General features: G+C 58.2%; 9 protein-coding genes and 1 pseudogene across 20 annotated transcripts; 4 read left to right on the forward strand and 6 right to left on the reverse strand.

The window, feature by feature from the left end:
- The first annotated feature begins 3,390 nt into the window (after positions 1-3,390).
- Positions 3,391-9,089, forward strand: NDUFV1 (NADH:ubiquinone oxidoreductase core subunit V1). The gene is made up of 10 exons (XM_027959273.3): positions 3,391-3,521; positions 4,597-4,679; positions 4,753-4,923; positions 5,655-5,838; positions 6,615-6,804; positions 7,538-7,750; positions 7,875-8,041; positions 8,375-8,456; positions 8,684-8,829; positions 8,941-9,089. The coding sequence occupies exons 1-10, from the start codon at positions 3,450-3,452 to the stop codon at positions 9,025-9,027; spliced, it is 1,395 nt and encodes a 464-aa protein (XP_027815074.1). The 5' UTR covers positions 3,391-3,449; the 3' UTR covers positions 9,028-9,089.
- A 545-nt stretch (positions 9,090-9,634) lies between these two features.
- Positions 9,635-16,553, reverse strand: LOC101121557 (double C2-like domain-containing protein gamma). The gene is made up of 10 exons (XM_042237624.2): positions 12,989-16,553; positions 12,757-12,836; positions 12,607-12,678; positions 12,299-12,408; positions 12,072-12,207; positions 11,937-11,987; positions 10,477-10,631; positions 10,292-10,373; positions 10,034-10,130; positions 9,635-9,956 (listed from the first exon to the last, which is right to left on the reverse strand). The coding sequence occupies exons 1-10, from the start codon at positions 13,209-13,211 to the stop codon at positions 9,826-9,828; spliced, it is 1,137 nt and encodes a 378-aa protein (XP_042093558.1). The 5' UTR covers positions 13,212-16,553; the 3' UTR covers positions 9,635-9,825.
- A 55-nt stretch (positions 16,554-16,608) lies between these two features.
- NUDT8 (nudix hydrolase 8) lies at positions 16,609-19,120 on the reverse strand. Its single transcript, XM_027959275.2, has 4 exons — positions 18,834-19,120; positions 17,755-17,887; positions 17,136-17,213; positions 16,609-17,034 (listed from the first exon to the last, which is right to left on the reverse strand). The coding sequence occupies exons 1-4, from the start codon at positions 19,025-19,027 to the stop codon at positions 16,807-16,809; spliced, it is 633 nt and encodes a 210-aa protein (XP_027815076.1). The 5' UTR covers positions 19,028-19,120; the 3' UTR covers positions 16,609-16,806.
- A 1,412-nt stretch (positions 19,121-20,532) lies between these two features.
- TBX10 (T-box transcription factor 10) lies at positions 20,533-27,646 on the reverse strand. Of its 2 annotated transcripts, XM_042237911.2 has the most exons (8): positions 27,362-27,646; positions 23,793-24,060; positions 23,607-23,708; positions 23,088-23,259; positions 22,012-22,167; positions 21,642-21,709; positions 21,355-21,449; positions 20,533-20,894 (listed from the first exon to the last, which is right to left on the reverse strand). In XM_042237911.2, exons 1-8 carry the CDS (start codon positions 27,366-27,368, stop codon positions 20,614-20,616), a joined length of 1,149 nt encoding a protein of 382 aa, XP_042093845.1. In that variant the 5' UTR covers positions 27,369-27,646; the 3' UTR covers positions 20,533-20,613. The 2 variants fall into 2 exon arrangements, with proteins under 2 accessions (XP_042093845.1, XP_042093844.1); XM_042237910.2 differs by having other exon boundaries at positions 21,355-21,709.
- An 8,336-nt stretch (positions 27,647-35,982) lies between these two features.
- On the reverse strand, positions 35,983-43,974 carry LOC101111922 (aldehyde dehydrogenase family 3 member B1). Of its 2 annotated transcripts, XM_027959784.3 has the most exons (10): positions 43,763-43,974; positions 41,891-42,053; positions 41,295-41,405; positions 40,990-41,110; positions 40,648-40,733; positions 40,473-40,554; positions 39,826-40,212; positions 38,970-39,136; positions 37,895-37,994; positions 35,983-37,612 (listed from the first exon to the last, which is right to left on the reverse strand). In XM_027959784.3, exons 1-10 carry the CDS (start codon positions 43,819-43,821, stop codon positions 37,428-37,430), a joined length of 1,461 nt encoding a protein of 486 aa, XP_027815585.1. In that variant the 5' UTR covers positions 43,822-43,974; the 3' UTR covers positions 35,983-37,427. The 2 variants fall into 2 exon arrangements, with proteins under 2 accessions (XP_027815585.1, XP_060260311.1); XM_060404328.1 differs by lacking the exon at positions 43,763-43,974 and having other exon boundaries at positions 41,891-42,284.
- Positions 43,843-56,156, reverse strand: LOC101112177 (small ribosomal subunit protein eS26-like; annotated as a pseudogene).
- UNC93B1 (unc-93 homolog B1, TLR signaling regulator) lies at positions 56,103-66,155 on the reverse strand. The gene is made up of 11 exons (XM_027959506.3): positions 66,034-66,155; positions 65,745-65,886; positions 65,018-65,171; positions 62,180-62,341; positions 61,832-61,964; positions 61,394-61,487; positions 60,740-60,864; positions 60,167-60,349; positions 59,073-59,346; positions 57,831-57,949; positions 56,103-56,881 (listed from the first exon to the last, which is right to left on the reverse strand). Exons 1-11 carry the CDS (start codon positions 66,127-66,129, stop codon positions 56,546-56,548), a joined length of 1,818 nt encoding a protein of 605 aa, XP_027815307.1. The 5' UTR covers positions 66,130-66,155; the 3' UTR covers positions 56,103-56,545.
- Positions 66,156-75,562: 9,407 nt separating this feature from the next.
- Positions 75,563-95,460, forward strand: ALDH3B1 (aldehyde dehydrogenase 3 family member B1). 4 transcript variants are annotated; one of them, XM_027959401.3, is made up of 10 exons: positions 75,563-75,698; positions 81,176-81,338; positions 85,162-85,272; positions 85,374-85,494; positions 85,794-85,879; positions 86,318-86,399; positions 88,575-88,961; positions 89,661-89,827; positions 92,721-92,820; positions 94,765-95,460. In XM_027959401.3, exons 2-10 carry the CDS (start codon positions 81,177-81,179, stop codon positions 94,953-94,955), a joined length of 1,407 nt encoding a protein of 468 aa, XP_027815202.2. In that variant the 5' UTR covers positions 75,563-75,698; position 81,176; the 3' UTR covers positions 94,956-95,460. The 4 variants fall into 4 exon arrangements, with proteins under 4 accessions (XP_027815202.2, XP_060260337.1, XP_042093563.2 ...); XM_060404354.1 differs by lacking the exon at positions 94,765-95,460 and having other exon boundaries at positions 92,721-94,716; XM_042237629.2 differs by lacking the exons at positions 75,563-75,698; positions 94,765-95,460 and adding an exon at positions 76,782-77,349 and having other exon boundaries at positions 92,721-94,716.
- A 1,819-nt stretch (positions 95,461-97,279) lies between these two features.
- Positions 97,280-101,281, forward strand: NDUFS8 (NADH:ubiquinone oxidoreductase core subunit S8). Of its 5 annotated transcripts, none has more exons than XM_042237834.1 (8): positions 97,280-97,750; positions 97,978-98,109; positions 98,244-98,307; positions 98,396-98,446; positions 99,011-99,100; positions 99,196-99,368; positions 100,886-101,014; positions 101,099-101,281. In XM_042237834.1, the coding sequence occupies exons 2-8, from the start codon at positions 98,104-98,106 to the stop codon at positions 101,228-101,230; spliced, it is 645 nt and encodes a 214-aa protein (XP_042093768.1). In that variant the 5' UTR covers positions 97,280-97,750; positions 97,978-98,103; the 3' UTR covers positions 101,231-101,281. The 5 variants fall into 5 exon arrangements, with proteins under 5 accessions (XP_042093768.1, XP_027815293.1, XP_042093767.1 ...); XM_027959492.2 differs by having other exon boundaries at positions 97,280-97,573; XM_042237833.1 differs by having other exon boundaries at positions 97,280-97,321.
- Positions 101,282-104,229: 2,948 nt separating this feature from the next.
- On the forward strand, positions 104,230-115,890 carry TCIRG1 (T cell immune regulator 1, ATPase H+ transporting V0 subunit a3). Of its 3 annotated transcripts, none has more exons than XM_042237835.2 (20): positions 104,230-104,625; positions 106,543-106,663; positions 106,999-107,077; positions 108,158-108,378; positions 108,464-108,549; positions 108,818-108,944; positions 109,034-109,116; positions 109,239-109,332; positions 109,415-109,627; positions 110,296-110,440; positions 112,857-112,996; positions 113,097-113,254; positions 113,332-113,422; positions 113,900-114,018; positions 114,116-114,329; positions 114,674-114,796; positions 114,895-114,999; positions 115,074-115,191; positions 115,345-115,522; positions 115,607-115,890. In XM_042237835.2, exons 2-20 carry the CDS (start codon positions 106,547-106,549, stop codon positions 115,683-115,685), a joined length of 2,490 nt encoding a protein of 829 aa, XP_042093769.1. In that variant the 5' UTR covers positions 104,230-104,625; positions 106,543-106,546; the 3' UTR covers positions 115,686-115,890. The 3 variants fall into 3 exon arrangements, with proteins under 3 accessions (XP_042093769.1, XP_027815187.1, XP_042093770.1); XM_027959386.3 differs by having other exon boundaries at positions 104,230-104,322; XM_042237836.2 differs by lacking the exon at positions 104,230-104,625 and adding an exon at positions 105,872-106,199.
- The last annotated feature ends 1,464 nt before the right edge of the window (positions 115,891-117,354 follow it).

The following is a 117,354-nucleotide window of genomic DNA, read 5'->3' on the forward strand; positions in this document are numbered from 1 at the left end:
TGGAGAATCCCACAGACAGAGGAGCCCAGCGGGCTATAGTCCATGGGGTCACAGAGTCGGACACGACGGAAGTGACTTAGCACATATTCATATGCTACTGTGAAATGTTTTTTAACCATCTAGAAAACAGTGGAAAGAAGCAAAAATAATTTCCCTGCTGGTCCAGAGGTAAAGACCCCACACTTCCATTGCAGTGGGTACAATTCCCTCTGGCGGGGGAATTAAGATTCTGCATGCTATACAGCACAGCCAAAATAACAAAAATACTAATAGGGACTAAGTCAGGGCAATGAAAACACGTGGCATGCATGCTAAGTCGCTTCAATCATGTCTGACTGTTGGCGACTCTACAGACCATGCCCACCAGGCTCCTCTGTCCATGGGATTCTCCAGGCATGAATACTAGAGTGGGTTGCCATGCCCTCCTCCAGGGGATCTTCCTGACCAGGAAGGCAGTTCTTTATCACTAGCGCCACCTGGGAAGCCCCTGAAAACATGTTACAACTTCCTCTTGTTACTACTCTCTTTTTGCTATTTTGTATTTCTTAAATTTCCAACAAAGGAAAAGCATCTAGTTTTTTCATTTTCCAAATATAAAATTAGATTACAATATTGAGTAAGCCCCTCCTGGGAGAAGCTCTGTCCTGGGGGTTGGAGAAGAGGGAAAATCAGATCAAGCTGTAGTCACGCTGGTCCCATGGCAGTAGTTGTGCAAGAGTTGTATGGTGGAAAAAAGCTTCCTGGGAGGTGACATCCAAAGGGATCCTCTGGGGAGGAGGAGGCGGAGGAGGAAGGGGAGGAAGACCGATTCCCCAGTGCAAAGCCAGCTGGCATGGGCAGAGCCAGCCAAGCTGAGTTGGGCTCTAAGTTGGGGGCTTGGGTTTCTTCCTGAGGACACGGGGAACCACGAGGGATCTCAGGCGGGGGAGGAGCAAGACGGATCCCAGGTTTACAACAGTCCTGCTCGTTCCATGGTGCAAAGAAGTGATCGCAGGGCACAGACTTGAGGCTGGGAGACCTCAAGGAGGCTTTGCAAAATTCCAGATGAAAGCTGATGGGCCATGGCCATGGGGTGGGCCCTGAAGGCATGGGGACGGGGTGAGCTCAGAAGGCAGGGCTGGCAGGATGCAGTGGATCTGGGGACAACGAGGCATCCTGGATGCCTCCCAGTTTCTGGCCTGGGGGCTGGCAGGGGAGACAGTGGTGCAGGATGAGATAGCCGAGAGCCAGGGTCTGGGATGCCTTAGAAGAGGGCTTCCTGGAGGAGGTGATACCCAGTGGAGCCTGGCACGCGTGGGCTCTGGATGGGTGGGGACTAAGGATCAGGAGACCTCAGGCCGAGTTCTGGCCACTGTGCTGTCCTAGGCAGGCCACTCCACGTGGCTAATACTCTCTGTCCTCTTCTGAAAACAGGGGCTCGTCATTCCTATGCTCTGGGTTGAGGGAGGATTAAGGAGATAACACATGGCAAGTGCTTGGCACTGAGCCTGGCATGGGATGATCTGGGGGCCCTGCCGGTTGTTCTTACTTTCCCATCACCCCATGCCCAGCACCTCCCATCTGCAGCATCCCCGGGCTGCCTTCTCCCCATGGCTGTGTGTTCCCCTGACCCAGCTAGGCAGGGATGAGGAGAGAACCCACCCTCCGGCTCCATCCTGCCCCACTTCTGCCAGCCCAGAGGGAGGGATCCACGGACTAGGGTCTGAGCCCCGGATTAGCTGTGTAATCCCCAGCTCTGACTGGACAATCTCTTTTCCTGCCCGGGAGAGGGGGCCTGGGGGTGGGAGTCAGGACTGCTGGGCCCTGGGCCTGGGGCTGCCCCACCCCTCTGGGAGCCCTCAGACAAGGTGCCCCCAGCTCTTGCCTCTTGTTTTGGAAACACCACTGACACCCGGCAAGGATTGTCACACATGTGCCAGTTGCTCTGTGTGTCTGCTGTGTCTGGGGCGCTCTGCAAAGGAAGAATGGCCTGGGTCGGTTTCCAGCTCTACACGCAGCAGCTTCACGCCCCTGGACAAGAGATGAAACCACCATGGCCCTCCCTTTTCTTCGTGGAGAAAATGGACTTAACAGTATCCGGGGCTACTGTGGGAAATATATGAGAAATTAAGGGCCTATTACTTTGTAAATAGCACATTTCTTGAGAGATAAGAAAGGATGGGTCTTCCCTAGTGGTCCAGTGGTTCAGAATCCGCCTTCCAATGCAGGGGACCCTGGTCCAGGAAGATCCCACATGCATGGGGCAACTAAGGCACCTGTGAGCCACAACTACTGAACCCCGAGTGCCCTAGAGCCCCTGCTCCAAAACAAGAGAGGCCACCACAAGGGGAAGTCTGAGCACTCGACTAGAGAACAGCCCTGCTCGCTGCAACTAGAGGAAGCCTGTGCACAGCAAGGAAGACCCAGTGCAGCCAAAATAAATAAATTAATTTTAAAAAAAAGGATGACCACAGGATAAGAGAATAGAGGAGCTGGGGAGAGAAGACCCAAACAGACATCTTGGGACTCAGAGCCACAGCGTTCCAGAGAACTGACAAACTGATTAAAAAGTTAATCAAGCTTCGGAGACTTCAGGTGAAGGCAAAGATCAAAAGACCTTCTCAGGTCACTGGAGCCTGGTGGTGTTGGTGGTGGTCGGGGCAGGGGGGCGGGGGGTGGGGACAGAAAGGCCCTAAAGTCCCAAGCGCAAGAGGTCCTGGGGAGAAGGGGGCGTGACGTGGCCTGGGCCAGAAGACCCTGCGCGGGAGGGGCAGAGTCCTTCCATCCAAGCCAGGGCCAGGTTGCCAAGGCAGCGGGGACCACACCAGGATCTTGAGCAGCAGCGCCAAATGCCAAACTCTCCTGACCCGCGCCGCGGGAGAGATGGTGCGGAGAGCGCAGCAGCACCGGGGAGAGGATGTACCGCCCGATGACCATCTCCACCCTCTTGGCTTCACCCCAACCTAGAACTCTAGGCACCCCTCCTCTGGGAGACTCTGCCCCAGACCCCTCACCTGCCCCGCCTCCCTACTTCCTGAGCCCAGGGGTGCCCGCGGCTGGGACAGGGCTAGAGCCGTACAAGGCAGGCAGGAGGGTGCAGCTGCATAGCTGGCTCAAAGGCTGAGAGTCCGGAGGCAAATGCGAAAGAACAGAGCCGGCGGGCAAGACAGTAAATAAACGCCAAGCCCGCGGCAAGAGAAAGGCGGTCGGGAGGCCCACGGGACTACATCTCCCAGCAGCCTCAGCGCCAGACAGAGCACTTCCGGCCCCTCCGCGCTCCCTCGAGGAGGCGGGGCCAAGGGCGGGGCGGGAGCGGCGCAGGGAAGTTGGGGCGCGCCCCGGCGTCAGGGCGCGTGTGACGTTCTTCCTGTGCGCCGTCTAGCGTCTCGGTCGTGCCGGGTCCTGAGCCTCAGAGCTGTGAAGGTGACAGCGGGCGGTGACCGGCTTGCTTCTCTCCGCCCCGCCCCGCGATGCTGGCGGCACGGCGGCTGCTCGGCGGGTCGCTCCCCGCGCGGGTGTCTGTGCGATTCAGCGGCGACGCGGTGAGGCCCGACCTGGCTCGTCCAGGGGCGCTCGCGGGCCGGGTCTCGCTGTCGCGTCTGCGCGCTCCATGCCTGGGTCCGTAGTGCCTTCTGGAGAAGCCTCTCGTCTGACAGGAAGGTTGCCGATGTAGAAGGGGACGGGTCCCAAACGGGAGGCTGACTCTCCCCTGCCCCCTAGCCCTCCGGCTCCTTGGCTTCCCCTTAGTTAACAACTGCGCGACCTAACGGAAAATTTTGCAGGTGGCAAAGCGTCCTTGTCTTTCTCATTCCTTCCTCGCTACAACCTTGTAGCTCGTGAAGGAGTCATTACCCCATTTTACAGATGCAGAAACAGCTTTGGAGAGGGCCGTGCGCCTCCTCATTCCTCGTTCAAAGTTCTGCTCCCTGTATTGGACCTTAAGGGGTTGGGTGTCTGGAAGCCAGGTCCCCTTAGCCCTCAGCTGTGGTTCTCTCTGTCTCGTGGGATTCCAGAGCCATCTCTCCTCAAGTTTTATCCCGAGCGGGTCTCCCGCCATCATCTTGTGTCCCAACCCCAGTGAAGCATTCCTCTTCCTTCAGAAAACACATTTTGTCTCCAGCAGAGTTTAGTCATATAAGCAAGACTTTGGCCAAATTAAGGTTTGGTCCAGCAGAGCCAGACAAGTAAATAAATGGACGTGACATCACGCTGGGCTCAGGGCGGTAGTCTGTGCTGTGGATCCTGTGTGGGCTTTGGCCGCAGACAGACCGTGATTAAATTCCACCTGCTCCTTCAGGCTGTTTGCCTTTTGTAAGCTCATTTTGCTCTGAGTCTTGTTTCTTCTTCTGTGAAATGGAGGAAATCATTCCTATCTCAGGGTTATGAGAATGAAATGAGATCTTGGATATAAAAAGCTTAGGCTAGTGCCTGCTAACAAAAAGTGCTTACTAAGTGGTGATGGTAGTTATGACCCTACGAAGGGTTCTGAAGCTTTGGCCCCTGCCCTCCTCCCAATCCAACCCTCCTTAATTAGGGGACCCAAAAATTTGTAGCTCCTGGCCTGGCCCCTCATAATCCCAGAGCTCTGCTGGGCATACTGACTCTCTGTGTCCCCAGACAGCACCCAAGAAAACCTCATTTGGCTCACTGAAGGATGAAGACCGGATCTTCACCAACCTGTATGGCCGCCATGACTGGAGGTGAGATGGTGCCCTTAGGCTGGTGGGTCCCCAGGCAGGGCCTCCTCCTCACTGCCTTCCCCACCCTGTCCAGGCTTAAAGGTGCCCAGAGTCGAGGTGACTGGTACAAGACGAAGGAGATTCTGCTGAAGGGGCCTGACTGGATCCTGGGTGAGGTCAAGACGTCGGGCTTGCGGGGCCGTGGAGGTGCTGGCTTCCCCACTGGCCTTAAATGGAGCTTCATGAATAAGCCCTCAGATGGCAGGTGTGTATAGGCAGGCAGAAATGGAGTTGCACCTCGGGGCGGCTGGAACTTACCTGGGCCTTGGGGCTGTTTCCTTGGAAACCAAGAGTGAACGAAGTGGGAAAACCTTACCATAGCTCCAGTAGCAGGGACTCGGTTCCATCGTCTTCCTCAGGGGAGTCTTGAGGGACAGCAGAGTCTACACAAGAGTTTAACCCAGCAGACTTAATTGATCGATTCCTGGCTCTGCCATTTAATCATATAGTTTTGGGCAATCTCCTGGCCTTTCTAAACCACAGTATTCTGTTCTGTAAATGTGTATTGTGTTGTGCAGGGATTAAAGAGATACTGTGCCTAGCAGCTTTTGGCCTGCCCTTTGATCTGCATGTAGAAAGTAAATGATAAATGTCAGCTCTGCCTCCTCTTGGCTCCAGATATATGATGGAGGTTCACAGAATGCTCATTGTGACCAAAACCAGATTTGGGCTCTTGAGAAAGCACTGGGAGAGGCTTTTGGGCTGAGTAGAACCAAGACCTTGCCTGTGGTCATAGCTGCACCAGTGTGGACTAGGTGGTGAGCTCCCCGTCGTTGTTGGTGAGCAAGCAGAGCCCTGGGGACTTGTTGCAAGGACAGAGAAGGATTGGCTGTCAGATAAAACCTCTTTGAGGTTTCCTGGTGGAGTGGGGTGGAATACGGTTGAAGGCCTGAACCTGGTGGCCCTGTAGCCCAACTGACCTGTTGGCCCCCGCAGGCCCAAGTATCTGGTGGTGAATGCGGATGAGGGGGAGCCAGGCACCTGCAAGGACCGAGAGATCATCCGCCACGACCCCCACAAGCTGGTGGAAGGCTGCCTAGTAGGGGGCCGGGCCATGGGCGCTCGCGCTGCCTACATCTACATCCGCGGGGAGTTCTACAACGAGGCCTCCAATCTGCAGGTGAGCAGGGGGAGGGCCAGGTGCTGAGCGGGCACTTACATGCCCCAATCCAGGCAGAGTTCTTAGGTTCTCATGTGGGATCTATCTGGAGTCACGCTGGGAGGGTGGGGATCTCTTGAGCTGGCCTGTGTCCTGAGTGGGATGTGCACCCCAAAGCCACCATCTCGCTCTGTGTCCCAGAGCCTTAGCCTGGGAAGTCTTCCTGGAGTCGGGGAGAGCTCCTGGGGTGGGGGTAGGCTGGAGAACTCAACACGTGGGTTTTTTTTCCTGAAGGGTCAAGAGGTCGTGTCAGTAATTTTCAGCCCACTGATGCCTGTAGTAATTGTCCAGGGCCAGAGCCTCACCTTTCTATTAGGTTCATAACCTGGCACATGGTAGCATTATGTGTGTTATTACATATTTAAAACTCAGCCTCCAGGGTCTTTTCCTCTACTCAGAAGTAGTACTCACTCATTGTAAAGACAGGAATTCACACACACGCCAAAGAAAAATCTCCCATAGACTGGCTACCTAGAGAAACTACTTGCTGAAATTTTCGTTATTTCCTTAAAGTCTTTAAAAAATACATATAGTTGGAGAATTTGTTAAATGTTATTACACAAGCAGCACACACATTGTAAACATCCCCACCCTTCTCCCAGCGCGTCTTCTGCCTGTGTCCAGAGGGAGCTTGGCCCTGGACTATGGTGATGGGCTCCCTGGGCCTGTACCCCGCCCTCCCACATGCAGTGTTCCTGGGCTCATGGGGACCGTGTCCGTACACCCCTGTCCCACAGGTAGCCATCCGAGAGGCCTACGAGGCTGGTCTGATCGGCAAGAATGCCTGCGGCTCCGGCTACGATTTCGATGTGTTTGTGGTGCGTGGGGCCGGGGCCTACATCTGCGGGGAGGAGACCGCGCTCATCGAGTCCATCGAGGGCAAACAGGGCAAGCCCCGCCTGAAGCCACCCTTCCCTGCAGACGTGGGTACGACCTGGCACCTGGCCTCATCCCGGGCCTTGTCCTGTGGAATCTGGGATCTGGCTTCAGGTCGCCACTGATCATTCTTGGGGAATTTCTGAGTCCCTTCTGCACTGGGGGGCCTGACACTGAGAGTAGGTGGGAACAACACAGCGGCTGCACCAGTGCCCCCGGAGTCTCACCCTGCCCCAGGGCACAGGCCACACACCCGGCTGTGCTCCCACCCCCCGGGAACTTGGAGCAGGGTGGTGGAGACGCAGCACAGCTGGGATTGGGCTCCCAGGGGATGAGAATCACACAGGGGTGGAAGCAGGGCTCTCTGCCCCAGAAGCAGACCCTGGACAGATGCCACCCCCAGGGTCAGCTGTCCCCAGCCTCCAGCAGCCACTGGTTTGTTTCCTTTTTTAAAAACAAAATTTGTTTTTGGCTGTGCTGGGTCTTCGTTGCTGCGTAGGTTTTTCTCTCCTTGTGGCAAACAGGGCCACTCTTTAGTTCTGGTGCCCGGGCTTCTCATCACAATGGCCTCTCTTGCTGCCGAGCACAAGCTCTAGGGCGTGTGGCTTCAGTGGTGGAGCTCCTGGGCCCTGGGGGACAGGCTCAGCAGCTGTGGCGCACAGGCTTAGTTGCCCCCCTGGCACGTGGGATTGAAGCCACGTCTCCTGCGTTGGCAGGTGGATTCTTTGCCACCGAGCCCCCAGGGATGTGACATCCACCAGGTTCTCATCCTCCTCCCCCACAGGAGTGTTTGGCTGCCCTACAACCGTGGCCAATGTGGAGACAGTGGCCGTGTCCCCTACCATCTGCCGCCGTGGGGGTGCGTGGTTTGCCAGCTTTGGCCGAGAGCGCAACTCAGGCACCAAACTGTTCAACATCTCTGGCCATGTCAACAACCCCTGCACTGTGGAGGAGGAGATGTCTGTGCCGCTGAAGGAACTGATTGAAAAGCATGCCGGTGAGGCCTGGGGCCAGCCAGCAGGGTGGGCGGGCCTCGGGGGCCTGGGCTGGGGCGGGGGCTGACAAGTGTGCCGGCCCCCACCCTGACCATCCATCCTCTCGGGGCATGGCTGGGGCCCCAGGGGGTGTCACGGGTGGCTGGGACAACCTCCTTGCTGTGATCCCTGGCGGCTCGTCCACCCCGCTGATCCCCAAGTCCGTGTGTGAGACGGTGCTGATGGACTTCGACGCGCTGATACAGGCGCAGACGGGCCTGGGCACAGCTGCCGTGATCGTCATGGACCGCTCGGTAAGGAAGGGCTGCCCACGCTCCCCACCCAGTGCCTTAGGCCAGCCTGGTTAGTAACCCGGCCCAGGCTTCTCGGAGACACCCGCCAGTCCTTGGAATCAGTTCTGACAGAACTGTCAGGAATCAGTTCTCCGATTCCTGTCACCCAAGATACAGGGAGGTGGGAGAGGCTGGGGGGCAAGGCTTCTCTCGGGGGAATGGCCGTGGAGCCTGGCAGCGCAGGATGCCTGGGGTGGGTGGAGGTGGTCAGAGCGCTGCTGGAATCGGGCGGGCGTGCCACCAGGGGCTGAGGCTCAGGCTCGGGCACCTCCTCACTGCCGCTTGTCTCCGCAGACAGACATTGTGAAAGCCATTGCCCGCCTCATCGAGTTCTACAAGCACGAGAGCTGTGGCCAGTGCACCCCGTGCCGTGAGGGTAGGCGCGCTGGCCAGGCTGGGGGTTTCTCTGTGGCTCACGCTGGGCCTGGGGGAGGCACGGGGCACAGGTGGCCTGGGCTCCAGACCCTGAATACACCGCTGCGGATGCCCAGCCTGCTGTGGCTTCTCTCAGCCCCCTCGCCCCATGACCCGCACCCCTCGAGTTCCATCCCCTGCATGCCGGCTGGAGGGGTCAGCAGGCCGTCTCTTGCTGCCCCGGCGCAGGTGTGGACTGGATGAACAAGGTGATGGCCCGCTTTGTGAGGGGAGACGCCCGGCCAGCAGAGATCGACTCCCTGTGGGAGATCAGCAAGCAGATCGAGGGCCACACCATCTGCGCCCTGGGCGACGGGGCCGCCTGGCCTGTGCAGGTATGCTGCCCCGCGAGGGGCACGGGGGCTGAGTGCCTGGGCGCGGGGGCTGGCGGGGCTTTCAGACCCTGCTTCACACAGCGCCCCCTGCACCCCCCACCCCCACCCCAGGGCCTGATCCGACACTTCCGGCCAGAGCTCGAGGAGCGGATGCAGCGGTTTGCCCAGCAGCACCAGGCCAGGCAGGCCGCCTCCTGAGCCCACAGGACTGGTGTCTGTCTGTCTGGATGGCTGGACAATAAAGCTAGCAATACCCATTCTCTCGTTGCATCTTCCCTGTGGCCTTGCTCGCCTGCACGCTGCTGCTGCAGCCCGTGACTCACAGAGGCTTGTTTCTCAGAGTGGGGGGAATAGGTCAGGACAAGATCGTGTTGAGAGTTGACACCTTGACTCCTGTGTGTCAGCCTGTCACATACTGGGTGTGCTCAGTCATGTCCGATTCTTTGGGAGCCTTTGGGCTGAAGCCGGCCAGGCTCCTCTGTCCAGGGGATTCTTTCCAGGCAAGAATACTGGAGTGGGTTGCCGTTTCTTTCTCCACGGGATCTTCTGATCCAGGAATTGAATCCTTGTCTCCTGCATTGCAGGCAGCTTCTTTACACACTGAGCCACTAGGGAAGCCCCTGTCATCGACCTCCCTGAGCGTTTATCCCTCAGTGCAGGAATCAAGAGTTGGGAGGGGAAAACTGTGACCTGGGGTCCAGACCTGGGCCTGGCCCAGTGCAGGCCTCTGGAGGGTGGGAGCAAGGAGAGCAGGGCCCATTCTGCCTTGTGAGGTGATGGCAGGGAAAAAACGGACTGTCTGGTCTGTTTGGGAGGAGAGGTTTATTCTTGCTTCATGATTTGATGGTGGGGTGAATTTGGAAGTGAGAAAGGAAGGAAACAACTGACCAGGGGTTGAGTAGCAGGGCTGAAGCAGTCCGGCGCCTTCCAGCTCCGCAGAGAGACTGTGGGTCAGCCTGGGGAAGGGGCACTGAGCCGGCCAGGCTGGGGGTCCTGCTAGTCGCTGAGCTGGAGGGGCGCGCCGTCCAGCGGGTGCCACAGCTCCAGCCTGCGGTCACTGTGGCCCAGGCATTCTCGCCAGTGTTGCTGGCGCTCCCCACCGGCCCGGCTGCTCAGCTGCACTCCGCCTGGGTTGGGGGACAGGTCAGGAGCCATGTGGGAGTCCCGCCCCCCCCCGACCCAGCTACCCCACATTCCCGCTCACCAATGAAGTCGTCAGCCGTGCCCATGTCGTAATCCCATACAGACACCAGCAGTGTCTTCTGGGCCAGCTCCTCCCGCGGGCCTGCGTAGAAGAACTCCTGCAGGGGACGCAGTGAAAAAGAGGCGGCCTTAATCCTTCACAGCTTCAGGAACAGACTTAGGCGAGTGGCCCAGGGCGGCTGGGGTCAGCACTGTGTGAGACAGGATGCCAACTCCCCTCCCCCAGCAGCCAGGACTGCCTTCTGTCCGGCCAGCCTACCTCGTTGAACTCGGGGTTCAGGGTCTTCTTCCGGACGCTGGTCTTGTATTTCGATTCCTTCCCTGCGTTGGGATGCAGGAAACTGGGAGGGATGAGGTTGGTTTCAGTGTGGCCCTGGAGAGGTGAGCCACGGGGGCGCTCTGGGGAACCCCCACTGCCCACCCGGCCGCCTGCTTCACACTCACAGGCGGACATAGGGGTCCGAGTAGCCGTTGGCGTCCATGGGGGCAAGGTGGGCGCAGCGCAGCACCCCCACCAGCAGGCCACCCCGCTGAGAGCCGTAACACAGCGATAGCAGGACACGCCCGCGCTCCTCCGAGGCCGGCTCCGCCTCCACCTGCTGCTGCAGGGGTCGGCCGGGTGAGCCCCGCGCGGCCCAGCGCCCACAGGGTCGGCCGGGTGAGCCCCGCGCGGCCCAGCGCCCACAGGGTCGGCCGGGTGAGCCCCGCGCGGCCCAGCGCCCACAGGGTAGGCTGGGTCAGCTCCGGGTGGCCCAGTGCCCAGCTGCCCACCAGTATTGGCCCAGACAGGAGAACTCAAACTGGCCGCAAAGAAATCAGGGGCCAGTGTTCGATTTTGTGGTTCAGTTTCCCGATACTGTCACTGACTTAGTGTCCTGGAATGAGACTTCCTGGTCCACTCTACCCTCTGGAACCTGAGAAGGGGAGGGGGCTTGTCCGGGTCTCGTGATCGGCCACTTGCGGCTGTGTTTGTCGTGGAGAGGGAGGGAACTGATGTCTCTGAGGGTCAGAAACTCTCAGTAGGAGCTTCCTAGGTAGCCTTCCATTAGGGGCCCGTCTCTTCCTTCTTGGGGAAGCCTGGAAGCAGCTCCCAGAGGGTCGTCCCTCCTCAAAGCACACACAGGCCTCGTGAGCTGCAAGACCCTCCCCCCTCACACCCCACAGCCCGGGGGGGCCAGATGCTGAATGCCCTTTGCCCCCTCGGCCCCTGGTGCTTCCAGAAGGACTCGGAGGACACTGTGGAAAGAATATTCTCCCACACCTAATGTGATTTGCAGAAAGCCCAACCGCCTTGCTCGCGTTCATTCCTCAGTATGGGGAGAGGCGGGGTTTGTGAGTGCCAGCCAGGCACCAGGGGGCTGCTGTGTGTGTCCGGGGGTCTGGGACGGGAAGGGCTTGTAGTAGGGCTGCTCCCCGGGGAGGGCTCCCCAGCCTGGACTTGACTAACCGACAGTTGCAGGCTCCACTAGGGGGCAGGGCAGCAGCGCCTGGGGGAGCTGGGATGGGGAGGGCCCTGCCCCAGCTCTGCGGGTCCCTGGGGCCCTGGGCTGCAGCGGCTTTGGCCAGGTCTCTGGTTTCATCCTGCCAGCCCCTCGTGGTCACCTTCACCCCTCCTGACAAGGGCCAGTCCAGAGCTCCCAGCCCAGGAGCAGTGCCTGCTCGCCCCGGGGCAGGCCTAGCAGCCATGGGCCCACCATAGCCGTTCACCCCTGAACTCTGACCTGCCCCACCCGCATGGGCCACTGACCAACCGCCCAGCTCCAGCCTCTGTCTCAAGCTGGCCTGTGCCTCTGAGACTATGAGTGTTCACGGGCCCAGAGGGAGAGAGGGCCTCAGTTTCTCTGAGCTGCCCTGGCCCCGGAGCCCTGCCCAACACCCGGCTCTGGGTCCCACGTCCCACCGACCTCATACAGAGACATGCCACGTGCTGTGTCCAGGCTCTTGGGCCTCTTGGTCTGAAAGAGCAGAGAGCCTGGTCACCTGGGCCAGTTGCCGCCCGGGTCTCCCTCCGTGTTCCCTGCCCCCCAGCCCCACCTCACCAGCCTCCGCCTCTCCAGACACACGTCGAAGCTCCTGGCCTGGTTGGGCACCAGCTTCCTCAGGGGCACCCGCAGCTCTCCCAGGGGAGGCGCCCGCCTTTGTCGCCGCAGCCACGGGTCTTCACACACGCATAGCCTGGGGGCCACTCGGGTCAGCCTGGCCAGGCCAGCCCCGCCTCCCTGTCCCCGCCTGGCCGCCCCTCTTGTGGCCCAGGCCCCATCCTCACCGCAAGGTCTTGCGCCGGGCATCCTGGAGGGTGAACCCATGATAGGTGAGCGTCTCCTCCCAGACAGGCCCCCTCGTGCCCCGAACCGTGTGCGTCCGCAGCTGGCTGGCCTGAGGGCCAAGTGGGGGGTGTGGTCAGAGCCCTCCTCAGACCCCGGTGCCCCACCTGGGTCCCCTCCGTCCCAGCAATGGGGGGACCCCTGCCTGAGGGGGAGGCCTTGGGGAGGAGGGGCATGGCAGACCAGGTGGGCACTCCAGGCCGGGTACCTGGCCAAGGGGCAGCGGTGGGGGCCTGTGTCTCGCCCTCACCTTGCTGGCTCCGGGCAGCAGGTTGGCTTTGACGAAGGTGTCCACAGAGCCCGAGGCTGGTGGCTTGAGGCCCTGGGAAGGGAGAGTGGCTCTGGGAGAGGCCCAGGGTGCAGGCGCAAGCCCCAAGGACGCCGCCCACCCCCTCCTCACCTTGGCACGGTGAGCCGTGCAATGCAGGGTGCTGCTGTCCATGTCAAAAAGGAGCGTGAACTCGAGGGTGCCAAGGGTGGCTAGGGGCAGGTGGCAGGCAGGTCAGTGTCCGCATCAACCCCGCTAGGCACCACGCCTCCTGGCCCTCCCCGGTCGGACGCCTGGCCTGCCCCAGACCCCCTTCCTGGATGGACGGAGCCCAGAGTGTCCCCCCAAGCCCGCTCCTACTCACTGCTGTCGTCTGAGTCTGCCTCTGGCTCTGGGTCTGGCTGGGGCTGGGGTGCAGAGCGGACGGGGGTCACTGGAGGGCGTGGGTCTGGGGGGTGCAGGGCGGGCTCAGCGGTGGGGTAGAAGTGTGGGAAGTAGTGGGAGATGAGGCGGATGGGCCGGATGGGGCCCGGGCTCACGTCGATAGCCATGTGCTCCTGCATGCTCACCCGCCCCCGGCCCGCCATGGGGGCATGGACATGGGCAGGGACTCAGAGGAGCCCCCGAGGACCGCACATGAGGGGGCGGCACTGACCCACCCAGCCAGGGCCAACAGGCATCACCGAGGGCATCGTGGGGGGTCCTGGGAGGCAGCCGGGACCTGAGTACAGAGGACAGGGTCAAGGCTGGTGGGGTGGAGGCCTCCAGCCTGGGGGGGCACCCCGTGTGCTGGCAGCTAGGCCTGCAGGGCCACTTACCGCTCCGAGAGCCCCTGCACCTGCCTTGGGTGGCTGCTGGGCGCTGACTGAGGTGACCGGTGAGAGCCGGGGAGGTGGAAGGGGCGGGACTCAGGGCCCCCCCAGAGCCCAGGAGCCCACAGCTCCCTGCCCTCCACTGCAAGGGTCCCTTCCCCCCACAGTTCGCACTCTATTTTCTATTTTCACCACCATCATGTGGCTCTGCTCCCAGGTGAGGAGGCTGGAGGGCCGGAGGTGACACAAGAGGTGTGAGGGGCAACAGGAGGCAGGGTTGGGGGGAAGGAAGGGTGAGAGAGGGGGGGCTGGGGGGAGCAGGTGGGGAGTCACGCGGGAGGGGGAGGGGCGGGGACCGGGGAGGCGAGCCGGGAGGGCTCCATGGAGACAGGAGGGGGAAGGCAACCTGGTCCCCTTGCTGCTCAAGCCTTTAAAACATCAACCAATTACTTGGGCTCCTCTCGCCCTTCTCCCAGCTTGGAATAAAATCCTAACCCACCGCTGAGGCTCGGCCCCTCACTGAGGTCCCCTGAACGGTGGGCCCCTTTGCCCCCACCTTTCCTTGAACACACCAAGCTTTGTGCATGTGTTGCTTCTTCTGATTGTTGTTCTCTCGCTCAGTCGTTTTTGACTCTTTGCGACCCCATGGACTGCAGCATACCAGGCTTCCCTGTCCTTCACTATCTCTGGAGATTGCTCAGATTCAGGTCCATTGAGTCAACGACGCTCCTTCTGATAGGGATAAACTAAGGATAGTTATGCAAGTAGTTGCAGAAGTCCCAGTAGGGGACTAGAGACAGGGACCCTAGGGAGCTCTGGGGGCCACTGCAAGTTAGTGATCACTCAAGAAAGCTATCAGAACATCATGGGACGAAGCAGGCTTGCTTAACTATAAAACCATAAATGGAAGCATGAGATATGCCCCAGGTCATTAAGTGAAAGAAAAAAAGTATTCTGCTGATTTAAGCACTGAGACAGTCCTAGTTTGACCTTCTAGGGTCAGATACTCTCCTGTCCGATGTGAAGGAGGAGCTAGTGATGAAAAGTGAAAGTTGCTCAGTCGTGTCCAACGCTTTGGAGACCCCATGGGCTATACAGTCCATGGAATTTTCCATGACAGACTGCTGGAGTGGGTAGCCTATCCCTTCTCCAGGGGATCTTCCCAACCCAGGAATCGAACCGGGGTCTCCTGCATTGCAGGAGGATTCTATACCAACTGAGCTATCAGGGCAGCCCACCTGGTGATGAAAGCTTGAGGTCTACTCGAAGAATGAGAAGGCGGTCTTTCCCCTCTCCCCAACTTTCCTTCGATTATAAAAATGTAACCCACTTAATCCTTGGGGCAGAGCCTCCTCTCTCACAAGCATCCTATATTAATAAATCTACTTCTTGCCTAGCACTTTGCCTCTTGCCAAATTCCTTCTGTGCTGAAACATGAGACCCTGAGCCTCAGTAAGTTGAGACACCAGGTGAGTGACACCAATTATAAGACTGTGGGCTCAAGTCCTAATCGGGGTTGCACTTTTGCCCCAACTTCCCTCCCTTGCCCTTCGACCTGCCCTGCTCCTGTTTATCTATGGTCTCAGGGTCACTGTCTGCAGGGGAATATGGCTGCCTTTTGCCTACTCACCTTCCCTTTCTCTTTCCATGGGATCTTTGGGGGGCCACCCCTTCCCTACTCGCATTCTAGGAGGTTCACCTTGTTCCCCAGGCCTATGCCGCAGGCCCCGCTGATCAATGAATTCCAAGTCCAGCAGCCAGTGACAGGCTCAAGGAAGGTCATGTGACCCAAAGTCAGCCAAGAAAGTGTAACTCTGGGATAGACTGGCCCAGAAAGAGAAGCTGTTTTCTGCTGATGGGATGCTGGTACTGTTCTGTCCTACAGCTGTCATCTTCTCCTCGTCTCTCATCTCTGGGGAGTGGAGAATACTCCCAAGAGCGAGGCTGATACAGTGGAAAGCACAGAAAGAAGAGTGCCCGGAGCTCCTGGATCCAGCTACACCTGAAGCTAGTCTATCTGTGGAGTTCGCAATCACTATTCCTCCAGATGGCGACTGCAGCCATGAAATGACAAGACGTTTACTCCTTGGGAGAAAAGTTATGACCAACTTAGCATATTAAAAAGCAGAGACAATACTTTGCCAACAAAGGTCTGTCTAGTCAAAGCTATGGTTTTTCCAGTAGTCATGTATGGATGTGAGAGTTGAACCATAAAGAAAGCTGAGCGCCAAAGAATTGATGCTTTTGAACTGTGGTGTTGGAGAAGACTCTTGAGAGTCCCTTGGACAGCAAGGAGATCCAACCAGTCCATCCTAAAGGAAATCAGTCCTGAATATTCGTTGGAAGGACTGATGTTGAAGCTGAAATTCCAATACTCTGGCCACCTGATGGGAACAGCCAACTCATTGGAAAAGACCCTGATGTGGGAAAGACTGAAGGCAGGAGGGGAAGGGAACAACAGAGGATGAGATGGTTGGATGACATCACTGATTCAACGGATGTGAGTTTGAGTGAACTCTGGGAGTTGGTGATGGACAGGGAGGTCTGGCATGCTGCAGTCCATGGGGTCGCAAAGAGTCAAACATGACCGAGTGGCTGAACTGAACTTAATTCCTCCTTTGGCAAAGTCAGCCACTGGGTGGTGTTTTCTATCCCTTGTCCTACCTAATACTGCCCAGTCCACCATGTCCAGGTCAGACTCCCCACCTCTTCGACTCACAGAGATTTACAAGATGGATATGTAATTCCATTACACATCTGTGAGTAATTAATGTGTAATCACACGATTATCTATGTAACCTGGTCTAAGGTTGCCCCAAGACTGAGCACCCTTAGAGGGCAGGGTAGCATCTGGCTGTACTTAACATGGCCCCAGCACAGCACCTGGCATATCACAAGTTTGCAGTAACATGCAGGGCTCCTCTCTGGATGCCTGCTGCCTGGCACAGCGTCAGCCAGGCTCGAAGGACAGTTCTGCAGTGGCTGTGGTGGCTGGGAGTTTGGGCTCTGGTGTCAGACAGGGTCTGGTTCAAATCCCAAACCTGGGTGACCTTGGGCAAGGTGTCTGCCCTCCCTGATCCCGTCTCACTACCCAGGGACAGTAGTGGTCTCACCTCCCAGGGCCGTGGTGAATGTGAAATGTGAAATGAGAGAAAAGACGCCAGACACAGTATGCGCTCATAGCAAGTGACAGCGTGATTATCCCAAGGTGTCCCAGCCAGCAGGCCAGCTGTCCCATGGACTCTGCCCCAAGGTCAGGGCTCCAGTGCAGAAGATGCACTTGCCACGGTGTTTGGAAACGCTCTTTATTCAGTCCTGGAGAGGAGCCGGCCTGGCCTGGCCAAAGCAGGGCCCGCTCGGGGCCAGGCCTTCAGCCCCGGGGCAGCTCCGGGCCAGCCAGGCGGGGCTGGTAGACGCCAGGGGCCAGCAGCTTCAGGGTGAACTCAGTGATGATGGCTGTGAGGCCCCAGACTCGGTGCGGCCCATGTAGGAATACGGGCAGCGTGTACTGGAAGTGGCCACCACGGCAGAAGTGGGTGTAACCTTGGTTCTGCTCCTGCAGCAGATGGGCCAGGGGCAGGGCGAACACTTCATCCACCTGTGGGCAGGGGGCAGCGAGAGGGCAGACGGAGCGCTGGCCACTGCAGCCTCCCCCATCGGGACAACCCGCCCTCCCCCTCCCCAGATGCCCCCACTCACCTCCTCGGGGTTGGGCCTGAGGCTCTGGGGATCCAGTGGGCCCACTCCAGCCAGCACCGGTACCACCGTGGCCTTTTCCTGTGGCGGGAGGGGAGCAGGCCGTCAGGGCAGGGCTGGGCTGGGCTTGGCGGAGCTTTGGGCCAGGGGAAACTGAGGGGAGGCCTCTGGGGCCTACAGCCTGCAGGCCGGGTCCACCCGGCCCTGCTCGTGGACTTGCTCCAGCCATGCTGACTGGCTCAGGCCCCCTCAACACACTAGACCCACTCGGGCCTCTGCACCGTTGCTCTCCCTTACTTTTACCACCCTCAAATCACCCCTGCCTAGCCTGCAACGCCCTCCCCAACCTCTGTCCACCAAGCTGAGTGGAGCTGGTTCACCTGGAGCCACCTCCATCCCAGAACTGAGCCTCAGGATCCCGTGAAAGGGGAATCAAATACCCCTGGCCCCTTCCCGACAGGTGTGGGAGGTTGGAACACAACGGCTGGGCAGGTTGTCTGGGACCCCACCGCCCTCGGTGACTGCCACAGTCCCCACGGCCACCCTCCTGGTCCCTGAGCGCCCTGCTCCTAGCCCGGGGCGAGCAGAGAGGCCGAGCGGGGTGAGGGCCTGAAGGGCTTACCCGGTCGTGCACGGGCCGCAGAACTCCCCACACCTGCTCCTCGGGCACAGCCAGGCCCAGCTCCTCCTGCGTCTCCCTCAGGGCCGTGTGCACCACGTCCCGATCAGTGGGGTCACACTTGCCACCTGGGAAACTGAACAGGCAGAGGGAGCCTGCTTCTTGGGCCACTGGGGCCATGAAGTGCTGGGGGTGGCCGCTGCGGCAGGGACTCGCCTAAAACAAAGTCTCTGCCCCTAGTTTGCAGAGAGGGCTGGATAAGCCCCATGGCCTCTGCAGGCTCGGTTTACCTCCCTGAACAACAGGAGTAAGGGGGAGAAGCCCCGGGGCTCAGACACGCTAACTGGGCTTATCGTGGGTCGCCCCAGAGGTGCTGACAGCGACCCTAGGGTGTCCCCAGTTTCCCCCGGGGGGAGGGGGGGTCACGGCCTGGGCGGGAAGCCAGATAGCCCCGCCCCACGCTCCCCCTTGGCTCCCGGAGGGAAATCATCCTGCAGTTGCAGGGAAAGGGCGAAGTTCTGCCTTTTTAGTGTGTGTGCTTGGTCGCTCAGTCGTATCCAGCTCTTTGTGACCCCGTGGACTGTAGCCCGTCAGGCTCCTCTGTGCATGGGGATTCTCCAGGCAAGAAGACGAGTGGGTTGCCATGCCCTCCTCCAGGGGACTCTTCCCCACCCTGGAATCGAACCCCAGGTCTCCTGCATTGCAGGCGGATTCTTTACCGTCTGAGCCACCAGGGTAGCCCAAGAATACTGGAGTGGGTAGCCTATCCCTTCTCCAGGGGATCTTCCTGACCCAGGAATCGAACCGAGGTCTCCTGCATTGCAGGCGGAGTCTTTATCAGCTGAGCTACCTTACGTCCCGCGCCCGCGCTTCGAGAGTCAGCGCGGCGGCGCCGGGGCAGAAGTACCCGCGGCGCCAGGCTCCTCCCTCCGCAGCCGGCTGGCCCAAGGGCTCTACTTAGACCCATTCTGCAGAGGCGGAAACCAAGGCTCGGGGAGGCTAAGTGCTTTGCCCACGACCCGGCGGTCTCCGGAGTTTAGCAGCGCCCTCCTAGAAGCGAGAGGAGGTCCCGGCAGGTCTACCTGACGTCACCCTTGTGCTTCCCGGCCAGGCGGCTGGACCGCAGCGTGTAGAGTAGCGCCGGGACCCCGCGCACCGAGCACAGCGGCACGAGGACCGCGGCCGCCGCAGGCCGCGCGCGCAGCCGAGCCGTGGCTCCCGCCAGCAACCGCCGGCAGCGCTGTTCGCCCTCCGCCGACAGGCAGTCGGGCAGCATGTCCGGTCCAGCGCGACGGGGACACCAAGGGCACCGGGCGGCGAGAGGGAAGAGGCTCGAGCCAGCACACTCGGGGAGGTCTCTCCGGAACTTGGAGGGGCGGGCCGTGGGAGGAGTTTGACCGCCTTGGAGGGGCGCGGAGGCGGCACAGGCCACGCCTACGAGGGCGGGGCCCGACCAAGGGGCGGACCCAGGCAGGGGAGGGGCCGCTCTGAGAATTGTGGGGCGGGGCGGGAAGGGGCGGGGCTCGATAGCCTGGGCTTCCGGCAGGGGCAGGCCTGGGCTTGCGGTAGGGGAGGGTCTGGGGCGGGTCTGGGGCGGGGCGGGAAGGGGCGGGTCTGGGGCGGGGCGGGAAGGGGCGGGTCTGGGGCGGGTCTGGGGCGGGTCTGGGGCGGGGCGGGAAGGGGCGGGTCTGGGGCGGGGCGGGAAGGGGCGGGTCTGGGGCGGGGCGGGAAGGGGCGGGTCTGGCCCGACGGGTATGAAGAGTGTCTCCTGCCTAGTGCAACTGGACTGGTGTCTGGCCAGCGACCGGGGTCGGCCGTACTGACCGCGGGGTTTGGAATTCGGGGTGTCTGATTGTTGAGGCCCCGCATTTCTCTGCGCCCTCAAGTGCTGCAGGATGTTTGGAGTCGGCGTTTAACGAGTAGAGATGCCTGGGGCCGCGGGAAGGAGTGCCCAGCCCTGCCCGCCGTCCGGGCCCTATCTCCTGGCTCTGCTGGGTGGCATGAGCTGCGCCCTCTCGCTCCAGGGAACCCACTCCAGCCCCAGACCTTTCCCCTGCTTTTCCCACCTCCAGGAGCTGGCCTCCTCCTCTCCCATCTCCTCTGCAACTTCTACTCTTACAGGTGCTGGTCACTTTCTCTAGAAGCTCTCCTGCCTGGAATTTTGATTGAATTCTCAAACTCCTAGCATCACCCCCACCATGACCCCTGTGGTCACTGCCTGTGGCGTGCTGCACCCCTCTGCCAGACTGTGGCCCCCCCACCAAGGACCAGACACCCTGGTTTTGCACACAGCACCTAAACGTGAAATGAATGGCAGGTGTCCCATGCTTTGCTTCGACTTTGAGCAGTGCCTCCCTGAGCTGCAGTTTTGGTCCTCATCTGGGTGGGCGAGGCAGAGGGCAGGAATACAACCTCCCTCACAGCCCTGCCACTCAGCTTGTGTTGCCAGCTTTACCATGACTCTGCTCCCTGGGACGCCAGCAGCACGGAGCAGAGCTTTGTGATGTCTGCAGCCCAGACTCTGGGGTGTGGGCTTTCCTGAGGCCCTCCACTCTGAACTCCGAGGACAGAAGTGCTCTGACCGCCCATTCCAAATGGTTTAATGTTGGAGGGAAGAAAGAGGTAAAGCAGGGTTTGGAGGAGTCACCCCCAAGGCAGAGGGGCAGCTTGGAGATAGGGGGTCCAGTTCCAAGCCTGGCACCACTGCAGCCTGGTAACTCTGGGCAGGTCGCTTTCTTCTCTGGGCTTCCACCTGCCCTGCTCTCCTGGTCAAGTGGGTGGGTGGGGGGGTCTCTCTGCAGAGGTAAGGCCAAAGAGAGTGGGCTCCAGGGTGAGAGGACTCTGTCCGCAGGGCCCCCACCATCACTGTGGGTCCTGGCCAGGCCCCAGGCACATTGCAGTGGGGGAGAGGAGCCCCAGCCCCGCTGGAAGGGGCAGGCCCCCCTGGTCCCTGTCAGCCTGGATATTGGGGAGGGGGTATGGTGTTGGTCGGGCCCTTGGTCGGATGGGGCTTGAGGCTCCAGTGTACAGGCCCTGGTAGGCGAGAGGCGGGTAGGTGGCTGGGGCCAGCAGTGCCTCAGGAGGCGCCAGCAGCTGATGGTGGAGCCTGGCGGGAATTCTGGAGGTGAAGGCTTTGTTGGGGTCTGAGGGGGGAGGGCATGGTCTCAGTGGACCCCAGGCCTCCCCTCACACCTTCAGCACGCTGCTCTGAGACCCGGCTGCTCTCCTTTCTCAAGTTGCCCAGCACTTAGCCTTTGTGCTTGCTCTTGCCTCTGCCTGGAATTTCTTCCCCTCCTCCTCCCTCCTTCTCAGTCCTCCAAGGCCCAGCCCAGGAACTGCCTCCTCCAGGAAGTCTACCTGACCTCTACCCTCACCCCCCACCACCCCTGCTCTCCGCACTTTGTCCCTGCCCAACTGTTCTCCCTGCCCTGGGTCCAAAATTGTCTCAGACATTTCTGCTCCCCCTCTCTGTCCACACAGATGCCTGGTGAGCTTGCTGAGCAGTCTACAGCTCCTTCCTGGGGGGCCTGTGGCCTTGTCCCCTCCCCTCCTGCCTGCTCAGTGGGCTCCAGTCCCACGGTGTCTGTGGGCCTGGGGGCTGACCTTTCTCCCGCTCAGTAGAGCCTTTCAGCAGGTGGGGGCCGAGGCTGCTGCGACTCCGGGTCGGGACGCTGAGCAGGGGCCGTGGAGATATAGGCCTGGAGGTGGGGCAAGCAGGAATGGGGGCAGGGGTCATGGTGGGGAGCCCAGGCCAAGGGTCATGGTCTGAGTCAGGCAGTGGGACCCCAAGACAAGCCAGTGGCTGTGACCCTGAGAGAAGGGTCAGGAGCTGAGACCTTAAGAGATGCCTAGGGATAGAAATGGGGTGAGGGGATGGGGCCAGAAGGTACCAGGAGTCTGGGTCACTCTCCCGAAAGCCCTTGGCAAAAGGGTTGCTGGCAATTTTCAGCTGGGTGATCTGCAGAGGAGAGAGTGTAGTTAGAGGTCAGCCTTGAGCTGGGGAGAGGCTGTGGGGCCCGGGGCTAGTCACCCTCTCCTCCCTGGATCCCCACAATCTGGAGGCCCTGGGCCTCTCAGTCCAGGAACCACAGAGCCAGTGGGCGTGAAGGCAGAGGAATGACTGTGGGCTGATGCCCATGGAGCCCTGGAAGGACAGACGAGCAGGGCTCTGTGTGCCTGTCGGGCCTAAGAACCTGGTACTTCAGTTTCTCCCACGTGATGGGCTAGCGGAGTCAGGTCAGGAACGGTGGCCTGACGTACCCGGTGGTTCTGATACGCTGTCACAGCCGTGAACTGGGTCTCTGCGAAAATGAAGGACTTGAAGTTCTCCTGGGCGTAGCGCTCGCTGTCTTTGCGTGGATCCACGAAGATCACGTGGAAGCGCGGCTGGTAGCGGTGCATGGAGTTGAGGATGATCTATGGGGCAGGTGGGGAGGATGGCAGCCAGCCCTCGTTGAGGCTGACGCCCTTCCTCCAGGGCCCCCCACCCCTGACCCTGTCTCATAACTGGTGGTGCCCCATGTGAGGTTGCAAGTCTGCGGTTCTGAGTCAAAGGCCCCTTTGTGTCTGAGCATCTGGGTGGCTTGGCCTCTTTCACTCCCACAGGAGTGAAAGGATGGTCTGGGATCTGACCACCCCTCCTACCCCGTGGCCTCCAAGCAGCCCAGCCACGACCATCTTTCTCCTGGATTTCTGCAGCTGCCTCCCAGCTGCGCTCCCTGTCTCCACTTGGTGCCTCTGCCCGTTTTCCACACGGCCGCCCTAATGAGCTGCAGCTCAGAACCACCACCCCCCATCCATGGCTCCCGCCCCACACAGAGTAAAGATCCGAATCCTCTCCGCAGCCAACTGGTCCTGCAGATCAGCGCAGGCCGCCCGTAGTATCTCTTCCCCTCCCGCTGCCCCTCCTCGCTCCACTCCAGCTCCACTCCAGCCACATGGGGGCCACCTCACAGGTCCCCTTGGCTCCCTAGTATCCTCCTGCCTCAGGGCCTGTGCACTCGCTGGGCCCTCTGCCTGCCACAGCTCCCTCTTCTATATATACAGGCTTCCTCCTCCACTCCATCAGACTTCTAATAGCCTCAGTTCCTGCCTCTGTCTCAGACCCCTTCCCTGTCTCCTTTTTCTCCTGACGTCAGCCTGATCTTTGCCTTGGATAAAGTGCTATGTTCTTGCATCTGTGGTGGGTCTGGGCAGTTCCCTCTGCTGTCCGACCCCCTGGCCAGGGGGAATTGGGCATCAAAGCCGAAGCCGGTTCTAGCCCCGGCTTCATCACACCCAGGCCCCAGTGTCCCCTGTCCTGGCCCAGCCCCTCCCCACGGTGGCCCGGGCCTCACGTGGCCGTTTTCATCCAGCAGGTTGTTGGTCAGCTTGAGCTTGTCGAAGGACACGATCTGACGCATCCACTGCGCGCCCTTGGCTGGCGAGTCGGGGTGGAAGTGCACACGGCCAGGCGTGGCCGGGTCCGCCTTGCCTGCCACCAGCCAGGCAGAGCTGTGGAAGGCATACCTGGGGACGGAGCGAGGTGGCGAGGGCGCCCTGACTGCACCCCAGGGCGCCTACCTCATCTGCTGCCCCCACCTGGAGCCGAGAATGACGGGGGTCACCATCTCCCCTACTGCCCACGTGCTGGCCCATCCGCACATGAGGAACCAGAGGCTCCAGAAGGCTGTCCGGCCTGGGGTCCCCACGGTCGCACCAGCCACCCTGGGCTAGCCCCGTCCGTCCCCGCCTGGCAGGGATAGACCCCCTGACACTGCTCCGACTGGCCTCTATTCACCCAGGGAGCGGGTGGGCTTCTGCTTCCCCATCTCAGTGCCTGAGGTCTGAGCTGCGAGCCCTAGCCAGCCCCGGACCTGTATCTCTTGTCGTCCAAAGGCACGAAATCCATGAGCAGGGCGTAGTCAGCCAGCGAGTCCATGCCCAGTATCTTCACCTGGAAGGTGGGGAACATCCTCCTGCGAGAGGGGGTGCTCAGCGGCCCCAGCATGGTTCCAGCCTCTCCACCCCTCCCGCCACCCCCTCACCCCCTGTGCTCATACCTGCCCGCCTTGGTGACGATCATCTCTGTGCCCAGCTGGTTGAACTCTTCCCACAGAGCCTTCATCTCCAGCTGAACTGTCACACTGGACACATGTGGGTTCTTGGGGCCCTGCACTGTGGGCTCAGCCACCGCTGGGGCCCCTGTGGAACCAGTGGAAGGGCCTGATGGTAACATGGAGTCTGGCTGGGGCTCCCAGCTGGAGCTGGTCATGGGCAGTGTGTAGGTCTCTGAGGGGGCAAATACCCCAAGGCTAGCAGAGAGGAAGGCTGGGGAGAGAGGACACAATATGGGCCTTTGGCCTCTGTTCTCCTCACCCACCCCCACTCCACCCAGCCAGCATTCATCTTTCAGGAAGCCCTTCTTCTTCCAGGGCTTGATGCCTCTTCTTCCAGGAAGCCCTCCCTGATTGCCAGGTCTGTGTTCCCATAGGATCCCTAACTCAGCATCACTTCATGAGGTAAATGTTCACTTAAAGCTCCTGGAGGCCAGAGACAGGACCTGTCTGGCTTCCCAGGGAATCTTTGAGCCATCAGGAGGCCATGTGACCTTGAGCAAATTATTTCACCTCCTGGAACCTCGGTTTCCACATCTGTCCCAAGGAATTCTTAAATCTGTCTTATTGGGCTGACGTGAGGATTCGTGAAGACACACACAGGGCCTGACACACAGTAGGCCCTTCAGAAAGGACCTTGTTATGGATGATGGTACAGGTGAGGTTGTGGGGGGGTGGGGTGGGGTGGGGATGGGGTCTTTCTCAGTTCTGTGCAGACCTGGCTTCCTCGTGCTGCTTAAGGAATACTGAGCTGAAGGAGACCCCCAAATTACTGTGAATGACTCTTACCCATCTCTGACCCTGAAGCTGTGTTAATCACTCAGTCGTGTCCGACTCTTTGTGACCGCATGGACTGTTGCCCACCAGGCTCCTCTGTCCATGGGATTCTCCAAGCCAGTTCTAACATCTTTCCCCTCTGGCCTCCTCACTTTTTTCTAAAGAGCCCCTCTTTGGGGCTTCCCTGGTGGCCTAGTAGTTAAGAATCTAACTGCCAATGCAGGGGATACGGGTTTGATCCCTGGTCTGGGAAAATCTCACATGCTGCAGAGCCACTAAGCCTGTGTGTCGTAACTCCTGAAGCCCACGGACCCTAGAGGCTGTGTTCCGCCTCAAGAGAAGCCACCCCAATGAGAAGCCCAAGCACCGCCACAAAGAATGACCCCTGCATGCAGCCATGGAGACCCAGAGCAGCCAAAACTAAATCTTAAAAAGATAAAAGAGCCCATTTTTGGTCTGCAATCCTGGCACACGGCTTGGGCAAAAGTTTGCCTCGGCTCCATCCTTCTTATTTAAAAAAAATTATTTTAACTACAATGAGATTCTTTTTACCCACGAGGATGGCTATTACCAAAAACCAAAGCAAGTAACAAAACCAATAACCAAAAGTGTTACACGTGTCGGTGAAGATGTAGAGAAACTGGGACCTTTGTGCATTGCTGGTGGAATGTTAGACGGTGTAGCCCCTGTGGAAAACCACTGACGGTTCCTCAAAATATGAAAGACAGAATTACTATGAAAAGTGGAATTGTTAGTCAGTCATGTCTGACTCTTTGGGTCTCCTGCATTGGCGGGCGGATTTTTTACCACTGTGCCACTTGGGAAGCCCATGTCCGACTCTCTGTGACCCTGTGGACTACAGCCTGTCAGCTTCCTCTATCCATGGAATTCTCCAGGCAAGAATACTGGAATGCCCATAAGAATCAAGAGCAAGTATCTGAACAGATATGGGTTCACTGGTATTCAGAGCAGCATTGTTCACAACAGCTAAAATGTGGATGCAACCCTAGTGTCTGTCCACTGCTGGATGAATGGATAAGAAGAACATGTGTATCCAGACGATGAGATATTATTCAGTCTTTAAAAGGAAGGGTGTTATGAGGCAGACCATGGCATGGATGAACCTTGAGGATGTTACGCTAAGTAAAACAAGCCAGTCACAAAAGGACAAAGACTATATGATTCCACTCATAAGAGGTGCCTAGTAGTGAAATTCATAAACGGAAAGTGGATGACGGTTGCCAGGGGCAGGGAGAGGGAATGAATTAATGTTCAATGGGGACAGTGTTTCAGGTTTGCAAGATGCAGAAAGTTCCGGAGATGGATGGTAGTGATGGTTGCACACCAATATGAATGTGCTTAAGGCCACTGAACACTTTAAAATACTTAAAATGATAGTTTTTATATTATGAAAAAGTGAAAAAGAAACTGTTAGTCGCTAGTCATGTCTGACTCTTTGAGACTCCATGGACTGTTGTCTGCCAGGTTCCTCTGTCCATGAAATTCTCCAGGCAAGAATACTGGATTGGGTTGCCATGCCCTTCTCCAGGGGATCTTCCCGACTCAAGGATCAAACCCGGGTGTCCTGCATTACAGGCGGATTCTTTACTGTCTGAGCCATCAGGGAAGACCCATGTTGTGTATATTTTAACACAACATTTTAAAACTAGAAAAGGCATCCTGAAAAGCAGACTGTTCATTTCTAGCAGCCCCACATGGGTTGGGAACCTGGTAAAACTCTGTGATCCCCCGGGTAGAGGTAGAATTATGGTGCTGGATGGATGGATGGACAGGTCCATGGGTGGAGGGAGTTTCCTGGGATGATACAGCATGTGATGAGTTGACAGGCAGGCAGCACCTGGCCAGAGCCAGTGCAGAGTAGGTACCAGGTGAGAGTGTGGGGTCCAGGGTCCGTGGTCCCATCCTCAGCAGCCCTGAAGTGGCACCTCACTAAAGTCCCTGGAAGCTCTGCAGTCCGGGGATGGGTGGGTCTTACAGAAAGGGGACGGGACATATCAGGTCTAAATCCCCCAGAGATGAAGGGTGGATGAACCGATGTCCCCCATCACCTGGACCAGGCCATCAGCTGGGCAGTTGCCTGTCACTTAGCTGTCCTGCTGGGGCAGGAATATCATCCAGATAACCGACGCCAGCCCCAGAGTCTTTGGTGATGTGTCCCAAGGGAGAGAGGCTCGTGGTTTTGCTGGGCCTGGGGGCTTCACAGGCTGGTTACTGGCTCCCCAGTCTTTTCTGAGCCTAGACCCTGCCCCTCCTGGTTCACATGCTGTCCTGTGCCGCCCTCAGTAACTCTGGGGAGGGGCCTGTCCTCTGCCCACTTTCTCTGAAATCCAACACCTCTTGAGTGCCAATTTCCACTGACATGGAGTCGGATTTGGAGGGGAAGTTGCAGCTCCTTGTCCACCTTGATATGCAAGGGGTGAGGCCCAGAGAAAGGAGGGGCCAGGCCCAAGGTCCCCCAGGCCTGATAAGGCTTTCACCCCCAGAAATGGCTCTATCCTGCTGCCTATCAGCACCCCCACATTTGCACTTGAATGGCTGTGTGGGCCCCGCCCTGGTGGGGCCTGAGGCCTCAGCCTGGGGTGCCCCTGCCCCATCCTCTTGCCCAGGCCCTGGGTACAGTCCTGTTTCCCTGGTCCCTAAGCCTAGACCCTGCCCCACCCCACCCACCCCGGAGCTTGAACTCACTTGTGGGACTGCCTTGGCCGCCTGCCCCTTACCTGCCATGGAACAGCCTGGACTTCCGATTCCTGGAGACAGTGGTTCAGCTGGGGTCCCTGCCTGCTGCCCCAGTGGTCAGCCTCTCCCGGTCTCCCAGTCCATCGGCAGCACGGCTCAGTGCTCAGGCCCTCCCTCGGTCCCCAGCCTCCTGGCAGGACTGTCCTTCCCTCCTGGATCGTCTACGTCTTGGTTCTGTCCCCAAGCCAGGCAACTGGTCTCTGCAGGTGGGACCTCAGCGCTGGGGTGTGCAGAGCCCCTTCTGCAAGCCACCCTCAGACTGGACTGTGCGAGGCCCTGGGCTGGGCTCGTCTGGTTCCAGGAGCGATGCTGTGCGGGAGGAGGGCAGGTGGGGAAGCTCTGACGTGGTGAGGCCGCCTCTCCCCCTCCCGGTCTCTGCTCCTGGCTTCCTCCCCTCCCTAGCTAGGCGCCCCCCAGCCATTCCTGATCAATGGGCCCAGATGCACGCAGGGCGGGGGCCCACCTCCAGGACAGGCTGGGAGATCCGCAGGGGTTTGGGCCCGGCTGAATGGAGGGTCCAGGGCTGACAGGGCCTCGGGGAGGTCGAGGGGCTGCAGTAGAAGCATGGAAGGCTGAATGGCAGAGGCGCTGCCTCTTCCCAGGACCCAGACCCCTGACCGGGGCTGCTGTCGTGGAATCACCAGGGACCTTGGGCCGGAAAGGCAAGGGGGCAGCAGCCTCGTGTATGAGCAGAAGCAGAGCCCTTGGACTGGGAGGTGGGAGGCCAGGTACTCCTGACCGCTCAGCCCATGAGCTGTGACACTGGCAGGACCTGACGGCCCTGTGCCTCGGTTTCCCCAACTGAACTAAGTGCGTAATCGCTTCTGCCTGGGATGGGCTGGCCCCACCTGGGGGATGCAGTAAGCTGTCCCCATCTTGGCTGATGGTGCCTACACAGGCCCCACAGGGTCAGGGAAGGCTGGCCCAAGTCAGAGGCTGCGGGGGCAAGTCCTGACCGGGCACTTTCCCCAGCAGCCCCTGCCTATTTGGAATGGGGCATTCAGGGAACACACAGGTGGCCAGTCAGAAAGGGAAGGGGGGGTCTCCCCACGCTGCTTGCTGCCATGTGGCTCTGCACAGGTCATCGGACTAACCCTGGGTTGGCCCACTCTAGGGCCATGGGCCGGGGCACCAGGCGAGAGCACACTGGGCTGGGCTTGGCGTGCCCGATCGGGGTTCCCAAAGTCAACTGGACCCCACAGCTCCTCCACAGTCTAGCTCTGGGGATACAGCGTGACACCCCGGCCCCTCTCGGACCCACTCAATGAGGGCAAACTCTCCTCCCTCAGCTCAGGGGGACTGCTGCCTCACCCCCCACCACACGCCCCAGGTCCCTGGGGCCAGGCTGGGAGAAATCCCGTCAGGAGAGTGAGGGCCGACCCTGGCACAGACCCAGCCCTGGGGTCTGCTGCTGGGCAGGATGGGGCGAGTCCTCTGCCTTTTTGAGGAGTGTCCCAGAGTCTCCCAGGGATGAGGGGCCGCCTAGTGAGGCGAAGCCATGCCACCCTGTCCCAGGAGCCACGGTGGGGCTAGGGGGAGATAGGAGAGGTGATGAGGTTGGCGCCCCCTCAGCCTGGACTCCCAGGGACCTAGGGGTCTACTGGCTTCTGGTGTGTGTTTGTGTGTGTGTGTATGCGCTTGCACTTGCCTTTGGTCTGTGAGATGGGAAGCCTGCCACATGCATGTGAGCTCACTGGCATGCCAACCCATGGGCACACACAGACTCAAGACTCAATGACCTGCCACCGCCCGTGTGCACAGAAGCGCATTGCTGTCTCTCACATGCGCGCCACACACACACACACACAGGCACGCCTCCCTTCTTCAACAGCCTCTTCCCCAGCCAGTCTGCTCTTCCCGCCCGAGGCACCTCCTGGCCCCCTGCCCCCTCATCCATCTTGCTTGCCAGCCTGTCCTGGGTGCACCCATATCCTTCACACCTTCTCATCTTGCTGCTCAATAGCAGGAGGCAGCGCGGCAGCCATGGCCGCGGGGAGATGGATGGGCTGGGTGCGGGTGTAGAGGGCCCAGGGAGGGAGAGCTGGGGAGGACGGAGCTCTGGGCTCCTCAGGCACGGGGAGCGGGGGAGGCCTGGACGGTGTGAGGCTGTGCTCAAGGTTCATCCCACCCCAGCCAGTGTGGCCCTGCGGTGGACACTGCAGAGAGTGCCTGGTTAGGATGGAGGGGACCTGAGGGGCAGGACTGGGCCCACTCCCTCCTGGATGCTGACCATCTCAGCCTCCCTGGTGGGACTTCCACCACCCTACCTGCCCTTCCTGTACCTCCTCCCTGCACCCCTGCACCTGGACAGGTGGTCCCAGGTGGGGAGAGCCTTGTCAAGCTGCACCTCTACCCCAGCCTTGACGCCCCCTGAGTCCCATGAGCACTGGGCTCATTACACACTTGGAAACGCACATCTGGGCTGTGCCATCCACCACATACGTATCCTTCTGGAAGAAGGGCCAATGTGCTGAGGCTCTCAGAAACATGTGTGCTCACACACAGAGCGCCTGGGCAGACACACGCCTGGACACCTGCACACGTGGGCACATACACAGCCGCACACTTCTGCTTCCCAGATCGACTCTGTGGCCCTGTGAACAGAGAGGGCTTGAAGCCCTCCTCTGGACCATGGCCTCCTCTGAAAGCCCCTCTGCTGGCCCCAGGGCAATCTTTCTCCAAGTCCCCCTCCACACACACACACGCACTATGGGATCTTCCCTCTGGGCTGTGATAAAATAGTGTGGGCACAGAGACAGTCAGCCCTGGCCCCAGAACACACGGCAGGTCTAAGACCACCCTGAGGCAGACCTGCCCCGGATCCCAAGGTCACAGAGAGGGGTCCTCTCCCACAGGAGAGAGGACAGGAGCCGTGCGCCCCTGGACACCTTCCATTTTATAGAATGGGAAACTGAGGCATGGAGGTGCAGGTTTGGCAAGAAATGCGGCACACAGTGGGGGGCAAAGGGGGGCCCTGGGCTGCAGATTGTGTCTCAAGACCCACTGTTCAGAAGGGAGGTCTGAGGCCGGACAGGCCTGGCCTGGGTTGGGGACCCAGGCTGGGGTGGGGGGCCAGGTGGGCAGGGCAGGCCCGGAGAACGTGAGCTTCTCAGTTTGGATGAAGACAATGCCCCTCTCACGGTTGGCACCGTGTTGATGAAATGGGGTATGCAGTGGGCTCCCCCTCACAGAGCACGTCCTCACCACTGAACATCTGGAAGACAAGTCACAGTGGCCAGAAGGCTTGGTCCTGGGAGAGAACCCAGGGGCCAAGGCTGCTGGGGCCAACTTCTGCCCTGGCCCCAGAGGGGGAAACCCAGCAGGGACAGCCAAGAGATGCCCTTCACTGATGGCCCTGCCCACCCGCCCCTCACCTCCTCAGTCAATGCAACAGGGTGTCTGCTGAGACGCCAGCTGGCTGTGTGTCTAGAGATGGAGACCCCGGTCACCTCAGAAAGATGCTTGCCCTTGTGTGCCCTAGTGGCCACAGGCACAGACGGCGAAGTCTGGCTTCAAGGCCTTGCTAGCTGTGTGACCTTGAGCAAGTCATTCAACATCTCTGGGTCTCAGCCTTCCCAACCCTCAGTAAAACTGGGATTATACGATCTCCTCCTATCATCCTGAGGTTTAAATTAACAGCTAACAGTGCTTAAAGCAGGGCTTGGGGGGAATTCCCTGGCAGTCCAGTGACTAAGACCCAGTGCTTTCACTATGGTGGGCTCAGGTTCGATTCCTGGGGAGTTGAGATCCTATAAGCTGAACAATCCAGACCATAAAACAATTCAACAACAACAAAAAACCCAGCAAAAACAACAACAACAACAAAAAACAGTGTCTGACACGTAGTAACTACAATATAAAAGTGTATTAAATAAAATTTTAAATTGTGGCAGAAATCACTATTATTTAGCATCTGCAGGGAAGATGGGTCTTTAGCCCAAAACACTGAGAGGACGGTGTTTCCTCCACCATAATGTTGCAAGTAACGTAACACCTCAAAATAAAACCTGAAGCTGTAATAAGAGCAGAGAAGTCCAGCCAAGTTCTGACTTTTTCTTGTCATTGTTATTTGGTCCTTTAAAAAGGATCATATTTTTGACATGTCAGCCCCTTTGTAATATTTCTCTTTGCACCCCCATTTTGCTGTGCCCTCGGCTGGGGACTCGGCCTGCTGTGGGAGCCAGATCTCAGCTGCTCCAGGAGGGATGAGCAGGGCTGACAAAGGAAGGAGGTGGAGGCCCCTGAGATAGAAACCCACAGAGGAGGCTGCTCCGGCTGTTCCCTGGGCTCAGGCGCACGGGGCGGGTGGGCCAGTGCCCGCAGATGGTGCTCGTGGAAGCTCCTCCCCTCTCTGAAGGCCAGCTGAGGGGCTTTGCTGCTGCTGCTCAGCTGCCCAGTCGTGTCCGAAGCTTTGCCACCCCTTGGACTGCAGTACACCGGGTTCCCTGTCCTTCACTCTCTCCCAAAGTTTTCTCAAGCTCATGTCCACCGAGTTGGTGATGCCGTCCAACCTCCTCATCCTCTGTTGCCCTCTTCTCCTCCCGCCTTCAATCTTTCCCAGCATCAGGGTCTTTTCCATTCAATCGGCTCTTCACATCAGGTGCCCAAAGTATTGGAGTTTCAGCTTCAGCATCAGCCCTTCCAGTGAATATTCAGTGTTGATTTCCTTTAGGATTGACTGGTTTGATCTCCTTGTAGTCCAAGGGACTCTCAAGAGTCTTCTCCAGCACCACAATTCAAATCATCAATTCTTTGGCGTTCAGCCTTATATAAGGTCCAGCTCTCCCTGGGGAACTCTGGGGCTGCAGGACCTGAGGGCCCCTGGAGGGCAGGGGTGTTGCTCAACAGCGACCCCATGTGGCGGACCCTACAGAGCTGCGGCTGGTGGGCTGCCCCTTCTTGCCAACCTCCTCCTCGCTAGGTGTAGAAGCAGGAAGGCCCAGTTCCTATAACAGCGAGGAAGGGGAGATGGAGAGAGGGAGACGCTGGACTTCCTGCTAATGCGCATAGGGATGCTCACAGAATCCATGGGAGGGTTTAATGGAAGAGACGGTTCGGTAATTGCCCCTCCCACCGGACGAACTGGGCGGTGCCTGCTCCACGCCCTCTCGCTCCCACGGTGAGGGAGGGGTGTCCAGGCTGTCAAGGCGCCCCCTCCTGCCCTCCACAGCACTGGGCCCGCGCCAGTGCCAAGGTTGCCTGAGCAGCTCCACCCTCCAGGTGAGCCGCCCCCACACTGGCGATGTCCTGAGAAGCCCTGCCCCCCGCCCCCCGGCAGTGACCAGGGCCACCGCGGCAATGAGATGGCTGGCATCTACATGGCCGGGCACCAGCCGCGGGTCCCGGGGGAGCTGCAGAGACCCAGCTCCTCCGCACTGCCTGTCCCAGGGGCCTGCTGCCACCGCGACGTAGACCCGGACCTTAGTCGTGTCGGCACCAGCTCCTTCCTCACCTGGGTGTCCTGGTCCGCTGCGTTAGGGCCCGAACCGGCAGGCGTCCAATCTGAGCCCACCGTCGTCCTGCTGGTCTCAAGGCACAGGGAGGGCAGGATGAATACTATGTCCCCAGCGCCTGCTGGCTGCCCATGCTGGGGCCCTGAGTCTGGGTCTCCCCCCGGGCGGCTGGTCCCAGGCCTTCTTTACGACCAGCCCTGCCGGGAGCCACCACGGGAGATCCCACCCATGACAAGGTCATGTGGAAGAGAACTGTTAAGCAAGGCTTCAGAACTCAACGGGCTCCCTAGGCTTTCTCGAGCATCTACTCCCAAAACCAGAATCTGTCTGTTTTACTACTTCATGACTTTCACTAACTCCTCTGACATTAACAGGGGGCTAACCCTGATCACCTTTCTCTGGAGAAAATTAATTTAGGACTATAGCTAATAAGTCTCCTGGACATGAGAGGAATATTTCCAATTAAAACCCCTCTGTTAGCATTATAACTTGCTTGGCAGGTATATCCAGACTTTTGCAGCTACGCATATGATTATTTACATCCTCCCAACTGTGAGAAGCACGGAAAGCCTAAAATATAGAGCCTTTCAAAGAGTTAAAAGTTATTAGAGTAGTGCTAATGTAAGATTTCATTATTGGGGCCAATGCTTGTTGCTAAGTTCCCATATCTCTTATCCACTCTGCACCTGGGAGTGCATTAGTTAACATAGTTGGAATGTAAAAAAAACAAGTGTAGCCTTGAATTTAACCACATCAGACTTTTGAGCTAATTGGTTCTTTCTTGTAACTCACTGCACCTTTGCTTCGTGAGAATGTAACTCTGTTTAATACTTTTTGAGCCTGACATAGATTAGAAATATAAGAAAAAACATTTCAAGGGAAAATAAGTTTTCTGGTTAAGAAGCCTTTATCAAAAGAGGGTCATAAAATGTTCACAGGCCTCCAAGGACAAAACATAATGTACACAATATTGTTTATGGGAAAGGTTTGCAAAAAAATCCTGGTTTCGATAAAGACAAAACAGATATAATGTTTGGGCTGACTCTGTATGACTTTGCATCTTTCATTTCCCTCTATGTACAAGTAAAGGTATAAAAGACCCTTTTAAAAATAAAAACAATGGGCCTCACTTGAAAAAGCTTGGTCACCCCGTGTTTTTCTTTTTTCTCTTTTTTTTCTCTCTTACTTTCTTTTTCAGGCTGATCCCTTAAAACATAGAGGCTCCCTGAGTTCATTTATCTGCCCAGGTTTCTAAGACCTAAACGAAAAGACGTTCTGCGTCTTCACTCCCTCAGGAGACCGAGAAGGCACCTGTGGCCTCTATGAACAGGGCGAACTTCTTGTCTCGAAGTTTTATTGGCTTTCTATGTAAACCAAAAAATATCAGCCTCTTTCTCTCCTCTATTTTCTTATCTACAATATTCTTTCCTTATCTCTCTCTAAATCATCCGCCGACACCGTTTTTCCTTTAGGTTCCCCTGGATCCTGCGGGGGCTGGACCCCGGCACAGCCCTTGTCCTCCCAGGAGGTCTCAGCCTGGCTCCAGAGCCAGCCCAGCAGCCAGAGCTCCCTCCAGGCCAGCCCTCTCTGCAGCGCCCAGCTCACATGCTTCCTGCCGTCCCACCCTCCACCCAGACGGCGGGGCCTGTGGAGCCTGTCAGGGTGCTGGCACCTCCGTAGGGTAGCTGGCGGGGGTGGATGGGGTTGCAATCTGAGGCTGGGTCACCCGAAGGGGTGGGGGGCCCTGCTAGTGCCCTCCAGGGATCTGGAGCCTCGGCAAAGGGAGGGCAGAGACCTCCTTTAGGTGCTGAGTCCTGCCCCAAGGCCACAGGTGGGAGGACTTGTACCAAGGCCACTGACATGGAACCCAGAAACAAGGTCTGGTCTGGGCCCAACAGATCCCCTTTGTTGCCCAAAGCCCCCCTACCCCTGCCCATCATCACTGTAGGCTTCCTGACCCCAAATTAGGCTAGAATGCACACCTCAGCAGTCTCTCTCTACGCCCTAACCAATCACCTAACCTCTTAGCAGGAATTTTGTCTTGAGGCTATAAAACTGGCGACTAACAGGAGAAAACTTTCAACTCTCCCTGGTCTGTCAGGGGGTTGGCGGGCTGCATTTGCAGCGCCCTCGTCATCTCTGTCCCCCGCTCTTCATAAACTCAATCCCTTCTGCAGTGCTCTGTCCCTGCAAATTCCTCTCCAACCCGTGCTCTGGCTGCCTCAGCGTTAGGGTCCCGGGGCGGGACTCTGGAGACCTGCGGAGGCTGCAGGGTGAGACCTGGGCTCCGGGAAGCTCAGCGACTTGGCCGATCCCGCGGCCTGCAGTGGTGGAGTGAGTGTGTCTGCCCGCCTTAGGGTCCCTGCTCCCTGCTTCTCCCAGGGCAGGGGCCTCGGGGACCCACTTTATGAGTCAGAAGCCACAGCCTTTGTTCGAGGGGCCTGCCCAGGCCGCTGAGCCTCCTGGGAAGGAAGGGGGGCCTGATCAGCAGCCCCCAGCTATGAGGGGCAGTTTCTGGAGACCCAAATGCTTCCTGCCAGGAGGTGTGGGGCCTCCTGCTCTGGGAAGGACAGCATTAGGGGATCCTGAAAGTTCAATTCCCTTGGCTGAGGTCCAGCTTCTGTGTCTCAGAAGGTGTTTTTATACATGTATTTTATTATTATTTTTTTTTAGATTGAAGGATAGTTGAGAGGCCCTTAGACGGCAAAGAGATCCAACCAGTCAATCCTGAAGGCAATTAACCCTGACTATTCATTGGAAGGACTGATAATGAAGCTGAAGCTCCAATACTTTGGCCATCTGATGCAAAGAGTCGACTCATTGGAAAAGACTCAGATGCTGGGAAAGATTGAGGGCAGGAAGAGAAGGGGGTGACAGAAGATGAGATGGTTGGATGCCATCACCAACTCAATGGACATGAGATTAAGCGAGCTCTGGGAAATGGTGAAGGACCTGCAAGCCTGGCGTGCTGCAGTCCATGGGGTCGCAGAGTTGGACACGACTTAGTGACCGAACAACAACATAGTTGAGTCACAATGTTGAGTTTTACGTATATATTTTTCAAATAATTTCCATTACAGTTTATCATAAGATATTGCCTATAGTTCCCTGTGCTGTATAGTAGGACCTTGAGGTTTATTTTATATATAGCAGTGTGTATATGTTAATCCCATACACCGAATGGATCTCTCTCCCACTTCCCCTTTGGTAACCATACATTTGTTTACTATGTCTGTGAATCTGCTTCTGTTTTGTAAATAAGTTCATTTGTACTATTTCTGTGGTTCCACATGTAAGTGATAGTGTGGAGTATTTGTCTTGGTCTGACTGACTTCACTTAGTGTGATAATCTCTAGGTTCATCCACGTTGCTGCAAATGACATTATTTCATACTTTTTATGGCTGAGTGGTATTTCACTGTGTATATATGCACCACATCTTCCTTATCCATTTATCTGTTGTTGGACATCTAGGTTGCTTTCATATTTTGGCTGTTGTAAATAGTGCTGCAATGAATATTGGGGGTGTACGTATCTTTTTGAATTAGTCTTCTCCAGATATATGCCCACTAGTGGGATCGCTGGGTCATCAGTTTCTCTATTTTCAGTTTTTCTAAGGAACCTCTCCGTACTGTTCTCCATAGTAACTGCACGGATTTATGTTCCCACAAAAAAATGTAGGGGAGTTCCCTTTTCTCCACACCCTCAGAAGGTGTTCATAGAAACGAAGGGCATCGGGGAACTGGCACAAGAGCCCCAAGAAACCGCAGCCTCCAGCCCCAACTGAGTGTGCGAGTAAGTGTGTGTGAGCGCTGGTGTCTGCCTGTCTGAGGATCTGTGTGTTCACACCTGTGCTATGTGTACCAACATGTGTTCATGCCATAGCGGTGAGACCAGTCCGGAGGTGGGCCGGCTGTTGCCCCTCTGAGCCCCAGGAAGTAGAGGGACCCCCAGCCCCCACTGGCTCCGACACCCCCCTCCCCGAAAGGCTGTGTGACCTGGGGAGTCGGTGCCCTCTCCGGGCCTTGGCTCCTGCCTGTGAGATGGGAGTGAGGCTCCCTCCTCGGTAGGGGCAGCTGAGAGGAGTGAGGGGCGAGGGGGCAGGTGCAAGCTTGGAGGACAGACACGGGCACAGCAGATGCTGGCCTGGAGGGCATAGACGTCTCCAAGGGCCCACGTTCGTCACTGCAGTTGGGGAAACTGAGACCCAGACAAACCCAGCTTCCCAAACCAGGTCTGGCTGGAGCTGTCAGAAATCACTGTGTACTTTGGGAGCCTAATTATAGATCTGACATGAGAGAGGCCTTCCTAACCACCAGGACTGCTCAACCTAGGGGGTGAGTTCTCTGTCACCAGACATATTCAAGCAAAGGGTCAACAAATTTATCAGAAAGCTGCAGAGGGGACTCTGGTCCTGAAAGCGGCTGGACTGGTGGCCCAGAGGTCTGTCCAGCCGGGCGTCTGTTCAGACAAAGCCCCAAGGGCAGGACCTTTCTGTTCCTGGACAGGATGCCTGCCTTTTGGGGGCCACTGAGTATCCAGGCGGCAGCAGGATAGCGGGGTCGTAGACGGAGACTTGGAGGCAGGCAGGGTGCTCACAGAAGGGTGCACAAGTGGCTGCCCATGGCCCAGGTGAACAGCTTCTGTGTGTAGTCAGAATAGGGTGGGTAGCGGATATTCTTCAGCACCTCCAGGCCCGAGTGGGAGAGCAGGCAGGCACGGTGGTGGGAGAAGGTGTCGAAGGAGAACTTGCCGTGGTATCTTCCCATCCCACTTTTGCCTGCACAGGCATGAAAGTGAGGGTTTAAGGCCAGGCCGAGGAGCCCACCACCACCACCACCACCACCACCACCAGCAGCCCGCCGCCCAGCAGGGAGCCCAGGGAAAGCCAGGCCATGCGGTGAGCCATTTTGCAGAGAGGGAAACTGAGGCCCTGAGAGGCCAGGGGTCTGCATAAGGTTGAACCATGAATGAAGGCCAAACTGAACCTTCCTGGGTCTGGAGCACCCATCTGGGCTTCCCTGGGAGTTGGGGCTGGAGCGTGAAGGAGGGCGGGGCTCACCGACTCCCCCGAATGGCAGGGAGGTAAGACTCATGTAGGTGAAGCCTTCATTCCCTACAAAGTTGCCGCTGCTGGTCCTGTCCAGCATCTGGTTCATTACCTGGTGGGAGGGGGAGGCCGGGGTCAGGGGTAGAGCGTAGGCTCCTTATTCCACAGTGAGCAGAGGTGCCTCCCCGGTCTCCAACCTCTGCTGAGTGAGTGTCGCCCCTCTGAGTTCTCAAAGAGGAGCCCACAGCCCTGAGAAGTGCCTGTGAGGGTTAGCAGCCACCTCAAACAGGCAGCCAGCCCAGCTCTGCCTGCAGGGCCCCACCTTTGCTCTGCCTAATCCCCCTTCAGGGGCTCTGCACACCCATACAGAACTTTTGCACAATTTAGGAAAAGAAGGGTGTTTGGGGCAGGGCAGATAGAAAGGGCACCTCCTTGTCTGGGTGGAGGCTGCTGTTCTTGGTGCTGCCCCCGCCAACCACACCCCTGTCTCAGCGGGACACCTGTATTCAGGGAGCTGTTGTCCAATGGCCTGGATTATTTTCCAGTGGTCATGTATGGATGAGAGAGTTGGACAGTGAAGAAGGCTGAGCGCCGAAGAATTGATGCTTTTGAACTGTGGTGTTGGAGAAGACTCTTGAGTCCCTTGGACTGCAAGGAGATCCAGCCAGTCCATTCTGAAGGAGATCAGCCCCGGGATTTCTTTGGAAGGAATGATGCTAAAGCTGAAACTCCAGTACTTTGGCGACCTCATGCGAAGAGTTGACTCATTGGAAAAGACTCTGATGCTGGGAGGGATTGGAGGCAGAAGGGGAAGGGGACGACAGAGGATGAGATGGCTGGATGGCATCATGGACTCGATGGATGTGAGTCTGAGTGAACTCTGGGAGTTGGTGATGGACAGGGAGGCCTGGCGTGCTGTGATTCATGGGGTTGCAAAGAGTCGGACATGACTGAGCAACTGAACTGAACTGAATAGTTACCCTGGAGTTGTCTGCTCCCTGACCCTTGTAAGTGGGCTGGGAAAAGGGAGGTGACTAGTCTCACCCCTTCGGGCCGCTCTGTTGCCCCCGCCTGCGTCCAGCCCCACCTGGCTGTTGTTGGAGAAGGCGTACAGGGCCAGGGGCTTCTCCCGACGGTTGATGAAGTCGATGGCCTGGCCCAGGCTCCTCACGTTCACGATGGGCAGGATGGGCCCGAAGATCTCCTCCTGCATCACCGGATCTGTCTCCTGCACGTCCACCAGCACCGTGGGGGCTGCCAGAGACAGGGGCCGGCTCAGCCCAGGGGCGGGGCCCTCTGGTGGGCGGGGCCTAAGGCGAGTGGGCCTCTGGTGGGCGGGCCCGCGGGCTGTCAGGGCCCAGGGACCCGGATGTCCCAGGGATGGTTCTCTCCCCGCAGCCCCCGGGAAGTGACCACGAGGGGCTCCCCAGCCTGACCGGGCTCGTGGGGCCCAGAGAATCACTCAGCCTTGGTCTCACAGTCAGAGGGTGACCCGATCTTAGACCCCAGAGTCTGAGGCCCCAGGTCCCAGACTGTTAGACACTCTGAGTCGTTTGGCCCAAGAGACCAGGGTTCTTTGTTCACAGCAGAGCAGACGGGCTCTGGGAGCTGAGAACCAGAATCGTGGGCGCGTAGCACTAGGGGTCGTGTGGCCCGTGGAGCAGGGGATCGTGGGGCTGAAGTTGGGAAGCTGAGCCTAGAACTCTGGGGTCTGAGCTTGGAGAACTTGGGCCAGAGTGTGGAGTCGTGGGGTCGCGGGCTCAGACCCCAGCACCAGGAAACACCGGTATCACGAAGTCATGGCACCAGGCTGGGCTGTAGCGGTGGGGTGGGGGGAGCCTCAGAGCCCAGACTCGGGGTCCAGCTGTGGCCCCCAGCGTGGAGGGGCCTTCGCTGGGGTGTGGATGGGGGTGGGGCACAATGGCAGGGAGGGCGGGGCTCACCGATATAGAGATCGCTTTCGTCACTCTGGCCGCCGATGACCACGCGGCCACAGCTCAGCAAGCCCCGGAGCCGCTGGAAATGCTTCTGGCTGATGATGCGGCCCAGGTTTGGGGAGCTCTGGGGGTCGTCGCCATAGAAACGGGTGATGGCGTTCTGCAGGGCAGGCACCAGCCGTGCCTGCATCTCGGGGCTGCACAGGACATAGTCGGGGGCCACGCAGGTCTGGCCGGCGTTGAAACAGCGGAAGAAGGCCACCCGGTTGGCCACAGTCTGGGGGTCGCAGTTGTCGTCCACATAGCAGGGGTTCTTGCCTCCCAGCTCCAGCGTGACGGGCGTCAGGTGCTTGGCGGCGGCAGCCATGACAATCTTGCCAACTCGAGGGGTCCCTGGGAACATGGGATTTGACTCAGCTGCTCTTGGCTGGATGGTTCAGGAACCACCTTCCTGGCCCCATCCTGGCTCACCCACTGGGATCTGCCCCCGCCCTGCAGCCCCAGGACCCCACCCTGCCAGGCCCACCTGCCCCAGATGATTACCATCAGGGACGCTCCACACCGCTGGCCATCGCCTCCTCCCTCCCCCGCCTTCTCCAGCCTCTTCTTCAGCATCCCTCTTTCCCCAGGACACCAGCCGGGGCCACCCTCACCCGTGAAGAAGATGTAGTCGAACTCGTGCTCCAGCAGCTGCCCCGTCTCCTCGGGCCCGCCCAGCACCACGGCAAAGCAGCTCTGCAAGGGGGCGGGAGGGATGCACGGCTCAGAGGACCCTGCAGGATCTCCCACTGGTGGGAGTAAGGGTGTGGGACACAGGCTCACCCTCACCTGGTCCAAGTATCGGGGCAGCACCTTGGCCAGGACCTTCCCAGTGTTCTTGCTGATCTCTGAGGGTTTCAGCACCACGCAGTTACCTGCGGGATGGGGCGGGGCAAGGAGAGGGCGGGGCCATGTATAGCCACGCCCATCTCCATTCGATCCTCGGATCCTCCAGCCTAGTGCAGCTGAGAGAGGTGCCTTATTGGCCCCGAGGCCACACAGCCCCAGGGATGGTGGCCAGATGGGAACCAGCCCTTTTCAGCCACCTGGTGCCAGCTCCCTCCTCCTTCCTGGCTCTGGGGGCAGCTGAAGGACAGGCAACGGGGCATGAGGGTGGAGGCGTCCTCTCACCTGCAGCGAGGGCGCCCACCAGGGGCACCAGGCTCAGGTTCAGGGGGTAGTTCCAGGGAGACAGGATGAGCACCAGGCCAAAGGGCTCCCTCCTGATGAAGGTCGAATCCAGCTGCGTGATCTGGGGTGTGGAATGGACAGTGAGGCCTCACTAAGGATCACCCCAAAGCCCACCCCTCATAGCCCTCGACCTGCCTGTGCAGTGGAGTCCCCTCAAGGAGACCACGGTCCCAAGAAAGTCAGTGACTCGCCCAGGGCCTGGGCTGGGCCGCCCTGAAGTTGTCCCGCCTGGCCAGAGGTCTCACCAGGTTCTTGGCCACTGGCTCATCCTTCATCCAGGTGCACAGGTTCCTGAGAGCCAAGTCAACCTCATTCTGGCAGATGATGAGCTCCGAAATGTCCGAATGAAAGGCCGCCTGCGGTAGAGGTGGGATTCGGGGGTTAGGCCTGGGCGGGGTGGGGAGGGGAGCTGGAGGTTCCCAAGAGTCTTCAGGGTGGACACGGAGACAGTCTCCAGGGTGAGCACAGCCAGCCCCTGGGAACTACAGGGAGGAGCATGGGTCCTGGGCTCTGCTGCTTTCTGGCTGTGGGACCTTGGGCCAGTGATTTAACTCCCACGTGCCTCACTTTACCCGTCTGTGACATGGGACAGCAGTCAGACCTGCCTTACAGGTTTACTGAGTTGACATAGAGCAGCTAGCAGCCCAGGGAAGAGTCTGCTGAACCACAGGACTGAGCCGGGGATGCAGCTGGCTCCAGCCCCCACCCCTGCCCTCCTCCCTCACCCCTGCCCTCCTCCCCCCACCCCTGTCCTCCTCCCCTCACCCCTGCCTGCCCCCACTCACCCCTGACTGCCCTCACCCACCCCTGCCCTCCTCCCCCCACGCCACCCCCTACCCACCTTGTGCAGGTCCTGAGCCAGCGCCTCCTGCAGAAGCTGCTTGTTCTCTCGTAGGAAGCAGCTCAGGCCCTTCAGCTGGGTGGCCCGGAACTCAGCCGGCCTCGTACGCCCCGAGATGAAGGCCTCCCGCAGTCGCTGCAGGGTGTCTGCAAAGGGGTCCATCCTGCAGGGCGGAGGCAGTGTGGTTTGCGGTGCCCCCACCTTTACCACCCCTCCACGGCCCCTACTCGCACCCACGTGGGCCCATGGACACCCCCACAGGGCCTCGAGGGGTTCTTTGCCTCAGAGACCACAGAACTTTGCAGTGGCAGATGGGGAAACTGAGGTTGGGGTGTGCCGCAGGGCCCCGGAGCATGGGACGGCTCCCTGTGCTCTGGGGAGATGGGCCTGGAACAAGGAGCAATGGGGTGGGCGGGGCATCCGTGGGAAGGCTCAGCTGACAGCCTGAAGCCTTGAGCCCATTTGGCCTTGGTCTGACACCCAAGGGATCCCCGGCGGGGCTGGGAAGGGAGGGGGATGAGGCATGGGGGTGGGAAGAAGGAGCCCAGGAGGGCCTCTGGGGGGAAATACCTGGACTTTGAGCAAGAAAGGTCTCTGAGCACCCCAACCAGGGCCCCAAAACCACACCATCGCCTGTGCCTCCAGGTCTCTCTGAGTGTCTCTCTGTCCATGTCTGTGTGTCTCTCTGTCTCTTTGTCTCTCTTTTCCCGTGTGCCAATGTGAGCCATCTACCCTCAGGGTCCAGCAGCGTCTCAAAGGCCTGAGCCCAGGACCTCTGCCTCAGAGCCCTGATCGTGGAGTAAGGCAGGTCTCAGCGTCCGCCCCCTCCTCCTCTCTCAGCCGCAGTCTCCTCACCTGGGGAGTGGGGACAGACTTCTCCTTGGGCGTGCAAGCACAGGCCTGGGCTGGGGACACGAGGGACATGCAAGTCCTGCTGGGTGGGAGGGGGAAGGCTGGCCGTGTGGATGAGGCCCCTCAGCAGGTGGGCAACAGGAGCTCAGCTCTTAGGGGGAACCCAGGACCTGCTTGCTCCTACTTGTGGTTGGCAGGGCAGCTATCCTGGCCCTTTCTTGGGCTGGAAGGGGACCCAAGTTATGCCCTCCCACAGCCAGGCCCGGGGTGGTCCCACCTAAACCCCCGCCCGCGCCCCAGATGGCAGAGGGGCCGAGGGAGGTCAGGAAGTCCCGCCCAGGCCCAGGCTCAGCGTCAAGATGGACCAGGGCCATTTCCTCCTGAGCGTCCGGGAGCAGCTGGGCCTGCGGGGCTGCCTTTGGCCACCGGCCCCGTCCACCCTCGGTTCATGGTGGCCAGGAGCACCCTTAGACCTTCAAGTTCCAGGGCTGCCCCAGAGGCACCAGCGTCACCCGCGCCACCCAGCTTTCCCACTGGAGTTCCAGTGGCACTTGGTTGCTTTGGCCCTGCTCTGGCTTTGTCTGAGCCTCTCTAGAGCCTCGCTAGGGCTGAATGTGGCCAGAATGAACCAAAGCCCGGGGACCATATCCTCAGGCCCACCCCTACCAGTGCCCAATCAAATGAGGAGGCAGATGGCTGGGTAGGGCTGAGGTCAGCCGCTCCCTCATTTAGGGTTAGGGCCTCTTCCCCCAGCCTGGGGAGCCTCTACCCTTGCCCCGGGCCAGGCCAGCCCATGGGGGCTGCAGGTTTTCCGAGAGTATTCCCAGGCTTCACAGGGGTTGGAAGTGGGAGCAGGGAGCAGGGGGCAGGGCAGCACCACCTGCCTGCACTGAGCCAGGCCCCAGGCCCACAGACCCCCAGCCCTGGAGGCCCCACGGGGTCGGGATCCCATTTCTCTTCCCCACTCCCCCACCCTGTGCTGCTGGCCCGCCCCTCCCCACAACGCCTGACCCCACGTACCCTGGTGTGGACTCCGACCCCGGATCCTTTGCCAAGCCTGGGCGCTTTATGCCTGACATTCTGCCTCCAGTTGTGCGCTCTCACCTCGCCTCTGCCCGCTGCCTGTGCAGCTCCCCAACCGGGCGCCCTGTGCCCACGTCTGGAGGTGGAGAGGCACCCGGGTGACAGATTACCAAACCGAAGCTCCAGCTGGTCCGGCCTCCTGCTGATTCACATGTCAGCACTGCCTGCGGCTGCCTCACCTGGCACAGCTGGCCCCCGGAACAGGCCTGGCAACTCCGAGTGACTCCAGGTGATGCTGTGGTTGCTGGGAAGGACAGGCAGGAAGTTACCTGAGAAGGAGAAAGATAAGGTAGTTGTTCAGTTGCTAAGTTGCCAAGAGTCCAATTCTTTGCGACCCCATGGACTGCAACCCCTCAGGCTCCTCTGTCTTCCACTATCTCCTGGAGTTTGCTCAAACTCACGTCCATTGAGTTGGTGATGCCACCCAACCATCTCATGCTCTGTCATCCCCTTCTCCTCCTGACCTCAATCTCTCCCAGCATCAGGGTCTTTTCCAATGAGTCGGCTCTTTGCATCAGGTGGCCAAGATATTGGAGCTTCAGCATCAGTCCTTCCAGTGAATATTCAGGGTTGACTTCCTTTAAGATTGACTGGTTTGATCTCCTTGGAGTCCAAGGGACTCTCAAGAGTCTTCTCCAGCACCACAGTTTGAAAGCATCAGTACTTTGTCAGCGGACCCTGGCAGCCTCCTCCAGGACGCCCTCAGACAGCAGAGCTCTTCAAGCCACTCAGGTCCCCCACCAGACCCTCACGTCTATGCCTTCATTCCCACCCTGCAGGGCTCCTTCATTTGCGCTCTCCTCATGTGCCTGACTGGCTTCCTCAGGGCAGAGGAAGGGGCCCTGGCAGCTGCAGAGAGAGAGTGGATGGGCCAGGGGCCCCTGTGGCCACAGGGTATCACATCTTGTTCCTTTTTCCCCTTATTCTTCTGTTTACTGTGTGACCCTAGGCAAGTTTCTTGGGCTTCCCTGGTGGCTCAGATGGTAAAGATTCCCCCTACAATGCAGGAGACCTGTGTTTGATCCCTGGGTGGGAACGATCCCCCGGAGAAGGGCATGGCAACCCACTCCAGTATTCTTGCCTGGAGAATTCCATGGACAGAGGAGCCTGGTGGGCTACAGTCCACAGGGTCAGAAAGACACGACTGAGTGACTAAACACATAGCACAGACAAGCTGCTTAACCTCCCTGAGCCTCCCCAGGCAGCAACTGCAATTAGAGAATCTCACTATAAGATGAAAGAATAGATATAGATAACCGCAGCTCCTGACACGAAATCAGTGCTTGTAAGCATTGGTTACTAACTTTTCCCCCAGTCTTTCTAAAGCACCTGCTAGGTTCTAGGAAGCAGAGGATGTGCTCAGGCCCCACTGCTAATCCGTCATGTGTGATTTGCCCCTGTCTGCCCTTCACTCCCAAGCCTGTCCCAAGAGATCAAGATCACTCCATGGCCGAGGGCTGTGGAGAGCAGATCCAGGCACCGCATGAGAACCAGCTTGCCCCCTAGGCAGGCGTGTGAGTTGCTCCTTGGCTGTGATGGGAACCAGGCCAGTGGGGGCCACACAAGACACCAGAAGGGAAGTCAGTGCTGGCAAGAACAATCGAAGAGCCGAGGGGTGGGATGTGGTGGGATGGGGTACAGCCCGCCTCCTGGGAGCCACCGGATTGTGCAGTTCACCAATTGTACCTCAAAGCTGTTAAAGTGAGACAAACCAAGGAATTCCCTGATGGTTGGTGGCTAGGACTCCATGCTTTCATGGCCAAGTGCGTGGGTTCAATCCCTGGTTGGGCAACTAAGTTCCCACAAGCCACAGGGCCAAAAACAAGCAAACAAAAAACTAAATAAACCTTACCACTTTGAACTGAACCAACAAGAAGCCTGCATAGCCCACAAGCAAATGAAAGTATGTCGGCCTCCACAACAACCGTGAAATGCCAAGTGCAGCGATGGCGAGATGCTCTGCAAATGCCTCGGATCAGTTTCCTTGGGCTGCGCTAACGAACCACCACCACAACAGCGGTGGCTGGAGACAGCGGGGTTACAATCTCCCAGTTCTGGAAGACAGAAGTCTGAAACCCATGTGCTGGTGGGGCTCCATCGGGGGTCCTCCCCTCCCAGGTCTCAGCTTTCGCAACTGCTGGCCTTCCTCTGCTCTACACCTCTGCAGTTACGACAAACCAGAATGTCGCCAGACTCTGCCAAGTGTGTCTAGGGGAATGACATTTTCCCTAGTTCAGAGCCACCTCACTAGATGATTCTTGCAAACAGTTCTGTGACTTCCGTGCTTCTAGTGCAAACAGGGGGCAGGTTCGATCCCTGGTTGGGGAACTAAGATTCCTGCATGCTGTCTGGCGTGGCAAATAAAATATTAATAAAAAATGGTCAAAGAATGTAAACAAATAGTTCTCAGAGGGAAAAAAGACTTAAAAGAAATTCTGTTGCTCCAGGGAAGCAAAGAATCAGTGATGGTTGAAGGGTGGGGTGAGGTAGAAAGGGGAAAGTCTGGGGTCACACTGGGTGCTTACAGCAATGATCCCCCTGATGAGAATGTCACAGGGGGTGACCCATATGGATGGGGGGTGGGGTCTTGCAGAGTTTGGGACAGCAATGTAGTTCCTGTGTTTTCCGGGAAGTGACTACCAGCTAGGGGAGGGGAAGGAAGGACTGGATGTGACAAGCCTCAGGACAGAGCAGCCGACTCTAGGCCATGATCTGCCAGTGAGACCTCCCAGACTTCTGTCTGACTGGTGTCTCCCCAAACTCGTATCTGTGTGCAAGCGTGCTCAGTCGCGTCCAGCTCTTTGTGACCCCGTGGACTGTAGCTCACCAGGCTCCTCCGTCCATGGGATTCTCCAGGCAAGAATACTGGAGTGGGTTGCCATGCCCTCCTCCAGGGGATCTTCCTGACCCTGAGATTGAACTCACATCTGCTGCATTGGCAGGCGGGTTTCTTGGCCACTGAGTCACTAGGAAGCCTTTAGGCAGGAAGGGGAGAGGGCCAAGTGGCTGGGTGCCCTGTGAAAAGGATCCTTCTTGGGGAGAAAAGAAACAGCAGTGCCCAGGACTCCAGGACCATGGCCTCCTCAGTGGGACTCAACAGGGGACCCTCAGGGACTCAAGTTTGGGGACCCTCAAACTTGCCCTGGGGACCTGAAGATGCCAGGGCCCTGCTCTGGGCTTCTGCCTCGGCAGATGTGGGATGGGCCCTGGCATCAGCATCTTTACCAGCTTCCAAATGATCTCAAATTTCAGATGGATTTCAAAAGTGGCATTGGGTTCCCTGGCGGGAACAAAGGGGGTTCCCTGGTCATTCCTAGGAAAAGCTACCTAGTAAGTTTTGTGACAGATCCTGGGCCCCTGGCAGCCTCCCTTCTGGCTTTTCCGCAGGGAAGCTCCCCAGCTGGGAACCAACCCTGTCCAGAATGCCCAGAGTCTCAGTCTCCCCATCCATAGAATGGGGAGAAAGCAGCCAACCATGACACTCATCTCATGAGGTCGCGGGAAGGTCATTATGGGAGCAGGTTGGATGTTTCCAGAAACTTCAAAGCACTGCAGGCAGTGAGAGGCCTGAGGGGTGGGGGGAAGGACAGAAGTCTGTGTGTCCTCTCCAGCCTCAAGGGCCCAGCCAGGTGAGGTGTGGCCAGGAGCAGAGGTGGGGCCAGAGGTGCCTGCCTGCCCTTCATATCACCGGCCGAAGGGACAGCTGGGGGCTATGGTCCCAGGACGGGCTTGAATCGCAGTTTGCAAAAACTGTTCGAAAAACTTGACCCAGAGAAATGCATGGTCTTGAGAGCTCAAGCTCTTCTTAACCATGCTAAACTTCAGGATATGGAGAACTCTAGCACGTGGGGTGCAAACGGTCTTCTTTTTTTCTTTATACCTTACGTAATATTTCTAGCATACAGAAAATACACAGGATAACTCACGATCGTTCACACACACACACCGCCCAGCCTCATCAGATCTTAACACTTGCCGTGTGTTTATAACTTTGTGAGTGGCAGCATCTTCTACTGTCATTGAACATCACATAGAGCTGGTGGCTCAGACAATAAAGAATCTGCCTGCAATGCGGGGGACACTAGTTTGATCCCCGGTCTGGGAAGATCCCACATGCTGTGGAGCAGCTAAACCCACAAGCCACAACTACTGAAGCCTAGAGTATGCCTAGAGCCCTCATGCTCTGCAACACATGAGGCCACCGCAATAAGCAGCCCAAGCGCCACAACAAACAGGAGCCCCCACTTGCCACAGCTGAAGAGAGCCTTCTCACAGCAATGAAGACCTCGTGCAGCCTAAATAAATATTTTTTTAAAAGTAATGCAATTTGTATTTGCTGATGATATGATTCTATATATAAACAAATTCCAAAGAAGGTGAATTCCCTGGTGATCCAGTGATTAGGGCTCTACTTTCTCACTGCCAAGAGCCTAGGTTTGATCCCTGGTCAGGGAACTAAAATCCCACAGCCCACGTGGTGTGGTTGAAAAAAAAAAAAAAAACCCCAAAGAACACACACACACACATACTACTAGAGCTAATAAACACATTCGGCAAAGTTACAGGATATAAAATCAATACTCAAAAATCAGCTGTGTTTCTATACACTAGCAGTGAACAATCTGAGAAGGAAATTTAGAAAATAATTCAATTTACAATATTATCCAAAAGAATAAATACTTAGGAATAAATTTAACCAAGGAAGGGGAAATTTTTTTACACTGAACTGCAAAACACTGCAGAAAGAAATTATAGAATATATAAATAAGTGGAAAGATATCCCATGTTCATGGATTGGAAAACTTAATATTTTTTAAAATATAATTTTCACTTTACTTTTTTCCAGAGGGTAGTTTTTCTTTGGTCACTAAGGACTTAGCTCCCCACTTGGTCTTTGGCAAAGGTCATGGGGCGGCACCCCCAGTTCTAAATTGGGGTGGGGGTGTTCAGCCCTTCCAGGCTTCACGAGAATGGCTCCTAACTACCTTGCTATGAATGGTACAACTCACACAGTACTGTCGTTTCATATGCAGCTTGGGAGGCACATAGGTATTGAAGACGTTTGCTTCAGAAATGTCCTTGATGGCCGCAGCCTCTATATGTTTTGCATGATGACCTTCTTAGTGGCCTTGTCCTTGAGGGCACACTGGGCACAGCTGGCACCGTGGGCTGCGCGTGGCCACAGCCCTTTCTGGCATGACTATTGTTCCTTCTTTTTTCTTGGTCACCTTGGAAGTGAAGGCCTGAGAGATGAAAAGCTGAATAATGTTTAATTTGGCAGTGCCCCTCAAAGTGATCTGTGATACAATGTAATCTCTACGGAAAGGCTAACGTTTTGTAGAAATGGAAAAGCCCATCTTCATATGTAATTGCAATTCCAATCCTCATTGTTTAAATAGCCAAAAATGTATGTAGAAAGAAAACCAAAGTTAGAGGACTTACGTTTCCTGATGTGTGAACTTATTACAAACTATAATAATCAAAGACATTTTGATTATTGCTTAAGGACTGACAGATAGACTAATAACATAGCATTGAGAGTCTAGAAACAAACCCAAATATCAATGACCAGTTGATTTCCAACAAGGATGCCAAGATCATCCAGTATGGAAAGAAGGAAGGCAAGAGTACTGGAGTGGGTTGCCATTCCCTCTTCCAGGGAATCTTTCCCATCCCAGGATCAAGCCGGGGTCTCCTGCATTGCAGGCAGATTCTTTATCAACTGAGCCACTAGGGAAGCTATGGAAAGAATAGTCTCTTCAACAAATGGTGTTGGGATACCAGGCTAATCACGTGCCAAAGAAATTGAATACCTACTTCACCCCATATTCAAAAATTAACTCATTATGTATCAACAACCTAATATAGGAGCTAAAACAAATAAAACTCGTAGAAAACACAGGAGCGAATCTTCATCTCCTTGGATTTCACAATGAATTCTTAAATATGGCACCAAAAGCATGAACAACAAAAGAGCAAATAGATAAACTGGGATTTACAAAAATCTAAAACTTTTGTGCATCAAAAGACATTATTAAGAAAGTAAAAAGACAGCCTACAGCATGTGAGAAGGTATTTGCAATATAATCTGGTAAGGGTTACGTATCTAGAATATATAAAGAAGTCTCACAACTCAGCAACAAGAAGCAAAAAATCCGATTTAAATATGAGCAAAGTACCTGAATAGCAAAGTACCTATCTCCAAAGAAGATATACAAATGATCGAAAAGCACATGAAAGATGTTCAGTTTCATTGACCGTTACGGAATTTCAAATCAAAACCACAATAAGGTACCACTTCATACCCACTGGGGTAGCTATAATAAAATGACAACTACAAAAACCCATAAAAACAGAAAATAACAAGTCTTGGTAAGAGTGTGTAGGCACTAGAATTTCCATACACTGCTGGTGAGACTGTCAGATGATGCCTCTGCCTTGGAAATGAGTTTGGCAGTTACTCAAAAAGTTTAGCATAGGCACCACATGGCCAAGAAATTTCACTCCTAGGTGTGTATATTTCCCCAAATTGAAAACAGGTGTTCAAACAAATATTTGTTCATGAATGTTCATGGAAGCATTATTCACAACAGCCAGAATGTGGAGACAACCCAAATGTCCATCAGTGGATGAATGGATAAACTGATAGGGTGTATCCATACAATGGAATATTACTCCACCCTAGAAAGGAATGTGAGCCTAAAACAACTCTAAAAAATAGTCTATTAAGAAAAAAATGCAGTCCTTATTCATGAGCTACAATATGGATGAAACTTGAAAACACGAGGTTAAGTGGAAAAAAAAAAAACCCAACATCAAAGGGAACATGTTGAATGATTTGTGTTATATGAAATGTCTAGAAGAGGCAAATCCATAGAGACAGGAAGCAGACTGGTGGCTGTCGAGGTCTGGGGGCAGGAAAAACCGGGAATGATTGCTTTGTGGGTACAGTATATTCGTCTTGTGGTGATGAAAAAGTTTTGAAACTAGAGAGAGGTGTTGATTATATAATATGCCAAGTGCAGAAAATGCCACTGAACTCACATGGTGAGTTTCGTGTTATTTGAATTTCACTTCCACAAAAGTAAAGGTTATTATTCCACCCGCTCATGCTCTTTCTGGTTCTTCTTTTGTTTACTCTGATGAAGCCAGCTGCCGATGGAAAGGCCTACACGGCAGAAACTGTAGGCAGCCTCCAGAAACTGTAGGCAGCCTCCGTCAATAGCCAGTGAGGAGCTGAGACCCTCAACCTAACAGCCTCCAAGGAACCACAGCCAGCCAAAGGCCAGAGGAGGGAGCTTGGAAGTGGATCCTTTCCCATTGGAGCCCTGAGATGACTGAAATCTGGCCGATGCCTCGGCTGTAGTCTTATAATCTCAGTACAGGATAGCTGCCACAGGCATTCCTGCTCAAAGAGCAAGAAAACAGGAGGCGCAGTGGACCCGGCTGGCCCAGAGCAGTTCTGAAATCCAGCCAGGAACACATGGGAAGTTCTTTAGTCGGATTCCAAGGTTTGGGAGGAATGCTGCAAGGCTCAGGGCTCTGATCTCTGGGTCCTGGTCATCTGAGTCTTTCCTTTCTCATAAAAGGGAGCATGTGTTTGCAGCTGAGTGGTTTCCTCAGTCTGCTTCCTGCCGGTAGAATCGGACGGACTGGGAGGGGGCATTCTGATGGCCTCTTTTGCTTTTGCATTATCTGTGTCCTTTCAGCCCAAGCTGGCGAACTTTCTCCTAAACCTTGTGGGAATTCTGTGACTCTTGCTGAAGTTCAGCGCATGTGATGAAAGGTGCCCCCACAGGTCTTTCTGAAGTAAGTCCTACTCTATGGTTGGACGGCATCACTGATTTAATGGACATGTGTATGAGCAAACTCCAGGAGATCGTGAAGGACAGAGGAGCCTGGCGTGCTGCAGTCCATGCGGTCACAGAGGGTCGGACAGTGCTGAGCCACTGAACAACAACAAATCGTGAGCTCCTGCTGAGCTCCCCAGGTTACCTGAACAGCCCAGCTGTGGCATGAAACCTGTGCCCACAGGCCCTCAGTCATGTGTAGCTGTCCCTAGAATCCAGGTGTGATATTTTATTGACAACACTTTCCACATAAATGTCCAAATGGCTTTTTTTTTTTTTTTCGATTGTGCCACATGGCTTGTGGAATCTTAGTTCCCTGACCAGGGATTGAACCCAGGCCCTCACTAGTGAAAACTTGGCATCCTAACCGCTGGGCCACCGGGGAAATTCCCTGCACTTATGTCTTGGGTCAGGAAAGTGGGCCACAGAAACCTCCTTGCTAGAGTAAAGATAGCATCTTTAGGGTAAAGACAGACCTGGGTCTTCTGGCATAGTCTCAACCCTTCCCCACCCCCACCCCCACCCTTGGTCCCTTGCCCAGGACCATGATGCTCTGGGAGGCCATTCTTGCCCCAGAATCATTACCACTTTGGGGTCCCCTAAAAAATGGCAACTCACTCCAGTATGGGGAATCCCACAGACAGAGGAGCCTGATGGGCTACAGTCCATGGGGTTGCAAAGAGTCGAACACAACTGAGGGATAACACAGGAATAAGAGAGTAAACAAGACAGGGCTTCACTGAGAGCAGCGGTTCCATCCCTCATGGGCCCTCCCTGAGCATCACGGGCCTCTCAGCCAGCCAAAGTGGGCACTACTATCAGCACCAGAGCAGGACCCTGACCAGCCAGGACCACAGCCACACTGTTCCTGACCCCAGAGCTGTGCGGCTGGGTTTGCCGTCTGTAAAAACAAAACCACGACATGTATTGCCTCATGACCGGTAACATGTAACACAAAGGGATTCAGCCCGTGCCAAATCGTCCAACTTCAACAACTCTCATAAGATCCCGCCTTCTCATAAAAAAAGGTTCATCTCTTGAACAAGATACTTGGGAGAATGCCCGCATTTGCAAACTTACATTTATATTGACACTCTGCAATGCAGGAGACCCCGGTTCAATTCTCGAGTTGGGAAGATCTGCTGGAGAAGGGATAGGCTGCCCACTCCAGTGTTCTTGGGCTTCCCTGATGACTCAGCTGGTAAAGAATCCGCCTGCAAAGCGGGAGACCTGGGTTCGATCCCTGGGTTGTGAAGATCCCCTGGAGAAGGGAAAGACTATGCCAGTATTCTGGCTTGGAGAATTCCATGGACTATGTATAGTCCATGGAGTTCCGAAGAATTGGACATGACTGAGTGACTTCCACTTTTCTGAATGTAAACTCTAATACCCTCTAAATAGCAACCTTTACTTTTGTATCCTGCTGATGCAGATCTGCCTCAGTTGCAGAATTTATCAAATTTTACTTTTTGGCCATGCCATATGGGATGCCGTAGCACATGGAATCTTAGTTCCCCCCCTAGAAAGCACAGAATCTTAATGGCTGGACTGCCAGGGATGTCCCCAAACCAGTTTGTTTCTGATCCAGCATCTCTAGGTGACTCTAGAAGACTTTCAAGCTCTCTCATCTGCTATTGAGAAGATAGTTAAAATCTGACACTATAGAGTCTTGGAATCATATAGTTTTTAAAATTACCCAAGGGCAGATTGACGCAGAATCACAGAAGCCAAGACCATGATGCTGAGTCTGACTTTCCACTTTGGAGTCCAGACGACCACCCGGTCCCCTTATCCAGAGGTGACAGAGACATCAACATTGTACTTTACATCCAGACCTGGAGCTGCCAAGGGATGGAGCATCCACATCTGATGGCTTGATTAGGCGTCCCTGTAAGAGCTGGCCTGCTGGGGCTTGCCGCCATGACAGTTATCCTGCTTGTTCTGGGTGTGTGCGTGTGTGTTGCTTGTCATGGGTGTGGCCTGTTCCGTGTGTCTCTCTGTGGGTCTTGTCCATGTGCCAGGAGCAGTGACAGGGGGTGTGGAGTCTTCTGATGGGGAGCCTATCCCCCTGCAAGGCATGTCATTGAAAGTCATGCTCCCTCCCAGGTGGCTGCTCCGAATGCCTGGGCTCATCCCTGGAAATGACTTGGAACTGAGACCAGCTGCAGAACCATTGTCTTCGCCTCCCCTCGCTTGCCTGGCACGCCCAGACGCCCACACTTTCCCAAACGATGCCCTGCCCTGCTTATGGCTCGAGCATCTGGTTGCCCAGCTCTGCCTGGAATTTGGCTGGAACCCTGCCAGGAGGTCAGCACATCTGCCGTCAGAGAACATTGCCTTCCGTGCTAGATGCTGCTGGGGAAAGGGGAGGACAGAGTGCCAGTCACCCCACATGACCCCGTCTGGGGCTGCTCATCATTGAAAGTCTGTATATGAGGCAGGCAGTTTTCAGCTCCTTCATCTGTATGAGTCTAGAGGTCACCTGTTGGGGAGGCTGTGGAGAGGTGTGGGCCTTGCTACCCCCCATAAAGGCAGGATCCTCGAATCTGCCAAAAGCAGATGGTGACTAGTTTACGCTGATTCAGAGCAGGGCCTGGAGCATCACAGAGCGTAGGTTTAATCTCCGCCCCCAGGCTGGAGCCAAAGATGCTTCAGTTCTCTGGACAAGGCAGGAGGGGGAGCCCAGGGTCCTACGAGGGCCTCCCTGTAGGTAACTCCGTGCCAGCCCTCTGCTAACACAGAGCTGCCCAAGCATTCCCTGGTCCTGAAACCCTCAGCATCTCGGTAATTTTTTCACGGTGCTCTTAAGCCAAAGGAAATATCTAACTGTTCTATTTGTGAATTATTTAGGTCAAATCAATAAGTATGTATGTTCTAATAACTTAGAAAATATATTGAATAATACACAGCGATAGAAAGAAAAAAAAATGGTATTTTTATTTCCTTCTCTAATAACCACCAAGCTTCCCTGGTAGCTCAGTGGTAAAGAATTCACCTACAATGTAGGAGACACATGTAGGAAACTTGGGTTCGATTCCTGGGTTGGGAAGATCTCCTGGAGAAAGAAATGGCAACCCACTCTAGTATTCTTACCTGCAAAATCCCATGGACAGAGGAGCCTGGTGGGCTACAGTCCTTGGGGTCGCACAAGAGTTGGATACCACGTAATGACTTGACAATAACCACCATGACTTACAAACTGGCTATGTGCACTGGCCAGCTTCTCAAACCTGGAATCAGATGGGACACCCCCAGTCTCATTTCTTGTTCCATGGTCATGTCCATTTTTAAATCTCGAAACCACAGGAAACCCACCTTCTCAAAGCTATGACATGAAAGGATTTGTGGTGTCATCTAACGCTGAAATTGTGAACTAACGGAACCTGTTAATTTGCTTAGAGCAGGGAGATGTCCACATTTTAGACAATTTAAAATATCCTCTGTGCCCTTGTGAGTCTCCTCCAGGCTCTGGGGACCTCGGTGCCACCACAGATACAGTTTACAGAGGAGGAAAGTGGCTCAGAGGGGCTGACCCCCTGTCTGAGCTCAAGAGCCTGGCTCCAGGGCTCGCTGAGGTTCCTGGAAACAAACTCAAGTGAGGGCTGCGGGAGGCAGAGGAGAGAGGGCCATAGTGGGTGGAAGAAGCTAGGAGACCGATGCTTAAGTGGGTGTGGATGAGGGTCTGGGAGGCTGCCAGGGGTGGATGTGGGGTGAGGAGGAATGCTCTGCCTCCAGCATTGCTGGTACCGATCTCCTGGGGTGCAACTGGGGGCTCCAGGACCCTCCTGCGGTCCCCTTGCCTCTCCTCACAGTGGGATCTCAGTTCCCTCTCCCCACAGTGGTGGGCGACGTTGGGGGATAAGGGTGTGCCCCTCCCACCAGCGTCTGCATCCCTCATGGACAGTCACAATGTAGGCTGTCACCCTGGAAGATCAGCAGCCAAGTTTAGCTGGGCTCAGACATCAATGCCCCAGGCCCATACTGGACATGGGGTGACCCGCACATGGCTCAGAAATGGACTTGGCCCCAAAAGGAATCCCTTGGGGAGCTGTGGGCAGAAGCGGCCCAAGGGGTAAGGAAAGGACGGGGGTGGAGCAGGAGGGCTGGGGATGCTAGAGGAGGGGGCGGCGGGACCTGGGCTGCGGGACTCCATCCCCTCCTCTAGCCCAGTGAGGGGCTGGCTGAGGTCCCTACTGACGACCCCCAGGCGCCTCTTTGTCCTGAGTGGGTGGGGTGGAACTGGCAAAAGCTGGCGGCTGTGAGGAGCCGCAGTACCTCCAGGAGCGGGAACAGCCTGGTGAGCGGAGCTTAGGGGACCCTCCCTCCCCAATCTCAGTTCAAGGCAGGCGACCCCAGTGCCCCAGTCGGCTGGGTCACCCGGCCACACGCCCCGGGCCATCTCTGCTCACCCACGACACGCTTCCCAATCAGGACAATACAAAAATCTCTTTATTGCCCATTTTCTTAAAGTCGTCGTACATCTTGGCGGGCTGTGGGGACAGGATGTGCAAAGCAGGCGACACACCAACCGGCCCAGTCCTGGAGCCGGAGCTGGGGCGGGACTGCGGAGTCCCTGCCCCGGGGCTGGGGCCGGGGAGGGGGTCATGGAGAGCGGCCCCTAAGGTCGGAGGAGGGTTTCCGCTGGGCGGTCTCTTGAAGCCTGGGCCTGGCGGAGGGGTCTCGAGGACCCAGTCCGCCTTGGAAGAGGCTGCGGGGAGGATCCCAAGCTCCAGGAGGCCAGGCTCTGGGAGGGGCGTTCCTGAACCCGGGGCGGGGCGCGCAGAGGGTCCTGCCTGAAATTGGCGCGCGGAATCAGAGGGGCCCCGACCTGAGACGCGTTAAACCTAGGCCGGAGATCACGCTTGGCCTTTCACTGCTCCTCCGGCCCATCGCCTCCCTGCGCCTGTTCGTAGGGACAGGGCCGGCGGTAGAGACCGGCTGGTTCCGGGCCGGGTCGGGGCCACGCGGGCGGCGCCTCCTCCTCCGCGCAGTCCCCCCGGCCGCCGCCTCCGCAGCCGCCGCGCTCGCCCTCCGCGTCGCTCTCGTCCGAGTTGTCCTCCTCCAGGTAGCGGTAGCCGCGCACTTTGTGCTGGGGCCGCGGGATGCGGGGCTGGCGCGGGACCACGCCTCGCCGCAGCTTCTGCTCCATCCACAGGTACGAGGCGGCGGATGCCACCAGCGTCACCAGCAGCACCGTCAGCTTAGCCTGGGCCAACAGGGGTAGAATGCAGGGGACCCACGGCTGCCGGCCCCGCCCCTCGCCCGGGTAGGCACGCCGCAGCTCCTCGGCTGCCCTTCCCTCCTCCTGGGGGCCAGCCAAGCTCTGGGTACCGTGCTGCCGGCAAGGCCCAAACCCCAGCTCTGTCCTTTATGGCCACCCTACTTCTCATGGCCTCAGTTTCCCTTACTGTAATGATAATCCTTTTGCTTCCCGGGGTAGATGTGAAGGGAGGCTTGGGCCACCTTAACAGGGCTTAGATTACCCTGCCCCTTATGTGAGGACCATAAGTGACACTTGTTACAGGGTTTGACTGTAACAGGCAGTCAGACATAATTTTACAACATAAGGCAGTACATTCATGCATATTCACAGGCATACTCCCTGCTATTTCCTGTTCTATGTCATTAAAAAAAAAAAAAAAAAGGTTGGCCAGGGACTTCCCTGATAGTCCAGTGGCTAAGATTGTGGTCCCAATGCAAGAGGCCCAGGTTCAATCCCTGGCCGGGGAACTAGGTCCCACATGCTCCAACTAAGATCCTGTGTGCTGCAACTAACACCCAGTGCAGCCAAATAAATACTTTTCTTTAATTGTTTTTAAAGTTGGCCAGGACCCTGGAGCGTCAAGAAGGGAGAGGGACCTTCAGCATCCAGCTCAGAGCCCAACATCTAGTGAGCAGGTGACCAAACAACCCACCAGGCAGCTGGGATGTGCCCGCAAGGAGAGGGCAAATTATGAACCCTTTCAGACACGGGTAAACTGAGGCTGGCAGGAGATGAAGCAGGAAGTGACGAGCCAGTGATGGGTGTGGGGCCAACTAGTGGGCTTTGCCCAGGGCCTGGCCCTTGGACAGAGAATGCCTTTCAGGGTCTGTGAGGCCAGGGCGGGCACTCAAAAGTATCTGTTGTCTAGGGGTTGAGTAGGGACAGACCTCACCTTCATGGGCAGGCTTGAGCCCAGGTAGACGGTGAAGATGGCCACAGCCTGCCACCAGTGATAGATGGTGAAGATGAAGTCTTGCCTTTCCTTGTCCTCGTACAGGATTCCCAGGAGCGCTGCAGACAGGGCAGGGCAGAGAGGGGGAGGGGCCAGGTGGGCCCAGAGCTGCGGACCTCCCTGCGGGGACCCCCAGATGCTCTGCACTGGTCCCAGCCCTTGGCAAGAGCGCGTAGAAAGCTGTTGTAAACCGGTCCCGGCCTGCCCCCTAGTGGTTCGTTGTTGTTCAGTCGCTCAGTTGTCTCCGACTCTGCGATCCCGTGGACTGCAGGACTTCCTTCACTATCTTCCGGAGTTTGCTGAAACTCCTGTCCATTGAGTCAGTGATGCTAACTAACCATTTCATCCTCCGTTGACCCCTTTTCCTTTTGCCTTCAATCTTTCCCAGCATCAGGGACTTTTCCAGTGAGCCCCCTAATGGACACACCCTGGTTATTTTTCTGGGATGCAATGGACCTGCTCTGGGGCACAGACCTTGATATGTTTCCAGTGTTCTGAAAACTATGCCAAGGTGGACCCTGCCCCCTAGTATGAAATAAGGCGTCCCCAGTGTGTTTTTTTTTTTTACATGGTCCCTAAGAGGTGTCCAATACTTTGGCCACCTGATGTGAAGAACTGACTCATTGGAAAAGACTCTGATGCTGGGAAAGATTGAAGGTGGGAGGAGAAGGGGATGACAGAGGATGAGATGGTTGGATGGCACCATCGACTCAATGGACATGAGTCTGAGTAAACTCCGAGAGTTGGTGATAGACAGGGAAGCCTGGCGTGCTGCAGTTCATGGGGTCGCAAAAAGTCAGACACAACTGAGCAACTGAACTGAACTGAACTGAAGGGGTGTCCACAGAGCCCCATACTCAGCTCATGGAACCACACAATGTCACCCTGAATCCCATGCCTGCCCTGGTAGTCAACAGGATGTCCATGCAGGTGACTCCATACCCGCTTTGAGGGTGTCCACAGCCCCCATCTGTCCCTGCAGTGTCCATGGACTTCCCCCCGCCACCAAGAGTGTGCATAGGGATCCCCACCTGCCCCCAGCAAGTGCACAGGCCCCATGACAGCCCTCCAGGGTATCCATCGCCCCTAAGTCTGTCCCTGGGATGTCTGTGCTCCCCACAACTGCCTAGAGGAGCCCCTGGATCCTCTGTCCAGCTACCCAGGGCCCACGGCTATACTCACTGCTGATCCCAGTCTTGTTGAGGGCACTGCCCACACCCCAGAGCACGGCTACTGTGTAGAGGATCCAGATGTGCTGCAGGGTCCGGGGCTTGGGGGCCCAGAAGAAGAGGCTGAGAGTGAGCAGCAGGTGCAGTCCAGCCCCGGCCACCAGGGGCACGGGGCGCGGCAGCCACGGCCCCAGCAGGCCCAGAGCTGAGGAGGCCGAGGCGCCCAGGCTGTAAGCCACGAGGAGGTATGCCAGGCGTTCCAGCCCCACCGAGCACACGCCGTAGCCCTAGGGGGACAGGGGTGAGGTTGGTGGTCAGCTGGCCCAGGCTCTTTGAGTCACGTCAGGCCACATCCTGCCCTCTCAACTGCCACCACAGGGCCAACTTCCTCCAAAGCCTGTGGGAAGGTTCCTTAGTGACAGACCATGAGAAAATGCTTGGACAGTGGCCCCAGACACCAAGGTTGGAACCCACGTGGAACCAAACACTTTCTGGGCACGATTCCGTCTCAACTGGAACTGCGTCATTAGACACCTCACAAATGAGGAAGCAGCCTGGGAGAGGTGAAAGCAACTTTCCCAAGGTGCACAGGGACTGAGGGAAAGAGGCAAAAGGAGACGGGGGAAATATCCAGGCCTTCAATTGTCCCTTGGTGTCTGCAGGGGGTGGGCTCCAGGACTCTCCGCGGACACCCTCTATGGATGCTTAAATCCCTTCTATAAAATGGGGCAGTGCTGTGGGCCCTCTGGATTCGTGAACGCGGAGGGCCAATGGTGTTTGTATTACACATACTTATAAATTCGAAATTTGAAAAGACCCTGATGCTGGGAAAGATTGAAGGCAGGAGACAGGGACGACAGAGGAAGAAATGGTTGGATGGCATCACCGACTCAATGGGCATGAGTTTGGGTAAACTCCAGGAGTTGGCGATGGACAGGGAGGCCTGGCGTGCTGCAGTCTATGGGGTCACAAAGAGTCGGACACGGCTGAGCGACTGAACTGAACTGAACTGATAAATTCGAAACTTATTCGTTGTTTATCCGAAACTCAAATTTAACGGGATGTCGTGGACTTTATCTGGCTTTACCCTCTGCAGGCTGCACTTACCAGTGCGAGACCTGTGCAGGCAAAGAGCACCTCGAAGCCGCTGTAGATGAAAAAGGGCACGAGGTGGCGCAGGCGGAAGTCGCGCACGTGCTTGAAGGGCAGCTGGAAGATATTGCCCCAGCCCACACTGCGCAGGTCGATCTCCTCTGTGGGTCGGTATGCGGCTCCGCACAGGCCCAGCACCTGCGGGCCAGGCAGTGAGGGAGGGGGCGGGCAGCCGGGAGCCCTGGCCCCGCCCCTTGAACTCGGCCCCGCCCCAGCCCCTCCCCCGGCAAATCCCAGGACGTGCCTCCCGGCCTCGCCCCCAGGTTGAAGCCACACCTCGGACCCCCTCCAGGACCCTGTCTCCAGCTCGACCCGGATCTGGCCTGGACCCTCTCTTACTGGCCTCTGGCATTCCAACTCCTCTCTCAGTCCACAGGCATCGGCCACGCCTCCAAGCCTCAAGCCCAGTGCGTAGGCTCAGGTCCCCTCCAGAGGACTCAGCCCTGACTCCAGACTCAGACGAAGCCGCCTCTCTCCCCGCCAAGGGCCCCAGACCTGACCCCGCCACACCCCCACTCCAGGCCGCACCAGCAGCATAGCCAGGAAGGCCACAGCCATGAGCACGCTCTCCACCACAATGAGGTTTCGGCTCCGCGGTAGCGTTCGCAGAACGGTCTTGTTGAAGCCAAGGAGGATGCCCTGGCTGTTAGTGCCTGAGAAAGAGGAGGGTGCAGGGGCATCGTGAGGCAGGGAGCAGGGCACACTGGCGACTCAGCCATAAAGAAATGGAACCAAGGAGATGGGTGAGGGGAGGGTTAGAGGGGGTGGCTGAGGATCCGTGCCTGCAAAGGCAGGGTTCCTTTGGAAAGTAAATTTGGAGGTGAGGGCCAAGAGGGCTGAAAGTACCTTTCCCTAGGTTGCCAGCCCACCTCCCACCTCCATACATCTCCCTGCATTGAGGGTATACTTGCTCTTGAGAGATTCCACAGGCAGCCTCAGCCCAGATGGACCTCCTCTAGGCAGCCTTCCCTGATGCACCCTACCCTGACCCCAGGTTGAGTCAGATGACCTAAGGACAAGGCCCTTTGCTTTTCCCAATCACCAGAGTTGTGACGGCAGGCTCTCAGCTCTGGATCCTGTGAGCGAGGGCATCCTTTCTGCCCTTGAGGGCCCAGTGTCTGCTGGGTGACTCAGCGGGGGAGGCAAGCAAACCTTAGGGAACCCACCCCCCTGAGCACTAACCGCAGTTCTGCACGTTGAACAGCGTGTGGTTCAGGTCATACAGGTAGTGGTTCAGGAAGTAGATCATGGGCAGCTGGGCGCAGGCGAAGCTCAGCTGTGGGCAGGAGGGTGGTGTGGGTCAGGTGCAGGGCATGGAACCAGATGGAGAGGACAGGCACCATCTGGGAGGGGTCTGGGCACAGCCTTGGGAGGACAGGGGCCCTCCCACTTCTAGGGGCCAGTCCAGTGGTGGGGGGTGCCCGATGCAGGAGGACTTCCTCCTGGTCAGCACCATGGACAGTGAGGTGATGAGGTCTCTGTCACTAGAGGTAAGCAAGCAAGGGTTGGCCTAAGAAAGGGCAGTGGACTAGCGGACTGGAAAGACTGTGGGATAGGCTGCAATATGTGATTCTGGGCCTGGAATAGCCTGCCCCCAGGTTCCCCAGGCATGGCACTCACATGGAAGAAGCTGTAGAAGATGGCTTGGAAGACCAGGAGGTAGGGTGCATGGGAGCCCCGTGGTGGGCGCTGCTGGGGGCCCTGCTCATCCTGCTCCTTGTAGTGGGAGTACTCATAGTATTTCTGGGCCATCCTGGACCGCAAAGGAGAGAAGGCTCTCCCCAGCCCTCCGTCAGCCAGATGCCTCACTCTCTGTACCCAGGCATATGTGTACCCAACCTGTGTCCCACCAATGGGGAAACTGAGGCCCAGAGGGTAACTAAGGCTGGCCTAAGGTCCCCCAGCTGAGGTGGGCAATACAGCTCTGTTGGGTCCCCAGTCTTCCACCCTGCTGTCCACCAGACTCACCTGGTGATGTAGTTGCCCATGGAGGCCCAAAGAGGCACAATGGCCATGCCCAGGGCCACGGCTGAGGGCACAAGCGTGTAGTAGCGCTCCCAGTAGTTGGTGGAGACAAAGAGGGCGTAGATGCCCACAGCCAGGAACATCATCCACTTGGTGCCAAAAAACCTGCAAGTGGTAGGAAGGATGCTGGCACCACGAGCTACCCAGAGGGCTTCAGCCCCAAACCACAGGGGCCACAGCTCTGGGTCCCAGCTCCTGAGGCTGGCTGAGGTGGGGAGAGACCCCTGGCCCTGGAATCGAGGGACCTGAACTAGAGTCTCAGAGATACGGACTTGCTGGTGGCCTCAAGTGAGCCACTGTAACCACACAGATGTAATGTGCGCCGTGCCCCAGCTGCAAGCTTCTCACGGCCACTGCAGGGATAGAGGAGAGAAAGCGGGGAGAGGGTGTCAGGAGACAGAGGCTCGTGGACACAAGAAGCCCTCATCTGTGTTCTGGGCTGACTACTGAGGCCCTTCCTCTACCCACGTGCAGTGACTGCAGGACCCAAGCGAATGTCTAAGGAACTTGTCCCAGGAAACTGGGTGGAGGAAACTGAGGGCCACGGAGAGAACCCTGGCGCCCCGTCCCCTCTGCCCTTTGCCCTTTCAGTCCAGCCTGGTCAGTTGGGAAGCTTCCTCTTCACTGGCTCCTAGAACAACATCCTCACTGGCTCTTGGGAAAATGTCACACCACATTAGGAAGGGGTTGACAAATGACAGGATAAGGGACTATTCGGGGCTCGGAGGCTGATCAGGTTAGAAATCACCCCTCTCATCTTGGGATTAGCTTTGTTTTGGTTTTTGTTTGTTTTGAGTATTTGTGCTCATTATTTCCTTTCTTCTGAGTTTCTAGCAAGCTCAAAGTTCAGTGACTCTGGTTTTCTGATACAATTGCTTTCTCTTCTACAACAGGGTCTTCCTGGTTCTTTTTTTCTTCTTTTTTCATTGGAGTATACTTGCTCGTGAAGAGATTAAGAAGAGGTGGCCAGAATACACAGAACTATACAAAAAAGGTCTTAATGACCTAGATAACCATGATTGTGTGGTCACATCCCTAGGATCAAACTAGTCAATCCTAAAGGAAGTCAACCCTGAATATTCACTGAAAGGACTGATGCTGAAGCTGAAGCTCCAATACGTTAGCCACCTGATGTGAAAAAGCCAACTCATTGGAAAAGATCCTGGTGCTGGGAAAGATTGAAGGCAGGAGGAGAAGGGGACAACAGAGGATGAGATGGTTGGATGGCATCGCTGACCCAATGGACAGTTGTTTGAGTAAGCTTGGAGTTGGTGATGGATAGGGAAGCCTGACATGCTGCAGTCCACAGGGTCACAAAGAATCGGACACAACTGAGCGACTGCACTGAACTGAACTGCCATCTAATAAACAGACAGGCAGCCTCCTCTGATCTATTTGGGGAAGGGCACCGAAACTGCACCGTACACTCTGAAACTGCAAAAAAGTAAAAATACCAACACTCACTGCTGATGAGGCTGTGGTTTTATAAATGACACAGTCAGTGCTCAGGCAGGTGGTACAGTCCTTTGGAAAGTCCGCCTGGGAGTATGGGGGTAGGGAAAGCATGGGGGTTCCGAGTCACTCTGCCCGGGTTCAGACTTTCAGTCTGCACTTCTGCCGGTGGGAATGGGTTCAACCTCTTGGTCTCCCTGTGTCTAAGATTAGAGCATCCACCCTGGATTGTAGGGAATGCGATAGCTTATAAAGTGCCCAGCACAAAGGAAATGAAAGGAGGTCCCTGTGGATAATAGTGATGGGTTTCAAGAGCCATAAAGCCTTTTATATGTTTCTGACCTAGTCAGGGCAGTTCTGAAAGTTTATCCTAGGAGGTTTTCTTCCTCCTTCCTTCCTTCCTTTCTTTCTCAGCTTCTCTCTCTCCCTCACCACCTCTTTCTTTTTAGTTTTAAGACAAGGAAACAGCCCAGGAGCTGGGGGTGAGGAGGGGCGGGGGCGGGGGTTGCTTTTGTTTTGGAAAGACAGGGGAACAGATCCAGTGTGTGCACTGATCTCTAGGTCCCATCTGAACACTGATCTACCACCTGGTGGTTAGGTTCTGGTGGAGGGCCCGGTGACAGCCCCGGATGCCAGTAAGGCTCAGGTCTGGAGTAGACGTCCCCAGGGCACCTACCCAACCATGCCCTTCGCAGTGAGCAATGTCCCTCAACAATGCCACCCTGATGGGTCCTGGGGTGTGTCCCTGGGCTTTGCTAGCTGATCAGATTCTTTCCAGAAACTCCACAGCCCGGACCTCATAAGGTCATTGTGGCTCCAGGCCACAAAGCAGGGCACGAGAATGATGCCACGTGGGGTACGGGCAAGCTGAGGGAAGGAGCCAGAGCGAATTTCTGTTGCTTGAGACCCACGGAGGCTTCCCTGGTGGCTAAGAGGTTAAAATGTCTGCCTCCAATGCAGGAGACCCGGGTTCGATCCCTGGGTCGGGAAGATCCCCTGGAGAAGGAAATGGCAACCCACTCCAGTATTCTTGCCTGGAGAATCCCATGGATGGAGAAGCCTGGTAGGTTACAGTCCACGGGGCCACAAAGAGTCGGACACGACTGAGCGACTTCACCTTGAGACCCACAGTGTCTGGGGGCAAAGCTCGTGTTTCTTCCCCAAACCTGGGTTTCACCCCTTCTCTCTCATCCCTCCAGTTCAGCAAGTCCTCTCCCCATCCCCCAGGAACACCAGGGGAGCTGGAGACTCCGGTGTCCAACAGCCCTTGCACCCCTTCAGGGTTGGAGTGGGGGCAGCCCAGCCCTGGCAGGGACGGCCACGGTGCACCTGATGAGCACGGGCGTGTAGAGCAGGGCGGCGATGGGCGTCACGTTGATGCCCATCAGCATCTTGCTGTCGATGTCGGGCAGCCCCATGTTGCCGTACTTCACCTCGCGGTAGGTCTCATCATAGTGCAGGATCAGCTGCATCTGCAGGAGGCCTGGGGTGGGGGGCGGGGAGCGGGCATAGCGAGAGCAGCCTGGCTCTGGGGGCAACCAAGCAGAGGTAGGAACGCAGAGCCGGGCGGGTAGCTCTAGGCACCAAAGGGATCCCTAACTCCAATGCCCAGGAGGGCAGCGGGGAGGCCCAGGCTGGTCGAGCGTCCCCCTGCCAGTGGCAACGACGGCGACTTGAATCTAGACCCCCCCTCCCCTGCGTCGCTCTGCAGGACTTTCGGACCCCAGCGCCCCCATGACCTGCCGCCCCCCACCCCGCCCCCAGGACGGCAGCAGACCCGCCCAGGGCTCCCAGCGCGCCGCCCACACGCTCTCGAGGGCCGAGGCTGTCCCCTCCCCCCCGCCAGGGACGCCCCACTGAGGGGGCGCCGCAGCTGCATCTGCCAGGGCGCAGATTGAGAAGTGAAAGAGGAAGGGAGGCCGAGGTTTCTCTTTCCTTGAGAAACTTCAGGTCCGCAGACGGAGCCGGAGGAGGGGAGGGGGGGAGCCCGCGGGCCGTGCCTCCTCGCCGGGCCCGGGGCCCAACCCCCCGGCGGGGCGCGCCGCCGGCCACCTACCCAGGTAGACGCCGTAGGTGAGCATGCCGCCCGCGCTGGCCGCCAGCACGTTCTTGAGCACGCCGAGCCGCTTGCGGCGGTAGTAGCGGCGCTCCTCCTCCTCCTCGTTGTAGTTGGGGTACGCGCCCACCAGCTCGTCCAGCTGCGGGGCACCACGGCCGCTCGCAAAGGCGCTTCCCGGCCGCTCCCGCGTCCAGCCCCGCCGCCCCCGGCCCCCGGGGCCGCATCCCACTCCCGCCGGGGAGACCCAGGCCCTCCCGGTGCCCGCGCCATCCGCGTCCCTGCTCACCGGGGCCTCGGGCCCGTCGGGGACCCCGAGCCGGTCCTCATCGCCCTGCGGCCCTGCGGCCCCCGCCACCGGGTAGAGCGGCGGCTCCGCCTCCATGGCCCGACCCGCGGGAGGACTCGCCCGGGAGTCCGGCACTTCCTCCCGGCGCTGGGACCGGCCGCGCCCCGCCCCCGAGCCACCTCCTCCGCTAGGGGAGGCCCTGCGCGGCTGGGGGCGTGCCCGGCGTTTGTGTGTGTGTGTGTGTGTGTGTGTGTGTGTGTGTGTGTGTGTGTGTGTGTGTGTGTGTGTGTGTGTTTCTGTGTGTGTGTGTTTCTGTGTGTGTGTGTCCGTTGTGTCTGTCTCTATGTCTCTGTGTCTGCTTGTCTGTGTGTGTAGGGGAGCACCCACGTGCCCCTCAGTGGCCTCAGGGATGGGAGGTGCTAGTTCGAATCCCCACTCTGCCACTTCCCTGTGTTGTGACTGGAGATTAACTCCACTTCTCTGTGACTCTGTTTCCTCACCTGTAAACCAGGGATTAAAAAGCAGAGACATCACTGTCGATAAAGGTCTGTCTAGTCAAAGCTACGGTTTTTTCAATAGTCCTGAATGGATGTGAGAGTTGGACATAAAGAAGGCTGAGCAGGGAAGAATTGATGCTTCTGAGCTCTGGTGTTGGAGAAGACTCCTGAGAGTCCCTTGGACTACAAGGAGATCAACCCAGTCAATCCTAAAGGAAATCAGTCCTGAATATTCACTGGAAGGGCTGATGCTGAAGTCGAAACTCCAATACTTTGGCCACCTGATGTGAAGAACTGACTCGTTAGAGAAGACCCTGATGCTGGGAAAGATTGAAGGCAGGAGGAGAAGGGGATGACAGAGGATGAGATGGTTGGATGGTATCACCAACTCGATGGACATGAGTTTGAGCAAGTTCCGGGAGTTGGTGTAAGACCAGGAAGCCTGGCATGCTGCAATCCATGTGGTTGCAAAGAGTTGGACACTACTGAGCGACTGACAACAACAACAAACCAGGGGATACTCAGCTCAAAGGGCTATTTTGGGATTACTGGGGTAATGCAAAGGCTTAGGAAAGTGCCAGGCCCATAATAAGCTCCCCTCAGCCTTACCACTGTCATCCCTATCCCATCTCCAGGCCCCATCTGGTGTGTTTACAGGTCACCGAAGAGCCCCCCAAGGATTCCCCGGTGGCTCAGTTGGTAAAGAATCTTCCTGCAATGCAGGAGATGAGGGTTCAATCCTTGGGTCAGGAAAATCCCCTGGAATCTTGGCAATGCCAAGAAATGGCAACCCAATCCAGTATTCTTGCCTGGAAAATTCCATGGACAAAGGAGCCTGGTAGGCTACTGTCCATGGGGTCCCAAAGAGTTGGACATGACTGAACGACTAACACTTCACTTCAAAGAGTCCCCACAGCACCCAGGAGAGGCTCCCAGCACAGGACTTGGCAGCCCACACCCACCTCCCGCTCACCCCGAGCTTCCTTTTGCAGAGTCATTGGGAGACAAAAGGTTGTGGAGGCTGCTGGACTGCAGCAGGGTGACCACCCCCAGCACCACACTGCAGCAGGGTTCAGAGCCTCCTGCCCACTTCTGACTGGACACTGGGTCAGGGGCTTCAGTGAGAGCCCAGGAAATTTCTGCTTTGCTGGAGGTGGTACTCCGCAGCTCTGGGTATCTGCCTGGTTAGAAATACCTGGGAAGCTTTTAAAAATATTGGTTCCAGGATAGTCTCTGGTGTTGGGAAAACTGGATAACTACATGCTCAAAATGAAATTGGACCTCTCTCTGAAGGTACTCACAGAAATTAACTTGAAATGGATCAAAGACACCTTGTTGTTCAGTTGCTCAGTCACATCTGACTCTTTGCAACTCCATGGACTGCAGCACGCCAGGCTTCCCTGTCCATCACCATCTCCCAGAGTTTGCTCAAACTCATGTCCATTGAGTCGGTGATGCCATCCAACCATCTCATCCTCTGCCACCCTCTTCTCCTCTTGCCTTTAATCTTGCCCAGGATCAGGGTCTTTTCCAATGAGCCGACTCTTCACATCAAGTGGCCAAAGTATTGGAGTTTCCGCTTCAGCTCAGTCCTTCCAATGAATATTCAGGGTTGATTTCCTTTAGGATGAACTGGTTTGATTTCCTTGCTGTCCAAGGGACTCTCAAGAGTCTTCTCCAGCACCACAGTTCAAAGACATCAATTCTTTGGCTCTCAGCCTTTTTTTAATTGTCCAGCTCTCACATCCATACACAACTACTAGAAGAACCATAGCTTTGACTATATGGGTGTTTGTAGGCAAAGACGCATAATACCTAATAACCTAATACCTAATAAAACTCCTAGAAGAAAATGTAGTAGCTCCTGAGAGTCATGTACACACTTCTATATTCAAAATAGATAACCGACAAGGACCTATTGCATAGCACATGGAACTCTATTTAATGTTATATGCCAGCCTGGATGGGAGTGAGGTTGGGGGAGAAAAGATCCTGTGTAAGTGTGGCTGAGTCGCTTAGTTGCTCGCCTGAAGCTGCCACAACATTGTTAATCGGCTATATCCCCAATACAAAGCAAAAAGTTTAAAGCTTGAAAAAAAAATAGTAGTTTCTCAATATGGGTCTTGCAACGATGTCTCAGTTAAGACATCAAAAGCACAAACAACAAAAGAAAAAAAAATCAACAGGTAGGACTATATCAACTTAAAAGTTTCTGCACCTGATGCAAAGAGCTGACTCATTAGAAAAGACCCTGATGCTGGGAAAGATTGAAGGCGGGAGGAGAAGCGGATAACAGAGGGTGAGATGGTTGGATGGCATCACCAACTCAATGGACAGGAGTTTTAGTAAGCTCTGGGAGTTGGTGATGGACAGGGAAGCTTGGCGTGCTGCAGTCCATGGGGTCGCAAAGAGTCGGACATGACTGAGCGACTGAACTGAACTGAACACTGCAAAAGAAACAGTTAAAATAAAAAGGCACCCTATAGGACTACCTTGGTGATCCAGTGGTTAAGAATCCTCCTGCCAATGCAGGGGACACAGTCTTGGTCCCTGGTCCAGGAAGATTCCATGTGCTGAAGGGGCAGCGCCAGCACTGCTGAAACCTGTGCTTGCGCGCTCCAGAGCCCATGCTCCAAAATAAGAGAAGCCACCACAAGGAGAGGGCTTCCCTGGGGGCTCAGCTGGTGAAGAATCCTCCTGTGATGCGGGAGACCTGCGTTCGATCCCTGGTCAGGAAGATCCCCTGGAGAAGGGAAAGGCTACCCCCTCCAGTATTCTGGCCTGGAGAATTCCACGGACTTTATAGCCCATGGGGTTGCAAAGAGTCAGACACGACTGAGCAACTTTCACTTTCACCATAAGGAGAGGCCTACGCACCATAACTCCCGCCCACTGCAACTAGAGAAAGCCCAGGCACAGCAACAAAGACCCAGCGCAGCCAAAAAATAAAATAATAAAGTAACATGGCAGATAGACGGGGAAACAGTGGAAACAGTGGCTGACTTTATTTTTCTGGGCTCAAAAATCACTGGGGATGGCGATTGCGGCCATGAAATTAAAAGACGCATGCTCCTTGGAAGGAAAGTTATGACCAACCTAGATAGCAGATTAAAAGCAGAGACATTACTTTGCTAACAAAGGTCTGTCTAGTCAAGGCTATGGTTTTTCCAATGGTCTTGTATGGATGTGAGAGTTGGACTATAAAGAAAGCTGAGTGCCGAAGAATTGATGCTTTTGAACTGTGGTGTTGGAGAAGACTCTTGAGAGTCCCTTGGACTGCAAGGAGATCCAACCAGTCCATCTTAAAGGAGATCAGTCCTGAGTGTTCATTGATAGGACTGATGTTGAAGCTGAAACTCCAATACTTTGGCCCCCTGATGCGAAGAGCTGACTCACTGGAAAAGACCCTGATGCTGGGAAAGATTGAGGGCAGGAGGACAAGGGGACGACAGAGGATGAGACGGTTGGATGGCATCACCAATGCAATGGACATGGGTTTGGGTGGACTCCGGGAGTTGATGATGGACAGGGGGGCCTGGTGTGCTACAGTTCATGGGGTTGCAAAGAGTCGGACACGACTGAGCGATTGAACTGATGAAATGTGGGAGAACTATTTCAAATCATGCATCTGATAAAGGGTTCATATCCACAATTCATAAAGAACTCATACAACTCAATAACAGTAACAACAAAAGCCAATTTAAAAATGAGTGGGGGAGACTTCCCTGGCAGTCCAGTGATTAGGACTCCCGGTGCAGGTCCAGTCCCTGTTCGGGGAACTAAAATCCTATATACTTTGAGGTCTAAAAAAAAAAAAAATAACAAGAGCTAAATGGACTTTTTTTTTCTGAAGAAAACATACAAATGGCCAACAGCACAAAAAAGTGCTCTGTAGACGAAGAATGTCACCTGCCATATCAGTGAATAAAGGACGCTGCTGCCCTCTAACAGTAATATTCTGATGTTCCCGCTACGTGGTTTTTATCGCATAACCTCCTATATATCTAGCTCCTCCCTGACCACTTCAGAGCATTCCCTCTGAGCTTATTTGAGAGGCTGCTTCCCAGGCTTAAGTCCGCAGCAGGTCTGTTGAATAAAACATACTTTCCAACTTTGAGGTTGTGCATTTTTTTCATCAACAACACTGCATTATCAGGGAAATGCAAATCAAAACCAGAAGTTAAGATATCACCTCACACCTGTAAGAACAGCTATCATCAAGAGATGACTGGTGCTGGAGAGGATGCGGAGAAAAGAGAACCCTTTGGTTCTGTTTGTGCCCTGTTGGTGGCCCAGCCATTGTGGAAAATAGTCTGGAGATTCCACAAAAAAAAAAAAAAAACAAAACAGAACCTCCGTGTGATCCAGCAATCCCACTTCTTGATATTTATCCAAAGAAAATGAAAACAGAACATCAGAGAGATATCTGTGCTCCCATGTGATTGCAGCTTTACTCAGAACAGTCGAGATATGGAAACCACCTGTGTCCATCAGTGATGAGTGTGGATAAAGATGTAATAGATATACACAATGGAATACTATTCCATCATGAGAAGAAAAAAGAGAATCTTGCCATTTGTGACGACATGGATGGATCCTGATGTTATGCTAAGTGAGATAAGTCAGACAAAGAAGGATGATGTCTCTTCTACGTATAATCTTAAAGAAAAAAAAAGGAATCTGAAAAAACAGAGTGGGATGGTGATTAGCAAGGGCAGGTGATGGGGTATGGGAGAAATGTTGAAGGGACCCACTCACACCTGGTAGATAAATAAAGCCTGGGGACCTAATACGCTGTACAAGGACTACGTGCAACAAAACTGTATTATAAATATTAAACCTACTGAGAGGATAGATGTGAGTTATTCCACCACTAGAAGAAATTTTGTTGTTATTCAGTCGCTAAGTCGTGTCCAACTCTTTGTGACCCCATGGACTACAGTGCACCAGGCTTCCCTGTCCTTCATTACCTCCCAGAGTTTGCTCAGATTCATGTCCATTGAGCCGGTGATGACATCTAACTATCTCATGGTCTGTCATCCCCGTCTCCTTTTGCCTTCAATCTTGCCCAGCAACAGGGTCTTTTCCAGTGAGTCAGCTCTTTACATCAGATGGCCAAAGTATTGGAGCTTCAGCTTCAGCATCAGTCCTTCTAATGAATATTCAGGGTTGACTGATTTGATCTCCTTGTAGTCCAAGGGACTCTCCAGCGTCTTCTCCAGCACTACAGTTCTTCAGTGCACAGCCTTCTTTATGGTCCAGCTCTCACATCCACACACGACTACTGGGAAAACAATAGCTTTGACTACACGGACCTTTGCCGGCTCCAAGGAGTGCACCCTCCTAAGCCCATATCAGAAAGAGGGCCCTTGGGCTGGGTGGAGACTAGCATCTATAGTCTGCTAATGACCTTCCTGTCTGCCACCTTCTGCACTTGAAGCAGTTAAGGAAAAAAACCACTCAGCCAAGTGTACCAGACTCCTCCAGTTCCTTGGATAGAGAACTGAAAACCCCAGACGAGCCAGAGCGGAAGGGTAGGGGACAGGCCCTCTCACCATGCAGGGGGATCCCCAGGGTGCCCGGTCTTCTCTGGGTGTTGGTGCGGGAAGGCCCTTTGCCTCATTTCCACTCACCCCAATATTTCCTCCCTTGGAAAACAGGCGTAAGTGGAAAAAGCCTCCCCCGACTGAAAACAGGAAGGGAGGGTGGCCGGGGGAGGAGAGGAATTCTACAGACTGAGCAGAACTTTAGGGGTGAGAGCGGAGTGACAGCTGTGGATGAAAATAATCAATAAACCAGCCGTAATAGTAATAGAGAGGGTTTTATTTGAGCCAAACTGAGGACTATAGCCCCGAAGACAGCCTCTCAGGTTACTCTGAGGAACTGCTCCAGAGAAACAGGGTTTTGAGCACAGTTTCATGCCTTGTCAGAACACAGAATATCAAACAAGTCAGGGAGACATTCCTTCAGGGTTCCTTCACAGAAAACAAATCAGGGTGAATAGAGTGAGTCAGCATGGCCTTGGCGCCTGGGAACGGAGTCTTATCACCGAAGGGGTTACCAGCATGGACATCCCAGGAAGAGAGGCATATCGTCTTCATTTTTAACGTGGACGTTCTTCTGGTCAACGCGCCCTCTGTTTAACGGTTGAAGCGAATGTGCAGTGTTTGTTTGACCGGCCACGAGCAGGCTATTCTAGTTAGCACCAATCCAAGTTAACTCATGGATAAGGCAGAACGGATTCCCTAAACCTCAGTATGTGAGCATTTCTTCTATCACACCCACGGAAAGAGAAGGGCAGTGCCCCAGACCCAGCGGCTCTTAGAGAGAGGCTGGACAGGGGAGATATTTAGTTGTCACTGTGTTGGGAAAAGGACAAACCCAAAGAATTCCTAAAAAGGGACAAAGGGAAGATGGGGTGACCTCTGAAGGGGCCAGGAAGCTCTGAGATGCAGTCTCTGAAAGCTCCTGGCCAAGAGCTCACCATTCACATTTTGAGGTTCCAGGTGGCCCGGTATTTACCCAGAGTGGATCTGTGTCCTCGAAGAAAGGGTAAAGGTCACCTAGGTGAGCTTGCATGCTCATGGGCAGACACCCCTGGGCTGTGTATCTCTCACCAGGAGGGACCCCCAAGATGCAATCAGATGGAGTGTATTTTACAAATTATCCAGAAAGCAAAGAGAAGGTAGGAGGAGACCAAGGACATTGCTGTAGGAAGAGGGTGCTTTGCCTATACAAGTGGGTCCCCCTGCCTCCTCTGTGCTGAGCACCACTGGAAGCTACTTCTTCTTTTATTTATTCTTTTTTTTTTTTTTGGGTCTTGCCACACAGCATGTGGGGTCTCAGTTCCCCAACCAGGGATCACACCCACGCACTCTGCGTTGGAAGCACAGTGTTAACCACTGGACTGCCAGGAAAGTCCCTGGCATCACTTCTTAGAAGCTGGCTTTCTGCAATTTTGCTTGTTTTATGTGGGATCTCAGTCCACGCCTAAAAAAAGATCTATTTTTGTTTGAAAATAATAGATGCTCCTCACAGAAAAGCAAACAGGAGACATACACATCATTCCTGATTCGAACACCCTGAAACAGCTCCAGAGGTTGCATAAAGCGTCACCCCGACACTGAATCCAAAAGAGCGCTCAGGGTCCACTGTTAATTCCCCTAACACTGCTCCTGTGGCCTTGAGGCAGATTTTTGCCATTTTTCAAAACTAAAAAACATGGGAGGACTTCCCTAGGGGTTCAGTGGTTAAGACTCCACACTTCCAGCGGAGGGGGGCCGGGTTGGCTCCCTGGTCAGGGAGCTTGCTCTTACGTGCCTCGACAAAGATTGAAGATCTTTGCACGCTGCACCTAAGACCCTGTGCAGCCAACGAAATTGATTAAAAAACTATTTTAAGAAATCATAAAAAACACTAAGAACCACGGGAATGACGATTGTCACAAGCTATTGGGAGGTCCCAAGCTAGGATGTGCTAAAGACCCTGCCCAGCACCTGCCACAGCAAGTGTCCAGGATAAACGCTGCTTTAGACGGAGACCTGGAGGCTCCTGGGAGTGGGGTAACCCCCACCTGGCTCCTAGGCAACACAGCAGGGCCCCCTGGAGACGCCGAGGGCTGAGCACTCAGACCTGGCTGCGTTAGAATCCCCGCTTGCCCCTCTGTGCGCCCCTGGCCTGGCCACTGGCCCTCTCTGAGTCTGTTGTCTCATCTGTGAAGTTCAGACCACGCGTCTGAGAATTACACGAGAGTTTGTGTCATGTGTCAGTGAAGCTTTGCTAAGTGAGCACACAAATGAGTGCCGACTGTATACTGGGCACTGCACCCCAGTGGCCTGTGACTGCCCCGCAGGGTCACGCTGGCCTCCATGGAGGTGGCTGCCGGGGTGGAGACAGGTCCTGCCTTCAAAGCTGGGGGCAGGAAGGAAGGTGGGGGCAGGGCCCCGGGGACAAGGCCTGGGGTGGCCACTGCCTTAGGAGTGTGGGGAAAGTGGCAGAAAATCCTTCCTACCTACCGAGCACCTACTGTATACTGGCGGCTTTCCAGACGTGCTTGGATTTCACCCTCACAGCAGCCCTGTGAAGCAGAGAGCATCGACCCCATTTTAGGGGGAGGAAACAGAGGCCTGGAGAGGGGTCAGGACTTGCTTAAGGTCCTGGGGAGCAGGCCAGGTGGTCAGATGCTCGGATCTGAGGCGCTGTGAGCCAGGCTCAGCGGGTGAGGGACAGAATGAATGAACGTGATGCCTTAGTCCATGACCTGCTCACCTTCTCCCATCTCTCTGCCCAGAGAGGGAGCCCAAAGGCAACAATCACAAGGGTCTTTTCATCCAGATCTGCAATCTGAAACCCAGAGGAGCTGCAGAGGGGCAGGGCCCGGCTGGTCAGATGTGCCCCCCACTGCCAGCCGCTGACCCCTGTGCTCCCCCAACACCCGCTCCACAGGCTGACCCGGGTCCTCGGGAGACCCTGCCACCACCCAACTGGCTCCAACAGCGGCTCCTAGCGGTACCTTGGCAACATCCCCCCATTTATCCCAAGCTCTCTTGGACAAGGGTGTCTCCCCAGGTCCCTCTGAGCCCCTGGAGCTTTAAGGATCAACAAGAGGCATCCAACCCAGAGAGGGGAGGGGGTTGCCCCCTGTTCCTCCCCAGGGGGCGGTGCCCCTTAAGGCTCAGGGAGCTTCACTCCCAGGCCAGGTTAGGACCCTTGTGCCAGGAGGACAGTCCTCTCTGGGGACTTCCCAGGCTGAACTTGTGACAAGTTCAGGGGTAACCCCTGCAGGAGGGATCCCCAGTCAGGGAGGGGCCCCTCAGGATCCTACAATACCCCTGCCACCCACCAGTGTCTCCCCAGGTGGGCCCCTGATTTGCTGTGTGGCCTTAGATCAGTGACTGCCCCTCTCTGGGCCTGGTTGCAGGCTGACCGGTGCCAGGCTCAGCTCCAGCCCTGCCCCGCCTGCCGCTGGCTCTGCCTCTGCCTGGCTCAGCTCCAGGCAGCAGGGCAGGGCTGTCACATGCCCAGCCACGTGACAGGCAGCGGCCGGGGGCTCCATCCCACGCAGAGGACGGGGGCCCCAGCAGCCCCTTACCCTGTCCCAGTGGCTGAAGCCTCTAGGGGGCTACCAGATCCTGCAGGAGGGTCTGGAGGCCTCTCCTGCCCTCCCAGGTAGGCAGGGGCTGCGGGGAGGGCGGGGGCTGTGAGGAGCATCTCCCGGGGGCCCGGGTGGCCCAGAGGCCCTGGGCCATGACCCGGGCAAGACCCAGGGCACCAAGGTGGAGGGGCAGCAGCGGGCCCAGGGTGACAGGCCTGGGGCGAAGGCACGGAGGATACGCCTGTCCCCACACCTGTAACCTAATCAGCCGCCTGTCTGACACCAGCACCTGCGGGGGGATCTTCCCCCTTTGTGCTGGCTCTGACAGGTGTGCGGGCGTGGGGGCTGGGGTGACGCGGAGGAGCGGGCACACGGGAACCTCCACGGCCACACTTGTCACGACGGCGGCCCACCTGGAGGGCAGAGGGCGGTGCTCTTTCCCGAGAGGTTAGGAGGGGGTGGCTGGAGATGGCCCGGCCTGGTGCAGAACGACAGCCTTCTCCTGTGGTTCCCAGCCTGCCACCGGGCCCTGCCGGGTCAGATCCTCCCCCCGGGCCTCTGTCTCGTCCTTGTAAAATGCCATGTTGCAAGGGTGACAGGCGCCATGAGTAGGGTGCTGGGGGAGGTGGTGCTGATGGACACAGACACGCGGCTGTCAGGACGAAGCCTGTGGCCCTTCTGGGCCCTGAGGTTGGGTTTCCAGACTCCAGCTGTCTTTGGATCTGAACTCTTCACTTTGCAGATGGGAAACTGAGGCTCAGAGGGGCGGGGGTGGGGGGCTTGCGGGAAGCAGGCTTTCCCCGCCGCTCCAGGCCGCAGCCCCCATCCACACCGGAATTCCTCTGCCTGGACTCTCCTCCTCCAGCCAGGCCTGGGACCCTTCCCACCAAGGCCTCGGGATGGACCCTCAGCTCAGAGCTCCCTCGAGGCCTGCTGTGTGACGCTGGCCTGGAGTTGGCCTTCTCTGGGCCCTGGCCCTCTTTCGTGGTCCAGGGAAGGACCTAGAGGCCCCCCCCACACGGAGGGAAGTGCTGATGAAATCTCAGCCTGCAGCCTCCGGCTAGCCCGGAGTCAGTCAGGCACGAGGCCAGGGTGGCCCCGCCCCAGGGGCCGGCCCAGCCCTGGACATTTCATAACGGCAGGGCAGGCAGCTGGGCAGAGCGCGGCTGACCAGGAAGACGGGCAGCTGGGCAGGGCCTCAGGTATGGTACTCCGTGGCGGCTGGGGATGCAGCGACCAGTGGTCAGGGCCGGGGCCTGCTGGCGGGCTGATGCAGGGCCTCTGGGCTGCTGTCGAGACTCTGGCTGCTCTGGGTCAGGGCAGGCCTGACCCCTCACGGTCGCAGGCAGAAGCTAGCTTTGTCTTCTCAGAGCTGCTACGCCTACCTGGGGAGAAAGAAGGAGGAGGAAGGGACTTCCCTTCACCCCAACCTCAGAGATGAAAGAGAGAAGCCGAGGGTCCCTGAGGCCAGCCAGCACCCATACTGAGTCTGAGCTGGGCTGGGGTTACTGAGGGAGCCAGGGGCCCCAGCTCTGGACCAGCTTGCCCCAGGAAGGAATACACCCCTGTCCCTGGGGTGAAGCGGGTGCGGCATCAAGCATCCATCTGACAACACGTTTCCTGGGCATCGGCCACGCGTACCCGCTGCTGGGGCGGGGTTCACCGTGAGTGGTTCTGAGCGATCACATTCTTGGGAATGGACCCAGCCAACGTCCAGGAAGAAAGGTCAGCCGGGGCCCTCCCTCCCGGCCTCGCAGAGAAGCTGTTATCAGATGGACCTCAGGGAGTCCAGCCGCCGGCACAGCCTCTCCATTCGGCGGGGCTGGGTCTGGCTTGGCCCACGGCCAAGGGTTGGTCCCCAGCTCCCCATGGCCCCCACGGGAGGGAGGGGGCTGCTGCCCAGAGTGCAGGAGACCTTGGGAAAATCCAAGTTAGGGCTACACGGCCCCAGGGGTGAGGCCAGATTAGAGACTCTAGAGAATTGGGGCCTGTGGGACTTTCGAGGCAGGCCTGTGACCTCCACCTGACAGTCAAGGGGCTTCCCAGGCCCTCAGACCACCAAGGTCACCTCTGTTGCTCTTGCCAGCTCAGCTTCCCTGCCCCAAGGGGTCCCAAGTTGATGTCCTTGCCTCCCGGGTTTCCACGCTGGGCCAAGGTTTCCTTGGGTTCCCACCCTAGGATCTCCCCTCAGCCCTCTCAGCACAGCCGTCCTTTGCAGTCTTATCTGAATAACAATCATCAGGAACCATCCTCATGAGCACTCACGGTGCTCAGCCCAGCACCAACCACTTCCCAGCACCACAGGATAGACACAGGCATCGTGCCCATTTCACAGATGGGAAAAGCAAGCCACAGGGAGGCCAAGCCACCTGCCCAAGGCCCGAGCTGAAAACCTAGGATTTGGACCCAGGTCCTTGGGCCCCTGACATGGCATACTGGGAGCATGCTTTTAGAGGGACTGTGGTGTAAATGGGGAAACCGAGGCAAAAAAGCACAAGAGGGTGGACAGGGGTGGCGGCTGGGAGGTAGCTCATCGTCAGGACCAGGCAGGGCGCAGGGGCGGGGCCTGGGCAGCAGCGGCTTCCCGATGCTGCTTTGGAGGCGGCAGACCTGAGTGCCCACCCTGCCTGTCAGTGTCTCGACGCCACGGGCCCCGGGCCTCAGCTTCCTTCAGGGACACCATCCGAACACCACGCTGTACCCATGGCTGGCGCCCCCGCTGCCGACACAGTACCTGCAGCGTCAGCGCCTGGTCATCATTCTTTCTAGTGCATCCCCAGGCCCCTGGCCTTGAGGGAAGGTCCCGGGACCCCCGGGAAACAAGCCATCCCTTGTCACATCAAATGACTTAACAGCTCCCAGGCAGGTGAGCTCAGGGCCCCCAGACCTCCGAGTGCAGGAACCTGTGCACGTGTGTTCACAGCAGCTGCTCGGCTCCCTTGTGAGGTCACAGGCCCAGGGTCCCCTCAGGCCCCAGGCCCCACAGGTAGCCTTGGCTCACCTGCTCACATGGGTTGAGTCAAGCTCCCTGGTCCCCAGCAGGGCCCCCCAGGGGGGGACTCGGTCCTGACCAAATTGCAGGGGGCACTATTGTGTGAGTTTGCCTCAATGTCGCCTGGAGAGGCTGCTGGAATGTTCCAACCAGACCTCCTCCCCCGCAGAGCTCCCCGCCCCTCACTGCACTGGGAGATGCTCCCTTCAAGCGAGATGCCTCTCATTTTTGTGGGTTCTGCGGAGACTCAGGAAAGGAACCCTGCGGAGGAGGGAGGGGGGGCAGGTGTGGTTTGCACTCAGCATCCATCAGCAGGAATCTAAAGGTGAGAGGGGGCGGGGGGAGGGAACAGGGATAAATATTTGTCGAGCACTTGGTAACGATAACCACAGCTGACCATTAACTATGCGGGCAACGGCCACTGCTTCCCGGGGTGATATGTCATTTAATCCTCCAGAATTTAGCAAGTGTTACTGGTGGTGGTGGTTTAGTCGCTCAGTTGTGTCCAGCTCTTTGTGACTCCACGGACTGTAGCCCGCCAGGCTCCTCTGTCCATGGCATTTCCCAGACGAGAATACTGGAGTGGGTTGCCGTTTCCCTCTCCAGAGCAAGTGCTATCGGCATCCCTATTTTACAGATGTGGAAACTGAGGCAGTGAGAAGACAAGTGACTTGCCCAAGGTCACACAGCCAGAAGAGGCTGGGTCAGGGTTTGAGGCCCGGGGGGTCCTCAAGGCTCTGGGCTCCTGGGCCTCTGGCCAGTATGCCCTCTTCCCAGGAGAAGGGTCGGAGTGGAGGGTGAGCCTGGGACTGAGAGCGGCCCTGACAATGTCCCTGCTCTGGGGCACCGTCACCCTCTCTGGGGGACATGGAGCCCGCCCTGTGCCCAGACCACTGCCTGCTTTCTCCTGACTGCAGCAGGAGGCCTGTGGGCTCAGTCTGGCCTCCATCAAGCGTGGGGACAGCTCAGGGCTCCCGTCGGGCTCTCGGCAGGGTGTCCATAGGGCCAGGCCATCCTGTCGGCTGGAGCAGCTTGGCCCTGGCGGTCATGGAGCCCTCCAGAAAGCTTAGGGCTGCAGCAGCAGTGGCCACTTAACAGTAGCTGGCACCCCTGGGGGCACTGATGCCACGCCCTGGGCCCTGAACTGGCCGCCAGGGTCTCATCCTTGATAAAAAACAACCACCCTGTCAGCTGGTAGGTGGAAGGGAGACCTTAACAGATGGGGAGCACAAAGACCCAAATGATGAGCTAAGAAGGCAGAGTGGGGCCCTGCCTCCCAGTCTAGTGGGAGAGGAGAGGGATGGGGGGGTGGGGATAGAGAATTGGGCAGAGAAAACCAGTACTTACCACGAAGTACAGCACTGTGTGGGGCCTCCCTGGTGGCTCAGGTGGTGGAGAATCTGCCCACAACGCAGGAGACCTAGGTTTGATCCTGGGGTGGGGAAGATCCCCTGGAGAAGGAAATGGCCACCCACTCCAGTGTTCTTGCCTGCAACAGTCCATGGACAGAGGAGTCTGGTGGGCTACAGTCCATGGGAATCACAAAGAGTTGGACACGACTGAGCAACTCACACACACGCAATATGGTGGGGAGCACGGTTGCGGGAGTAATCACGGTGGGCTGCCTGAAGGAGGCATCAGCCAAGCAGAGACCTGAGGGAAGGGAGTCAGAAGGGAAGGAGGAAAGGGTCCCCATGGGTCCTTGGCACCAGGCCGAGGGCCGAGTGCGTCAGAGCGCTCCTCTCGTGAGCTTCAGGTAAACAGGCGGGGGCCCTGGGGAATGCCAGGGCCCCTACCCAGCCTGCCGGCCCAGGCTGATGCCAGCCGCGGGCCGGGCTACCCCTCACCGCTTGCCACCCCCACTCCCTGTTCCTCCTGCACCATGGCTGCAGAGTGGGGGTGGGCCACAGCACCTGTGGGAGGCGAGCTCTTCCTTCCGCATCTTGCTGTGGAGCTGGGCCACAGGGAGAGGGGTCCTGTCACCCGGCCTCTGAGCCACCGCCCACCAGCCCAGCCTCCCTGGGCAGGGCCCCCCGCCTGGGGACCGGGGGTGGCAGCGCATTCTGCATTGGGAATGTCCCAACAAGGTGGCTGCAGTGGCTGTTGGTGGCCACACTTCCCCCGGTTGCTCCACTCAGGCTTGCTGGGCTCAGGGCTGCCATCTCTGGGAGGGGTGCAGAGCAGGGCGGGGGCTGTGGCTTAGGGCTCGTTTCCCTGCAGCAGGAAGACCCGTGGTCCCCTGGCCGCCTGCTCGCCCTTAGGGGTTGTGGAGTAGCTGTCACCCAGCCCAGGCCTGGGCCCGTGACTGCCCTGGGGTCCAGGGCCCTCCTGCCCACTGGCCGAGGGGCGTGATCTGTAGTTCTGTCAGTGGGTGTCTAAGGGTGTCCTGTGTGTACATGTGTGTGGTGTGTGTGCGTGTAGGTGGGGCAGCCCGGGTCCCTGGGATTACGTGTGAGTCCCCGAGGGAGTGTCCGTGGGCCCACCTGGGTGCGGGCAGGGGCCAGGGAGGGGGCCACGGAGATGAGGGCACCCCAACCCATGCTGCCCCCTGCCTGGCAGGATGGACCCCTTCGTAGACACCCTGCAGCGGCTGCGGGAGGCCTTCGTCTCTGGGCGCACACGGCCAGCTGAGTTCCGGGCCGCCCAGCTGAAGGGCCTGAGCCGCTTTCTGCAAGAGAACAAGCAGCTTCTGCAGGAGGCGCTGGCTCAGGACCTGCACAAGGTGGGTGGGGGGCGGGGTGGGGGGAGGAGGGCAGGGGTGAGGGGAGGGGGGTTGCAGGGAAGGGGGCAGGGGTGGGGAGGAGGGAGACAGCTGCATCCTCCACAAAGGGGAACTAAAAGCCATCACGCCCACCTCCTTTCCTGCTCCAGAACCCACTCTTCTGCATTCATCTGGTGGCTCATTTCTACCTCCACTCCACTGCTATTTGGGGCTTCCCAGGTGGTGCTAGTGGAAAAGAACCCACCTACCAATGCAGGAGACATAAGAGACACAGGTTTGATCCCTGGGTCGGGAAGACCCCCTGGAGGAGGGTACGGCAACCCACTCCCGTGTATTCTTGCCTGAAGAATTCCACAGACAGAGAAGTCTGGTGGGCTACAGTTCGTGGGATTACAAAGAGTTGGACTGCAACTTAGCATGCACATACACACGCACGCACACGAACAGCTTTTGGGATTTTAGTCTCCCGACAGGGAATTGAACCCACGCCCTCGGCAGTGAAAGCGCCAAGTCCTAACCACTGGACCGCCAGGAAATTCCCCCACTCCACTGCTATTTATTGAACACTTACTATGTGCCAGGTCCTGTTCTAGGCTCTGGGGATACAACAAATAAAACCAAGTCCAGGGAGCTGGCCTCCCAGGGAGAGACACAATTAGACAGTAAATGAACACAAAGCATGTTGGGTGGCGATGAATACCGTGGAGAGACACTCCCAGTGTGACGGGGGTGAGGGCGGGCCAGGGCCAGGGTGCTGTTTCGTATGTGGGGGTCAGGGGAGGTTTCCTGGAGATGGTGATGTGTGAAGGGGGAGGGAGAAGGGTCCCAGGGACAAGGGGGGAAATGGCAGAGGGCCCAACATGCGCAAAGGCCCTGAGGTAGGAGGTGCTTTGTGTGTTTTGTGCTGTAGGAGCGGCAAGGAGGCTGGCGTAGCTGGAGGGGAGGGCAAAAGGTGGAGACACAAGGGGTGAGGTCCGGAGAGGAGGGTTGCACCCCTAAGGCCGCGTGTGTTGGGGGGACACAGGCTTCACCAGGTACTGTGGGCATCATGGCCTCTGTCCAAATCCTGGACTGCTGGGGCTCAGTCCCTGCCGTTCTCAGCAGTAGCCTTGACAGGACCCCAAGAAATATCCTTCCTTGTAGTCAGCCTCCCACCCTCTCAGCCAGTAGGGCCCACCCATGTGGCTGCCGCTGCCCCAAGACAGCTGTCCCTGGGGTTTTTCTTTGGACAAAACATCCCTGTGCTTGCCACAAAGCCAGACTCACCCCTGGACATTGGTGCCCCCCTGCCCTTCACCACCAATAGCCTTCCAAGGCTGTGACTGCTTGCCAGCTGGTCAGGTGCTATTCTGAGACTTCACACCAGGACAGGCCCAAGGTGCATGTGGGCCGCTGTCCCCCGGGGCTGCAGTCCCACATTGGCTCATGCTGAGCACCGAGCTCTTCTTCAACCCTCCTGAGCCCACGAGCAGAACCCTCCAGGGAACCCTGGAGTCATCCCTTACTGCCCTCCAGCCATCTTTGCCATTCTGCTGGGCCTGCTGGCTCCACCCAGTTTGTGGGAGAGATGTCAGCCCTGGCAGACCTGGGGGTGCCTCCGCAGCCTCCTTGGGACCCACCTGATTTGCAGACACCCAGCCGGGTGTCCACCCTGGCTCCAGAGCAGGCCTGAACTCGGAGACTATGGGGTTTCATGGCATCTGAGGTCATGGATCAGGGCACCCTCATTCCATAGGGACAACAAAAGCTGGGCACAAGGACTTATCCTCAGAATGTGGCCTCCTGGTGATGCCTAGCCCCTTTCTTTGTGTCCTCAAACCTCCTATTTATCACCATGCTCCGGGACTACAGCTGGGCTCCATCATCAGCTTTTTCTGGAATCATCTGTTGTCCCATTTATGAAACCATGGTGCCAGAGCATCCTCTCCTTGGCTCTCTGACATCCAAGGGACCTGGCTCTGCCTCCCTGTGTGGAGTGTCCATCACTGGACCTGATCCAGGACAGAGGGGACTCCCATCCCCTGCCCTGGCTTATTTGGCTCCCTAGGAGCTGGCACCCCCACAGAGCCTCTGCCCTGCACCTGCTGGCCTGGCCTGTCCGCCTCTGTGACACCTGACCCGATGGTCTATCTGGTCCCTCTTCTCCCTGCAGCTCAGATTTCACCTCCTGCCTCCAACCCTCAAGGCTTCCAGAGCCAGGGCTCCATGAAGGGAGCAGCAGCCCAGGAAATCCAATCTGTCCCTCCTTCTGGTCTCGGCCAGCCCTGTTCCCACCCTCCCAACAGGCAGCATCTGCCCTGTCTGCCCTGCACGAATCCTCCCACTTAACCTCCAGCAGCCCTTCCAGGTACAGGTGGTTACAACCCAGTCACCCTCAGAGGTGACTGAGAGAGGGCATGTTCTTGCCTGAGGGCACACAGCCCCTGCTGAAAACAGCCTACTCTTCCATGGCATTCAATGGGGTCCAGATCATCCCTTGAAAAGAGTGAAAATGTTAGTCGCTCAGTCGTGCCCATCTATTTGCAACCCCATGGACTGTAGCCCACCAGGTTCCTCTCTTCATGGGATTCTCTAGGCAAGAGTACTGGAGTGGGTTGCCATGCCCTCCTCTAGGGGATCTTCCCAACCCAGGGATTGAACCCAGGTCTCCTGCATTGCAGGCAGACTCTTTACCATCCGAGCCACCAGAGAAGCCCCTTAAACAGGCCCAAACCTCACGCAGGTCACAGGAGATCTCACTGGGCCTGTAAACACAGACACAGTTGAAGGCGTGCCTGAAGCCGGCCAGTGGACAGGGCTTCCTCCTCCAGGGTCCCTTCCCGCTCAAGGCTCAGCTCTGGCACCCCTGGGCCCATCACCCTCAGCTCTGGCAGGAAGGCACTCTCACTGTAACAGCAGAGTCTCAGGCATGAGGACAGCCTGGCTCTGGAGTCCCGAGAGATGGGCCTCCCAGTTGCCTGCAGCCCACAAGCTGGGTCCCTCCCTCATGAGGGTGGGGCAGGCACACCAGCTGGCAGAGATCAGGACAGTGTCCCTATTGACTTTTGCCTCTTTCTGACTCCTGCCCTTGAAATCTGCCCTTGGCCCCTGGGCTATGGGGACTGATGGCAATTATCCAGAGACACCTGTCCTCAGTGTCTGCTGCAGACTGACATCCACAAAAGCAGGCCACAGGGGCCACACGGACAGTCCTGTTCAAACTTCAGGTAGATCCTGTCCCTGCTGTGCTCAACAGTCCTCACCCCAGTGGCTAGGCCTCATCACCTCACCCACCCTCCTGCTTGCTAAACAGGAAGAGAGCAAAGCCTGCACTGCCTCAGGGTCTTTGCACGTGCCACACCCTCAGCTTGGAATATCCTGCCTCCAGGTATCCATCGGCGCCCTTCCTTTCTTTCTTCACTGCTCAAATGTCATGCCGCCCCAGAGGATGGTACTGACCACCTTGTGTGAAATAGAGCAAAGAGACACACACACCCTGAAACCCTGTCTCATCCTTCTATTGCGCCTGTCACATCCTAATGGAGGAGTCAGTATTCTCATCATCCCATGCACTGTGCGCCCCCCACGCCCACCACAACGTCAGCTCCGTGGGGCAGGTCTTCTGTCTTCTCCATCACCGCTACATCCCCAGCACGGGAATGGGACCCACACACTGCAAGCATTCAGTGAACGCGGAGCGAATAAATGAATGAGTGGACGAGTCATTAAGACAGGCTTTGCCCTTCCCAGGGCTCCGGCCCTCTCCAGGGCTCCGGCCACCTGCGGATCCTGGGTCCCTGACCCCAGTCCTGACCGTGCCCTTTCCCCCCCACCCACCCTGTAGTCAGCCTTTGAGGCAGAGCTGTCCGAAATCAGCATCAGCCAGAACGAGATTAACTTGGCCCTTAGGAACCTGAGGGCCTGGATGAAGGATGAGAAAGTGTCCAAGAACCTGGTGAGTGACGCTGGGGTCAGGAGACCTCTCTGGGTGGAGGGTGGCCGAGGGGCTGGGGTCTCAGCCCCTCACCGTTCTCCACCATGCTGGCCCCGGCCCAGGCCACGCAGCTGGACTCGGCCTTCATCCGGAAGGAGCCCTTCGGCCTGGTGCTCATCCTGTCTCCCTGGAACTACCCTCTGAACCTGAGCCTGGGGCCCCTGGTGGGCGCCCTCGCAGCAGGTGAGAGGGACCCTCTGCCTTCCCGCCCCCTGCCCATCCCCTCCCAGCCTCATGGCTTCACAGCCACCCCCAAAGCCAAGGAGGAGTTGTGGGGGCTGGCACCAGGTGGCTAAGATGGCCTGGTTTCCATGTGTGAGGATTTGGGGCTGGGACCGCACCTCTCCTAGCCGAGCTGTACTCTTCACCTGGAGAGGGAGTGAGGTGGGCTCCTGCCCTGCAGGTGTGTGAGGACGAATGGAGATGGGGCGTGGCTACACACGGCCCCGCCCTCTCCCCGCCCCACCCCGCCCTCCCCACAGGGAACTGCGTGGTGCTGAAACCCTCTGAGATCAGCAAGAGCACTGAGAAGGTCCTGGCCGAGGTGCTGCCCCGATACCTGGACCAGGTGAGCCGGGCCCGGTGCAGACCGGGCAACCACACTGGGGCCGAGCAGGGCCAGGCCGGCCCCCTGGGCCCGGGGCGGACCTGAGTTCCAACCTCCTCTGGGTTGTGTGGCCTTGGCCAGGTCACCGGCTTCTCTGTTCCCCTCTGCGTGAAACAGAGGGTGGGGCCTGTCCCCAGGGGCTCCCTGCCTGTCTCTGGTCACCCTGGTCTCAGTCCCCACCCCAACTCTGCCAGGCCCCAACCTCACACGTGCTGGGCTGGCACTGCCCTGCCCAGTGCCCCTGGGGGGCTCCCCGCTCCCCACCCAGCCCGCCTGGAGCCCTGGCACCGCTGGGTCAGGCCAGGCAAGGGGGGAGCGGCCCCAGGCAGGCAGGCAGCCCCCTGGGCTCTCAGGCTGGGACCCCAGAGGGAGCCTGCGTTTGTCCATCCCCCCTTGCAGAGCTGCTTTGCCGTGGTGCTGGGCGGGCCCCAGGAGACGGGGCGACTGCTGGAGCACAAGTTCGACTACATCTTCTTCACAGGTGAGGGGCCAGCTGCGGGGGCAGGTCGGGGGAGTGCCCAGGATGGGAGGGGCGAGAGGCCTGAGGCCAACCCCACACTCCGGGCCTTGTCCCCAGCTGCTGGAGAGAGGCTCAGAGGACAGAGGTAGACAGCTGGCCAGGGAGGACACGGGGGTGAGCGCTGAGGGCTGCCCTAGGCTCCAGGACAAGCAGCCTGGAGGGAGAGTGGCCCTGGACCCCTGGGGACCCTTGGGGAGCTGGACCCCGTCCCAGGGAACAGGCCTCCCCACCAATCACAGTTTCACACGTCACAGCATCTGCCCTTGCTGAGTGAGCTTCGGCTATGCCAGGCACTCCCTCACCACCCCACAGCCCTTCTGGAAGGCTGGACAGACGAGGGTCTGGAGACTTGGGTGACAAAGAGATGCAGTGCCCACCTCACTAGCCAGGGTTGGGGCAGGCTGGATTTTGCCCCCAGAGGTCACCTGCCATCACCCTGGCATGTGCCCATGGGGCCCAGACACCACCTAGCTTCAGGTGACCAAGACAAAGTTTCCAGAAGAGAAGAAAGGGTGGAGGAGGCAGACAGCCATGTCAGCGGGCCAGGCCCTGGAGGAAAGAGGCCAGACCTGCCTCCCCCATGGCACACCTCGTCCCTGGCCGGGGAGGCTGTCTCGGCCTCTCTCCTCCCCAGACCCTGCCACAAGCCCAGGACAAGACCTGCCAGCCGCCACTGTAACAGACAGGGAAGGAGATGGTGGGGGGCGGGGTGGGGGAGAGCAGAGGCAGGGTTCTCAGCTGTTCCTCCAGATTCCTGGGGCAAGGGGGAATACCAGAAGGAAGCAGCTGGGGGGGCCCACCACCCACCCTCCGCTCACCCTCCACTCACCCTCCACTGCCACACCCCGAAGCTCAATGGGCTTTGAGCCCTGGCCCCTCAGGACCGAGGGTGCAGAGGCAAGGCAGGCAGACCCCAGAGGCCAATGTCCAGGTCAGGCCCCCGAGGCAGTCTGTGCAGGGGCCAATGAACTATCAGAAGGCACTCTGCCACATCTCCTGACTTGCCCAGGCCTCAGTTTCCTTATCAGTGGGACAGGGGCCATCCCCAAGTCACAGGCCTGTCTTAAGGATAAATGGATGAATGAAAGCCTTTGTCACAGCATGTGGCCTGGGCAGCATGCACTCACTCGCTCACTTGCTCACTCAGTGAACATTTACTAGAGTGCAGACCGTGCCCGGCACAGCCAGGCCTTGGGATGAAGCACGGCTAGGAAGGCAAGGTCTCCCGCGTTGTCATGGAGCCCATTCCAAGCTGATCAGGGCAGAGGTGGGAAGGCACGTGGCAGGGTTGGTTAGGATGGCCTCATAGTCAGGGAGGTGTCTGACAAAGACAGGAGGCCCTGAGGGAGGAGCTGTGGTCAGGGGAGAGCACCCGGGGGGTGAGGGGGCCTGGATAGAGGGTACCAAGGACAGGGAAGCAGGAGGAAGTGAGACCAGAGAGGTGACTGGGCTTCGGGCTCCCTCGGGCCGTGGTGGCTGGGGAGAAGGACCAGGGTCATCACAACACAAACGGCAGCATGGGACCCTGGGTCAGGCATGGGCAGGAGGGTCTCAAGGCCTGGGGGGCATCAGGAGTGGTTGGGGTGGCTGAGCAGAGGAGAGGACTGTGAGACCAGGGAGACCAACACAGAGAAGAGGCAGGGACCTGGCGGGGAGGGTGCCAGGGCTGCCGCGTCAGGTCAGAGAGAGGGGAGACCCAGATATTGACCAGATGGAGTGGGATGCTGACCTTGGACCACAGGGATCATTTTCAGAGGCCAGTGGAGAGAAGGTAGGCTGCAGAGGGGAGGGTTAGAAAGAGTCCCTGCAGGTCCCAGCTTGGGGTCAGCAGCCGGGGGACATTGTAGTGTGTGTGTGTGGGTGTTCCTGGATGTCTAAGCGGGCAAGTCAGGTGAGGGAGCCGGGACCTTCCACTGTGTGGGGCTGGTCAGGGTGGGGGTAGGGGGAAGATGATGGGAAGAAGGTCCCAGTGTAGCAGCAACTGACAAGGAAAGGCCAGGTGAGACCCCATTCAAAGGCCTCTCCAGGGAAGTGCAGGACAGGGAGTGAACCCCCTTGAGAGTGCCCAGCCCTGGGCTGGGGCTGCTCCACCTGGTCAAGTGATGGAGAGCCACCCTGGTTTCCTTCCTTGCCCAGGGAACCCTCAAGTTGGCAAGATCATCATGACTGCCGCCGCCAAGCACCTGACGCCCATCACGCTGGAGCTGGGAGGCAAGAACCCCTGCTACGTAGACGACAACTGCGACCCCCAGACCGTGGCCAACCGGGTGGCCTTCTTCCGCTGTTTCAATGCCGGCCAGACCTGCGTGGCCCCCGACTATGTCCTGTGCAGCCCCGAGATGCAGGCACGGCTGGTGCCCGCCCTGCAGAGCGCCATCACCCGTTTCTATGGCGACGACCCCCAGAGCTCCCCAAACCTGGGCCGCATCATCAGCCAGAAGCATTTCCAGCGGCTCCGGGGCTTGCTGAGCTTCGGCCGCGTGGTCATCGGCGGCCAGAGTGACGAAAGCGATCTCTATATCGGTGAGCCCCGCCCTCCCTGCCATTGTGCCCCACCCCCCATCCACACCCCAGCGAAGGCCCCTCCACGCTGGGGGCCACAGCTGGACCCCGAGTCTGGGCTCTGAGGCTCCCCCCACCCCACCGCTACAGCCCAGCCTGGTGCCATGACTTCGTGATACCGGTGTTTCCTGGTGCTGGGGTCTGAGCCCGCGACCCCACGACTCCACACTCTGGCCCAAGTTCTCCAAGCTCAGACCCCAGAGTTCTAGGCTCAGCTTCCCAACTTCAGCCCCACGATCCGCTGCTCCACGGGCCACACGACCCCGAGTGCTACGCGCCCACGATTCTGGTTCTCAGCTCCCAAAGCCCGTCCTGAGCGTCTGCTCTGCTGTGAACAAAGAACCCTGGTCTCCTGGGCTGAACGACTAGAAGGGTCTAACAGGCTGGGACCTGGGGCCTCAGACTCTGGGGTCTAAGATCGGGTCACCCTCTGACTGTGAGACCAAGGCTGAGTGATTCTCTGGGCCCCACGAGCCCGGTCAGGCTGGGGAGCCCCTCGTGGTCACTTCCCGGGGGCTGCGGGGAGAGAACCATCCCTGGGACATCCGGGTCCCTGGGCCCTGACAGCCCGCGGGCCCGCCCACCAGAGGCCCACTCGCCTTAGGCCCCGCCCACCAGAGGGCCCCGCCCCTGGGCTGAGCCGGCCCCTGTCTCTGGCAGCCCCCACGGTGCTGGTGGACGTGCAGGAGACAGATCCGGTGATGCAGGAGGAGATCTTCGGGCCCATCCTGCCCATCGTGAACGTGAGGAGCCTGGGCCAGGCCATCGACTTCATCAACCGTCGGGAGAAGCCCCTGGCCCTGTACGCCTTCTCCAACAACAGCCAGGTGGGGCTGGACGCAGGCAGGGGCAGGTGGCAGCAGTAGAGACTGGAGTGGGGTCAGCAGAGGGCGATGGCTCCAGGACCAGAGTGGACCAATGGGCCTGGCAGGAGGCCAGGGGGTCCTGGTCCCTCGGGGGCACTGACAGGTGGCGCGCTGGGCTCTCTCTCCTTTCTCCTGGGGGCAGCAGGGCCTCCCTGCTGCCTTTCAATCTAAGCCACGTTCTCATGGGCCTTTAGTAGGCAGCTCCCCAGGGTCTCCTCTAGGGTCCAGCATCCCCTCTACGTCAGCCCTGGCCTCTCTTGTTCTGCATCATCTCGGCCTTCGGTGCTTGGCTCGTGGAAGGCACACACAACATGGGATGAAATGACTGAAGGGGGATGAATGACCAGAACACGCAGACCCAAGAGTGAGCCCTGGTCCCCTGCCCCTCCCTGGGGGCCCTTTGGGAGGCTCACATGCATGTGGCCAGCAATCTTCAGCTCAGGACACACGTCCCCCGCCCCCAACACTCCTGAGATCCCTCATAGACTGGGCGATGCTTCTCCCTGACCCCTATCCCCTTCACTGGAGTGCCATGCAGCATGCAGTCTTAGTTCCCAGTCAGGGCTCAAACTCATGCCCCCTGCAGTGGAAGCGCGGAGTCCTAACCACTGCCCGCCAGGGGATTCCCCTGGACAATGATTTTTAAAATTTTACTTTTTATTTCTATTTATTTAGGCTGTGTCAGGTCTTAGTTGTGGCATGCGAACTCGTAGTTGCCCCAGGCCTGTGGGATCTAGTTCTCTAATCAAGGATGGAGGACGGACCTCCTGCACTGGGAGCATGGAGTCTTCCCCTCTGGACCACCAGGGAAGTCCTGGCAAGGCTTTCTTAAAATAAACTTTTAATTTTTAGATTTAAAGAAAAGTTGCAGAGAGTCCAGGGAAGGCCCATATACTCCAGTTTCTCCCCTTACGTTGGTCGAAAGTAAGAAACTGACATTGGCACACTGCTGTCAACCACACTCCAGACTTTAGACAGATTTTGCCAGTTTTTCTTTCCACCCCAGGATCCAGGCCAGGGTCCCGAGCTGCATTTAGTTGCCATGGCTCCTCTGGTCCCCTTGTGGCCATCTCTCAGCTTACGGGGTGCTGGCCATCTGTCCTGCAGAATGCCCCCATCTCAGTGGTCAGCTGTTTCTCTCATGAAAGAAGCCCACAGGGCCAAGGGCCCATCCTCTGCTCATCTTCAGGGGACCATAGGATCCATGCATCACTGGTGAGGTTAACCTTCATCCCTGGCCAAGGTTAGGTCTGGCACAGGTCTCCACCAAGGACTATTTTTCCCTTTCCTTATTCTGTTCTGTGAGAGCAAGTCACTAAGTCTAGCCTACCTTCAATGGGGTGAGAGTAAGCTCTACCTGCTGGAGGGGAACACCTGCATATCCTACCTGGAATCTTGGCTTGGTTCTTTATAGCAGTGCCTTTTTTCTTTTTGGCCGCACCATGTGGCACATGCGATCTTATTTTTCTGACCAGGAACTGAACCTGCGCTTCCTGCAGTGGAAGCACGGAGTCTTAACCACTGGCCCGCCAGGGAAGCCTGGCTCTTTTTATCAGCACGGACTCCAGTCCATCTGCTTTATTTTCCGGGTTACAACCCAATACCACCTGATTTGTTTCCTTGTTCAACCTGTCCCCAATACCACCTGATTTTCGTTCGACCTGTCCGGCCTTTGGGCACTGGGAGCTGCTCTGTCCCAGACACCTGCCCATCCTTTGGTTTTCCCACCACTTCCTTCCTTTCTGGGTCTACAAGCTGCCTGGCCCTAGAATCAGCTGTTCCAAGGAGCCCTTGTTTATCTGCATAATGTTAACTTTAGAAAATGCTACACAGGAACTTCCCTGGGTGTCCAGTAGCTAAGGTTCTGTTAAACCTGCTCCCAATGCAGGGGGCAGAGGTTCACTCCCTGGTGGGGGAACCAAGATTACACATGCTGCACAGAGCAGTCAAAAAAGAAAGTGCTACACAGGTGTTTAGAAGCAGGGAGGGGGCTCCTCTGGCCAGTCGGCTTTCAAGTTTTTCCGACTGCCCGGTGCTGTTCCAGGACACGTGGTGCCACCCCACGTGCCCTGCCCTGGGTCCACTGAGCACTGGTGGTCCCAGCTCCGCCTTCTGCTGTCCTTACTGCTGGTCTCAACGGGATTTTCTGACCCTGAGGATGGGGGTCCACTCTGCGGGAGGCCCTGGTCAAGCTGTGACCTGAGGGTCACACGTTGTAACTCACTACAGCCAAGGTTTTGTGCAACAACTCTTCAGTGTCTGCTCATCTTGGTGATGGACAGGGAAGCTTGGTGTGCTGCAGTCCATGGGGCTGCAGAGTCGGACACAGCTAAGCGACTGAACTGAATCTTTCTTTATTGTCCATAAACCGAAGAAGGGCCTTCATTAAGTCAAGCAGGGGTCAAGTTCATGTTTCCAAAGTACAAATCTCAGTGTCCTCCCGGTGGCGCAGTCCGCAGGCCTCCCACAGCTTCCCTGCCCCTCAGCCTCCCCACCTGGCCTTCCCTCTGCATGGGTGGGGGTCCCTCCTACTCACTTCTGCCCTCCTGGACACCCAGTAGGCACCTCACATCCCTCCTGGGGCATCTCCCTGATCGCCTGCCCCTCCACGTCCCCAGGAGGAGGCTGGGTTTCCCGCCTCCCGTGCCAGCCTGAGTCTGTGTCCGCGGCCGCCTGCGTGGACCACACTCAAGGGAGGCTCAAGACACACGTCTCCAGTGCTGATGTGGGGGTGGCAGGCTACTCTTCAGCTGACATGGTGACTTCAGACCCTGCCATGGGCCCCGGGACCCTGAGGGGGCCAGGTAGAGCCCCCGCAGCTCTCTTACCAGCCTCACCGCTTCTTCCCCCCCAGGTGGTCAAGCGGGTCCTGGCCCAGACCAGCAGCGGGGGCTTCTGTGGGAACGACGGCTTCATGCACTTGACCTTGGCCAGCCTGCCTTTCGGAGGAGTGGGTAGGTGCTGTCTCTCACCTCGCCCCGCTCCCCTCCACAGAGCCTGGAGTGGAACCTTCCATGCCGGTCCTGGCACTTCCGTCCGCAGGCAGACCCGCAGACACAGCTTATGTTGTTTTCAGCGTCACTGTGAAGTCCGTCCACGGTGCTTGCTGCCGCTTTTCTCCCCGACCGGCCTGGCGTCGCATGCAGGGCGGCCCGGGTGTGCTCTCTATGCCACATGCGGCTACTCGCGGCTCCTTGAAGCCCTCCCGCGGCTGCTTGGGTCCATGATGGAGATGGGGGGCTGCTGTCAGCTCCCCCCTCCACCAGGCCCTAGCAGCCCCCAGGCCGGCTGCAAGGTCCTGGCCTCTGAGGCTGGCCCCAGCAAGCCGACGGCTGTGTGATGTGGGGCCACCATGGCCCCTCTCTGAGCGACCTCCTCCTCCGGGGATGAGAGGGCCCACACTGGGCACCGGAGTAAATGACCAGCACGGCCTGGCGGGCTGCCCTGGTCATCCCAGGCCCTCCCAGGGCTGGGCACGGGCTGTCCCCCTTCTGGAAGCCTGGCCCCCAGCCCGCCTGGCTCCCTACCTCCAGTCCCAGTTGCTCCTCCTCAGGGAAGTGAGTGGGTCTGTCAGTGGGGGAACCTGGTCCTCTTACTCCCCTGACGAAGCCCCCCATAGTTCCCAGCCCCTGACAGAGCCACAGGACCCCGACTTGGCTTCCGGAGGCCAGCCCTACCTGGCCTGGCCGTGGAATCCTGCTCCAGCCTCCTCTCCCGTTTCCCTAGCTGCTGCCCCAGCCACACGGAGCTTGACCTGAGTCCCAGCACATCCAGGTCACCCACTTCCAATGCTCTCTTGAGTCGTCCCTCAGTCTGGGGCCTTCCTGCCCCCACATGCCCACTTTATCTGGTCAATGCCATATCCCTCAGGCCTCACCCACTCCAGGAAACCCTCTCAGACGGCCCCTGGACTGCTGCATCCCCTGGACTTCCTACTGCCTGGTCCTTGACTGTCTCCCTACCTAGACACTGTGGACTCAACATAGCACTCGCTGTATCTATGGGGCTGAACACTTGTCCCTGCAACTCTAGAAGGTGGTGCCACTGTCCCCCCATGTCACGAGGAGACCGAGGCAAAGTCACTTGCCAGTTCAAAGCTGGGATTCAAACCTAGGGAGTCACCCCAGAATCCACTGGGGGGTTGCTTTCTTTACTTTCCATCTTGCCTCCCTCTTTTTTTTAACTGAAGTGTATTTGATTTACAATAATGTGTTGGTTTCAGCAATTCAGTTTTATACACACACACACACAGGACTTCCCTGTAGCTCAAATGATAAAGAATCTGCCTGTGATGCAGGAAACTAGGGTTCAATCCCTGGGTCAGGAAGATCCTCTGGAGAAGGGAATGGCAATCCACTCCAGTATTCTTGTCTGGAGAATTCCATGAACAGAGAAGCCTGGTGGGCTACAGTTCGTGGGGTCTCAAAGAGTAGTAGTAGTCAAAGAGTAGTCAAACATGACTAAGCAACTAACATACACACACACACACACACGTTTTCAGATTCTTTTCCATTATAGGTTATTACAGGATATTGCATATAGTTCCCTGTGCTTTACAGTAGGTCCTTGTTGTCTAGTTTCTATGGTGAGCACTGTTAACCCCAAACCCCCAATCCTTCCGTCCCCCAACCCCTGGAACCCACTCACCCACTGTCACCCATCTTGCCCCAGACCTGGTGTCCTCAACATTTATTTGACTGGGTGCTGGTGCCAGGGTGGGGCTAAGCCCTTTACCCATAGCATCTCATGATTAGCCCACTTTACATGTGGGGAAACCAAGGCTCGGGGGTGAACGGCCCACTCAGGTCATACCCTGTGACCGGCAGAGCCCAGGTGTGTCTGACACCCCTTGGCTGGCCCCTGGAGGCCTGACTGGCATGCCCCTCGTCCCTCTGCAGGCAGCAGCGGGATGGGCAACTACCACGGCAAGTTCTCCTTCGACACCTTCTCCCACCACCGCGCCTGCCTGCTGCGCCCCCCAGGGCTGGAGAAGATCTACGCCATCCGCTACCCGCCCCACACTCCACGCAACCTGAGGGTGCTGCTGATGGCCCTGGAGACCCGCAGCTGCAGCTGCACCCTGCTGTGAGCCCAGCCCAGGCTCGGGGGCACTGAGCGTCCCTCCCAGCCCACGCCTGTGAGTCCTCCCCTGCCGTGGCCACCTGAAGCTGGGGGAGACAGGACCTGGGATCCACGACGCAGGGGCAAAAGACCTGCCAAGGCCACAGTTCAGACCAGTGCTTGCCCTCCTCCCACCCAAGGCTTCTCTTTTCAGGCCCTCAGCTGCCCCACAACCAGGATGGGCCAAGGTGTGGGCACGTGGGAAACTGTAACCTGCTCTCTGGCTCCCAGGCTGGCCACCTATGTTCCAGGGGAGTCGGGCAGCTGTGGGCACTCGGGACCCCTCTTTCTGTGGAGGGGTGCAGAAGGGGCCCTGGCATCTGATCCATGCCCTGCTGTGGACCTGCTGTGACCTGGGTCGTCCCTGCCCTCTCTGAGCTTGTCCCCCTCTCTGGTGTACAGAGGAGGTGACGAACAATATCTCCTGAGATCACTGTGAGGATTAAATTTTGGAACATAATTGCTGACTCTAAGCTCCAGCGTCCTGTCTCCTCATTCAGGCGGGGGAAGGCTGCCTCCCTTGTCTCTCCCCCCACCTCTCCCTCCAGGCAAGATTGATGAGATGCCCGCAGTAGATTCTCCTTCCCTTCAGCTCGAGCCCTGAGGAGCTCTGAACACGCTCCTGTCCCCCAAGTGGTTGGCCCTGGGCACCCTCTCCTCTCCATGTCCCACCCTGGGCTCATCCTCTTCCTTGTCCTGCTCATCTTCCTGGACCTCAGTGCTCTGGAGCGCTCCCCACCCATTTAGCTGCCAAAATCCCAGGCCTCCAGCTGGACACTCCCTTTTACCGCCCAAGTCCCATCTTTGAGCAATTCCTGATGATTCGATGATGCCACGGGCCTCCCCAATCCACACACTGAAGGCTGTGCCCAGGGCCATCCATCACCTACCCTCTTCCCCCAGGTCCAGCCCTTCTCAGTGCACCCATGAATATTCCCAAAGCCCACTGGACCATGCCAGCCCTCAGCCTGAACCCCTTCATTGGCTCCCTTTGGCCCACAAGTCTGGACGGGAAACCTTCCTTGGGAGGGCTCTGCCACAGCCCTGCGCAAGCCCCCGTGTCCCCATCCTTGTCCTCTTCTGATGCCCTTGATGTGTCCCCCTCTAGGAACCTCCGCACACGAGCTGGGCGCGCCCTCTGGCCCTTCTTGTTCTGCCCGGCTCCTCCGTGCTCTCTGCTTAGATGTCAGCTCTTCCAGGAAGACCTCCTTGTCCACCTTCCACTCCCCATCTCCCCCCCTCCCCCCCACCTCCCCCCCTCCCCCACCCCCCCACCTCCCCCCGACCCCCCGACCCCAAGACACCTGCGGCCTTCAAGGGTCTTCTCAGTGTCTGCAGCCTCCCAGTTCCCTCTGCCACACAACTCACCGGGAGGAAACGTGGGTTTGTTTGGTGGCTGTTTGGGTTATGGGGCTCCCGAGTCATATACATCCAGGAGCGGTTGAGGAGCGGTTGAGGCAGGCGGCCGCACTGCGCAGCTCTCAAGGATTGGATCAAGTTCCTGCACAAGCCCGGGTCTCAGTTTTCCCATTCGTAAATCGTTCCTCCACACAGGGTTGCGGTGAGGATTAAGTGAAGCTGCCTAGGTGGAGGTTTGGCATAGGGCAAGCACAGCTATGATGGTAAAGCGTCTGCCTGCAGTGCGGGAGACCCAGGTTCGATCGCTGGGTTGGGAAGATCCCATGGAGAAGGGAATGGCAACCCACTCCAGTATTCTTGCCTGGAGAATACCATGGACGGAGGAGCCTGGAGAGCTCCAAAGTGAAAGCGAAAGTCGATCAGTCGTGTCCGACTCTTTGTGACCCCATGGACTATGTCCATGGAATTCTCCAGGCCAGAATACTAGAGTGGGTAGCCTTTTCCTCCAGAAGATCTTCCCAACCCAGGGATCGAACCCAGGTCTCCCGCATTGCAGGCGGATTCTTTACTAGCTGAGCCACAAGGGAAGTCCAAAAGCCTACCGAAGCCCAGCTATGGTGCGGAATCACCGTTATCGCCCGTACCCTGCTGGGGCGCAGCGTGTCTCCCTCTACCCGGAGGGCCCGGTTGGATGCGAGCTGCATCCTAAAACCACGCCTCGGATGTCCCGCCCCTAAGCGTTCGGGAGTCCCGGCTCCTTCGCCCTTCCAGCGCCTGCTCTTTCTTAGCCAATCGGGAAGAATAATTTTTTTATCCCGCCTCCCTCGGCTGCACCACCAGCCAATCAGACCACGCCATGGAGAGTCAGCGCGGAAATGGCGAAGCCAGCCGGCCCAATGGCAGCGTCCCGGGAGGCAGGCTCCGCCTCTCGGCGGACGGGCCGCGCTGCACCGGACAGAGCGGCCGCACTTCAAGGTGGGTGATGCGGGCTCAGCCCTTAAGGCCGCGTCTAGGCAGCGCGGCGTCGGGGGACGCGGGTGCGGCCCCCGTGGGCCCTGCCGGCTCCGCGCCCATGTTTCACCTCAGCCTGCTCAGCACGCGCGGCCGCCGTGTCCTTGGGCGTGCAGCCGGGGCGGGGGTGACCGAGACGCTGGCGGCCTCCAGGGCGCATGCGCCGCCGGCTCCGTGGGGGTCAGAGGTCGGGAGGAAAGTCAAGGAAGGAACCGGGTTAGGCACCTAGCCCTGAAGTCAGCGGTCGAAAGAAATGGGCCCGCCAGAGGTCGCAGGTCACGGGAAGGGCACTTTGCGGCTCTGGCCAAGTGCCAGGCTCTGGGCTAAACACGTGGCCTCTTCGAGCCTCCCTCCATCCCCGTGACCCCCTTATCACAGATGAGAAAACCCAAGGTCATTCGGCAGGCAGGGAGGCAGTTCCAGAAGGACCTTGATGCGGGGGGCGGGGGAGAGGAATTTGATCTTGAGGGTTATTTAAGGCTTTAAGGGGTTCCAGCAGGGGAAGGCTGGGGGGTGTAAAGGGCGGGGTTTGGCCTGGGTTCACATCAGGAACGCCCCCTCAGTGTGCGACTTTGGGCAAGTCACTTAACATGACTGAGCGTCTTATCTGTGACCCCTAGCACTGTGCCTGGCACGGCGAGCTCTCAATAAGTGCTGGTGGCGGTTGGCAGTATTACCTGGGTCAGTTTGGAGGCTGAGAGGGGCAGCTCCTGGGCACAGGAAGGCCATCTGTGCCTTTGACAGGAATGAGGGTGAGCAGGGGACAAGATGCCACAGTGCCTCTGGGGTCAAGGGTCAGGGCACCTGCCGTGCTAGAGTTTCATGTGGGGAGGATCATACCTGTCTGGGACCCACCTGTGCCTGCCTCTCTTTTCACACCCCACAGATGCGCTGCCTGACCATGCCCGTGTTGCTTCGGGCCCTGGCCCAGGCCCAGGCCGCACGTGCAGGTAGGACCAAGGGCACCTTTCCTGGGTGCGGGGGCCCAGCCTCCTGGCACGAGGTCACATCTGCATGGCGTAACCCTTCTCCTTGCAGGGCATGCCAGTGGCCGAGGCCTCCACAGCAGCGCAGTGGCAGCCACCTACAGTGAGTCCCGGGGTGCCTCGAGCCTCAGGCTTGGTGATCATGGTCCTGCCAGGGGCAGGGGAGAAGGCCTGGGTTCTCCTCCTGGCTTTGCTGGGGGCTCCCCCTCTTGGAGCCTCAGTTTCCCCTCTGTAAAATGAAGCGGGTGATCAAGATGATTCATGGGGGTGGGGTCTGTTATTGCAGGGCATGTGGGGGGGTGGTCCTTCCCTGTGGCTATACATATGATCTCAGACCCTCCCTACGTGGGACAAGGAGGGGGCTGCCAGGTGTGAACCCTGGGAGTCTGTACCTCCTCCTCAGGACGCGAGCACCCAAGTCCCACCTGCATCCCCTCCAGGCCTGGATGGCCTCACAGGTGCAGGGAGAAGCAGGCCAGGACTGCCCGTGGCCGGAGGCCAGCCTCAAGGGTTGCTTACTGAGGCAAGGGGCATTTGGTAAATGAACAAGCCCCCCAGGGACCCAGCTCTTACGTCTAGGAGGCCAGGCCTCATCTCCTGAGCTGGAGTCCTTGAAGAGGGCCTGTGCGTGGCCCCTGCCATGGCTCTCTGCCTGCCTCCACTGCAGAGTATGTGAACCTGCGGGAGCCCTCGATGGACATGAAGTCGGTGACCGACCGAGCAGCACAGACCCTGCTGTGGACCGAGCTCATCCGAGGTGGGCCCGGGGGACAGGAGGCTCGAGGCGGGCTTGGGGGGATAAAGATGTGTGAGGGAGGAGGGGCCCCCCCACCGTGCCTGTGCCGCCCCCAGGCCTGGGCATGACCCTGAGCTACCTGTTCCGCGAGCCCGCCACCATCAACTACCCCTTTGAGAAGGGCCCACTGAGCCCGCGCTTCCGCGGGGAGCACGCACTGCGCCGTTACCCGTCCGGGGAGGAGCGCTGCATCGCCTGCAAGCTCTGTGAGGCCGTCTGCCCAGCCCAGGTACGCCCTGACCCTGGATGACTGCCACCCTGACCCCGGCCACTGGGAGGGGGAGGCCGCAGTCTGCTGCAGAGAGAGAAGTGGGCAGCCCTGGGTCCCATTTCTCAACTCCCTGCTGGGTGTGTGTCCCCAGGGAAGTCCCCTCCCACTCTGAGCCACTTGTCCCGTGATAGGAACCATGAGGCCTTGTTGCCGGAGCTGACTCAGAGGTGGTGAGTCAACGGAGGGAAGCTTCCAGTCCTGAGCAGACTATGAGATACACTTGTGGCCTGTCCTAGGGGGTCTGGTCGTGAGTGTGAGAGCCAGGCCGGAGCCATGAGGCTGCACTTGAAGGTCTCCACTTTGACATGGGCGGCAGCAGTGTCAGGAGCCCTGCCTACACATGTGCCCTTCAGAGGGCCGGACCCGGGGACACTCAGACCACAGCCGGGCACTCGCTGCCCTTGGCTGCAGCTCCTTTGAGCCCCTGGCATTTGGTTCTGTCGGAGGGTTCTGCATGGACTACTGAGAGTCACGGCCTGTGGGTGCAGAAACAGACAAAGCGGGGGCGCTCGGGTGGTGCATGTGCCCGGCAGGTGCCCGGCAGGCACAGGGGTCCTGACTGTCCACACAGCGTCCCCCTCCCAGCGGTTGCTCTAGCCATGTCTCTGTGACTCAGGACGGCTCTCGTCCGAGTCCTGGCTCGGCTCCTGCACCAATCCCAGGTTCTGCAGCCCATGGGCTGTGGCCTTGTGGTCCCCAGTCTCTGTAGCATGTAGGAGCCCCCTCCCCCCGCCACCAAGAAATACCAGTGGCATCCAGGCAGTGAGTGCTGACCATAGACCAGTGCCAAGCTCACAACCTCTCTCTGCAACAGCTCTAGGTGGTCAGGGTTATTATCCCCATTTTTATAGAGGAGGAAACTGAGGCACAGAGAGGCTACTAGCCAAAGGTCCCACTGTGAGCGGTGGGCCTTACGCTCCTGGGGACATCTCAGGGCCATGGCCACATCCCTTTGAAGGTCCTCGCCTCTGGGAAAGCCCTGGGCCACCCCTTCCTTCAGCCAGTGACAGGCTGCCCCCAGGAACTGAGAGTTAAGGACTTGTGTTTGAGTCTGTTTACTCGGTGGCTTTGGGAAGGCACTCCACCTTTCTGAGCTTCAGTTTTTTCATCCATTAAATGGAGATAACTAGGTGTAGTTGGGAGGGTTGTTCAACATATAGTCAGCAGAAAGTGGGCATTATTTACACGGTGAGACCCCCCGGGGCTGCAGGTGCCCTGGTGTGCCAGGCAGGCAGCAGCCCTCTCCTCGTGGCAGGAGGTGCTGGCAGATAGCAGATGAGAGTGTCAGCTTGGGCAGGCACGCAGAGGCCGGCGTCATGGCTGTGCCAGGTGGCCTCTTAGGAGGGGAGTCAGGAAAGGCCCATGAGGATGGAGAGTGGAAGACAGAGGGGCCTCTCTGTAGGCCCATGCGGGGCTGGATCCTGTGCCAGGGGCCATGTGGCTGGCAGGTCACAGTCCCCTGTGCCACCGCCTAGGCCATCACCATCGAGGCTGAGCCGCGGGCCGATGGCAGCCGCCGGACCACGCGCTACGACATCGACATGACCAAGTGCATCTACTGCGGCTTCTGCCAGGAGGCCTGCCCCGTGGACGCCATCGTGGAGGTGGGCGGGGCCCCGCGGCGGGGGAGGAGGGGCTGGAGCTCCTGGGAGGGGCCTGACACAACTGTGCCTGCTCTGCGGCCGCAGGGCCCCAACTTCGAGTTCTCCACGGAGACGCACGAGGAGCTGCTGTACAACAAGGAGAAGCTGCTCAACAACGGGGACAAGTGGGAGGCTGAGATCGCTGCCAACATCCAGGCTGACTACCTTTACCGATGACCGGCCTGCCCGCGGCCTCTCCTGCCCAATAAAAAGCTCTGACCTCCCCCACCACCTCTGTCATGCGTCTGCTGTCTGAGCCGGGACCATCCGCAGCCTGTGGATTCTTCCGGTGGATCAGATTCTTGGACCGAGTTGCCTCACCTGTGCGACCCGCTGGGCCCGGCCCACAGCAGCCTGTGGCCCACACGTCTTCCCAGGCATATTCCGCAAAGGCTTAGCTGAAGGTCGGCTCAGGCCACTGTTTGCATAATCCTGAGTGATCAGTTGGTGAGGCCAGGGTCTGTCCTCTCCTGAGGCCCACCCACAGCTGAGACTCTTGAGAACCTAGAGCCTGCTGAGAAAGGGGAGTCTCCGGGAATAAGTTGGGCGAAGTCTTGTTTGTCCAACCTCAGGCAGAAGTACCTCAAGTAGCAGGAACTTGGACAGGCCAGGGCATCCTTGCTGGGGGCGGGGTGGTGGGGGAAGCCTGCTCTGAGGTAAGGGTCACGAGGGGATGACACAAGCCCTGCTGCCCGTGAGCTGGCTTTGCCTGTCCTCCAGCCACATCCCTTTTCCTCCCCAAGTTCCTCAGGGCAGACTGCTGGCGTGGCCTCTGCTGCTCAGGACTTCCTGCTTTGTAGCCCCAGCAAAGCGATGTGGTTCCTTCTGGGGCCACACGCAAGCCCAGTGGCGGCAGAATAGCCCCCACAACAACTCCTCCTGACTTGGTGCTGAGCGTGTGAGAGCATTTCAGTTCATTCTCAGCAGTGAGGAAGCTGGCTCAGAGGTGAAGTGACTTGCTCAGGATCACACAGCACGCATCTTGAAAACACTAACAGGTCTGAGAGATATCAAGAATTCCCTTCGTCATTTCCAAAAGTGCTTTTTTTTACAAAACACTAATCTCTCCAGATGCTTCTTAGAAGGGGCAGGGTGTTCTTTGGATCAGTAAGTGTAGGCAGTGCCCCAAGGGGGCCTCTCCCTTCTGGGACAGGCTCTGTCTGGGAGCATATTCAAGGCTCTGAGAAGGCCTGCAGCAGAGAAGCCCAGACTTTGCCCAGCTCATTCCTGGAGAGCCCCCTTTCTCAGATCACCTGCTGACATCTGGGCCTGCTTACCAGGCCCTGCTATGCCATCCTCCAGGACCTGTGTGGTCCCACCACTGGCCAAAGTTTTGGGGCCCTTATAATCCACAAAGTGGCTCAGAAGTAAGTACAGGACCAGAAAGGACAACTTGAACCCTGGGAGTGTCTGTGAGTTCAGCACTGCTAGTCCTGGTGGCTGCTGGGAGCAGGAACTCCAAAAACCAGGCCAGCTGTCAGAGGCAGGCTCGAATATCCTAAATCACTTCTAGTTTTGCTTTTATCAGACGTACCCAGTATTAGACGCTTGACATGGAGTCTGTTTCTGTACACAGGAAAATTGTTCAGTCACTCAGTTGTGTCTAACTCTGACTCCACGAACTCCAGCACACCAGGCTTCCCTGTCTTTCACCACTTCCTGGAGTTTGCTTAAACTCATATCCATTCAGTTGATGATGCCATCCAACCATTTTGCCCTCTGTTGCCTTCTCCTGCCCTCAATCTTTTCCAGCGTTGAGGTCTTTTCTAATGAGCTGGTTCTTTGCATCAGGTGGCCAAAGTATTGGAGCTTCCGCATCAGTGCTTCCAGTGAATATTCAGGGTTGATTTCCTTTAGGATTGAATGGTTTGATCTTGCTGTCCAAGGGACTCTCAAGAGTCTTCTCTAGCACCACAGATGAGCCTGTCTAGCTTCTGACTTAATCCCTTCCCTCACTGCCGGGTCAGCTCTAAGGCCATTTTGAAACTTGTTCAGAGTTCCATTTTGCCCTGGGTGGGAAGCACTGACCTGAGGCCCCCGGTGGTACTCAGTGCAGTTGTGTCGAAGTTTCTCCTTGAAAATAACCCTACCAAAAGTGTCCCCAGTCTTCGGAAGACACCTTGGCTGTGACTCAGTTTCCAGGCCCCAGCTCTAGGGCTCCATTTGCCCACCCCTCAGAGGCCCTTGGGCTTCCCTTGTAGCTCAGTTGGGAAAGAATCTACCTGCAATGCAGGAGACCCACGTGTGATTTCTGGGTCGGGAAGATCCCCTGGAGAAGGGAATGGCAACCCACTCCAGTATTCTTGCCTGGAGAATCTCAGTGACAGAGGAGCCTGGCAGGCTATAGTCCATGGGGTCACAGGAGTTGGACACGACTTAGCAACTAAACCACCACCACCACCACCAGAGGCCCTTCCTCTACTGTGGGGGTTCAAGGATCACCAGAGCTGACCCAGTGGGTATAGTCTTGGCCAGTTCAAAGTGCAGGGAGCCGGACAGTGGTGACCCACAGGCTGGGACCGGATATGCTGCATGAAGCTAATAGGAGTGAGGACCCAGGGACAAGTCCAGTCACAGGAGAAGGGAGAGTGAGGGCAGAGCACTGCCCAGCACCTGCAGCTGCGGTCTGCTGCCTGGCCATGGGCATCCTGCTGCCACTGAGGGAAGAGGCCCAGAGAAGGGCAGCCGCCCACCCAAGGGCCCAGAGCACTGGGCCTGGAGTCCAGGCGGGCTCTCAGAAACAGGAAGAGAACAGGACCTGTGTGACTACAGCCTCACTCGTGGGAAGGGGTCCCAGAGGTGGGGACACGTGGGTCTCGGGCCCCAGGTCTGAGCCTATTGGGGATCCTGTCAGCCACAGGCCCAGGTGGTGGAAGTCCCGCCAGGTAGCCCCTGGGCCTGGGCTGAGCACTTCCCCACATCCCAGCCTTGTAGACGTGCACGGTGGGCGCCAGTGTCTGCCCTGGGGTCTGGGCCTCCTCGCCCGGATTAGGCGGCTCAGGGCTCGGAATGGTTTCCCACGCGGGGGGCGAGGAAGCGAGGGCCCAGCCCGAGGCCTCCCTCTCACCCGCCCTCCGGCCGGGCTCCTGCACCGACTCCAGGACTCCGGGGCGGGTCCACGGCGACCCGGGGGCGGGGCTTCCCTGGCCCCGCCCCTCCCGGCCCCGCCCGTCGGGAAAAGTGAGTTGCGTGGGCGCCGCGGAGGCCGAGAGAAGTTGAGCCAGGAGATCCGAGCGGAGCCGAGCAGTGCCGCGTGAGGCCGACCCGCGGTGAGTGCCCCAGCGAGGGCTATAGGGCCCCCCGCCCTGCCTGCCGCCCTCGCTTCCCTCCGCCCCGGAAGGGAGTCTTGGCCCCCCCACCCGTGTGGATCAGTAGAGGCAGCTCAGTCCGCAGGCCCGCGTGTGTCAGCCCTTGGTGGGGGGTGGGGGTGCACAGACGCGACTCAGAGGAGGAAGAGGAGAATGGGGGTGTTAACAGCCTGTGACCCCCCCGTGGCCTGGCTCTGCCGGGCCAGGCTGTGCCCAGAGCTTTCTCTGCTGCGTCTTCCTGGAAGGGAGGGACCCATTCTACAGGTGCGGAAACTGAGGCCCAACCCAACTAGGCAGAGGCAGAGGTAGAAGAGAGCGCAGACCCTTGCCTGCAGCGCGGCTCATCGCGGCGAGCCAGGGGCTCAGAGGAGAGGTTTCCGGAGGAGCTGGCCCTAGCCTTCAGCCTCCCAAGGGAGAAAGAGGCGAGGGGCACAAAGTGACTAGTCTGGACCCTGAAGGACCTCGGCCCCTTCCTTTGCTCTGTAAATGTCGTGGGGGTTGGGTCCTGGCTCAGCATCGGCCAGGGTAGAGGAGGGGGAGGGGATGAGCCTGTGGAGGGCTGAAATGCCAGGGGAGGGGTCTGACCAGGTCTCTGGACTCCTGTGCTTGACCACCAAAGGGAAGGGCCAGGCCCCGGGGCCCTGTGAGACGGGTACCAGCCCGGACTGGTCACAGCAGCTGTCCAGGACTGCTACCCGCCACGATCCCGGATCTAGCTCCCTGCAACCCCTCATTTGGCCAGCCTCACCTTTCAGGGTGCCTGGGGCAAGGAACAACCCTCCCCCTGAGGACACACATTGGGCCGGAACTTCCAAACCTGCAGCCCGGGCTCCTGCCTGGCTTGGCCACCTGCTGACCAGTCTATAAAACAGGGGTGCAGTGCCCTCCCCCAAGGCCTGCTGTTAGTTTTAAATGAGGTAGTGGAGGTGACAAGGTACATGGGGACCCTGGTTATTTTTATCTCCCCACCAGGTTCTGCCTCTGCTTGGTGGCCAGGTCCTGTTCACTCAAAGAGGAAGTGGAGGCCCAGAGAGGGTGGGAGAGTCCCCCAAGGACACACAGCTAATCCCAGCTTGGGCAGGGCTCAGAGCCTCCATCCCTGGGCCTCTCGCCCACCCTCCCCTATTCAGGGCCCCTAGCCGACTCTCGCCATTCTCTCCACTGGGGTAGGGGCTGCTTTTCCTATTTACTCTTAAGATAACCAGACCCAGGGGAGGAAGTGACCCGCTAGGTGGCTCCAGCCCAGGCTGCGGGCGGGGCACTCTGGCGCCAAACGTTCACCCTCAGCGGGGCCCTCGCCCAGCGCTTCCCCTTCCCCCCATCAATGGGAGAGCTAAGGAAGCAGAGTCCCACAGAGGGGCTGGGGGCCGGCCCTGGGCCCCCAGGGCAGTGGCCGTGGAGTCCTGGCCTGTGAGCTGGGTGTCCACGGGGCCCATCGGAGGCCAGGGGAACCTCCCCCGCTGACATTGGAGCAGAGCCCCCGCCAGGCCTTCCTGCCCATTCAGTTTCCATAGTTTCACTTTCCCTGGTTTCGACACCTGGAGGATTCCTCCCAGGGCTGCGACGGGGCTGCCCAGGCCCCAGGGGAAGGTCCTCCTTGTTCAGAGGCCCTGCCCATCCCCTGTGTCCTCCCCGAGGCTCGGGGGTGGCCCCCACCGCCTCAGCACACAGATGCCTCAGGAAAGAGGCAGGCTCCGACTGCCGAGGGGCCAGGCCAGACCTCAGCCCCGTGTCCTTGTCATGGTGCTCCCTGGGGCTGAAAGGCGAAGGCTCCAGCTGGCCGCGGCAGATCAGAAGGCCAGCGCTGGAGGTGGCCTTTGACCTGGGGCCCTGAAGAGGTGAGGGCAGGTCACGGAGAGGGGACGACACGAGATGGGGCCAGGTGTGAGAAGAGCCAGTGTCACCAGGAGCCGCCGGGGCAGGGGGTGCAGGGGTCTCAGACAAGTCAGACCCAGCTAGGGAGGAGCTTGGTGTTGGACTCTGGGTCCGGCCGTGGGGTCCGCTGCGCTGCCTGCTTCCAGTGTGACATCAGCACCCTGCCGAGCCGCCCTGGGCCTCAGTTTCCCCATCTGTCAGATGACAGCACCTTGGAGGACCATAGGAGCACGGAGTTCCTAGGCGGTGGGCAGCTGCCTGTTTCCTGCCTCCCAGCCTGAGCCCCCATGCCTGCCCGCCCCGCAGGACCATGGGCTCCATGTTCCGGAGTGAGGAGGTGGCACTGGTCCAGCTCTTCTTGCCCACAGCTGCCGCCTACACCTGCGTGAGCCAGCTCGGGGAGCTGGGCCTGGTGGAGTTCAGGGATGTGAGTGGGGCCGGGATGGGCGTTGGGGGAGGCCTCGTCCCTGGGCGTCCCAGAGGGTGGGCCATCGCCCTGTACTGATCCCCGGCCCAGCTTGAATCCCGGTGGCCTCTGCCCCTGGGTGCTCTGTTCTCAGGAAGGCTCTCTTTACTCATGCCTCCCCCAGGCTGGGTTTAGCCAGGCCTCCTCAGCCCTGGTCCACGTAGGGCCTAGTTGTCCTCACTTGGGCATCGGGAGGTTCATGGTGTGGTCAGCCTAAGGAGAGCCAGCCTGCCCTTGTGGGGGACTTCCTTGGCCCCCCCGGCCTGGAATACTGACCCTTCCATGCACAACCACAGCTCAACGCCTCAGTGAGTGCCTTCCAGAGACGCTTCGTGGTGGATGTTCGGCGCTGCGAAGAGTTGGAGAAGACCTTCAGTGAGTTGGCCCTGGGCCCGTGCACCCCAGGCAGACTTCCCAGAGGAGGTGCCAGTGGAGCTTGGTCTGAAAGGAAGAGTCCCAGGCACCCAGTTGGAAGACAGAGAAGGGAGAGTCAGGCCAGGCCCTGCAGAGCCAAGCCAGGGCAGCTGGGCTCTGTGGGGTGTTCTTGAGTGAGCTGAGCTGATGCCCAGGCCAGGGTTTGGACAAGCCCTTGAGCGCTGAGTGAGGACTTGGGACATCGTCCTGCAGATGCTGAGAGCTACCTGTAGGTCTCTAAGCAGGAGTGAAGCATGGACAGAACTTTCTCTGCTGCAGGTGGACTGGGGTGAGCAGAGGCCACCAGTCTTGGCTCGGTGCCCCAAGGAGTAGCTTCTCCTTGGACCTGGGCAAGAAGGACCCCTGCCCTGGGTTGTGTTCCAGAAGCCCCTCCCAGGAGGACCCGGCACAGTGGGAGGACAGAGCATCTCTGGTTAACGGTTAGCTTGCCTAATAGGTTTTAAGTAGTCAGGCAGGTCGTCCGTGGGCCTGCATGCAAGCTGCTGTCCAAGGCCCTGCAGCGCTAGGCCGCCTGCTGTGGGACCCAGGCCAGGGGCTGGGGATGGATGGAGAGCAGCCCAGAAGAGCCCCGGGCGGGGAAGCAGAGTAAACCCGCAGGGGTGGAGGTTTAGTCTGAGGTTTTTCTGGGGTCTTGGACTCAGTGAATCAGTTGGCTGGTGGCCAGGGGAATTTGAGGTGATGTTTAGAATCACCTCGACATTAGCAGCCCTTGGCTGTGTGTGTGCTCAGTTGCTTAGTCGTGTCTGACTCTTTGTGACCCCATGGACTGCAGCCCACCAGGCTCCTCTGTCCATGGGATTCTCCAGGAAAGATGATTGGAGTGGATTGCCATTTCCTCCTCCAGTGGATCTTCCCGACCCAGGGATCGAACCCAGGTCTCCTGTGTCTGCTGCACTGGCAGGCAGAATTTTTTGCCTGATGAACCGCTGGGGAAGCCCTCCAGCCCTTGGCTAGTGGTGGCCATTAGCTGGTGGAGGCCCCTGAGCAGCGCCCCCTGACACTCCTCCCCTCCTCACCCAGCCTTCCTGCAGGAGGAGGTGCGGCGGGCTGGGCTGACGCTGCCTCTGCCCGAGGTGGGGCTGCTGGCCCCCCCGCCCCGCGACCTTCTGCGCATCCAGGAGGAGACTGACCGCCTGGCTCAGGAGCTCCGGGATGTTCGGGGCAACCAGCAGGCCCTGCGGGCCCAGTGGCACCAGCTGCAGCTCCACGCGGCTGTACTGGGCCAAGGCCACAGCCCCCCGGTCAGTGTAGCCCCCCGGGCAGGGACGCGGGGCGGGAGTGCTCGGCACCCCCAGGCTGGGGCTCATGGGGCCTCTCGGCTCCTAGGTGGCGGCCACCCACACCGATGGGCCCTCGGAAAGGACCCCCCTGCTCCAGGCCCCCGGAGAGCCGCACCAGGACCTGAGGGTCAAGTAAGTGAGGGGCAGCTTGGTGCTCTTTCTGGCCCAGTGCAGACTCCTTGTCCAGTGCTCCCTCAGACTGGCCCCTGCCTTCTCCTCCCTCGGGCCTGGGATTCCCGTCTGCCCTACAGGTTTCTCCCCTCCTGGCGTGTGCCGGGTGGGCTCCTGCCTTCCCCGTGGGAGTGAGGGGTGGTGTGCCTGGCTGGGATGGGGAGGCGGGGTGGAGGGGAGGGGAGGGGAGGTCGGCGCAGCCCCTGCCCAGCCCCACCTGGCCCCGCAGCTTCGTGGCCGGTGCGGTGGAACCCCAAAAGGCTGCGGCCCTGGAGCGCCTGCTCTGGAGGGCCTGCCGCGGGTTCCTCATCGCCAGCTTCCGGGAGACGGAGCAGCAGCTGGAGGACCCAGTGACGGTGCGCAGGCGCGGGCTGGGGGCTGTTTGGGCGGGGGTGCGGCTCTCCGGGAGCGGGGACTGCAGGGTGACCTGGGCCCCCTTCCGCAGGGTGAGCCTGCCACGTGGATGACCTTCCTCATCTCCTACTGGGGCGGGCAGATCGGGCAGAAGATCCGCAAGATCACTGACTGGTGAGCGCCCCCCGGGGCCCTGGGTGTCCCCCACACCCCACGCTGAGCCCGCGCCATCCTCCATGCTCCCGCGCATGTGGCCTGGACCCCGGGCACCTGCTCACCCTCCGGCTCCCTGCCAGCTTCCACTGCCACGTCTTCCCGTTTGCGGAGGAGGAGGCGGCCCGGCATGCAGCCCTGCAGCAGCTGCAACAGCAGAGCCAGGAGCTGCAGGAGGTGGGTGCCCGCAGCCAGGGTGGACCTCTGGCTGCCACCCCCCCAGGCTCACCAACCCCCTGACCAGCTGCTCTGGCCACAGGTCCTGGGGGAGACGGAGCGCTTCCTGAGCCAGGTGCTGGGCCGCGTGCGGAGGCTGCTGCCGTCCTGGCAGGTGCAGATCCGCAAGATGAAGGCCGTGTACCTGGCCCTCAACCAGTGCAGCATGAGCTCCACGCACAAGTGCCTCATCGCCGAGGCCTGGTGTGCCACACGTGACCTGCCCGCCCTGCAGCAGGCCCTGCAGGACAGCTCGGTGAGCGGGGGGCCTCCCGCCCGCCCACACTGCCAGGCAGGGGCTCCTCCTCACAACACACTTCCCATTCCTGGTGCCACGGGTACCCTGCCTTTGCTGGGTCTCCTCCTCCAAGGAGTCCTCCATGATGCCTCTGGCCCAGCAAGCCCTCTCCCCACCCCCACTTCCCCTGAGGCCTTAGGATGGGCAGTCATACCCTGCGGGCCACGCTGGGTGTTGTTAGAACCATGTTCAGATCGAGGTTCTGCAGGCGCCAGCCCTGTGACCTTGGGCTGATTGGAGGGAGCCTTGGGCTCATCTGTGAAATGGGTGTGCCGACCCTGCCTCCCCGGGGGTGGCCACTGTAGGCAGGGTCACCGGTGGCAACAAGGGGCTCCTTCTCCCCAGCCACCTGGATGGGGAGAAGCATGCTTGTGTTTCCCAAGTAACTTCCGGGGCAGTCTCTGGCTGTCTGTAAAGCCCCCTGAACAGGGGGCAGGTGGGGCTGGTCGTCCGGTTTCACAGGGAGAGAAGGGGCTGCCCCGGGTCCCTGGGCTGCCACCCAGTGAGTCCCCACAGTCGTCTGCCTCTCCAGCTCTGCCTGGCTGGGCGGCAGGGTGGTCCAAGGCCCCTGGAGGCCCCTGCAATCAGCCTTCTCTGTCTGTCTGCCTGCCTGCCGGGTGCCCCAGAGCGAAGCAGGTGTGAGCGCCGTGGTTCACTGCATCCCCTGCCGGGACATGCCCCCCACGCTCATCCGTACCAACCGCTTCACAGCCAGCTTCCAGGGCATCGTGGACGCCTACGGTGTGGGCCGCTACCAGGAGGTCAACCCCGGTGAGGGCCGCCGCCTCCCGCAGCCCCGGCCTTTGGGAGGGTCAGCTGCTGCCCTGGGTGGAAGGCTGGCAGGGCTATGTCTCCACGCTGGGGCTACCCCAGTCTCCTGGGATGAGAGATGCTCTGCTTCTCATGCTCTTGGGGGAAGCCTGGGGTCTTCGAGTGTACCCCCAACAAACCCCACCTTGTTACACGTACAAGGGAGCCAGCCGAGTTGTGCAAAGAACAACAGCTTTGCAGCAGGAGTGGCCTGGGTTTAAGATCCTACTTGCTTACCTTGATGAGTTTTTTAGCTTCTCTGAGCCTCAGTTTCCTCATCTGTGAAATGGAGATAACGGTTCAGCTCTGAGCAGTCTTGGGAAGATGAATGGTCACCAAAGGTTGCAAACCAGCAGCCCACGAGGCCAGAATCCATCTGCTCGTATGTTTTGTTTGGCCATGTTGTCCAGACATGTTGAGAGGTTCGAGTTGGGTCAGGTTTTCCCAGAAGCAGACCCTGAGGTGGGGTCTCTGCTGCAAGTGGTCTCTTAAGAGAGGTGTTCCTGGGAGAAACCAGTAAGGGACCTCAGGGGATGGGGAGGCGTGTGGGGAAGGGACGGCTGAGCAGGGCCAGTCCTGGGTGAAGTCCGGCCACGCTGGAGCATGTCTGTCTCAAGGCCGACGAGCAGGGCTTCCACACCCGGTGCCCTCAGCTGTTAGCCAGCCCTGGCAGGTGGGCAGTGAGGCCATCAGCTCCTGGCACATCCCGGGTGCTCACCAGCCTGGAGAGGCTGCTGCTCGGAGAGTGGCGCATCTGGCAGGGGCCCACACAGAGCTGCTGAGGGCCCCGTGCCCCCTGAGCAGAGCGTATGCTGCAGGCACCAGGGCTTAAAGTGGGAGTTTTGGCAAAAGTCTGCCTTTTCCCAAGACTTTGGCAAAAAGTGAGAGCTCTGGCAGCATGGTGCCCACCCCCAGGAGGCGGGAGCTGGGTGTGGCCACCCCTCCTGTTTGGGTCCACGCTGGGGTCAGTGGGCACTGGCTCCCTCCCTCCCTGGCCCCGGCCACCTTCCCGAGGCCTGTGGGACCTGGCCTGTCACCTGCCTGGTCCCTCTCCTTCCAGACAGCACTCCCTCTGAGGCAGGCTGGCTGCTGTGTGCCCAGTGGCCCAGCGTCCCCGGTGTCGCTGGGTGAGGGCTGCAGGGCGTCTCCATGTGATCCTGGAGGAGGGGTCTGGGGGTGAAGCGTGAGGAGGGCCCTTTCAGGAGGGGGACTTAGTCCGGGGCCAGGGAGGGGTCCTGCCTCACCCGGTGGGCAAGAGAAAGGGTTAGGGGCCCCGAAGGTGGTACGAGCAGGACCTGAGGGTGGAATCTGGGGCTGTGTGGACCGAGGCCCGGATCTCGTGGGCCCTCCAGGATATGCGCTCCCCTACCACACACACTTCGCCTGCCCGTAGTTCCGCTGCGTTGGCAGGTGGCAGTCTGCTTGGAGCCGCCTGATCCCCAGATATCCACGGCTGCTGATGCGCCCCCAGCTCTCAGCAATAGCTCTGCCGGGGTATTCGTTTGCTCCGGCTGCCGTAACAGAGCATCCCTGATGGGGCGGCTTCAACAGTGGGTGTTTATCGTCTCTCCGTTCCGGAGGCTGGGAACCTGAGATCAGGGTGTTGGCAGGGCTGGTTCCTCCTGAGAGCTTGAGGGGGCTTCTGTTCAGGCCTCTCTTCTTGGCTGGGAGGCAGCCGTCTTCACGTTTGCATGGCCTTCTCCAGTGTCTGTGTCTAAGGTCCAAATCGCCCATTTTATAAGGACAGCAGTCATATTCGATTAGGACTCACGCTAATGACCTCGTTTTCACTTGGTTACATCTGTAAAGATTGTACCTCCGAATGAGGTCACTTTCTAAGGAGCTGGGGGGTTAGGACTCCAACCTACCTTTGAGGGGGTGCACAATTTGACCCATAACTGGGATGTGCATTAGAATCCTAACATCTATGAGAAATTTTCCCCATTTGCTAAAGGGAAGCTGAGGCCCCAAAGATTAAGTGACCAAATTGGCCTTCTGGAACTTGCCATGGGCCAGCCAGGACTCCCATCGGGCTCTGTGCTTCTGCTTAAAGCTCTTCTCATAAATAATAGCTAGAACTAATGAGTTTATATTACTTATTTATTTTATGGCCTGCTGTCTCATTTTTAGTAACCCCAGAAAGTAGTGGTATTATTATCTCCATTTTGCCCATGGGCAGATGGAGGTTCAGAGAGGTTAAGACACTAGCCAAAGGTTGCACAGCTAGGAGATGGCTGGCTCTTGCATGCAGGCAAGCGGTGTGGCATCCCTGCCTGGCAAACACCACCTTTGTGTCTCCTGTGGCCCTGGCCCCTGGCTTGGGGGCCCCTATACAGGGCCGGGGTCATGGCTGACTGCGTGGCCCCTCCGCCCACAGCACCCTACACCATCATCACCTTCCCCTTCCTCTTTGCTGTCATGTTTGGTGACGTGGGCCACGGGCTGCTGATGTTCCTCTTCGCCCTGGCCATGGTGCTGGCCGAGAACCAGCCGGCTGTGAAGTCAGCGCAGAACGAGGTGAGGAGTGGCGGGGGGCTGGGGGTGGGGGGGGGGGAGAAGCGGGGGTGCAGGCACAGCCGGGGCCCGGGGCCAGCTCTCACTACACCCACACCCCCAGATCTGGAGGACCTTCTTCGGGGGCCGCTACCTGCTGCTGCTCATGGGCCTGTTCTCCATCTACACTGGTTTCATTTACAACGAGTGCTTCAGCCGCGCCACGGCCATCTTCCCCTCGGGCTGGAGCGTGGCAGCCATGGCCAACCAGTCCGGCTGGAGGTGAGCCCCGGCCAGCCCCCTACTGCAGCCCTGAGGCCCCTGGGCCCCTGACCGCCTCCTCCCCACTCTTGTCACAGCGATGCCTTCCTGGCCCAGCACCAGCTGCTTGCCCTGGACCCCAACGTCACCGGTGTCTTCCTGGGACCCTACCCGTTCGGCATCGACCCTGTGAGTCCTGGCCATCCGTCCGGGGTGGTGCGGGTGGGAGGGTGGGTTTGGGCTCCCCACTCAGTGCCCCCCAGACCAGGGCCTGCCTGGCAGGGCCCACACTGCAGCCTCTTGAAAAGCAGAGAAGTGAGTCCTGATAAGGACAGTGTTCTGTATGTAGCCCCCTCTGTGCCAGGCAGGCACCGTTCTGAGGCCTTGTTGAAATGATTTTGTGTCCAGTCCTTGTGACAACTCCACGGAGTGCATGTCAGTGCACACTCTCCCCATTTCACAGATGAGGAAGCTGAGGGTACATGCGCAGAGTTGCCCAGCCAGGAGGAACTGGGGTAGGGGCCCAGGCTGTGCTCTGAACCATGCCACTCTGCTGCTCATCGGGTGGGTGATGGCTTGTGCAGGGGGCCCTGGAGGGGCACACACGGGCTGATGAGACGGGTGGGGAGGCCCCTTCGTGACCCCCCGGCCCTCCTGCTCCCCCAGGTCTGGAGCCTGGCCATCAACCACCTGAGCTTCCTCAACTCCTTCAAGATGAAGATGTCTGTCATCCTGGGGGTCACCCACATGACCTTCGGGGTGGTCCTGGGAGTCTTCAACCACGTGTGAGGGCCGGGGTCCTGGGGTTGGGGGTCCCGAGCAGGGCCAGAGTGGCCTGTTGACCTGGCTCCCCCATACTTCGCCCCCTCGCCCCTGCCCCAGGCACTTCGGCCAGTGGCACCGGCTGCTGCTGGAGACCCTCCCCGAGCTGGTCTTCCTGCTGGGGCTGTTCGGCTACCTGGTCTTCCTGGTCGTCTACAAGTGGCTGTGCCTCACGGCCGCCAGCGCTGCCACGGCCCCCAGCATCCTGATCCACTTCATCAACATGTTCCTCTTCTCGCGCAGCCCCACCAACCGGCAGCTCTTCCAGGGGCAGGTGGGCGGGGCCGGGGCCGGTGGGTGGGGCGTGGAAGGGCTGGTGCGTGTGGCCTTGGGCGGGGCCAGGTGGGTCCACTCCCACCACGGGGCCCCGCCCCTTGGCTGCAGATCCTGGTCTGGAAAGCGGGATGCAGACTTGAGGCGGTGAGACGAGGAGGGAGGTCGAAGGACCAGCAGAGATGGTCCAGCAGAAGGGGTGCTGGAAGCCTGGGGTGCCACCCTCCCAGAACTCCGTGTGGGGTGTTGTCCCTGCTCCGTGAGGGGCCCTGGCGGAGAAGTGGGGGTCAGGCTCCCTGGGCCCGGGGAACCGCGTGGTGCCCTGACTCCCGCCCTCCCTCACAGGAGGTGGTGCAGTCCACCCTGGTGGTCCTGGCCCTGGCCATGGTGCCCGTGCTGCTGCTGGGCACTCCCCTGTTCCTGCGCCGGAAGCACCAGCGTCACCAGTCTCGGAGGCGGCGACTGCTGGTAGGGGCAGGGGAGGCGTGCGGGGTGGGCGGGGTGGGTAGCGTCCGGGCTGTGAGAGCCCACCCCGGCCGTGTGTCTGCTGATGCTCCCACCTCCAGGATGAGGACAAGGCCGGGCTCCTGAGCCAGCCTGACGTGTCTGTGGCCAGCCAGAACTCTGATGAGGAGAAGGCCGGATGCCTGGGGGACCAAGAGGAGGAAGAGGTGGGTGTGGGGACTCCCTGGGTCGCAGGAGGCCAGCGGCCTGGCTTGCCCCTCACTGCTGCTCCTTCCCCTAGTTCGTCCTGTCCGAGGTATTCATGCACCAGGCCATCCACACCATCGAGTTCTGCCTCGGCTGCATCTCCAACACGGCTTCCTACCTGCGCCTCTGGGCCCTAAGCCTGGCCCACGCCCGTAAGTCCCAGCGCCTCCTTCCACACATCTCCTCCCGTCGCTTCCCAGTGTCCCTGTCTGGAAAGGGGGGGGTGGGGGGAGGTCCCCTGCTGACCCTCAGGGAGGATGAGCTTAGGGACGCCAAGGTGGCACTACTCCCTCCCGCACCTGCAGAACTGTCGGAGGTCCTGTGGGCCATGGTGATGCGAGTTGGCCTGGGCCTGGGCGGCGAGATGGGCGTGGAGGCCGTGGTGCTGGTCCCCGTCTTTGCCGCCTTCGCCGTGATGACCGTGGCCATCCTGCTGGTGATGGAGGGGCTCTCAGCCTTCCTGCACGCGCTGAGGCTGCACTGGTGAGAGGCCGCAGGCTGGTGTGGGCAGCGCGGGGGGGCGGGCCGGGGGCAGGGGTCCTCTCACCAGCTCTCCTCCTCCCCCAGGGTGGAGTTCCAGAACAAGTTCTACTCGGGCTCCGGCTACAAGCTGAGCCCCTTCACCTTTGCTGTGGAGGATGAGTAATGCCCGTGACCTGCTCTTACCGTGCCAAGCAGGAAACAAATACTGAGGCGGTGGACTTCCCTGGTGGTTCAGCAGTTAAGACCTCATGCTTCCAATACAGGGATGGTGCTTCCAATACAGTTTGATCCCTGGTCAGGGAGCTAAGATCCCAAATGCCACACGGTGCGACCGAGTTAAAAAAATAATAAAGACGAAGAAGGCCTAAGACCGGTGTCTTGGTCTTGTCTGAGAGGCAGGGCCTGGGAGGCTGGTGTGCAGGAGCCTGGGCTCTCGCTGGGCTAGTTTTTCCTCGGGAGCCTCTTTTGGTTTGAGGGACACCATCCCAGCCTGTCTCTCTCTGAGGTCTGTCTTTGCAGCTGAAGCTGGTGTGGGTGTGGAGAGGTGGGAGGCACTGATCTCGGATTTGGGGCCTCAGGATGTCAGCAGAGGCCCAAGCAGCACATCAGCAGGACCCCCAGACTCAGGGAAGGGGGGAAGAGGGCAGAAGTAGGACAGAGGACTGATGTGTCCAGCGCATTGTAGCTCAGGATGACTGTTGTCCCAGGCTGGACGAGGGGGAGTGAGTGAGCTCCTTGTCCTTGGAGGTATGCAAACTGTAGGATGATGTCTGGGATACTCGGGGTGTGGAGGGAGGTGCTTGGCATGAATTGGCCAGATTCTCGTGTCCTTATGCTGGCGCTGGCCACTGGCACTCACGACGCTCTGGAGCAGAGAGCAGCCCGGGGCACTGAGTGTGACCCGCATTACACAGGGGACAGTGTGTCACTCCACGGGGGATGGCAGGTCACACCCGAGGCCACTTTCCTGCAGACGCGGGCAGAGGCTGTCCAGGGTACCCCGAGTGTTGCCCAGGGCTCTGAGGGTCGAAACAGGGCTGAACCAGACCCCACGCCCTGCCTCCCTCCTGTACCCAGAGGCCACCATCTTCCCCATTTCCCCCCTGGTGGACAGTCCTGCCCCCTGGCCATGCAGTTGCTGGGGAGAAGGTGGCACCCTGCGGGCGTCTCTGACCTGGGTCCCACCACTGGCTGGGGGGCAGAGCCAGTGCTTCCCAGCGGCCTCACACTCTCCTGCTGAGGAGCTGCCAAGCGGTTCTTCCGGCTGCAGGCCCCAGGAACAAAGGCTGCCTTGAAGGCAGAGACGCCCTGGGCACAGCAAGCGGGAAGGAGGCCCCACCACTGTGGCTCCATCTGGCCAGCTGCCAGGAAGAGCCTGTCCCTCCAGAGTCCAGGGCTGCCCCGGCTCAGGGCCCCTGGACGCTGGGCTGCAGCCCACAAGCTTGGCAGAGTCGGATCCAAGAAAGAGCAGCTTCTGGTTAGGAACAGAGGGCGGTGTGTGTCTCGGGACCTGAACCAAGCCCAGGACTCCAAGCCTCACCTTCCTGGGGAGCAGAGCTGAGTGCTCACAGGTGAGGCAGGTGCTCAGCGCCGAGAGCCAGCGTGTTTGGGAGGAGGGAGGTGTGAGCCTGGGGAGAGGCTGGCTGCACGGACAGCTGGCAGCTCGGCTGAGAGGGCTGGGCACTGTGGGACCAGCACGCACAGGGCTCTGGGGGCGGGCACCCTGGGGCTGGAGGTCACCCTCAGGAGATGCAGGGATGAGGCAGGGGGGCCACCTGCGCCAGGGACAAGCCTGACCGCTGCTCGTGCGAGCGTGTGGTCTGCCCAGGACA

Source organism: Ovis aries, chromosome 21 (genome assembly GCF_016772045.2).
Source record: "Ovis aries strain OAR_USU_Benz2616 breed Rambouillet chromosome 21, ARS-UI_Ramb_v3.0, whole genome shotgun sequence".
NCBI lineage: Eukaryota > Metazoa > Chordata > Mammalia > Artiodactyla > Bovidae > Ovis > Ovis aries.

Coding starts and splice junctions, on each gene's coding strand:
- LOC101111922 (XM_027959784.3), bottom strand. CDS start 43,821: ATGTCAGGCATAAAGCGCCCAGGCTTGGCAAAGGATCCGGGGTCGGAG. Junction 42,054..43,762: donor GGGTCGGAGTCCACACCAGG/GTACGTGGGGTC, acceptor TCCGCCCTGCAG/GATGGACCCCTTTGCAGACA. Junction 39,137..39,825: donor CGAAAGCGATCTCTATATCG/GTGAGCCCCGCC, acceptor TGTCTCTGGCAG/CCCCCACGGTGCTGGTGGAC.
- NUDT8 (XM_027959275.2), bottom strand. CDS start 19,027: ATGCTGCCCGACTGCCTGTCGGCGGAGGGCGAACAGCGCTGCCGGCGG. Junction 17,214..17,754: donor TGCGGCCCGTGCACGACCGG/GTAAGCCCTTCA, acceptor CTCCCGCCACAG/GAAAAGGCCACGGTGGTACC. Junction 17,035..17,135: donor TCAGGCCCAACCCCGAGGAG/GTGAGTGGGGGC, acceptor CCCTGCCCACAG/GTGGATGAAGTGTTCGCCCT.
- NDUFV1 (XM_027959273.3), top strand. CDS start 3,450: ATGCTGGCGGCACGGCGGCTGCTCGGCGGGTCGCTCCCCGCGCGGGTG. Junction 3,522..4,596: donor TGCGATTCAGCGGCGACGCG/GTGAGGCCCGAC, acceptor CTGTGTCCCCAG/ACAGCACCCAAGAAAACCTC. Junction 6,805..7,537: donor ACCCTTCCCTGCAGACGTGG/GTACGACCTGGC, acceptor CCTCCCCCACAG/GAGTGTTTGGCTGCCCTACA.
- UNC93B1 (XM_027959506.3), bottom strand. CDS start 66,129: ATGGAGGCGGAGCCGCCGCTCTACCCGGTGGCGGGGGCCGCAGGGCCG. Junction 65,172..65,744: donor CACCTACGGCGTCTACCTGG/GTAGGTGGCCGG, acceptor CCCCCACCCCAG/GCCTCCTGCAGATGCAGCTG. Junction 61,488..61,831: donor TCTTCTACAGCTTCTTCCAT/GTGAGTGCCATG, acceptor TCCTGCCCACAG/CTGAGCTTCGCCTGCGCCCA.
- NDUFS8 (XM_012102192.4), top strand. Junction 99,369..100,885: donor AGGCCGTCTGCCCAGCCCAG/GTACGCCCTGAC, acceptor GCCACCGCCTAG/GCCATCACCATCGAGGCTGA. Junction 101,015..101,098: donor CCGTGGACGCCATCGTGGAG/GTGGGCGGGGCC, acceptor CTGCGGCCGCAG/GGCCCCAACTTCGAGTTCTC.
- ALDH3B1 (XM_042237629.2), top strand. CDS start 77,321: ATGGACCCAGCCAACGTCCAGGAAGAAAG. Junction 77,350..81,175: donor GCCAACGTCCAGGAAGAAAG/GTCAGCCGGGGC, acceptor CCTGCCTGGCAG/GATGGACCCCTTCGTAGACA. Junction 85,495..85,793: donor GGTGGGCGCCCTCGCAGCAG/GTGAGAGGGACC, acceptor CCCTCCCCACAG/GGAACTGCGTGGTGCTGAAA.
- TCIRG1 (XM_042237835.2), top strand. CDS start 106,547: ATGGGCTCCATGTTCCGGAGTGAGGAGGTGGCACTGGTCCAGCTCTTC. Junction 113,255..113,331: donor GCCAACCAGTCCGGCTGGAG/GTGAGCCCCGGC, acceptor CTCTTGTCACAG/CGATGCCTTCCTGGCCCAGC. Junction 114,330..114,673: donor GGCAGCTCTTCCAGGGGCAG/GTGGGCGGGGCC, acceptor CCTCCCTCACAG/GAGGTGGTGCAGTCCACCCT.
- TBX10 (XM_042237910.2), bottom strand. Junction 21,710..22,011: donor CAGCGTATCAGAACCACCGG/GTACGTCAGGCC, acceptor TCTCCTCTGCAG/ATCACCCAGCTGAAAATTGC. Junction 20,895..21,354: donor CTCTACTGAGCGGGAGAAAG/GTCAGCCCCCAG, acceptor CTCCCCCCTCAG/ACCCCAACAAAGCCTTCACC.
- LOC101121557 (XM_042237624.2), bottom strand. CDS start 13,211: ATGGCGGGCCGGGGGCGGGTGAGCATGCAGGAGCACATGGCTATCGAC. Junction 12,409..12,606: donor TGCTGCCCGGAGCCAGCAAG/GTGAGGGCGAGA, acceptor CTTGGCCCTCAG/GCCAGCCAGCTGCGGACGCA. Junction 12,208..12,298: donor GCCCGGCGCAAGACCTTGCG/GTGAGGATGGGG, acceptor AGTGGCCCCCAG/GCTATGCGTGTGTGAAGACC.